This window comes from Coffea arabica, chromosome 5c (genome assembly GCF_036785885.1).
Source record: "Coffea arabica cultivar ET-39 chromosome 5c, Coffea Arabica ET-39 HiFi, whole genome shotgun sequence".
Taxonomy (NCBI): domain Eukaryota; kingdom Viridiplantae; phylum Streptophyta; class Magnoliopsida; order Gentianales; family Rubiaceae; genus Coffea; species Coffea arabica.
The window spans coordinates 45,697,041-45,834,355 of NC_092319.1; the positions used below are offsets into that span (position 1 = coordinate 45,697,041).

The 137,315-nt window shown below is 36.8% G+C and overlaps 12 protein-coding genes and 3 long non-coding RNA genes across 29 annotated transcripts; 8 read left to right on the forward strand and 7 right to left on the reverse strand.

Moving 5' to 3' along the window:
• The first annotated feature begins 3,802 nt into the window (after positions 1-3,802).
• Positions 3,803-15,424, forward strand: LOC113690425 (probable LRR receptor-like serine/threonine-protein kinase At1g53430). Its single transcript, XM_027208325.2, has 24 exons — positions 3,803-4,199; positions 6,135-6,306; positions 6,626-6,697; positions 7,195-7,263; positions 7,350-7,421; positions 7,497-7,568; positions 8,043-8,114; positions 8,450-8,521; positions 8,638-8,709; positions 8,811-8,882; positions 9,768-9,839; positions 10,597-10,665; positions 10,808-10,873; positions 11,019-11,078; positions 11,151-11,189; positions 11,280-11,329; positions 11,442-11,806; positions 11,941-12,139; positions 12,221-12,355; positions 12,943-13,061; positions 13,243-13,453; positions 13,547-13,784; positions 13,980-14,130; positions 14,725-15,424. Exons 1-24 carry the CDS (start codon positions 4,070-4,072, stop codon positions 15,133-15,135), a joined length of 3,060 nt encoding a protein of 1,019 aa, XP_027064126.1. The 5' UTR covers positions 3,803-4,069; the 3' UTR covers positions 15,136-15,424.
• Positions 15,425-15,558: 134 nt separating this feature from the next.
• On the reverse strand, positions 15,559-24,656 carry LOC113690428 (probable leucine-rich repeat receptor-like serine/threonine-protein kinase At3g14840). The gene is made up of 24 exons (XM_027208330.2): positions 24,499-24,656; positions 24,202-24,373; positions 23,389-23,460; positions 23,202-23,270; positions 23,013-23,084; positions 22,837-22,908; positions 22,633-22,704; positions 22,450-22,521; positions 22,271-22,342; positions 22,107-22,178; positions 21,949-22,020; positions 21,057-21,128; positions 20,859-20,927; positions 20,215-20,280; positions 20,092-20,127; positions 19,914-19,954; positions 18,702-19,084; positions 18,294-18,489; positions 17,758-17,889; positions 17,434-17,552; positions 17,104-17,314; positions 16,759-16,996; positions 16,373-16,523; positions 15,559-16,088 (listed from the first exon to the last, which is right to left on the reverse strand). Exons 1-24 carry the CDS (start codon positions 24,575-24,577, stop codon positions 15,702-15,704), a joined length of 2,997 nt encoding a protein of 998 aa, XP_027064131.1. The 5' UTR covers positions 24,578-24,656; the 3' UTR covers positions 15,559-15,701.
• A 4,281-nt stretch (positions 24,657-28,937) lies between these two features.
• On the reverse strand, positions 28,938-37,764 carry LOC113690426 (probable leucine-rich repeat receptor-like serine/threonine-protein kinase At3g14840). 2 transcript variants are annotated; one of them, XM_027208326.2, is made up of 24 exons: positions 37,602-37,764; positions 37,289-37,463; positions 37,003-37,074; positions 36,808-36,876; positions 36,634-36,705; positions 36,461-36,532; positions 36,228-36,299; positions 36,045-36,116; positions 35,866-35,937; positions 35,683-35,754; positions 35,529-35,600; positions 34,360-34,428; positions 33,896-33,961; positions 33,593-33,658; positions 33,468-33,503; positions 33,295-33,335; positions 32,532-32,905; positions 32,180-32,378; positions 31,777-31,908; positions 30,966-31,084; positions 30,643-30,853; positions 30,055-30,292; positions 29,731-29,887; positions 28,938-29,423 (listed from the first exon to the last, which is right to left on the reverse strand). In XM_027208326.2, the coding sequence occupies exons 1-24, from the start codon at positions 37,723-37,725 to the stop codon at positions 29,043-29,045; spliced, it is 3,033 nt and encodes a 1,010-aa protein (XP_027064127.1). In that variant the 5' UTR covers positions 37,726-37,764; the 3' UTR covers positions 28,938-29,042. The 2 variants fall into 2 exon arrangements, with proteins under 2 accessions (XP_027064127.1, XP_027064128.1); XM_027208327.2 differs by lacking the exon at positions 31,777-31,908.
• Positions 37,765-40,739: 2,975 nt separating this feature from the next.
• On the forward strand, positions 40,740-46,328 carry LOC140007826 (uncharacterized). 2 transcript variants are annotated; one of them, XR_011815285.1, is made up of 7 exons: positions 40,740-41,283; positions 41,794-43,223; positions 43,449-43,591; positions 43,714-43,783; positions 44,262-44,374; positions 44,468-44,704; positions 44,811-46,328. It is a non-coding gene; the product is annotated as an uncharacterized lncRNA (long non-coding RNA). The 2 variants fall into 2 exon arrangements; XR_011815284.1 differs by having other exon boundaries at positions 40,740-41,211.
• A 3,534-nt stretch (positions 46,329-49,862) lies between these two features.
• On the reverse strand, positions 49,863-55,311 carry LOC113691021 (uncharacterized). The gene is made up of 7 exons (XM_027209189.2): positions 54,192-55,311; positions 53,030-53,266; positions 52,076-52,165; positions 51,464-51,613; positions 51,207-51,331; positions 50,855-50,984; positions 49,863-50,248 (listed from the first exon to the last, which is right to left on the reverse strand). Exons 1-7 carry the CDS (start codon positions 54,747-54,749, stop codon positions 50,123-50,125), a joined length of 1,416 nt encoding a protein of 471 aa, XP_027064990.1. The 5' UTR covers positions 54,750-55,311; the 3' UTR covers positions 49,863-50,122.
• Positions 55,312-57,530: 2,219 nt separating this feature from the next.
• LOC113688856 (BES1/BZR1 homolog protein 4) lies at positions 57,531-61,771 on the reverse strand. Its single transcript, XM_027206664.2, has 3 exons — positions 61,074-61,771; positions 57,979-58,718; positions 57,531-57,903 (listed from the first exon to the last, which is right to left on the reverse strand). Exons 1-3 carry the CDS (start codon positions 61,287-61,289, stop codon positions 57,900-57,902), a joined length of 960 nt encoding a protein of 319 aa, XP_027062465.1. The 5' UTR covers positions 61,290-61,771; the 3' UTR covers positions 57,531-57,899.
• A 4,894-nt stretch (positions 61,772-66,665) lies between these two features.
• On the reverse strand, positions 66,666-69,503 carry LOC113690010 (uncharacterized). Of its 2 annotated transcripts, none has more exons than XM_027207836.2 (3): positions 68,713-69,503; positions 67,252-67,369; positions 66,666-67,129 (listed from the first exon to the last, which is right to left on the reverse strand). In XM_027207836.2, exons 1-3 carry the CDS (start codon positions 69,435-69,437, stop codon positions 66,908-66,910), a joined length of 1,065 nt encoding a protein of 354 aa, XP_027063637.1. In that variant the 5' UTR covers positions 69,438-69,503; the 3' UTR covers positions 66,666-66,907. The 2 variants fall into 2 exon arrangements, with proteins under 2 accessions (XP_027063637.1, XP_071907326.1); XM_072051225.1 differs by having other exon boundaries at positions 67,015-67,129; positions 67,314-67,369.
• LOC140007828 (uncharacterized) lies at positions 66,885-67,679 on the forward strand. Its single transcript, XR_011815286.1, has 2 exons — positions 66,885-67,022; positions 67,274-67,679. It is a non-coding gene; the product is annotated as an uncharacterized lncRNA (long non-coding RNA).
• A 1,148-nt stretch (positions 69,504-70,651) lies between the features above and the next one.
• On the forward strand, positions 70,652-75,573 carry LOC113690943 (gamma-glutamyl hydrolase 2-like). Its single transcript, XM_072051231.1, has 10 exons — positions 70,652-71,479; positions 72,215-72,301; positions 72,661-72,750; positions 73,045-73,139; positions 73,589-73,649; positions 74,370-74,459; positions 74,540-74,602; positions 74,964-75,052; positions 75,156-75,248; positions 75,375-75,573. Exons 1-10 carry the CDS (start codon positions 70,988-70,990, stop codon positions 75,406-75,408), a joined length of 1,194 nt encoding a protein of 397 aa, XP_071907332.1. The 5' UTR covers positions 70,652-70,987; the 3' UTR covers positions 75,409-75,573.
• Positions 75,574-76,112: 539 nt separating this feature from the next.
• Positions 76,113-80,635, forward strand: LOC113690789 (uncharacterized). 6 transcript variants are annotated; one of them, XM_072051229.1, is made up of 9 exons: positions 76,113-76,495; positions 76,592-76,647; positions 76,753-76,877; positions 77,881-78,040; positions 78,139-78,362; positions 78,453-78,542; positions 78,626-79,129; positions 79,447-79,543; positions 80,135-80,635. In XM_072051229.1, the coding sequence occupies exons 1-9, from the start codon at positions 76,208-76,210 to the stop codon at positions 80,268-80,270; spliced, it is 1,680 nt and encodes a 559-aa protein (XP_071907330.1). In that variant the 5' UTR covers positions 76,113-76,207; the 3' UTR covers positions 80,271-80,635. The 6 variants fall into 6 exon arrangements, with proteins under 6 accessions (XP_071907330.1, XP_071907327.1, XP_071907331.1 ...); XM_072051230.1 differs by having other exon boundaries at positions 76,115-76,495; positions 78,635-79,129; XM_072051226.1 differs by having other exon boundaries at positions 78,139-78,542.
• A 156-nt stretch (positions 80,636-80,791) lies between these two features.
• On the reverse strand, positions 80,792-83,364 carry LOC113690790 (uncharacterized). Of its 2 annotated transcripts, XM_072051232.1 has the most exons (5): positions 83,255-83,364; positions 82,833-82,878; positions 81,554-81,676; positions 81,215-81,394; positions 80,792-81,079 (listed from the first exon to the last, which is right to left on the reverse strand). In XM_072051232.1, exons 2-5 carry the CDS (start codon positions 82,867-82,869, stop codon positions 81,015-81,017), a joined length of 405 nt encoding a protein of 134 aa, XP_071907333.1. In that variant the 5' UTR covers positions 82,870-82,878; positions 83,255-83,364; the 3' UTR covers positions 80,792-81,014. The 2 variants fall into 2 exon arrangements, with proteins under 2 accessions (XP_071907333.1, XP_027064666.1); XM_027208865.2 differs by lacking the exon at positions 83,255-83,364 and having other exon boundaries at positions 81,275-81,394; positions 82,833-83,220.
• Positions 83,365-84,930: 1,566 nt separating this feature from the next.
• LOC113690854 (uncharacterized) lies at positions 84,931-88,828 on the reverse strand. 2 transcript variants are annotated; one of them, XM_027208941.2, is made up of 7 exons: positions 88,359-88,828; positions 88,072-88,140; positions 87,566-87,733; positions 87,292-87,462; positions 86,979-87,188; positions 85,933-86,021; positions 84,931-85,755 (listed from the first exon to the last, which is right to left on the reverse strand). In XM_027208941.2, exons 1-7 carry the CDS (start codon positions 88,459-88,461, stop codon positions 85,087-85,089), a joined length of 1,479 nt encoding a protein of 492 aa, XP_027064742.1. In that variant the 5' UTR covers positions 88,462-88,828; the 3' UTR covers positions 84,931-85,086. The 2 variants fall into 2 exon arrangements, with proteins under 2 accessions (XP_027064742.1, XP_027064743.1); XM_027208942.2 differs by lacking the exons at positions 88,072-88,140; positions 88,359-88,828 and adding an exon at positions 87,872-88,016.
• Positions 85,644-86,563, forward strand: LOC113690855 (uncharacterized). The gene is made up of 2 exons (XR_003448494.2): positions 85,644-85,778; positions 85,878-86,563. It is a non-coding gene; the product is annotated as an uncharacterized lncRNA (long non-coding RNA).
• Positions 88,829-90,067: 1,239 nt separating the features above from the next.
• LOC113690298 (uncharacterized) lies at positions 90,068-93,863 on the forward strand. Its single transcript, XM_027208137.2, has 7 exons — positions 90,068-90,207; positions 91,164-91,536; positions 91,746-91,973; positions 92,060-92,414; positions 92,504-92,628; positions 92,778-92,913; positions 93,312-93,863. The coding sequence occupies exons 2-7, from the start codon at positions 91,193-91,195 to the stop codon at positions 93,549-93,551; spliced, it is 1,428 nt and encodes a 475-aa protein (XP_027063938.1). The 5' UTR covers positions 90,068-90,207; positions 91,164-91,192; the 3' UTR covers positions 93,552-93,863.
• Positions 93,864-100,690: 6,827 nt separating this feature from the next.
• Positions 100,691-105,456, forward strand: LOC113691040 (protein GRAVITROPIC IN THE LIGHT 1-like). Of its 5 annotated transcripts, none has more exons than XM_027209214.2 (3): positions 100,691-101,357; positions 101,672-101,792; positions 103,817-105,456. In XM_027209214.2, exon 3 carries the CDS (start codon positions 103,817-103,819, stop codon positions 105,182-105,184), a length of 1,368 nt encoding a protein of 455 aa, XP_027065015.1. In that variant the 5' UTR covers positions 100,691-101,357; positions 101,672-101,792; the 3' UTR covers positions 105,185-105,456. The 5 variants fall into 5 exon arrangements, with proteins under 5 accessions (XP_027065015.1, XP_027065016.1, XP_027065017.1 ...); XM_027209215.2 differs by lacking the exon at positions 100,691-101,357 and adding an exon at positions 101,364-101,508; XM_027209216.2 differs by lacking the exons at positions 100,691-101,357; positions 101,672-101,792 and adding an exon at positions 101,823-102,352.
• Positions 105,457-137,315: the final 31,859 nt, after the last annotated feature.

A 137,315-nucleotide genomic window follows, 5' to 3' on the forward strand; every position in this document is an offset into this window, starting at 1 on the left:
ATCAATTCCCTTATTTACAACAAATTAAGAATCACCCTGTTCTCACTAGTGTCAACACACATTGGTTGGAAATGACTTTTTCTTTATGAATATACAGATTTTATTATCAGTAATATTTTCTTCAATAAGATAAAGTTAATTTGAAAGTCACAATATTTAAGGTGATCGATTATGTTGGCAAATGTTGTTAAATAAATTAGCGTAAAAATTAGTTTTTTTTTCTAAATGTAAAATTGGAAGTTCAGAAAATAATAAAAATTGAAATGGCCTATAAAATGTTAATTTTTTATGGCTTTCATCCATTACATGAGTAAAGTATTGGATCTTTATGGATATTTTATCCTGAATCATTTAATTTATGTTAAATACATAAATATTTATAACTAAAATTGAAAAAGTGTTATCTTAATATTTCTACGGAAGAAAAACTGGTAGGTTTTATGTTTAACAAAAATTAAATATTTGAGAGTAAATACAAATCTGTGTTTGAGAATAAATATTTGTGATAAAGTAAATGTTTGAAAATAAAATTCATGTAAAGAGCTAGTACTTTAAATAGGCAATACGTATTTGCCTATAAACTACGCTCGTTAAAGTTTATTAATTGTTAATTAATTTGTAATACTTTGTCATTCATTGGACATGTGGCACAAAGGACAAATCAGGTACAAAATTCTAATTTCACTCTCTAAAATAATATTTAATCATTTGGACTGAATTTCTAAAGGATTAGTAACCTCAGGGGAGGTCAGTGTAATTGTTCAAACTACGGGGGAGGTAAGTGTAAATGTTAGAAACCTCAGGGGAGGTTTCTGAAATTATCCCTAAAACAAATTATTGGATGCATGGATGCACCCATGCACGTAGCTTTGGGGTCCATCTCCACCGACCTGAGCCAAATCTGGGGACCCTTTTGCTTTTCCAGTTTGGAATTTTCTGTGGCGGCTTTCCTATTTTTCCCGTGAGCATTTTTGAGCTGACGTTTTTTGACCATAGAATTGCACTTTCTTTTCATAAAGAAAAGATAAAGATTAATTAAACTGGATGCCGTGGAAAGTCATTTAATTTAGACTTTTTTTTTCATAGATGTAGCATTTATCATCCCCGCTTCAAATGAAGAAAAATTGAAGTGAAGATTATTTGCCAAGTTTTGACGATTGTATTTGCTATTTGCTAGCATTTATCAACCTTTTTCTCCATGTTTTCGGGAAGAGAATTACAGGTCTAAAACATCTAATTAATATGCCAATTCAAAAATTTTGCAACAAATATGTTTATAAACATGCCTGATAAGGGGTTTATGAGCCTCTAAATTAAATGTCCATTTTCCTCAAAAGAAAAAAAGGAGAAAACAAAAGGTGCATGACTTGGAAACCTATCAAAATCAACTGGAACTAATTATTCGCTTTATGTTTTCTGAATAATCTACTGTTTTTGAAACATTAATGGTAAAGGGTGGCGAAATTTCAAAATCTTCTTGTGTTTGAAATATAAAAGCCCACGAGGCAGGCGTTTTCTTCTGCATACATGTGGAAACCAGGATTCACATACTGTTCTAGTTCATAATTTAGGTTAGGATCTTAAATAAAATAGTTCCCATATCAATAAAGAGAAGTCCAACTACTAATACATTTGAAAGAAAAGGAAAGAAAGATCAAACTCAAATTGTAGCTAGGAACATGTCAAAATTTTACAACTCTAGTTGGAAAAAATAAAAGGGACCCTGATTACGGTCAAAAGAAGGTTAAGCTTGATTAGTACGTACTATTTTGCTGCAAACAAAAACTTAAAAACAATTAAACATAGAAGGTTCTAAATACTACGGAAAAAGTTGAACTCTTGCAATAATCTGAAGAGTAAAAGTTTGCTTTCGAGGTATCTAGGTCGTACTCCTTTTTTTTTTTTTTTGGATCAGACACGATAGTTTCTATTTTACACCTATTTCTACTTTATACTCGGTGAGTTATATAACATCTACCTCCTTCAGTGGGGCACAAATTAAAAAAAAAAAAGAAAATATCATTTGTATAGCCATTTTTTTAATAATAGCACTCTAACTATCTTTTGTATCATATAATCTAATAAATAAAAATTATATAATACAAATGATAGTAAGAGTGCTTTTATTAAGAAAATGGAGTGCGCGCTATTATAAAAATAAATAGAATGCTATTAATATTTGTAAGAAAAAGTTCTTTTAGTAATAGAAGCACACAATAATAGTATTTACATAGTAAGGTATAAGTTATGACATACGTATTTAACAAATAACATAAAAGGATGCAACTGCAAGTGTGAATTTTTGTGATGGAAAAACTCACGAGTGGACTAAATTTCTTGAAACATTAGGCTTATATATACTTGTTTCTTTGTCAGGGATTGTAACTAATCAAATTACTTGTAAACACATGTATTTATTGACTCTCTATGAATTACTAGGAATAAAAAAGACATTTTTCTAAAATTGAACCTAAGATGAATATTTTCTCTTGGTTAGTGAAAGCACATTTAGTAATTTGTAGGGAAAACTTTTTTTTTTCCTTATAACTATATGGACACGCTTCTCTCTAAATGATTAAGTTTATTAGTTATAAGGAATCATTTCCAACATCATAATTACCAAAAAAAAAAAAAAAGAATTGAGACTCAGTAGAGATTGATGTAAGAGTTTTAATTTTTTTTTTTTTTTTTTGGTCTAAGAGGAATGACCGGTCTTTTCTTTACTAATTAATTTCCAACATCCCAACCACCTCTTCTATAAAGACTGCGTCCATCTTAATTGTTGCACACATTTTGCATTAAAAGAATTCGATTTTGATTTGATCTTCGGCTCTTCTGATTTGAACTTTCCAAACCCATAATCCATTTTTCTCAAAAAGGGACAAAATACCTTTTTTTTTTGCCGGTGCTGCAGGCGAAGGGACATAAACACTTGATTATTTTAACTAAGGGATAATTTCAGAAACTGTCCTTGGAGTTTGTCATAATATCACCTAGTACCCCTCAAAATTTTTAAAATCTCACTTACGTTTACGTCTCTTAGATTGACTTTTTTTTTTAACATTTTAGCCCCTTTTGGAGAAAAGTAAGAGAGATAAATCTTTCCTTTCAATACTATCCTATTTATGAAACTTACATGAACAATAAAAATTAAAATAAGGGTATAAGTAAACTTGAAAATATCCAAAAATTGCCTATTTCCTTTTTACATGAAAAATTTTTTGGTAATGTTTTGATATTTGGTAATGAAAAATTTTTGGTAAAAATTTTGATTAATCATTTTTATAATTTTTTTCTATAAGTAGGCTTTACATGCAAATTCCACATATAAAATTTTTTTAATATAAAATACAATTTGAATTACATCATGTATTAAAACATACTTGCTAAAAAACATTGCTTGACTTCCTTAAATCCATCCTGCAAAATTCTTCAAGATGTAAATTACTTACCAAAATTCATTGAAGTGATTGCCGTTACTAAATTTAACTTAACCACCATTTGAATACAGAGAAATATGGACTAATATTGAATAGTCATTTGGCTATTTTTATTAATATTTTTTGGGTTAAAAATTCTCTTTTATTTTGGAATTTTTGGTTAATTAATTATTAAGAATGCAATGGTAATATTATCAATTTGTGATCATTGAAAGGGATATCTAACCTTGTCAAGGTGACAGGAGAGATAAGTGAGATTTTAGAAATCTCGGAATGCTAAGTGATAAAGAGAAACATCGAGGAAGGTTTCCGAAATTATCCCTTAAGTTAAAGAAATTTTCCAATTCCGCGCCTTTATTCTTAACCGCTGCCCCCCGCCCACAGGTCAAGGCCCGTTTTCTTTCTTTCTCAAAAAATCTCACGCCCTCTTCTTGCTTGTGCCTGTGTGCTGTCCTAAAATACTCTGTTTCTGTTTCTTACTGCTACTTTTCGTTTTATTACAACGTCTGTTTTCTTCAGAAGTTATACGTACGTTGTAATATTTAGTTTGCTTGTTTTCTTGACATCTGCAATTGTACTGGAGAAAGTGCTGCATAGGTCAACGGAGCCTTCTGTTCTTAAGTACAACAATGGCTACATCAAGAAGGACACTTCCTGAGGAGATACATGTTAGCATCGTCTATTTTTTCCTGGTTCTGCACTTCTTCAGTTGTACTAATGATTTAAGATCCTTCGCTCAATTATTGCCTGAAGAAGAAGGTAAGATGGAACTCCACAAACTTATATCTTTGACAATCAAACATGCAGCATCTGTATGATTGGACATCATTTAATTTGCTTAATCTTTCTCTTGTTTTTCACTTCTTATTTGTTCTTCCGGGGTCAGTGAAGCATGATGTTTGTGGGTTTTTTTTTTTGAGAATTTTAACATTTATAGAATTTTATTTGACAAAAGTTTTGTTGGTTTAGCAAACAATTATGGGTTTAAACGACCAGGATCATTCATAGGTTGCAAGAGATAGAAACTAGAAAGAAAGCAGTCTTTACGAGGGATTTTTTTTTCCCACCCTTCTTTGTAGACTGTAGTATCTTTTATTTTGGAGGAGGAGTTTCCAGACATGGCTATCTTGAAAAGAAAATGTTACAAGTGCACTACTTGCACAGCACAGGTCCACATAGCAAGACGTGCCCTTTTAACTTTTCCTTATTGGCATACTGTTATTGAATTTTCCTTTTTCTGGGTTAGGCAATGATAAAAGAATAAAAATTCAGGAAAAATCAACCCAACTAAAAGATAGATCGATTTTGGAAATCCCCAAAATCACATACTGTCCACTCTCAATGAATTATTGAGATGTCGGCCCATTCTGGCACGCCAACCTAACTCATTTGAGGGGCTTAATCTTACGACTGGTAATGAAAATATCAACAAAAGATGCCAAGAGTTGATACTGACCAGTAGCCAATTGCATTATACCAAGGGGCACGCATGGGCTGTACCCTTGTTATGCTACTATTTGTTTTACAGTATAGCGTGCACTTGCAATACTTTGTTGTATGTGTGAAATTTGCTTTTTGTTTCCTAAAAGTATAGATTTTATTTGTGTGCACCTAATATTATTAAACTGTACAACAGTTTATAGCAAGGAATAAACAACCAAACATAACTGCAGCAAACCATAATTGTATCATTGTATTAGTTCTGTAAATGGTCATGGGACACCATTGGCTTGGTCTTAATCTAGGTGAGCTGGAGTGGGAGCCTTATGGTTGTTGCATTGAATAAGTCATGTACCCAAAATTGCAATTGCACTACTATAAGTGAAAAAACTGCAGTCCGTCACATGCAGTATTTATTACAACAAGGTTGAATTGGAAGGGAAGGATTGGATATGGTTAAATCGGTTCGCAGGAATGGTCTCTTTGCTGAATTTCTATTTTTGGGTTGATTTAAGTTTATCTGCCACCAAGCTCTACCAATCGTGTATATATGCAACATTTTTCCTCGTTTCATGAGTTACACAGATAATCAAATTTTCTGCACTGGAATTGTCGGTCCAATATTTAATTAGGTTCAAATATGAACTTATGAGCAACCGGCCAAAACCTTTGGGAGGAGTTTGGTCAGGCCATAGATTGGGACTTTGCCATGCCTCTTGACATCTGAGTATAGAGTGTGTGAAGACTGTTATGCTGGCTTTGACGTGTCCAAGTCAAAAGTTAATTTTAGCCGTGAAAGTTTTGGGAGGCGTTTTTATTTGACAATTCTAGGTTCACACAGTAGATCAAGATAACCACGAAGATGTTTTTGACAAGCTAATAGAGAATTGTCACAATTTTGAAATGAAAAGGACAAGTTAACTAGGAATTTTGCCTGAAAAGAACAATTATTTATCTAAAAAAAGAAAAAAACAATTCTTACAAAAACTTGCTTCAGTTTCTATTCTTTTATGTGTTTTACTGAAAATGCCCCACATACTAAATTATTCAGCTGGAGTTACTGTTGTTATTTTACGGTGTTCAATCGAAGCAAAGCTTTTCCCAAAAAAAAAAAAAAAAACTTGTTATCGTGAAATTGACTTCGGGATGCTCCAAAAAAAGAGAGAAGAAAAGAAGAGTTGAAATCATTATTTAAATATAATTATGCATGTTATTAATTACACATTGTGTTTTGATCGCAAATTCATGTTGCAGTGCAAGTTCTTCAAACGATATCATCAAAGCTGCAGATCACAAACTGGGATCTTAGCCGGAGCTCTTGTAGTGAGGGTAGCGGTCTCAACCGGACCTTTGGCGATAGCATTTATAGCAATGTGACCTGCAATTGCTCTTTTAGTGCCAACACTGTATGCCATGTCACAAGCATGTATGCTCTTAATCTTTTTGCTATTATCACTCTTGACTCTTGCGCGAATGTCAGGTTTCTTGAGGTTTAGACGTTCTATACTAAATATCTGCTGTTTAAATGGATGGAGGGTGATTTTGCCCGGTTACGTCTCTCATGAATCAGTGACATAGACATAGTAATGTTTTCCTTCTGATGTCCACATCTCAAGATGTCAAAAGTTAATTTTTTCTACTCCATACTAATGTTTCTGAGCTTATTCCTACTTGGTATGCAGACTTTTTTTGTTTGCTGTTGTATTCTCATACATGTTTTTTTTTTTCTGCTTTGGGTGACTCAGAGAGCTGAAAGGCCTTAATTTGACCGGGACTTTGCCTGCAGAATTTGCAAATCTCAGTCATCTTCGGGAAATGTAAGTTCTTTGTAGCTAGTAAGGAATTCTGTTGAGAATGTTAAGTTTGTTAGTTCAACAGATGGATGTTGTACAGCAATGGTTCCTTTGATTATTAATTTACACCTGCATGGCAGCCCAGGGAAGCATTCAATATGATTGTTTTCCATTGAAAATAGGAGATGTAAAGGGACTAAATTTGTGGTCATTTTAATTCTCATATACCAAAATCATTCTCCCCTGAATGGAGTTCTAATTGACAGAATGATGCCCAAATTTCTGCGATTATTATCAGCTGGCGAAAATCATGTGGCACTTGTATTGGAAGATAAGTGAAAATAAACATATGAAACTTGACCACGAGTAAGATGGACAAAATTATTGCGGCCACATTTTAAAGTAGAATTAGTTCATCTAAGATTCATATGACAACTTAGACCAACTTCTCAGGAAACTACCCCGGCTGTCTTTTGTTTGAGTTTCTGTCCACAGACTTACTTTGCTTCTTGTTTTTTCAGAGACCTCTCACGTAACTATATCAGTGGATCAATTCCACCAAGTTTTGCTCGGCTTCCTCTCACTAATCTGTAAGTCACTTGTTCCAAATAATCCAGGGTCGTTCTGCATTTTGCTCTAGACTTCTTGGATACACTAACAAGTCAGTCTACTACAGGTCACTATTGGGAAACCGGATTAACGGTACAATTCCTAGCGAAATAGGTGATATTTCTACTTTGGAAGAGCTGTAAGTGGAGACGATGAGCAGTGTCTACGCCATATTCAAATAGTTGGGATACTCAACTGGGCTATGTTTTTGCAGGGTTTTGGAAGATAATCAGCTTGGTGGACCTCTTCCCGCTAATCTTGGAAGGCTAAGCGGATTGAGGAGACTGTAAGACTATCCGATCATTTTAGGCAATCTTACCGTACATGCAAAATGATTGCAATCTCACGCACTTTTAAGTTAACAAGAATCTCCCATTAGAACAAGTTGAAGTTGTATTTTGTAACTCCGTCCATGATAAATTTAGCATGATGGTGTTGTTAATTATTACTGTAAAACACATAATGGTGGTTCTCATGCATCGTTTATTTCTCAATTTGTGGTTCTATAGTCCTACTACTCCTGCTGAGGTTTCAGAAGTGAGACAGCTTCAGCAGTTGATTATAAAAGCTTGGAACAATGCAATTTTCCAAGATTGGCATTCTTTTCTCCTTTCTGCTTATTTAGACACCATTTCTTTGCTTTTACATCAATGGACTCTATGTTGTAACATTAATTCTCTACCAAATTCAACTTGAATTAGTTCTGTTTTTCCCTTCGTCGTAAGCATATGTCTACCGATGATGAACATTTCTCTTGCAGCGTGCTTTCTGCCAACAATTTTACAGGAACAATACCGGAGACATTTGGGGATCTGAAGAATTTGACAGATTTGTAAGTCATTACATTTAAGCAATTAAAAATGTTTCAGGTTTCATTTGGATCCTAAATCTTGTGGGGATGATGGTAAAGTATACTTGTGATGTGAAGGAACAGTATTGTTTTTACATGTCCTCTCCTTCCTTTTTAGTAGATATAAAACTCAATTAAGTGTGCCGAATTGTAACAGGAAACAAACAAAAACAAAATAAGAATTCATTTTCTTTCAGAGCCCAGCACAAGAAAATGATTTTCTGGGGACTCTCAAGTCTTCTTTTCCTCCTAAATTGAAAATGAAATTCCTAATGGGATGACTCAAAATATTTGAGAGCTTTCTTTGCTGTTTGCAGTAGGATAGATGGAAATGCAATTTCTGGAAAGATGCCCGACTTTATTGGCAATTGGACAAAACTTATCAGACTGTGAGTGTTCTTCTTGGCATCATCGATGCAACTTTTCTCCCTGTTCGGAATAAATTTATTTGCTTTTTGGACTATGGTGATGCTGTCTTACATCAAGCGGAACCAATTGTTCGCAGAGATATGCAAGGCACGTTAATGCAAGGACCAATTACTCCTGCAATTTCCCGGTTGACAAATTTATCTGAGATGTGAGACAATTTCCTGTTTAGACTTTACTAGATTTTTTACTACAACATGCTCAAATGGATTCTGACATCTGCTTCTTGATCACATAAATTGTGGTGCTTAGGAGGATACTCGGCTTGAGTGGTTCAAGTATTAGATTTCCCAATTTGCAAGACCTGGAAAATATAAAAACAGTGTGAGTTGGTGGCAGGATCTAGCTGTGCCTTTGGAATAGATATCTGCTAATTTTTATTTTTTTTAAAGGGATAATTTTAGAAACGTCCCGGGAGGTTTTTGACAATTTCAGTGAGCTCTCCTAAAGTTTGGAAAATTACACCTACCTCTCTTGATTTGATAGTTTTAGTAACAAAATCTTAAAATAATATTGATTTGGTCAAATTTTTAAATGAATACCCAACAATGCCCTTGTGTAATGAGTTTTAATTTATTTCCCTATACAATTATAAGATTATCTAGTATAAAATATATTAAATTTTCATATCCGTATCTACTATTTGATAAACAACTATATAATAATAATTTTATCACTATGATAGGATACTTTTGATGGTACTTTATTATGGATTTAGATTTATAAAATAGAAAAAAATGTTGAAATAATTCATATAGAGTTATGAATTTTTCGAGTAATGGGATTATCATAATTTAGTAGTAGTTTTAGGGCATTTCTTTTTATTTATTGTTATTTTTAATACCAAAAATTAGAAAAACAAAGATTAGTAAAAACATTGGACTACATATAAGAAAAATCATTAATTCGACATTTGGTTACGATAGAAACTAGAGGTAATAGTGCAGTTATACAGTGTTTATTGGCAAAAAAAAAATTAAAAAAAAAAAGGAATACGACGGTAAAAAATGAAAAATAAATTTAACAGTAATTCTAAGTATAAGCATCCCAAGCAAGGGAATTTCAATAAAAATATTTAAGGAACAAGGGAGGTATGTGTAATTTTTAAAACCTTGAGGGAGCTAAATGACATTGTTAAAAACCTCAAAGGAGGTTTCTGAAATTAAACCTTTTTAAAAATCTGCTAATTATTTTGTTCTCATGATGCAGAATATTAAGAAACTGCTCCATTTTTGGCCCAATCCCAGAATATATGGGCAACAAGCGCAAACTAAAAACACTGTAAGTTTGTTTTGCAGGGAGGCATTTGTGTAGTTTTATTGATCTCTGCCATTGACATTCTCTAAGTTGATTAGAAAGTTAATTGCATTGCAAGTGCAATCATAAATCTAAGTTAAGACAACAAAAATATATAGCTTTGCAAGTGATATAGCTTCACTGTTCCATTTGTTTGCAGTTAATTAAATACACGAAGACAGCATTATGAACATGCTTATTAGTGTAGGACTAGTTTATTCTAGATGAACTTATTTCACTTCACCAAGACTTGAACCTTTTGTTATTTATCTATTAACTAAATGAATGTAGTTTTGCTTTTTGTCCTGCAATCAATTTTAGTTCAACATGAAAAGAATTGATATTGAATATCTACTCAACCGTTCACTTGATTTTATATTCTGAAGTTGAAAACATCAGCCTAAGAACGTTAGTTAATATAACCTATCAAATTCCCGATTGAGAATTCATTATGTGGACAGATTTAGCTTTTTCTCATAAACAAGCAGTGCTTTCATGCCTGAAATTGGCATTTAGACCTTCTGATTGAGGTTAAAGCATACCTTTCCTTTCAAGTATGGTTTAAGACAAGTTTTGTTCTGTCCAATTTACATTCAGAAGAAGTGATTTAACATACACAACAGGCCAAGATTTCTACTTAAATGGTGGGAGAACCTTGTGACTGACTAGTGTTTCCAGTTGTAATGACTGATCTCAACTATTATGTCTTTTCTTTTGGGTTCATTGGGCAATGCTTTTGCAGGGACCTTAGCTTCAATAACCTGACTGGTCCAATCCCAAATACATTTCAGAGGTTGAATTTTGATAACCTGTAAGTCACTTTACCTAAATTGCATTTTGTGCCCAATTATCAAAACTTTGATACTTTTCTTGGATTTTCAGACAAATGGGGTTTGCGTACATCTAAAGCCCTTGCCACACCCAAAAAGCTAATGCTATACCATTTTCTGCAGCCTTCTGGCTTCTAATGCATTAAGTGGAGAAATACCCAGTTGGTTACTGGACAGCAGAGAGAACATGTTGGTGCTTGTATACTCGTGTCTTTTGAAATTCTGAATGGATGCAGAAGTTGCAATTCAAGTGCATGTATATCATACATACGGAGATATATATATATATATATCATAGATTTCTCACATTTTGCATGATTGTATTTGCTGGCAGTGACTTGTCTAACAACAATTTTACTCCATCGTCCACAACAAGCTGCCAGTCATCCACTGTGTAAGTGTTTCTTTGCTTTCTTGGCAAGTGGAATATTTCACGGTTTTAATCAAAAACCCCGTACTTCAACAGGAACTTAGCCTCCAGCTCTTCGACATCAACAAGCAATTCGTGAGTCCTGAAATACTAAGTCTTCTTGTTAGATTTCATTTTAGTTTGTCAATAAAATCATGTGGATGACCTTAGCTTCATACAACACAGAATTGCGTGGTGTTCGAAGAAGGACCTTCCTTGCTCGGGAAAATCCCAATGTATGTTTTCCAAAGTACCATTCTGTTCCTTTTTTATGGAATCTTGTATTATTAATTTGAAGTTACCTGTAATCCGTGTGATTTCATGAATGATTCTTGCTCGCATATGCAGATTATTCATTGTTCATAAATTGTGGAGGAAGCAGGATTGGTTTTGAGGGAAATGAATATGAAGATGACCAAACTAACCGTGGTCCAGCTTATTTCTTTTCCTCCTCAGAGAAATGGGCTTATACAAGCTCAGGAGTGTACATGGGAAAAGATGATGCCAATTATGTTACTAGTTCTTCATCATCAAATTTGACTGGTGAAGAGATATACAGAACTGCACGCCAGGCCCCCGCTTCACTTAAATATTATGGCCTTTGTCTAAGAAAGGGTAGCTACAAAGTGCGCCTCCACTTTGCCGAAATAATGTTTTCAGATGACAAGAAATTTAGCAGTCTTGGGAGACGCATATTTGATGTATCAATTCAAGTAAGAAAATACCAGCAGCTAATTTCTGGGTTTAGCATATCACGTAGCTTGAAATCAGTTTCTTTAAGAACCTTATTGGGATAGAAGTTATACAAACACTTCTGCCGTATCTTAGTCGAACGTTTTTAATGCAGGGAAATGTAGTTCTCAAGGACTTTAATATCATGGAGGAAGCTAAAGGTGTTGGGATAGGAATTACCAAGGACTTTAAGGATGTAATTGTAAATGGAAGCACTCTGGAGATCCACTTATTCTGGACTGGAAAAGGGACAACAGCAATTCCTGACAGAGGTGTTTATGGACCTCTAATATCTGCAATTACTGTGACACCAAGTTAGTTTATCCTGACTCTTGTTTATTCTATATTTCCTTCTTCAGAAACATCTCTGAGTCATCCCTTCTATCTTCTTCTAGATTTCGACACTCATACAGGGCTATCAGTTGGAGCTATTATTGGCATCGTAGTTGCTTCATGTGTGGTGGCATGTTTAATTTTAGTTTTGCTGCGACTGAAAGGATATTTAGGAGGAGACGACACTGAAGATAAAGGTGAGATGATGTGTAATGTGTTTTTTTCTTTTGACTATAACAAAAAATCGATTGTCAGCTATCTGGAAAGTGATCAAACAATTGAAGTACCATAAGATAAGATGAGATAAAGAAACGAGTAGGGCCTAATAGTAAAGAATCTTTTCTTGTGAGAGCAGGATCATTGAAGCGATGCATCTGTATAGAAAATAGAGCATTTTTGTAGGAAGTTCAAGAAAACCAACCAAAAACAACTAGGTGTTCCATTTTTTTTTTTTTAAAAAAAAAATGCCAGCTGACATACAATTGAAGTTAGTTTGTTTATTTATGTTGTGTTCTGGAGACGATAGTGTTAGAAAGGGATGTCCATGTGTCTTGAAAGTTTGCCCCTGGACAAACAAACATTGTGGATATTTGCCGGTGCTTATGCTGTAGTTTTACAATCTAGTTAGCAGCGAGATAAAAGGTACTTAAATATAAGATTTGAAGTCACATTATGGATGTCGTGGGTTGACGAAAGGGAGATGATTAAAAACATGTTTAAAATTGCACTTTAAGTTTCTTTATCTTTCATTCTGGAAGAGTGAACCTTTATCGTTTCATTTCAGAACTTCGAGCTCTGGATCTACAAACAGGATATTTCACTTTGAGACAGATAAAAGCTGCCACAAATAACTTTGACCCTGCCAATAAGATTGGTGAGGGTGGATTTGGGCCAGTTTACAAGGTTGTTACTTACAATTGAACTTCTGATTGATTTAGTTTCATTTGAATATTGACATTGCAAGAACTGGAAAATTCATCCTAGCCATGCTTGTGTTGGACCAAGGACATAAGGGAAACAAATGTTGACCCAACTAATTCCACTATGATGTTTTATCATGCTTAAATGATGCTACTATTCCCAGGGTTTATTAACAGATGGTGCTGTAATCGCTGTCAAGCAGCTCTCTTCAAAGTCAAGGCAAGGAAATCGAGAATTTGTTAATGAAATTGGCATGATATCTGCGTTACAGCATCCTAATCTTGTGAGGCTTTATGGCTGTTGCATAGAAGGCAACCAATTGTTGCTAATATATGAATACCTGGAAAACAACTGTCTTGGTCGAGCACTATTTGGTAAGCATTTTGGTATCATCTTTATGAGAAAGCATAGCTTGCAACATGATATTCAATTTTCATGCTCTTCTCCCTGGTGCTTTACATTTTTAGGTCGAACGGAACGGCTGCTATATCTTGACTGGCCAACAAGGAAGAAGATATGCTTAGGGATAGCAAGAGGTTTGGCTTATCTCCATGAAGAATCTCGGTTGAAAATTGTCCACAGAGATATCAAGGCTACAAATGTGCTTCTTGACAAGGATCTCAATGCTAAGATATCTGATTTTGGTTTGGCCAAGCTTGACGAAGAGGAGAACACCCATATTAGCACACGAATTGCGGGAACGATGTGAGTTTTCATGCCTTTTGCCTTCTCTAATTTGTAATTCTTTCTTCATCTGATTTTTGTTGGCAGCAAGATTATTGACTGGAATTTTTGTGTGTGAGTGCATGATGTGGACAACAGTAAATTATTTGGAAAAGAATACGACGGGATTTATTATCGAAAACATCTATTGACTTGTTTTGTTATCTATTCTTGCAGAGGTTATATGGCTCCTGAATATGCTATGAGGGGTTACTTAACGGACAAAGCAGATGTTTACAGTTTTGGAATAGTTGCACTGGAGATCGTCAGTGGGAAAAGTAACACTAACTACAGGCCCAAAGAGGAGTTTGTGTATCTACTTGACTGGGTAACCTCTTATATCAGCTCTATCCTCCAGGGGAAAGATTGCCTTCTTTAGCTCACACTCAAAGTGATTTAGCAACTTTGAGTTGGTTACTCGAAAACGATGATTTGAATGAACATGTCTTTTACTAAAATTAAATTGGCTGAAATGATGGCTTTCTTACTGTTTTGAATTCCTAAAATTGATCAAGAGTATCAACTATCAAGGGTACTTAACAACAATGGTGGTAATTTGGAGGGGAGGGTGGAAGCAGGAGTGACAAGGAGGATTTTATCAGAGTTCCCAGAATTAGATAGAGAGGAAACCAGAACTTTGGCTGAAGATTTTGTTTGCTAGATTTCATAAATTAATGATAAGGATCATAGCTACCACCTATCAATCCATCAATGAATTTGTCATCAACCCGTAGTCTCATGAAAAATAATCTTGTAGGGTGAATGAGCAGGAAAGCTATTTTAGCTTATGCATCCATCCTATCAGCAAATGTTGGTGTTATATCCTAATATTCTGCCTACATTTCTTTGTTTTTCAAATTGTTAATGCCAATGGCTGAGTTAATAATATAACCTTTTCCTCATTCTATGTGGGAACATGCAGGCTTACGTCCTGCAAGAACAGGGAAATCTTTTAGACCTTGTGGATCCAAGTCTTGGTTCAGACTGCCCTGCAGATGAAGCACTGAGGATGATAAACTTGGCATTACTATGCACTAACCCATCTCCTACTCTTCGGCCAACCATGTCTTCTGCAGTGAGCATGCTCGAAGGCAAAATCGCAATTCAGGCACCACTAATCAAGCGCACCTCATTGAATGATGACATGAGGTTCAAAGCCTTTGAGAAATTATCACAAGACAGTCAATCCCATGTTTCTACATTCTCCATTGACAGCAGCCAGATCCCTAGGACTACTTCAATGGATGATGGACCATGGATTGACTCATCAGCGTCTCTTCCTAGTAAGGATGAACTGCGTGATTCTTCTTCATCTAGCAAGCTTCGACTCTGATCTTCAAGATGGTGTCAAACTGTTGAGTATTTCACGATGACAAGATTTAGGATTGCAATCTTGCAAATTTTTTGGTTATTTGATGTCATGCAGATTCTTCATGACATTTTTCAGGTACCTCTGGAGGTGCAGTGTTCTTCTGTAACAAAATTCATATTCTCTTGCAACAAAACTAATGCGGTTGTGTAAGCATTGTAAATATTTTGGAATTGGAATTCTCTAAGAATTTGTAGTTTGGAATTGAGAAGTGGAGAAGTGAAGATGACTAAAAATTGCGATTAGTGTGAAATTATGACTCTCCCTACGACCAAGAAAAATGAAGGATACAGCAAGGCCTTCCTTAAGGTCCTCCCGTTCCGACAATATATCCCCGTGAAACAAATTGAATCAATTAGTAATGTTTCATTCATTTAATTAGTATCATAACTGAAATGAAATACTTTTATAAGAAGATAGATTCATATGGATATGTATATATACACACATAGGTATAGATTTACAGTTATATTTCAACAAGAAAGGAAGGATGGAAAGACTGGAACACAAAAAGCACAGAATTATGCGCGTCACAATCTCTTCATCAGATAATCAGAATCGATATTGATCGGATATAAATCTGCCGCCGATGTTGAAGGTGCAGTAAACGGCACTTCCATTGACACATGTTGTGCGTAGCTCTCATCTGAATTTGGCACTTGTTGCTGATTGGTGATCTCCTTGCTGGGCTCAACCTTGTTACTCGAGAAACTCAATTCTGAAAGGAGCTCTGCATCAACTGCTCGCCCTTCCAACTTGCTAACCACCGTCGACATGCCAGGTCTAACGGTTGGTGAGACATCGGTGCAAAGAAGGGCTATGTGAATTGTAAGCATGACCTCCTCCTCATTGAAGTTTGATCCGAGTCTCGGGTCTACCAGTTCCATTAGTTTCCCTTCCTCCTTCAGCAGCTTAGCCTAAAGAAACCGCAAACTAGGATTTCAGCAGATAGAAATTGTATCCTTGTAAGCCTGTATAATTATAATTTTTCTTTCATGTGATACATGATAAAAAGATATTTGCATCAACAGTTCTCAAATAACAGCAAGAAATACCTAATCTTGTAAGAATGAGGTCCAAAGCTACTAGCAATGAATGAAAACTTCTTATTTCTCATGCCTAACATTACGCTGTATTCAAAATGAAGCATCAAAAATCCTAGAAGATAAATAAAAGCAAGAGAACAAGATAATGAACCTACCCAGTCAAGAAGATGGAAGCCATCCTGCCTTGGTTTGATACTGGCATTACTCCTTCCGCTGACAATCTCCAAAAGGACAACCCCATAGCTATAAACATCTGCTTTGTCAGTTAAGTAGCCCCTCATTGCATATTCAGGTGCCATATATCCACTGAAACATCATAATTATGGATTTAGGATATGTATTGACAGGTCATGACCAAAACGTCCTCCATAAACTACTCAAGTATGAAGTGTGGTTCATAGCTAATACATTTCATTTACCAATAAATGGACACATATTGGCACAGAACAAAAATAAAAACAAAAAAAAAGAATGCTGAACTTCCTTTTGAGAGAGTATTATGCTACAGCCTTTCACAAGAAAGTATCGAGCATGCACTCACTAGGTTCCAGCAATACGGGTACTAATGTGGGTGCTTTCTTCATCATCAAGCTTGGCCAGACCAAAGTCAGATATCTTGGGGTTTAGATACTTATCAAGTAGCACGTTGGTGGCCTTGATATCTCTGTGGACAATCTTCAACCTTGATTCTTCATGGAGATAAGCCAAACCTCTTGCTATACCCACAGAAATCTTGTGTCTTGTTGGCCAGTCTAATTCCAACTTGTGTTCTTCAGGACCTGTCGGTATCCATGTGCATCCAAAGAATGAAAAATAAATTATCTTGAGTGCAGATGAAATTTTTACTTGCACATGATTTTTGTAGTTGGATTGCAAATTAGTTTACCAAACAATGCACGAGCAAGGCTGTTATTCTCCATGTACTCATATACGAGTAATAATTGGTTTCCCTCGACGCAGCACCCATAGAGCTTCACAAGGTTAGGATGTTGTAGAGCTGAAATCATGCCTATTTCATTCACAAACTCGCGGTTCCCTTGCTTTGATTTGGAAGAAAGCTGCTTCACAGCAATGATAGTGCCATCTGCCAGATGACCCTTTAGTACAGATGAAATCTCAGGTTAGAACCCTTAAAAAGAAAATGAAGATGCGTCCGTTATAGTACGGTTATAAAAAAGTTAGAATTTTGGGGAAAATAACCATGCGTATAGGTCACCTTGTAGACAGAACCAAAGCCACCTTCTCCAATTTTATTGGCTGCATCAAAATTATTTGTAGCAGCTTTAATTTGTCTTAGAGTGAACGATCCAGTTTGTAGGTCTAGACCCTTTAAATCTGCCAAAGGAACTTATCAGGGAGAGCATCTCTTAGCTGATTCATAAATTCTGAGAAAATCCAAAGAAATCAATATCCCCGAACTTGGAACCAGTAGATAGACCAAGCTACTGCTCATCATCTCTCATTTGGACATTTCTAATGGTTAATAACCCTCAAGGAAAACACAAATATATTGCACTGAGAATAAAATAGGATGACTTACCATTTTCCACGGTATCTCTGCACCGCAGACAACCTTTCCACCAAAGAACACAAATTGTGACAAGAAGCAGAATTGCAATTACAATCGCAGCTACAGCACCAGCTGGTAAGCTTTTTCCATGTGGTCTAAAGTCTGCATATTGGGAGAGAGAGATTACCCAACCATCTCTAATGGGGGAAAAAAAAAAAGAAGTAAAATGCTAGCAAATTTTCATTTTTGCTCCATGTTCTTCAAAGATTTCTATAGGCTAGAACTTATTTTTGGAAACACTATACGTACACATCACAACAGGTCTAGGTTTCATGTTCTGTGATGAAGAATCACATGAAAACTATAATCATCCCCAAATAAAATTCCCTCTGCATAGTAATGGCTGGTGAAAAGAAAACACATCTGGTCATTAGAGCATTATTATTTTCCTTTCCACAGAAGCTCTTATTGGGTGTGCATAAATAAACTATAAAATTAGGACCAACTCAAAAAGTTCTATTTTTCCTCTTGCCAAAAATAATAGCTTTTGACGATTTGAAGCTCACCAGGATCCACAGAAATTGCTGAGATCAGAGGACCATAAACTCCCCTGACAGGAATACCAGTTGTCCCTTTTCCAGCCCAGAAGAGGCGGATTGCCAAAGTGTTGTCAGTTACTACTGCAGTAAATTTTCTAATAACAGGTCTATTAACTCCACCAGCCTCATCCTCAATATTGAAATCTTTCAGCATCAAGTTTTCCTGAATTAATGACAGAAATCAGCCATGGTTAAGCAAGCAGAAATGTGTAATATCTAAGGTAGAAGTAAACCAATCAATTTGCACAAGTTCAAACTCTATACTTCTACCAAGGTCACTAGCCTTTTTTTTTGTCAATCCAAAAATTCCTGATTCTTTTGAATAAATCTGCAAACATATATATATGAAACAAGTAAAATACAGTGTGAAGATACCTGGATATATATATCAAAGATGCGCCTCCCCAGACTACTATATGTTCTGTCATCAGTAAACATAATTTCAGCAAAATGAAGGTTTACCGTGTAATTCCCATTTTGCATACAGAAACCATAATATGTCAGTGAAAGCGGGGAAAGTCGTGCTTCTGTATATAATCCCGAGTTGGTCCCAGATATGCTTGTATTGTTTCTCCAAATATAGGAATCTCTGGGGCGGTCATCATCCAAGAAGTTACCGGTGCTGCTAAATGCCCAGTTACTACGAGACCTATGGACGAAATTTGAAGGGCCACCTGGCTCTATATCGTCATCGTAACTTATATCATCATCATCTTTCATTTCTCTTCCACCACAATTTATATGGAGAGAGTACCAACCTAGTATAAAGCAATTTCAAAGTTTTTTATCATTTGGAACAAAAGAAAGCAAAATTTAAAAAAGTGCAACTAAAAAGAAAAGTACGATTCCACCTAAATGAAACTTGTATTATTCATACTATGCACTTGTATCAATATAGAAAATGAATGCAATTGTTAAGCAAAGGAACCAAGAAGAAAACAGATAGGCAAGGAATATCAGCGTTATAACACCAAGTTAGTACACATGCATATTTCACCATCTTTCTGAATTGGTGGTACTCCAGTTGTTTGCTTGACAAGGAAAGGAAAAAGCGATTTATGCTGTAAAATAGAAATGTAATAAGATGTGAAATGAAAACCAATAGCCTGAGCAAGTAAATGTACAATTAGTTGTCAGATCAGAATAATGAATCTAATTTGCTCAAGTTGAAGGCTTTATATATAAGTCAGCTAGTTTTTTGGTGAACTATAAATGCTATACCACCAGATCCTCAATGTCTAGACACTCATTCAAGGAATTCAAAATTCAGGAATCCTTTAAACTTCAAAGTTTCCCGGAGCTAAGATGTTCCGGTCTAGAATATACATGGTCAATAGCTGTTGGATGCAATTAGTAGCTGTTTGATTGTCAAAATGATTGTAACTTATCACTCAGGAATAAACTCAAAAACCAAGTGAATTGAGTCCAATATTTTCACTCCACCTTTGTCAATTTCTTTAGATCTACATCTGATAATAACTATTAGCTCAAGTCTAAACTTATTGGCCTTCTCTAGAGAGTTCAACACTCTTTCAAGTGATTCATAAACTATTAAAATCCAAGATCAGTCAATCAAGGATGACTTACTCTCTGGACAGCTGAAGCTCCTTAAGCATGAGACAATGCCTCTGAAAAAACAATGCAATTATCCACTATTAGTTTGCATCATGTGGAGATTCGAGTTGTATATTAAGAAGGAGATTATGTCCATTACTTTATCTACTGGAATTGGTAGCATTATAAAATAGTTACATTGAAAACTTACGGTGTGTTGCCTTTTGAGGAGCTTGCAAACAAGTTTCTGATAACAATTAGCTTCAAATGTTAGATAGCTTACAGAAACTTGAGATTAGAACTATTACTTTCAAAGAAATGAACGTAAGCTCACAAGTTTCCAGTCGGTAGACAATCTGACGCTCCAGAACTTTTGGTAAAATTGTTGTATGAAAGATCACTGAATCAAAATTCACGACATGATCAATAATCAGTTAAAGAATGCATATACAACTTGTCTTCTGTTCCCTTTAAAGAAAATTTTCATTTCAGTCTTTACCATTTGTATTTTGCTGAGTAGTTATATAATAAGCACTCTAGTTATTTCCACCTAGTTAAAATATGATGATAAGTAAAACCAAACAAAAACATAGGAAATCCTTAGCAGTCCTTCAATTCAGACTCAAAAATGATAATTGTCAGTTAGCAAGCTGCTTCAACATCAGAAGCCCTATTAGGTTACAATGTGGGACATGAGCATGAAAACGAAAGGAAAAAGAAGTAGCACTTCTAAACAGAATAATAATCATTGACTGAAAGAACTAGATACTGGACAACACAATTTATTGATGAATGATCAGAGTGAGATAACAAACACAAGGGTCTTGCTTTTTGTTTTTCTGCAGTAAAAGGTGAGTTCACTGTAAAAGAAACTTATGATACGCATACTTGATTAACCACGTGAGATGCTACCGAAACCATGCTCCATTAAACAACCATGACATTTTTTACTTCACTAATCTTTGAAAACGAACTCACATACGGACTTGGCCTTTTGTCAGCATCCAGTCCGGCACTGCTCCAGTGAGGAAGTTCCCAGTCAGATAACTAGAAAAATCAGCATTCATAGATTAGCAAATCTTACCTGTTTCCTACATTGTACAAGCAACTTTTCAGCTATAGACTAGTTGCAGTAGTAAGACTTATCAATCCAGCAACAGTGATCAACATTCTTACATATTTTCGATCTTTGGTAGACCAAACAACGTCCTTGGAATAGGTCCACTTAATTTATTAAAACTGAGGTCCCTGCAAAAGAAAGATAAATATGCAGGTTTTAAAAGAAGCAAGGAAAAATGTTCTTTTAATCTAGTCAAAGCAGTTCTTCTGTAAGGAGTAGCCTCAAATACATATTTACGTTTTTTACCCAGATAATTTTGTGGTTGGCCAGCATTCCACTTCATTTAACGCTGTTTCATCAGTTAAAGCACAAGTAGATATATCCTTTTACTTAAAGGTGCATGTATTGGTGTACGATGTTTATGGCTCAGCAACTCATCTGTACTTTTCATTAGTTCTTTGTGGATACTACCTTTAACATTGAGGGAACATATTAACTTCTATTCTTCTCACCAAAGTTCCCAATAAGTCTATACTGCCTGTTATCAATCTGTCTTGCCTCTTATCATCTGCAAGCTCACCAATTTCACTGGTATCTCATTGCAATTTGCTCAACAGTCGCCCCAGGAATGATGGTTCAAAAGATAATAATAGATAATTTGAAAATTTTGTAAATTATTTGCTTTAGCACCTCCCAACTATTACTTCTTAGCTAGGACAAACTCTACACGGAGCAGGTTGAAATTCTGAATCTATTTGCCCTCCTGGGTGTCCAATATGCTGTACAAGATGATATACACTACTGCAGTAGAGCTCTTCTCCTTTATGTAGAGCTCTTCTTTTTGACATAACTTGCAACAGACAAATGCAGGTCAACAGTTTTCTACTATCGGGTTCAATGTGGGTCATATATTTGCAAATGCAAGCACAATGTATGCACGTTGTGTGGCAGAAGTTGTATAGCAACATCACATATTGAACTTGAGAATAAGGAACTAAATCTACTCACAAGAGTTTCAATTTTTTAAATGAGCCAAGAAACCCTGGTAGCTGCCCAACAATATTGCAACTCCTTAATATCCTATAAAAAGACAAACTCCGCATCAAGTCAGAGCAAAATAATGGGTGTTCTCCCTTGAGAGTGCAACAGAATTTTGTGAGACTCACAGCGTCCTCATATTAGTTGCCGCACTAAGTGGGGGAAAATTTGTGTCATTTCCGTTCAAATCACTGATTCTCCTGTTTGTATTAATTCAAAGAGAACAAAACTTCAACAGATTATATTGTTTAAACGCTTACTCATAGTAAAAAGTACAAAAACATGAACTCACAGGTCAGTTAATTTTGTCAAGGAAGCGATGCCAGATGGCATTGGCCCACTTAGACCACTAGCCTGTATCACTCTGCCATCACAAGAAATTAGTTGCACAATAATCAACAAAACATGGTGGAAAAGAAGTTGTAAAGAAAATTAAAATGTTGCAATATCAAAAAGGGCTCAAGGTCTCACAGTTTCTCAAGGTTTGTCCAGCTCTGAATGAAATTAGGTATACTTCCTAGGAACTGGTTCTCCCCAATGCGACTGTGTTTTCCAAACAAATTCATCAGGAATCAGTATCTAAATTGAAGTCAGAAATATATCAGAAAACTCTGATCCACTTGTGAAATGTGAAAGTCAGAAAGAGGAACTCACAAGTCCTTCAAATTGGTCAACCTAGCTAGCGTTCCAGGCAACTCGCCAGTGAAATTGTTTGAGGTTAAATGTCTTACAATGTCAGGGGTTTAGAACAATAAAAAATGAACATTTGTTAGTTCTTGATATCCATTCCAATAAAAAAAAAGCAACATGATTGTCGAACATAAAGCATAACAACTCGATATATTTGAAGGGTCTTACATTTTTTCTATGAGAGTGAGATTCCCAAGCTCTGGAGGAATAGTTTCAGACAACTGATTGAATTCAACAGTTCTATTCACAATTCAAACAAAAAAAAAAAATCAACTTTGATCACACAGTACAGGAAAAACAGAGTACATGACGAGGAATGAGAGAAATCAATGACAGATTCTTACAGATTGACTAATGTGCTGATATTTCCAAGTTCTTTTGGCAATGACCCTGATATACGGTTTCCAAGCAGGGAACTGCAGTGACCAAACCTAGCCACATTTTAGCCCTTACAAACGGTGGGGTAAAAAAACCTTTTTCACAGGAAAAAAAAAAGGGGGGGACAGGAAAGAAGTGAAAGATACAAAACATACATGTTTACAAGTTGCATGGAACCCCATTCCCGTGGTATTGTACCATTAAGGTAGTTGCGTGTTAGATCACTACAAAAATTTACATAGTGACAATTTGAGTTAGATAAAGATTTTATCTTTTTTCATGGGTTTGCATTCTTTTCTTTAAGATTTTAATCCACAGTAATATAAGGGCAGCCATATTCACATTTCTCGGAGATACGGGAGCTTGATCAATTCTGGCGGCAACGTTCCCGGAAGATTCTGAGCTTTGAGTATTCTGCATTTTGGAAAAGATAGTCATTAATTGGAGTGAATTACATAACAGAACATACAGCAGAGGAGTTTATAGTTTATAGTATCTTCATGGAATTTGACACTTTGTTTGGGAAATTTCTTCATATATAGAGAACTGTCCGTACTATTAGTGATTAGTTTTCCTGCTAAATGACTCCGTTTCGATTTGGGGAGTTATTTTTTAACTGGATTTTTTATTAAGTGTGTACGAAGGACAATTTTTTTTTCTTATTATTATTATAGTAGCATGCAGACGCTAACTTTGAAAGTAACGCATACTACAACAAAGATTTGTTTGGCATTGTTGTGATTTTGACAATCCTTTTTTTTTTTTTTTAAGTTTAACAGAACTAGTTCTGCAGGACATCACGATCGTTTAGTTGGTTTCTTTTATATACATATACATACAAACATATATATGTATACATACAAACATATATATATGTGTGTGTGTGTGTGTGGTATAGAACTAGGTGGTACGTATAGAACTTTTTTTAAAAAAAATTTTTGCCCGGAGCGGAACATATGGACTTTAGCTCCAAAATGCTGTAAAATCACATAATTCTGCAAAATTTATCAGGCCAGTCAGCGAAGACAAAATCATCTTCACATCAGAAACCAAAACAAACCAGTGTTCAAATCTGAAATAAAAATACAACCAATGAAGACGTATCAGCACTTCAACAGAGGATTAATGATTTGAGTACGAGAGAATAAACTTTACATGCTGACAACATGGCAAACTGTGTGATTGAAGAAGGAACAATCACAAGTAACCGCATTCTGAGTTTCTATGGGATTAGGAGTACTCCAGTTTTGCAGTCCACTGCATGGATCCACACTGAAATTCCAGTCCGTCTTCCTTAATGTCCCAGCAATTTGCTGCAAAGCTCTCACTACGAGAAACAAACAAACAGAAACAGAAAATAACCATTAAGGATTCTGCTTTTATCTTTTCCCCATGCCCAGAGAAGAAAAAAAATCTTTTGTCCTTAGACTGAATATGGTACTGTATAAGCACCTTCATCAGGAGGAAGAGTGGTTCCAGAAGCAAGGAGAACTGCCAAAGCAAGGAGAAATGCTACCCGGGCGAAGAACATGTTCAGAGCTGTTTAAGGGAAAGAGAAAAGACTATTGATTATGTAATACCAAAGAAGAGATAACTGATGATCAAGAAATAAGGACGGTGATTGAGAATTTCATGGACACCATGGAGACACCAATTTATCTTGGAGCTTGACAGTGAAAGCGTGGACTTGGGACTAGTATACCTCGAAAATGATTCTTGAAAGCAGAATTACATGCATGATTCTTTGAAATAGAAAATTTTTTTTTTAAAAAAAATGAAAGCACATATATGACCTTTCTTTATAAATTGTGTTAATTTCAGAAACCTCCCCGAGATTCATCCTAATTTCACCTGGTACTTTCAAAAATCTTAATTACCTCTCCCATCAATTAATATGATGTGATTAGATGTCCCAATTAGAGACGTTGAAATGATAAGAAGGTTACCCCCCATGTTTTCCTACTTTTTTAAGCAGCAAAAGGTTGGGAAAAGATTTAAAAAAAAATCTATAAGCAAAAATATCTAAAAACAAATAACAAGAATGCTATCTAAAACATTTTTCTCCCTCTTTGTTGCAAAAATCTTTACTTTTAATGTTCGTCCTTGCCACAACCTATTCAAAAATCTTTGCTTCTAATGTTAATGTTTGTCATTGTCACAACTGATCACCTAAAATTTTTATTCTAATTTCCCTTTTTGTGGCAAAATTTTTGTGTTTCTTTACTACGAAATCTTTACTCTTAAATTTCCTCCTTGTTGCAACAAATCTCTTGAAATTTTTGTCTTTTTATAATGTTTAATTTCCTCGTTGTTCCTCCTTATTGCACTTGCACCTTCTCATATTCTAAATTTAATATTCCATGTTATTTGTCTTTTTTGTCATATTTCAAAATTCATAAATCAATTTGCACAAGGATAAAAGTGGAAGGAAAATATAATCTCTCTCCTCCAATGCATTTTTTAAGATTACTTTTATACATAAAGGGCGACAATAATGTTACACAAATTATCATTCAAGGAGAGCCTTGTGAGATTTCTAAAACTTTAAAGATACTAGGTGATATTACGATAAACTTCAGGGGAGGTTTCTGAAATTAACTCCATCAGTTATTATTATTATTATTGGCTGATAGTTCCCCATAGTTTAACCCCATTACAATTATGGCAAATTCTCAAAGATCTTCATTTTTTTTCATGGACAAAATCTTCATGATATGTTTTGAGAAATCTTTGCTCAGTATTTCAAAAGGTGTTTCAAGGAGAGCTCCAAATGCTTGGAGCAATCAAATGGGGCATAAGTTTTGTTGGGTATTTACCCCACAGCACGGAGCAAATGCTCAAGTGTTTTGGGTATCGGGAGTTTGGCATTTTCTTTTTTTAACTTTCAACTTTGAGTTTGCTAATCTTTCATCCTACCTTTGTTTTTCTGCCCTTCTTGTTATTTTCTCATTTTTTAAGAAGAAGTCCATGATTTTCTCTTTGGAAATTGTTTGGGTCAAATACAAAATAAAAACATCCATGACTTTGTTTCCTTTCTTTTTCTCTTTTCGTTTAATACCAAGATATGTTCATTTTATGCTAACGCGACTCTAGGTGATTAATATACGGGTTCAAGCTATACTTGTTATATTATAATTTTACTTGTTAGACAATAATAATTTCTTGTACTTCTTCTTAATTTTACCAAAATTTTATATTTAGTAGTAACCTTTATATATATATATATATATATATTGTAATTTATATAATATTATTGTAATTTTTTTATTTTTAAATATCAATCAAAATTTGTAAAGACTTAACCTCACGCCTCAAGGCTTTAAATGACTTGTTTGGATTGATATAAAAACACCATACCCAACACTACTGTTGCCTTTTAAAAGCTCGAGCTTCCGCTTGATCTACTGTGGCCGGCCTCTAACTCAAGTTAGACCTGTATTTGGTTCTAGAATTAACGAAATACTCAAGGCATAAAGGAGCATGCTCTGCATACTTCGTCCAGCAGATTGGCATTAAGTAATAAATCTCGAGAGGTTTTCCGACAATGGAGTTTATGGCATGCGAATCAGTCAAAAGTCACGACAACAGAGTAACTTGGCCGATGGATGAATCTCTCCGTCAGTCGCAATGCCACAGGTAAGCATGCATTTAGTAGCAACCTAATTTCAAAGACTAATAAATTAGATAGCAATCTGGAAGCGGTTGGTGCCTCCATTAAATTGCTGATTGAAACAGGCAGAGCTCCTGGTACGCCAGCACCAATGAGGACTACAAATTATTACTGGCGAACAAAATACACCAACTTGATTGATTGTATATATGCTCATCAGTTTGCATGCAGCTTCCTCTCGTTTTATTTTGTATTTAGGGTAAAATACACTTTATTCCCTGTGATTTTTCATATAAATTTCTTGTGATTTTAAAAACTATACATACATATATAACCCCCAGATAGTTTGAACTAAGGTGTTAAAATGATGGAAATGGACCTCTGTAACGAAATCCACAGAAATATCGAGATGATCCTTGTTTAAACACTAAAATGGTTGAAGTGATCAAAATATATAAACATATAATATACATGACACTTAAACCCCCTACGGTTGGTTTTGTGTTTTACCATATATGTAACCTTCTTATGATTTAGTGTTTTACCAACTAATCCCCTTCTGTAGTTAATAAATAATTTCTAACTTTATATACGAGTACTTTTGATATTTTAGTTAATCCCGTCATGAAATGCATATTCTATTATTTTAACACTTTACTCCAAAACATGAGTAATTTTGTGTAGCTTTTCAAATCACATGAAGTTTTTATTTATATATCTTCTTTTTACCCCTCTTTCTTTACTTGATCTTAGCTCTTGAGACGACTAACAATTTTAATTGCAACATGATGGTTTTACAAAGCAATAGAAAAGAATTTGACCGTGAGCAGTCGAACAAATAGTCTTTGGTTTTGGTGACTTTGTATTCCTTTTTTATTTATCTCAAATTGTAGTCCACTTTCCAATTGAAGAATGTAGTTATATTTTAATTTTTCTAAGATACCCTTATTCAATGTAAGTAATTGTTACTATAAACCTACCCCATTTAATGAGAGTTGATTCTTTTTTTTACCATCAATTTAAGTTCTCATAAAGTTGTACCATATTTAATGCGAGGGTATTTTAGAAAAATAGCAATCTAAATTTACTTTTCCAATAAAGTTAACTATTTTTTCTTAAACTGTGTGGAAAAAGAAACAGGACTATCAAAGTGGAACGGAGGGAGTAGCATAAACTGATCATCATCAATCAGATTTCTCTGATCACAAGAATATCTATCTATCATTCAAAGGTCGTCGTCTGGTTAACTGCAGGACTAGGATTTGTGTGGAGCTGCAATTAGTAATATTTTGAAATGCCACTGAAAGAATCAAAATGCTTGTATTGATTGTAAGAATGAAGACGAGGCAGAATGCCGACACCATGCATGGCATTGGCCCCGGCCAGCTTGCGAGCGTGGAAAGCGGGAACCCAAAATATCGTTGACTTGCTGTTTGAGGCCTGTAAAAGAGAATTATTTTGAGATTTCAGGATCCCGGAATTTACTACTGTGACAGCTGATGTAGGATTCCACCTTTTTTTTTTTTTTTCCCCTTTACGTATAAATAGATTTTAAACAATTCCTCGTTAATTTTTAATGGAATAAAATTCCCTCCCCAATATAAAACCATAATATTCATCACTAAAATATGTTTACCAATTTGTTTGTAATAAAAACCTTACAACCAGACTAGAATATTTGTGTTTACTCATCATAGTTCGCAAGGATTAGATGTCCCTTTCTATTCATTTTCTTCTTCTTTTAAGAGCTAGAATTAACGTAATTGCATTCCCTTTTTTTTTTTTTTTTTTTCAACTTCCCACCTGTCCTCACAACCTTTTCCACCCTTAATTGCTAGCTAGATCTAAGAGTTCTAAACTTCAGGGTGGTAGACTAGAGAGAACTCTAAGAGTTCTAGCCAATTCTAAATCTCTTTTTTGCATTTTCTTTTGCAAAATTAACGCCAACATAATTTCGTTCAACATCTCATTTTATTCCACAATAAAATTTGTAATTTTATTCCTAAAACATGGCTTCAATATGGATATTACACAAGTACCACCAGTAATGTCAAAAGAACATCCTAATTTTGAGCGGTAATGTTGTTATTATTTATATTTAATGGGCAAAATGGCTCTCAACCTGCTCTTTCCATCTCCCTTGAGCTTCTTCCATCCTGAGAGATTTGTACAACATAAAACTCCATATCTTTTCTTAGGTTTATAGAGAAAAGGAGGTTTTTTTTGTTTGTAATGAATAAAAACTACAACTCCACTAATGAGGAGGTTGTGCAAATTGGTAAACTGTTAATGTAAAATCTACAATTATTTTTTGTTCCCACAACAACAGGAAGCGATTTAAATATGTACTATCAAAATATTTCGGCAGTCGCAGATGACAATTTCCTCATGACTCGTCGTCCAGAAAACCAGTCTCTAGACTGATGGGGTATAAATCAGAAGCAGATGTTGAAGACGCAGTAAATGGCAGGTCGCTTGACGTGCTCTGCGGCTGGCTCTCATCGAAAGTTGATAGCAGGTATTGCTCATCACTGATTTCCTTCACACTGGCACTCCATGCACTCCCGTCTAGAATCGACTTTTGATCCTCTACTCTTCCTTCTAGCATGCTCACCACTGTTGACATACTAGGCCTAACGGCCGGAGATATACTGGTGCAAAGCAGGGCTATTTCAATTGTCAACATGATCTCATTTTCGTTGACGTCTGGTCCCAATCTGGAATCAACTAGTTCCATCAATTTCATTTCCTTCTTCAAGAGATGAGCCTACATCAAAGAAAGAACATGCTGGAATATCAGCGCAAACTTATTGAGCTTATAAGAAATGAGAGGGCTGTCCTGCAGATGGCTTAAATTCTTCTGATGCATCAAAATATCTAGCACACAAAAGCATCAAACTAAAGCATATTCATATTAGATGTCAGGAAGGAGGAGCCTCAGGTCTTACCGTTGCTGTACACCACATACTTAAGCAAACCAATTAAAAAAAAAAAAAAAAAAAGCACGAAGATGAAGAATTCTTAAATCAGGAAATTCTAACAGGTAACTCGAGAGGGAAAGAAAATGCAGTTACCCAGTCGAGAAGATTCAAGTACTCCTCCTCCTCCTTTGGTTTAAAACCAGCGTTGCTCTTTCCGCTGACAATTTCCAGAAGAACAACTCCAAAGCTATAGACATCTGCTTTGTCAGTTAAGTAGCCTCTCATTGCATATTCAGGTGCCATATATCCACTGAAAAATAACCCATCTAACGTCAGCAAATCAAATCAAGACCATGTTCTCCCATAAAAGAAAATGAAAAAAAAAAACTGTAAACAGATTGATATGTATCTGGGGCACCCATAGGACTCCAATCATAATAAGCCCTTCCCAAAAGAGAATTGCATGCTTGGACTCACAAGGTTCCAGCAACGCGGGTACTTATATGGGTGTCTTCGTCTTCATGAAGCCTCGCCAGGCCAAAGTCTGATATCTTAGGATTTAGCTCCTTATCAAGTAGCACATTGCTGGCTTTGATGTCTCTATGGACAATCTTCAACCTCGATTCTCCATGGAGATAGGCCAAACCTCTTGCTATACCAACACAGATCTTACGCCTTGTTGGCCAATCTAATTCCAACTGGTGCTCTTCAAGACCTGTAAGTTGAGAGGTGTGCCATTGTTATGGAAAAAACAGCATTACCCACACTTACATGCTATAACATAGAAGGAAAAGATTTGGGAAAATATTTCTGTTTTTCTCAAGAATTTACAATGATATGCCAACTATACTCACATAGGAATGCAAGTTACACAGAACCTAGACACTATTTGAATTTGATAACTAATCTAATCTAATTAATTCTATTCTTATTGACCTTTAGTATGAAATTCAAATGCATATCAAATAATATCTACACACAACTCATTCCAATACATGTGCATATTTTGATTTTGAAGGTGCGATTACCAAAGCGTATACAAAAACAAATGCAATTTTAGCTTACCAAACAATGCACGACCAAGGCTGTTATTTTCCATGTACTCGTATACAAGCAACAATTGGTCTCCCTCGACGCAGCATCCATAGAGCTTTACGAGATTAGGGTGTTGTACAGCAGAAATCACACCTATTTCATTCAGAAATTCTCGGTTTCCTTGGGTCGATTTGGAAGAAAGCTGCTTTACCGCAATTATGGTTCCGTCAGACAGATTTCCCTTCAATTAAGATGTGATGTCACAACAAATGTAATATCAGATGTCTAGAATGCACTTGAGCACAAGTTTCTCTACATGAAGAATTTGGGAAGTATGCCATGGTTTGAGTTACCTTGTAGACAGAACCAAAACCACCTTTTCCAATTATATTGGAAGAATCAAAGTTGTTTGTTGCGTACTTGATTTGTCTCAGGGTGAATGATCCTGTTTGTTGATCTAGACCTCTTACATCTGCCAAATAAACTGAGATGAGTTAGAGCAAATTCACTACACATTTGAAATTTGACACACAATTTTTGTTATAAAAGCAGGAAAATGAATACATCTCAACTTCCAAGAACTTATTTCCCCTGAGATCCCGTATCCCATGCAAGGATACCTGTCTACCATCGAATAGAATGAATTACTAAAGAAGTGTGTGAAATTTTAAAACCGTTATCACTGTGAATACAGTCATTAGGAGAACAAAAGGCCCGGTAATTTGGCAAAGTTTATTAGATATGGCTATTTGTCCTTGGCTGTAGTTAAAAGTTTATATTTAGGCTTGAACAGAGTGTGTTTACCTTCACTAATATTTGAAACTTTCTACACATTGATAGCACAATTTGGAAGTCATTGCAGTACTACTTTGGTAATTTTTCTACCGTTCTACGTCCTCTGGTTAGTAACTCAAGATTCCATTTCCTTGGAATGGTCACTACAATCTTCTAGCATTCGAAAGCTTGTGGCGTATTTAGTATATGCATGGAAGATTTTAGATAAAAGGACTAATTTGACGAAATTTGAAGTTCAATTAAAACTTCCGGACAAAATTCAAGGACTCATAGAGTAACTTATCTGCTAATGCCGGAAATTCTTAAGCTAGGGTTACATTTCCAGTTTCGCGTCCGATATTAATCTGCTTGAACAAAAGCTTATTTTACCTTGCTGCGTTGTTTGACTGGGTTGCATGCGGAATTTCCACCCAAGTATGGCTAGAACCAGAGATACGGTAAACAGAACTGCAAGTACAATCCCAACTATGGCACCTACGGATAAGCCATGTTCTGATGGTACTGGAAAATTTGAATGGGGAAAAGGAAAATAAATGAAGATAATAAGAAGTTGAAATAAGATAAATAACATGGTCCCAAGATTTAGGGGAGTGAGATTTTCAAATCAGATTTGTTCAGATGAAATGAAAAAACATTCTATTGTTCTCCACGATTTCTTGAGAGTTCCGAAACAAATATTTGTGAAACACTCACAAATCTAACAAAAGAAATAATGGCTCTGTTTCGAGTCTTGAATTTTCAATCTAGAAGCTTTATAAGGTTTGAAGCTTACCGTGATCCACAGAAATGGCAGATATTAGAGGACCATACACTCCCTTGTCGGGGATATCGGTCGTTCCTTTTCCAGCCCAGTAGAAGCGGATCTCTAATGTACTGTCACTAACTACAGCAGGAATATTTAGAACTACAGGCTCATTGACGCCACCTATTGTGTTGTTCTCAATATTGAAGTCTTTCCGGATCAACTTTCCCTGGAAAAACATCAACCAATTCCCAATGAAGGTGCAAACTTGAATTTTCATGAAATACCTAATTGTAGCTTATAAGTTCATCATCTCTGCGTCGATTACTTGCTTTGAAAATCTAAAACTCATTCCAGACAGTACATGAAGCAAAAAAAATACCTGAATGTGTATATCAAATATGCGCCTTCCGAGGCTGCGGTATGTTCCATCATTAGTAATCTTGATTTCAGCAAAGTGGAGCTTTACCATGTAGTTTCCATTTAGCAGACAGAACCCATAATACGTCAGTGAAAGAGGAGAAAGTCTTGCTTCCGAGTATAAATTATTTGCGTCATTCCCTGAAAATCTTGAACCATTACTCAGGACATAGGTCAGAGACTCGTTATCCATGAAGTGACCAGTGCTGCTAAATCCCCAATTCGTTCCACTCTGGTAGAATTTTGAAGGCCCTCCAGGCTGTGAATCGTCTTCGTAGCTTGTATCACCGGTTTTTACTTCTCCTCCACCACAATTTATATGTAAAGAGGACCAGTCTGGAGAAACCAACGGAAATATTCGTTACCAACTACAAACTAGGAAATTTTAATGAAAAGATAGCAGAGGCATCAAAAAGAATGATTAGATCCTGAAAGAAGCAACATTTTTTGGTCAGTGAATACACCTATCGTTACTCTTACATATAGATTCGATAAACGGACAACCATTTAAATCACAATGGTAGCTTGAGTCATGGTCCAAGCTCAGTATGCCTCAGTAGTCATGAAGAGACTTGCCTCAGTTTTAATTCTCAAGAACTAAATAGGATAGATGGAAGCAATTTATTATCAAGTAAATAAAGTATGTCACAGAGTACTAAACAGGATAGATGGACCGCGAATGCATGCCCAAACAATCCAAATGATATGAAATTAATTAAACCCACTTTGCTGACATTGGAAACTCCGCAAGCATGGGAACGTGATCCTGAAAATCAATACAATGTTAGAAATAATCAGCATGACATGGAGTATGTGGTATTTCAGAATTTAATTAATCAGGAAACAAACCTCCGTCGCATTTTAAGCATTTAGCAAATCTACATAGTGCGGGACTTACGATTTGTTGTTCTTCCAAGAGCTAGCGAATAAATTCCTGATAAAGATTTACTGCACTTGTCAATTAAATACAGAAAACTTGGTCGGACAATTGTTACTTCAATAAAGAAGTAAATATAATCTCACAAGTTCGTGGCTTGGCAACTCGAGGATTCTGAATTTGAAGGAGTAAAATTGTTGTATGAAAGGTCTCTGGATACAACATCAAAACCCTAGAAATTATAACATGCAACATACAATAAACAGAAGAACTATTTTATTCCCGTAAGAAGATACAACCAGGTTTGCAAGTGAAGAAATTTTATTTATTCTATCATAGCACTTGTCATTTTTTTACTTTTCTTGGTGTCTTTGAAGTGAAAATTCGATTTCGGAAAGGCATGGACTATATTAATTTGCTAGAACATTTCCGTTGTAAGACCAACTTACCTATACACTCTGCTATTGAGCATCCCGTCAGGAATAGATCCTATGATGTTGTTTCCTGTGAGGTACCTATCAAAACCAACATTCATGGATTAGAAAGCTAGCAATAAACATTCTAAAACTTCAAATGAACTTATGGGCGCTATCCACATCTGGGTCATATCTTGCAGGACAAAAGACTGAGGAGCAAATTTTAATCTACCATAAAGTTCTCTCCTCTATCATCTTTTGAACTCTTGCCACTACCTTCCCAAAACCCAAGGAAAGAATTAACCAAAGGACAGGACTTCCAAGGCATTTTCCACCACAATTAAAGTAGTATCCGTTAAATGGAGTCCAGCGTTGTCTACTTAGGTCAGGCTCTCGTTTCGTTCTGTCTTTTGGTTCTTAACATGGCTGAATTAGCAGACTAACTAAAGAAAAAGTGAACACATTTATAATCAAGGTTCAGCACTTAATTTCCTTACATGAAAACCGTGTTTGAAGTGTCTAAGTTTCTTGGAATTTGTCCACTAATTTTGTTAAAACTGACGTCCCTGCAAAAGAAACACAAGCAGTAAGTAGCAGAATTGGTATTGTTGATGTTCTTTTGTTCATCAGGGATGCTCTCAAATCAACACAAGTGACCTGACCTTCTACCCACCTGGTTGTAGTAACCTGTACATTCTGTTTGCCTAGTTCTCCTTCTGTGTGTCTACTCTAAATGTTTTGGGTAAATCACAGTGGCCTACGTTCAGCTTTACCATTAGCTCATTACCCTTTAAATATTCGACATGGAAAATGACCCAGACAAAAAAATTAAGCGGAATGCCATTGTAATTTAGAAGTAGGAAGTATTACAAAATTATTCCGTGTCATCACCAATAGGACAAAGGAGAGGTTATTACAATTCTCAAGAACCCCCTAGGGTAGGTTTCGGTCATCAAGTTGGCTGCTTTTTTAACTAGACTCAAGCATCATTTGCATCTCGTTTACTTTTTGTTTCCCGTACTGGGATCAAGGTTGGAAAACGGTGAGGCAAACACTCCAAATTTTAACTACGCAAAAACAGATCATCAATCATTTTCCAGAAATTGAAGCAATTTGCCAAGCGCAGAAAACCAGTACCCAGCAGAAGTTTTGGGGCTTACTGAGTAGTAGACCCAACAACTTTTCAAGATGCAAGGAGGTAAAATAAATAGTGCATTGGATCTCTCTTGAGATATTGATTAACATTCTGTGCAGCTATCCTATCATCCTTGAATCGCTTACTGTCGCATCATCAATTCCTGCCCCAAATCTGGGCAGCAAATTCATAGATCATCATGCTACCTTACACAATGAAGTTATTATCCTTAACAAATTGATAAAAACATCTTTTTGGACACTGTTACAAAGCTGTAATCTTAACTTTGTGATGCATCAATATCTAAGGTTCAAAAACAAACACTAACCGTATGCAACTAGCATTTAGAGGTCCAACAATAGTATCATATCCTGACAGGGCAGTCAATAGTAGCCAGTTCTGAGGAACGATCAACTTTGTGCTAGCGAAAGACCATAACAGGGCTTTGCATGTTATGAAGGAGAAGTCTCTGAGATTGATGCAAGCACAAGTTTTTGAAAATTGAAGAAATAAATATCTAAATCTACTCACAAGACTTTCAAGTGTGCCAGGGAGCCAAGATAGTCTGGTAACTGCCCTGCTATATTGCAACTCCTCAATATCCTACATAGCCAATTGTAAAACAAGTTAGAGCCACTGAATATTTGTTACCCTTGAGAGGGAAATGCAAAGTCAGATAACTCACAGCCTCGTCATATTAGTCGCATTGCTAAAGAGAGGAAAAGCAGTCTCATTTCCACTCAAATCACTAATTCTCCTGTTCGTGTTTTACAAAAAGAACAATAGAGCCAAGATATCAACCAATTGTATCATTGATTCCTTTACTCTACTTCATAAAAATGCAAATCAAGAAATAAGAAAAACTTACAAATCAGTTAAATTTGTTAAAGAAGCAATGCCAGGTGGGATTGGCCCACTTAAACCACTACCCTGGATCACTCTGCCATGATTAGGTATTTTAGTTGAAGAACGATAAAATGAAACATTTAGCGGGATTTGCAGGGTGAAAAAATGAATTTAAATAGTTACAGGTGGTCAAGGTCTTACAAATTCTGTATACTTTTCCAGTTTTCGATGAAATTAGGAATACTTCCCGTCAAGTTGCAGTCACCAATCCGACTACAATTTTTTTTTTTAAGAAGTTAAATGAATCAGTTTTAAAACAGAAGTAGAACGTGCTGCACATTCAGAATCCTCTGGTTGGACTGAAATTGAAAGTGAGGAACTCACAACATGGTCAAGGCGGTCAACTTAGCCAATGTCACAGGCAACTCCCCACTCCAATTATTCGAGGTAAGAGTTCTTGAATGTCACACCCAAATCAATTAAAAATAAAGGAAAATAGAAAAGCAAAAGACTACAGATTCTCTTCACCTGATAACTAGAATACACAAAAGAAATCAAAAGCAGATGATACCCAATATATGATACAAATTACGTGGGAATGACTCAAAAGGGCTTACAGTTTTTTTAAGCGTGTAAGATTCCCAAGCTCTGGAGGTATAGGTCCAGACAACTGATTGAAGTCCAAAGTTCTACAGAAAGTTTAAGATACAAGAAACAGATTAGTCATAAGCTGAATAAAGAATTGGGATATGTTTGTAAAGAAAATACAAGGGTCTATGAGGTTCCTTACAGATTCACAAGTGTGCTGATGTTTCCAAGTTCTTTTGGTATTATTCCTGATATGCGGTTACCATAGAGGGACCTATAATAAAACCATAAACTTGCACGTCAGTACTGAATACTGAGACATACATAAATTTCCAACAACAAATGCAGAATAATAGAACAGGAGAGCAAATCTTACATGTTCACAAGCTGCATGGTACCCCATATTGGAGGGATATTACCAGAAAGGCAGTTCCGAGAAACGTCACTAGATTGAAATAGCAAAGATTGAAGATAAATACACACTCTAGCGAGTTAATTTGTTCCATTTTTTGACTTGAGCCTTCCTCAAATATTTGGTAGTCATTTCTCATAGGAAAAGGTGAACACTTACAACTCACGGAGGTAAGGGAGTTTGACCAATTCTGCTGGCAGTGTTCCCGGAAGACTCAGTGATTTCAATACTCTGTACCTCAGACGAAAGAGCAAGAAGAAAAAATAAAAATCGGATTTTTTTTTATTTTTTGGATTTTTCATGTAGAGAATAACATGGGCAAAGAAAAATGTTCTTCTCATGTAGACACTACAGATTTTCTTGATATGCCTTGTTCTTTCTTTGGCACAAGACGCCAGGTATACATTCCATGATTTTTGTACATGCCTAAGGAAGGGGTACTTACATACTACTGACATGACAGGTCGTGTTATTTTCAAAGGAACAATCACAAGTAACCGCATTCGCAAATTCAGGTAGGGCAGCATCATTTCTCCAGTTTGATTGTCCACTACAGGGATCTACGCTGAAATCCCAATCAGTCTTCCCTAATGTTTTTGCAATTTCCTTCAAAACTTCCACTAGAAGAAACCAACATCCAAAAAACAGACAATGATCAGCTGGTATGATACGTTAAGTCAAAGTAGAGATCAAGAATTGAAGTCGTGTTTCTCGTCCACGCCCTAAACTTCATACTCGTGTACTATATATGTATATACCTTCATCTGATACCAATGTGGCTCCAGAGGCAAGCATTACCAGCAAGAAGAAGAATATTGCTGCAGCAGCAGAAGCATCTGAGAATCCAGGATGGCACCGGAGAAACATCTTGTTGTGTGCCATCTAGAAGAAGTTCCGCGTCCTCAAGAAGTAGTTACTGTAGAGTATTACAATATTTCAAGTAAGAAGACTGACAAAATTGTACGGAATTCAGCAGCGCGTCAAGTCAACTGGAACCAAAGGACAGCAACTGGAACCATGAAAATGAAGCATAAAATTAAGTGATAATTTCAGAAACCTCACCCGAGGTTTTTGAGCATTTCACTAGCCTCCCCTAAAGTTTGTACTTGGTCTAACAAACAGTCTTTGGTTTATGGTGACTTTGTTCAGATGCTGTATGAATGGATAGAGTTTTACTCTGGACTAATAAAAGTCTTGGCATTTATATTCGCCTGAACTCTCCATTATCATGTGGGGCATTTGAGAACAAGCTGCATTTTTTTCCTGTTCTTGGTCCATTTATGAATGCTCTTTTTCTCTTCTTGGTTAGTCTCTCTCTCTGCGTATATATTATATGTGCGTTAAATTTTACAAAATCTACCTCTACCTCATGCTGAATTACCTTAGAGTCCGCAAACAAATAAATAGTTCATGCTTGCAAAGTTTTAATTCGATTAATATAGCACTATATATGTTTTCATGACTTCTGCAGAAAGTGGCATTTTGCGTCTGGCTACCTGAGTGGTACGTATTATTCTTCCTTTCATGAACTTTGTTTCCAATCATCGTTACTATGCAAATACCCAAATAATTGCATGGAAAGACTAAGCATAATATACCCATCTTTTTCACCATATACTCCGCACATTTATCAAGAAACCAAGATTAGTTCACACACACATCAATTTTAATTTACTTTTGATGAATTACAATAGTATAAACTGATCATCATCAATCAGATTGCTCTGATCACAAGAATATCTATCATTCATAGGTCTGGAAAGTGGAAACACGGACGAAGACGGCAAAAGTAACCCAAAATATCGTTGACTTGCTGTTTCAGGTCTGTAAAAGAGAATTATTTTGAGATTTCAGGATCCCACATTTTGCCGTGCGAGTTGATGTAGTATTCCACCTTTTTTTTTCCTTAACGTATAAATAGATTTTAAACAATTCCTCGTTAATATTTAATGGAATAAAACCTCAGCGAAGCAAGAAAAAATTCTCAGTAGGAGTAAAAACAATACTAAAATTTTTGACCTGCTCTTTTTCTAGTTTTTTAAGCAAAAAAATATTGACCAATAAGTTGAAATGAAAAACTTTTTTTAAACTTACTTCAAATGGGATTTTGTGGCTCACGTATCCTGTTAGAATATTAGTTCACGAACCAATTTAGAGAACTACGTAATTCTTTCACTTCTTTCATAAGAAAACTCCGAAAGCACATTTGAAATTATATCAAAATTTTATGAGTACTATAAGAATTTAAGGGGGGCAGTGAGGTCCGTGTCCCTAGTGCCCCAACCTTAGAGCCTGTTTGGAACCTTGATTTTTTACTAAATTTGTATAAAACTAGTTTTTTAACAACTTTTGCTACAGGAACTCCAAAAAATTTATCAAAGTTTTTAACCTACACACCCATCTAATACACAAAAAATTTTTCTTCAATTTTTCTTCTTTTCCCTCCCTCATCCAACCCACCATGTCCTCCGGCGCCAGCCACCGCCTCCATCACCGCTCCCGGCGCCGGTCAACAATTCCGGCACTGCCTTCCTCTTTTTTTTTTTCTCTCCCTCTCCTTCACCTCCTCTCCTTCTCTCGTCCTCCCATCCCCTCTTCCCCTCTCCGTCCCCCGACCAGATCCTAAAAATGGAGGGGGAGAGGGGTTGCGATCTAGTTGCGCGACCAGATCGCAGCTAAGGAAGAGGTAAGGTGACAGGAGAAAAGGGAGGAGAAGGGGTGACGGGCAAAAGTTAAAAAAAAAAAATCCATGGCTTCCATTACTCTGGCGTATGGCTGTTGAGAGCGACGGGGATGATGGAGAAAAGGGGGTGGCGGGCAGAGTGGGGTGGTGGGCAGAGGGGGTTGACAGGGCAGAGAGAGAAGAGGGGTGGCAGGGGAGAGGGGAGGAGAAGGGGTGACGGGCAAAAGGGTGACAGGAGAGGGAGAAGGAGGGGTGGTAGGCAGAGGGGGGTGACGTGGGAGGGAGAAGAGGAGTGGCAGGGAAGGAAGAGGAAGGGGCAGAGGAGCGACGGGAGAGGGAGGGGGGAGGGGTGGCGGGGGAGAGGGGAGGAAAAGGGGTGGCAGGGAGAGGGGGTGGCGGGGGAGGGAGAAGAGGAGTCGCAGGTGAAGGAAGGGGAAGGGGAAAGAAGGAAAAGAAAAAAGAAAAAAAGAAAAAAAGAAAAAAGAAAAGAAAGAAAAGAAAAAGGAAAAAAAGTTTTTCATCTCACAAAAGTTTTTCTATAACTTCCACAGTGATCTACAATAAAGTTTTATACAAACACTCAAAAAACTCATCTTCCAAACAGGCCCTTAAATCCACCACTGGAATAAAATTCCCTCATAAAACCATAATATTCATCACTCAAAACATGTTTACCAATTTGTTTGTAATAAAAACCTTACAACCAGAATAGAATATTTGTGTTTACTCATCATAGTTCGCATGGATTAGATGTCTCTTTCTATTCATTTTCCTCTTCTTTTAAGCGTTAGAATTAACGTAATTGCATTCCCTTTTTTTTTTTTTACTTCCCACCTGTCCTCACAACCTTTTCCACCCTTAATTTTTTTTTTCCTAACGATAATAATTGTCCACCCTTAATTGCTAGATCTAAGAGTTCTAAACTTCAGGGTAGTAGATAGAACTCTAAGAGTTCTAGCTAATTCTAATTCTCTTCTCTGCATTTTCTTTTGCAAAATTAACACTAACATAATTTCATTCAACATCTCATTTTATTCCATAAATTTGTAATTTTATGCCTAAAACAAGGCCTCAATATGGATATTACACAAGTACCATCAGTAATGTCAAAAGAACATCCTAATTTTGAGCAATAATATGTTGTTATTCGTTATTTAATGGGCAAAATGCCTCTCAACCTGCTCATTCCATCACCCTTGAGTAGTGCTGTTATTCGAATCGGACAGCTTGCGAGCCAGGCTCGACCCGGCTCGTGAAGGCTCGAACTCGGCTCGTTTATTAGAATAAACGAGTCGAGTTCGAGCCTAAAGACTGCTCGTTAATTAAACGAGCCGAGCGCGGGCTACCCGAAAGGCTCGAATTTGAGGGATAAAAATGCCAATTCATTAATTATGGCTATTTCAGTAAAATACTTCCATCTATTTCCAGAGTCAAACTCCTGAATCCCTAATCCTTCATTCGCTCATTCTTCTTCCGCCTTCACCTCTGGGCTTTTGCCTTCTCTTCGGCTCTGCTCTCTTCCGTCCAGACTTTGGCCCGTCAAGCGTCAACCCTAAATCACCAATTCATCCTTCGGTAATAGCTCTAGCAGGGAGCATCAGCAATCGCTCTTCAGAGGAGCTGACTTGTCGCACCAGCCCACCGCCTTGGTTGCGCAAACACCAGCCGCCACCTGGTGAACCCGTGTATTTTTCTGTACTTGATTTCTGATTTTGGAGTTACGTACATATAGAGCTGAGATCCAAAAAAAAATTAAGGTGCATTATCTTCTTCTATTTGGTAATTAGGATTTAGGGATTTTGGTATTTTGCTAAAATATTGTGCTTTTGAGGCGTTATTGGGATGTGGGTTTTGTCTGATACTCTCTATATTCGTGTGGAAGCTGACAAATGATGCAATGGGCTTCTGCGCGGACTTTTTAGATTGTGGAGAGAGGTAGTATTTTGAAGATTTGACAAAACCTTTCCATGGAGGGGTTGCTAAAGAAACCAAAAAGAAACTTTGAAAATGACATGAAAAAAAATATGCTGCCTATAGATAGTGGATGTTGACTAGTTTATGTTTGACTGGTTGAATCTTTTAAAAACTTTTGTCCATTACAATACATTAGTTTCTTTGTTAATCAGTTTATCCAATTTTTCATAAACTCTTATTTCTACCACATGACCAACCAGCTGCTGCTGTCCTTTGGTATTCTACTTCATTTTTTTAGCTCAGTAGCTCTTATTTTTAGAAAATATCATGACTTTTACATTTTTATTCTGTAGGATCAATCGGATGTTGTCGAGACATTTTACGTGTCATGAAGTTGAGCTTCCTCAAAATGAAGGCTAAATTTTAGAAATTGCTACTGCTGTTGCTCTGTAGCTCTTATTGTTCGCTGTCTTTTAGACTTGATTATTGCTTTGATGTTTGTTGTAAGTGAACAAAATATGAGTACTTGACTACTTGTGAATTCTCATCAGCAACCATGGCTGAGGTACTATGAATGCCAAAGTGAATTCTCATCAATTTAGAGGAGTAATTTTCACATTTCTAAGTTGCTGGACATTCATACCAAGTCAAACACGGCTCTTTTGACTGTTGGACTGATAGAAAATTACATATGTTTTCTTTTGGTGGGACTGCTTGATCTTTTCTCTTTTGCTAAATTGGATTAAATCCATAATCCCCACTCAGCAACAAATATGTATGCCAAATTTGCATCTTCTGAATGGTTACAGACTTGCAGTGAACAGATGGCTGCTATGGTAAATATTTCGAGCTCGACTCGATTGTGTTAAACGAGTTGAGCTCGAGCCGAGCTCGAGCTAAATATAGAGCTAACGAGCTCGAACTCGAGCTAGTTATTCGATTCGACAATGTTATCGAGCCAGCTCGAAATTCGTACAAATCGAGCTCGAACCACTACTACTCGGGCTCGGCTCGACTCGAATAACAGCTCTACCCTTGAGCTTCTTCCATCCTATTTAACATCCTGAGAGATTTGTATAACATAAAACTTCATGTCTTTTGTTAGGTTTGTGGAGAATTAGAATTAACCTAAACTACAAAGCACTTAGTTGTGAAGCAATGAAGAAATTCCGTGGAAAAAGACCGTAGTTTGGGCCACTGGTGACGACGCTGTCTTCGTGACTTTTCAAAAGCAAGTAGGACAACCATCCGTACCTTTTCTGGTTAAAGGGAAATAGTCTCGACTCTGAAGTCCATTCCACTGGACGGTGTTTTGCCTCTTGGCCCGGTAGGTAAAGATTCGGCCTTTGGAGTCAGGGACTTAGGCCAACCGGTAACTTGGGCTTGAATGGATCAAGAACTAGCTTTCCCAATGTTGGAGGCCTGAAAATTGCAAATTACTGTGAGTAGCATACTGCTGTGCCTTTGAATAGAGATCCGATGATTCTCTTTCAATCTTATTTATGTCATTCAAATGATGCAGAATATTAAGAAATTGTTCAATTTTTGGCCCAATCCCAGAATATACAGGCAACGTGCTCAAGCTAAAGGCACTGTAAGTTTGTTTTGCATGGTGGCATTTGTGCAATTTTGTTGAACTATGTCACTGATCATCTCTGACCTGATTAGAAAGCTGATTACATTGCAAGTGATATAGCTTTTTTTTTTATACAAAAAAGTTTGACTGGATTCGGCTCCGATCATCACAACGGATCAACACATTTGAGCACACGATTTTCTGTGAGTAAGTGACCCATTCTTACCGATCAGAGCCTAACTTGTGCTGGCGCAAGTGATACAGCATCATTGTTCAATTTGTTTCCAACGATTTAAATATATTATGTGCTAGCTTATAGCATAGGGCTAGTTTATTCCAGCTGAAATTATTTTACTTCATTAAGACTTGAGCCTTTTGCTACTTGTATGTATACCAATTGAATGTGGTTTTCATTTTTTGCTCTATGATCAGTTCAAATACAAAAATGAAAAGCATTGGAGTAGAAGATCTGCTATTGCTTCTGGTTTTGGGTTTGCTGGGCAATGCTTTCACAGGGACCTTGGCTACAATAGTCCAATCCCAAATACTTTTCAAAGTTCGAACTTCAATAACCTGTAAGTCACTTATTCTAAATTGAGTTTTGTTTGCAATATGTGAAACATGTTATTCTTTTCTTGAATAATCGGATAATGGCCTATACTATGGAACAAGCTAAATGCCGTTCTGTTTTGTGCAGCTTTCTGGCTTCTAATGCATTAAGCGGAGATATACCCATTTGGGTACTGGACAGCAGACAGAACATGCATGTTGGTACACATATCCTCTTTTCTCCAAAAGTTGAATGGACGCAAATGTTGCAAACAAGTTTGCATAAATATCATACACATGCATGCACGCGCACAAACCGGACATTTATTGCATTTGAACTATTTGAATATGCTGGCACTGTGTAAGCGTTTCTTTGCTTTCTTCCTGGGTGGAATATTTTAGGGTTTATATCAGAAATCTTGTACTTCAACAGGAACTTATCCTCCAGCTATTTGACTTCAACGAGCAACTCGTCAGTCCTGAAATACTAAGTCTCTTTGTTACATTCATTTTGGTTTGTTCATGATCATGTGGATGACCTTGGCTGTATGTGTCACGGAATTGCTTGGTGGATCTAAAGGACCTTGCATACTTGGAAAATCCAATTTATGTGTTGCCAACCTATACGGCATCTTGTATTATTGAGAGCCACCTATGATCTGTATGATTTCATGTGATCTTTCCTCAACCATGCAGATCATTATGGCTGTTATGGGTGTAGCGTTGGTGAGGCCTTATGGCTGTTGCATAGATTTGTAGCTACTATATGAATACCTGGCAAAATGGCTGTCTTTCTGGAGCAATATTTGGTAAGCATTTTGGTATCATCTTTATGAGAAAGCATAGCTTGCAATATGATATTTCACTTTCACATCCTTTTCCCTGTTGCCTTACATTATTAGGTCGAATGGAACAGTGCCTATATCTAAACTGGCCGACAAAGAAGAAGATATGCTTAGGATAGCAAGAGGCTTGGCATATCTTAATGAACAATCTCAGGTTGAAAATTGCCCACAGAGACATAATGGCTACAAATGTACTTCTTGAAAAGGATCTCAATGCTAAAATATCTGATTTTGGATTGGCCAAGCTGATGAAGTGGAGAACACATATATTAGCACTTGAATTGGCGGAACAATGTCAGCTTTTGAGCCTATTTCCTTCTTTTATTCGTAAATTTTTTCTTCATCTGATCTTTCGTTGATAACAACAAAAATTGACTGAAATTTTTGTATTTCATTGCAGGAGGTGGGTAATAGTACATGGTTAGGCAAAACACATGATGACATTTATCCATGGAAAAGATCTTATGATTTGTATTATAAATTATTCCAGCAGAGGTTAATGGCTCATGAATATGCTATGAAGGGTTACTTAACGGACAAAGCAGATGTTTACAGGTTTGGAGTAGTTGCCCAGGAGATCTTCATTGGGAAAAGAACACAAACACTTGATTGGGTAAACTCGTATATCAGCTCTATCCATCAGGCAAAAATTACCTTCTGTAGCTTAAATTAGCAAATTGGAGTTGATTACTTGAAACCTATGGAATGAATGAACATGTCTCTTCCTAAAAGTGGATTGGCTGAAATAGCATTTACTGTCTCGAGCTTCCTAAAAATTGATCAAGTATGAAGAGTAGCGCGAGTGTCCGTCAACATTGGTGGGTAATATTTAGGAGAGGATGGAAGCAGGAGGGACAGCAAGTATAAACTAATGAATTTTATCAAAAATTTTTGTAGTCAATACCATCAAAATTGCAAAATGGGAAATTAGAGTTTTGGCTGAAGATTGTGTTTACAGGACCTAAGATCTCAATGATTGGGATCATAGATACCATTCATCAATCCCTCCATGAATTCGTTCTCCTCTCTTGGAAAGAAATCTCGTAGACTGATTTAGCAGGAAATATAGCTTAGCTTATTCACTCTTATCATAGCAGGAAATGTTCTACCTATCACAGAGTTGTTCTTGGCTTGCGCATTCATATCATAGCTGCAAATATTCTACCAAATATAGAGTTGAGTGTCTATTCTTAACATTCTACTAGCGAATTTCTTTGTTACTCAATCCGTTGGTGGTAATGGATGAGTTACTAAGTTCCGTTATTCCATGTGGCAACGTGACGTCCTGCAAGAACGAGGAAATCTTTTAGAGCTTGTGGATCCAAGTCTTGGTTCAAGCTACAATACAGATGAAGCACTGAGGATGTTAAATTTGGCGTTATGATGTACTAATCCATCTCCTACTCTACGGCCATCCATGTCTTCTGCAGTGAGTATGCTCGAAGGCAGAATTGCAGTTCAGACACCACTTATCAGATGCACCTCAGTGAATGAGGACATTAGGGTCAAGCCCTTGAGAAATTATCACAAGACAGTCAAATCCATGTTTCTAAACTCTCCATTGACAGTCAGTTCGTTCGGACTACTTCAACAGATGACGGACCATGGACTGACAGACCAGTGTCTCTTCCTAGTGAGAATGAAATGCCGCTTTCATTTTTTTTCATCTAACAAGCTTCTTTCGTGGTGTTGATGATGTCGAACTTTCAGTAACTTACGAGGATGAGATTTAGGATCGCAGGATCGCAAACTTTTATTATTTAGTGCCATACAGATTCGGTCATGTCAATTTTTTAGGTACCTTTGGAGTTCCTGTGCTCTTTGTAACAAAATTCATATTCTTTCTTTCAGTCTGAGTATGTATGTGTTCATCAATTTTCTCCTTGCAATGTAATCTGAATCACCGCACGTCCTGAAACCCATGGCACTAAAACCCACTTCCATTTTGTTAAGCACAAAATGACTGGCCTATATTCAAAATAATCCCACCCAAAATCAAGGTTCTTAATTGCTACTCCAATCCTGGTTTCATAGCAGAGTACCTCCATCCGCAGGACTCCTAGAGCCGGAAAAAAAAAAAAAAAAAAAAAAAGAAGGCTGCTCAGAAACTCAAGGAACAACTGGACTTGGAATTCGGCAGTTCCAAATCAATCGTAATTAGATACGTGTGCCAATCCCAGGTTATGGCCTGACACCCAATTGAGGTATTGCAAAAATATTTATTTTAGAACTGCAATATGCTTTAGATTCCTATGAGACCTGCCAGGCTCGTCGTGTGGTATGCAGAATGGGGCCTGGACAGTCCAAAACTTATCAGCTAGTGTTGAGATGTGTGTCACTCTGCAACGTAATTTATCCTGAATTTCTGAATTGAAGTCGATCAGAGAATCCCAACCATCAGATAAGAAACCAATCTTGGTTAATGAGCCAACCAATCTGGACTGTCCAATGACCATCTAATTATCACAGAAGAAGATTGAGGTCCTTCCACCTAAGCAAATTCTGTTGACTATAAAAGTGGCCTCATGCAGCTTACCGTTGATTCATTTCTAACAGGATTTTCCCTCGTCACTTTTATTTCATTTTCATTATTTAGATCAAATACAAAGACTCTTTCATTTCATTACTTCTTTGGAGAAACAATCAATGGATGACTCGAACATTCAAGAAAATATTGATGACATTGATGGTAATCATGGGACGTTCAAAGGTCCTAGTGATTCATTTGGATATGCCAATGCACGTGGTCGAGAATCAGACAACTTTTTCATCAACTTGGTGAGGCATTCTTTGCTGCTTGGAGCTGAAAAATTGTTGATGGCCCGAAAGTCACCAGGACCATTTCTATCCTCTCAACTGGAGTCATGCAGTATTAACGAGGACAAGAATGACTTAGTCAGGAAATGGAAAGGAAAAGGTGCCATGCAATTGGATGAAAAGGTACGTTGGAAGTCCGAGTGCTCTCCGCTTCAATCAAGTTCAAGCTCATCAAATCCGGGAATTGAAAGCAGTAACATGTATGTTCAATTTCCAAAGATGATTGAATGCCCTTCGAGTTTCTATAACAACTTTCCACTGGATTTTGTAGCTTTTCTAAGAATCCTGACAGTACTGATACTTGAACTCGGTGGTGCTCAACTTAGTTTGTTCACAATCGTCTTCACATTACCTATTCAGATATTCAACTTTTGGCTCACAATGCTAACGTTGCCATTTCGTGCTCTAGCTCTAGCTAGAGAGCATTTAATGAAAAAGCTGTTGACATTGTGGAGTTACTCTTGGTTTAGTTTGATGTACTTTATATGTGATCGGTTGAAGTTGCAAGAGTCAATGCTGAAAGTGGCTGTAAGATTCTGTTGGGCATTTTTCTGGTCAGTTTACGTGTATCTGATCCTGGTTGGATTGCTAATCATGGGATTCGTGATTGGCGGCATAACCATGAGACATTTGGTCGTAGAATCCATACAGACAACTGAAAATCTGAACTTTGACTACACCACAAGTAGTCCGGTTGCTTTTGTTCCCGTTACATCCTCTCCTGTCACTGGCGCGTCCCCTGGCTTGATTTCTGAAGACAGGATGCTGTTTTCCAAGAGTGCTGGAGGGCGCACCATCCCTTACAATCACAAGCTACAGCTTACTGTGTTGCTGACAATGCCCGAGTCAGAGTACAACAGAAACCTTGGGATATTCCAGGTATGACGACTTATGTAATATAGGCAATTGATTCTATTGACAATGCATGAATAGTTTTGGATATTGTTGCCTTCTAAGACAAAAAATTATTTGTCTAAGTACGGAACAAAAATGATGATTTCCCTTATGGATTTGACTGCTTTACCTGTTAATACAAACATTCATTGCATTGACACAAAAATAGAATTATCTCTTCAGTTAAGTACGATCTGCTGCTCATACATCTGCCATATTGTAACGACAAAGCTAGGTGACTCTCAAAGTTCTGAAGAAGTTGAACCAGAAAATTGTGCAAACTTCTCCGCCCAGAATGTCCCTTTCATGGGGGTTATATAAATACTTATGGTTCTCAGCTTTGTTAATGTAGGTGAGGGTACAGTGCTTGTCTTCAGATGGTAAGGTGACTGCACGTTCAAGCTATCCCACCATGCTACAATTCAAAAGTCAACCAATAAGATTTGTTGGGACCATATTTAAAAGTCCCCTTCTTCTTGCTGGTTTTCAATCAGAAATCCAACACTTGAAAATAGGCGTCATGTACTTTACAGAGGGATATGAGCCAACTGCTTGCTTTAAGGTGATAATTGAACAGAGAGCAGAATATGAAGCAGGCTTTGGTATCCCAGAAATATATGCTGCATCACTGCACATCGAATCTGAGCTTCCCCAGATCAAAAGGATGATACGGTATTGGAGGAGATCTGTATTTGTATGGATCAGCATTATAACATTCCTGACCGAGTTAATTATTGCTCTGATCTTTTGTCGGCCAGTTATTTTTCCGGGAAGATCAACAATAAAGGTGGTCGGTGCTAGAAGTAAAGTCTCTCATGGTATAAAAGCATTTGAGCCATTGGCTGTCTCAGAAAGAAGTACCACCACCACCACCACTTCTTGTTGAACCTGCTACTTTGCTTCTGATAGTTACATCATAGTTTTTCTGATATATTGACTGCTTTGTACCACTGAAATCTTCCCAGAAATATTTAAATGCATCATGAGAATTATAGTATCACTTTTTGCAGGCCACAGGGCAAATCATGTCTTACGTACATTCTTTTTCTTTCAAGAAGGATTGTAATACTCGTCCTTACTGTGCCTACTTAACCGTTGTCTCCTACATTCGAATATACAGTCTTCAGTCTGTTCTTCTGCTCCCTCAAATTAAATGCAGCCTCAGTTGAACCCTTTACTGATATCTTGTTGGAAAAGGAAAGGAAGTTCATGTCCTTGCAAAGCCATTTCTGCCATTTCTGTCATAGATTTATTGTCAAATGAAGAAAGCAAGTCATGATATATATATATTTCTCCTCCCGGTCCTGGTGAATGTTCAACTGAACATTGCTATAAGAATAGTTAAGAAGGTTTTCCTATGCCCACTGGACAAGATTTTTTTCAGTCAGAACATGAGAGCAGGAGGACTGCAGCAGCCAGCTACTGCTTTTGTCATTGTACTTTTGTCCATGGATTGATGGAAAATATGAATGATACAAATTTCTCTTTTCTTCGTCATTAAGATCAATTATAGGAAAGGGTTGCATTTCTTATAAGCATACCCCGATAGCAAGGAGAAACGGAAAAAAAAAGTTTTTTTAATTTTTCCAAACACAAGGAAAACTAACCTTCCAAGCAGACCCCAGACCCCAGACCCCAAAGCATACAACTTTACCTACAATAATTGAAAACAAGAAATCTGAAAGTTCTCGAGCCATCATCTCCATATAAACAAGGAGAAACATACAAAGTAATAAACACATTAGGATGAAGGTCAATCTTGGCATTCCAAAGGACAATCATTCACAATGAGATATATACAATTTTCTACACAAGTATTTATTCCTGTATTTCCTCCTCCCTCCTAATTCCTTTTTTTTTCCTTTTTCTTCTTTGGCTTTTTTAAAGAGGGTTCAAGGAGGGAGAGGGGGGGGGGGGGTTAGGGCATTGTGATGAGGCTGTGCTTCTAGAAGAAAGGACAATCTGGAGTCTTTACAAACTTCGGTAAACCTATCAGAAACTTTACAACTCGATTCCACTATTCAACTGAACAGAGAAGGTCGGCCTGCAAACATCACCCAAAGGAGTTTCAACTTTGACAACTATCCCTGAGCTGCCAACGTTTCCATTCCACTTGGACCTGCCAAGCTACATAGAGGATGAAAAGAATTTCAAGTCAGAGGAGTAATTATGGAATACAAGGAGAAAACGGAAAGCAGAATCTAGTGACGGTAAAACAATCTGCTTCATTAGCAAACACCATATCTAGTGACGTTCTTAAAGCAAACAGCAAAAACAAGCATCTTTTAAAAGATAACAACACTGCTGCAGCATGTCTTATTATTCAGCATAGTAAGCCTGCGCTGTTCACAGGGATCTCACGGCAGAAATTATAGAGTACAAGAGTTCAAATTTTGGTTTGGATGCAAGAAAATTCAAATCCAAAAAGAAGAACAGATAGATTCCTTAAAACTAAATGATATATTTGGTCATGAGCTCCGAAAATTTGAGGTAAAAACTTTAAATTCTATCCTCAATAGACTCCAAAACTAGATGTGTGCTCTCTAATATGATTGCGCTTAGCTAAGCACACATCAGTCAATTTCCTCAGTCACACTCTAATTCACAGGTCCCCTCTTCCTAACACAAGCCTCAGCCCATTACCAATTACTCTTAAGCTATAGAAAACCTATCAAGCGTCAACAATGTAATACAAGAAAGCCAAAGTTTATCTGTAAAATAGGGACAACTTACAGAAACTGATGCAAATGCAGAAGGACGATCAACAAGTGCGCAGCCACAGATGAGGCTTAGTTCCTCCTTCAGACTGTGTGTAAATTCCGCTCGCAATCCAGGATTGCTTCCACCAAATGTAGGGCACAAACTGTACATTTGGCATTTTATGAATAGGCAAAAAAAAAATTTCACAAACCATTCTTGCATGTTAAATATTGAATGAACCAAAAATAAATAGGAACCAGAAAAGAACATATCCATAAGTTAAATAACAAGAATGTAATTTTGTCAATATCCCAATGACAGTGAAAATTTTCACTCAAAACATACATAGAGCTAGGCACAAGAAGTGTAGTAGATAAAAATTTACCTGAACTGGATAGTTGGTCTGACCATGAGCCCAGATCTCTTCCAAGCTAAAGACTGCGCCAGGCCCAGGGAGAATGACTTATCAGGCCACTGCACCATAGGTGTAATGCATGTCCCCCGCTTATTCTGGATAAATCCAACCATTTATTAGCTTCCTAAACCAAGCTGTAACTTGGCTAAGTTCCAAAAGAGAGGATTATAATCAAACAGAAAAAGCTTGTCCAGGCATTTTCTACTCTCACCAACTCACCAACTCACCTTACAAGAGAAACTGAACCTCATCTCTCCTGGATATTGACCCTGAGCTTGAAGAAGACCTCCACAAAGAGGCAGAAAAGCACTGGTAGATATGCCCTCGCCAGATATATAGGTTATTTGGCCATTCGGAAACTGTAGGTCCATGAATGACTATAGAGAGAGAGAGAGAGAGAGAGAGAGTCAATAAGCTACTCTGCAGAAAGAAAACCCATTTCTTGAAATACTGGAAGTGCATCATGCAGAAATATTTGCACCAGAGGTGCAGTTAATACCCATCAATCAAGCTGCATGGAAAATGAAGCAAGATAATTGCATTTTGAGAACAAGCAATAATACTTAGTCCTTACTTCTCCTTCTAGAGCTCAGATTTCAGTTTCCCGAGTTAAAAGCAAAAATGAGAGAATGATATTAACAGACTGAAAAAGACAACGAAAGCACATTCATGAACTTTTGGTACGAGCACTCTCTTAAATTTTTCATAATATTCAGCTTTCTCCCTTCTTCATATCTTCCGTGGGATGCATTTGACAGTACCAATTAATTATACCAGCCAAAGCGAGCCAGATACAGAATAGTTAAAGAGTACGACACAAATTACAGAATCATACTTACACAGGCCAAAGGATTGAGACATATCATTGACATCAAGAGCCACCTCCTATGCTTAGACCACATCGCTGGACATAGTGAATGCATTCCATTCTGCCCATAGCCCATAAGAAACCAACTTAATTTAGATAAAACCAGAAAAAAAAAAAAGGCAAAGCTTAAAGAGCATATGAAGCAGATAAAGTCCAACTGAAGTGCAAAAAACAATTTCATTAAAACACATGGATAATTAGAAGGCAAAATTTAAAGTCTTATTAAAGATGATTCACGTGAAAGTTAATATGAGGAACGTCTAATAGTAAAACAACTGTGAAGACAAGTTGGTTAGATAACAAGCAAATCAAGATGCCCTATACAAGTTAAATATCAGCTTCAAATTTCCATTAAAGAAAGTTGGCCACTACTGAGAATGCACAATGAGCTGAAGCAATATGCACACTCCCATCCTTCCCTGCCCGACCAATCCTCTCTCTTGCACACAAAAATAGACATACACAGCAAATAAGGAGCATCACATCAAGAGATGAACAGCATCTCCAAACAAAGTTTAAGTTTACCTTCCATACACGTTCTACATAACTCCATGAAGTTATCAATAGGTCAAACATTCTATAACTGCATAAAGTAATCATCTTTACACTTTACATATAATCTACAAGTCATAAATGGGAAGCAAGCTTTAGAACATTTGCCAAAATTCCCCATTAAACAGCTCTTAAGTAGACAGAATAGACAACAATGCAACCACGTTAAAAAGCTTATCAACTGCAAACATGTGGTGGAAATAAATTTTAGAAGTTGATCCAACATTTATGACATCATGGTGGCAACTGATTTTAGATGTTGATCACAACATCTAAAACTTCCTGTTCAGGTCCTGCAACATTAATTTTGCTCTCGCAAGGAAACCAGACTTTAATCCATACACAACAGAATGTACAAAGATATTAAACTTACCTTCCTGTCATAGCCATACCAAAGCAAGTGTTGCTTTGACAAGTGAACTGGCAAAAGAAGTGTTGAATCACGAACAAAAAGAACTGGACCGAGCTGGACGAGGAACAGCGAATTATCGTTTCGAGATGTAGAACTACTTTGTGATGCCTCAACTCTCCACAAGTCCCCCCTCGCCACCAAAGAGCTTTCTACACTTCGTGTCCTACTTTCATATGTCGACGTAACATTAATGGTACCCTACATAAAATAATTTGCCCATCAAACAGAGTAAATGGAGTGGAATCATACATATCAGCTCAGTTTTTTTTTACAATTTTGGTCTCATTGTGACAAGAAACAAGGTTCCAAACCTATTATAACCTACCTAAGAAAAATCAGAGTCTAGAATCTGGCTTGTAGGAATATAGAGAAAAAGCTAAAATAAAACTGAATGTCTTTTGACCTGAATCAATATCACAGATTCAGGCTTTTCTTTTTCCCATTTTTGTCTTTCAACAACTGCAATCACCGTATCGTTGATGTATGTTAGAATGTAAATATGAAAGCAGCCACATCACAAGCAATTGCTTTCAAGCATCACATTTTGTCAGATTACCATTAAAGATTGGCATTAATTAGCCATTTAGAATCTACTAAATGACTGAATAATGAGCTAACCACAAACTGCCAGATAACAAAGCTGAAAAATTCAAGGACAGCCTCGCAAGAGAGAGAGTTATTTATCAATAAATTTGTATCCTTTTTTATAATAAAGAGAGCTATGCCAGAAGCAAGTTACATAATTAGATTTCTCTAAGCTAGAGCACCGAAATAAACATCATCTTACTTATATTAAGAGTCAAAAACTTATGCTCCATTAGATTTATCTCAATCAAATGTTACATACTTGTCAACTACAAGAACAAAGACTTAGGTTTTGTTCAATGTGCTGATAGGCACAGCAAAGACAATATGCCCTAAAGTACAATATGAAGCACTTGTGTCTATTTTTAACGATAAAGTCATCCCACTGAACACAACACAATTACCCAAAACTCCCGTTTACATGCTACAGTTGAGCTCAATCTGTTCAGAAATTAAATTGGATTCATTAATTACAGGCTTGGCATGCACTATAGTATTCTATAAACACTTGTAACTCTTTTATCTGTTCAAGTTGTACCTGTGATCTACCAAAGAGTTTTGATGCCTTCACATTAAGACCAGCATTTTCTTCATCTGTACACCCCTCAGCAACCAGTTTAGTTTCCGTGAACCCATAGTCCCTAAACCGTTTGGCCACTGATGCCAAATCTTCTTGTAAACTAATACCCATATCATTCCTCTGGCTATTAGCCTCTGTCTGCAATGACACCACCACATTCTCTTCATGCCGAAATGGGACTGGCAACCTCCTGAAAAACTGTTGAACCATGCCGTTAACACAAGCACCAAAATCCACCCCAGCCTGACCTATCCTATTCCCAATATCGAAAATCGCAGAAACCCCATTAATGGCTGAATTGTCCACAGCAAGTCCAAAATCCCTTTTCACAAAATTCTGAGCTGCAAACTCCATATCAAAAAGCTTAGGCGGCTGCGAATTTGGCCATGGAAATGACGGCGGAGTGATATGAGACTGTATCAAGCCAGTAAAACCCTGAGCTAACCTATCAGCTAAATCCTGACCATGCCTTTGAACCTCTTCCCATGCATCGAATGATCTCTCCACGGACATCATTTCCGCAGTTCAAATATCCAGTTACTTATAACCTAATAATTCACCAAACAGATTATATAGCTAAAAACCAAGCCTCCGCCAATACTTCAGCAACCCAAAATTATTTAACCGAAACGAACAAATCATAATTCTCACACTCAGATCAGTATCCCAAAACCAACTAAATAAGCCAAAATCCTAAATTTCGAATACCAGCCGCAGAGCTGAGCCAAGGATATCCGATTCACAGCTTAGAACTGGAACAAATGCAAAAGAACCCAGAATTCTTTTAGCTCGCTGGGTATTAATTCCTACTCTCGGATTGGAAAATTAGGGTTTCTGACTGAAACTAGGGTATAGATTTCTTCACTTTTCGGGTAGCTTGCCGAGCTGGAAAAAATTGTGTGCAGTAAAAATAATTTTGCGAATTGGATAATTTTTTTAAGAGGAACGAGAATCGAGGACGAGAGAGGTTTCCAAATCGATCCAAATGCTGAAGATTTGAAGATAAGAGCTGTGACGACTGACGAGTTCAAGACTGTTAACTGATTTTTTTTTTTTTTCTTTTCTGAGGAACGCTTTATTTTGGGATTTTGTTTATCAGTATTTATTTTTATTATTTTGGATATGCTCCTCTTTCATGCCACGTTGGTGGTGATCCTTGCTTGCACTTCTAGAGTCTCGAGAAGAGAGATTTGTGAGATATCATTATTATTATTTTTTTTTTTTCTCGGCTGTATCAAAGAATAAAGATTTCGTCTTCTATTGAGAGCGAAAGTTTGGCGTTTGGGCCCAGAAGGTCAAAGGACCTAATGACCAATTTCCCACTTTTTTATTATTTTTTTCTTTCCCCTTTTTTTTTGGGATATTTTGTCCTGTTTTTGTCGAGGAGACGTGGAGGACGGTGCCCAAAGGTTTATACATAATTTTTTAAAAACAATTTTTTCATATATATTGATACAGTGATGATATACAAACGAATATAATTCTAAAAAATCACATCTACACAATATATTAAAAACAACTTCAAATATATAAAAAAAATTTAAAAATAAAATCTACACCCTCTTCTTCTTCCAATATACAAGAAAGGGGAGGGGAAGGCAGGAGGAAGCAGAGAGAGGATGGTAGCCAACGGTGGTATTAATTTTTAAAAAATATTTTAAGAATTCTTAAACTTTAAAAATATCACAAAATATATTCTAAAAACACCACTAAAAATATTTAGAGTAACATTTTTTTATATACATTATTATAATAAAATATTTTAAAAACATCCCAAAAACCAACTCTTCCAAACAAAGCAAATTTGTCTTTATAATTAGATAATATTGCACTCACCATCTTTGTAGTTTTTTTATTTGTGTCTTTATCCCACTAAGTCAACATAATTAAAAACAAAAAAAAAAAAAACCAATACCACCTGTCACACTTGATCAAAACCAGCCTATAAAAACTCAACTTTTCACACTTGATCATTTTCCTGTCTTTTTTTTTTTTATTTCATGGAAACCCACTGTTAAAGAATCCTTTTTATCAACGGAAAAGTAATTAAAGAATAACAAAATCATTACTACTATTATCTTAGACAGCAACGGCATGACCTTTCTATTGAATTGGATGTTGGCTTGCCGACTGGAATTGCATTCACACTCAATAAACTGGCATCCTAACATTCCTGGTCTTCATAGCATTATTATTATTTTTAGGGTTAATTACATTTACCTCTCCTGAGGTTTGACCATATTACCAATCAATTCCTGTAATTTGTCCAAATAACGATCTCACCCTTTGAATGATCAAACATTTAACAAAAACCTCCCTTAATGCCCAAAATGCCCTTATTGAGGCCATGTTGCATTAAAAAAAGAATATATTTTTATTTTATTAACTCTGAAGCAATCCAAAAAAATAGAAAAAAGTTTTTGCTTATTATTTTATAAAAACCATATCTTTGCTTCCATAAATAGTTTTGAAGCAATAATTATTTTAAATCTTAAAAATGAATATTAAAAATTAGATAAATTGAAAGAAAAATAAAAAAAGAAGAAATTATTTTAATTCCAAGAGTATGGTTCAAATTAAGAAAAACATGTCTTGTGCTATCCGCAACATGATTTGAACCACAAATTAATCAAATTTTTGTTTTAAAGAAAAAAAAAATTGGGTGAATTTAGCTCGTATCATCACCACGGATCAAAACATGCCTTCGACAAGCTTTAGTCGGCTTCAGCCAAACTACGGCCCACTTGCTTCAACAAATAGTCGCATAGCATCCCCAAACATATCTTCAACAGAGAATGTCTGTGTTGGAGCTCTTGGGCCCCCGCGGGCTGTAACTTGCAACTCCCTGATTTATTGGACCCCTAACAGCTCTAAATGGACAGTTAGAGAGAGCAATTAGACACACATAAATTACAAATTTTTAATTAAATAACTTCATTATCAGTTCTTGAATTTTCATATATCTGAAAGAACTTTTTTCGATTCATAGGGAAATTTAAAGCCTTACAAGACCTTTTTTTTTGGAGTGACAAGTGTTTTGGATAGAAGATCATTTTAAATATTATTGAAAAAAATTATTGTAATTTTTTTTTATGGCGTTATATATGTAAAATAAAAATAATAATAAAAAGTTTATGATACAGTCAAATAATTTTTGGAGAAAATATCAATTTTTAACCGAACACGACCCGAATCCGCTTTGCTGATTGGCTTCCTAATTTTTTTTTTTTTTTTTTTAAGTTAGTGTTTAGCTTCTAAAGATATACTCAACATCATCATCATCATCATCATCCAGCCTTTGGACACCAAAATGTCGCAATCTTGAAATTGAGTGAATAAGTCACTGAAGAAACACAGTACAGAAGAAGCCCGACTAGCTTGAACCATTGGAATATATAAAAATTCATAAGATAATTTGACATTCAAAGCTTCCAATTGCAGACAAGAAAGAAAAAGCCACCAACCCTTTCTCCTTGAGGGCTTGCTTTCAAGCTTACCAGCGATGCAAAGTCACTTCACAGCTCAACAATCATGTTGTAGGCTTTTGACGAGAGAACCCAGGATGACTGCAAACTAGCTCCCCTAAAAACCTCGACTCCGATCCTTTTCTGACCTTCAGGATGCATTAAAGGACTGCCCTTTTATTCGCCCTCCTGATGCATACATTCATCTGCATAAATCAAGAAATGAGCAAAACGAAGACCTGTTTTCAACATCTGTTTGCTATACATTCATGCCAACAAACCTGGTTTTTGAGCTCCCAAGGGTAAGCTCAAGATCATCTGAGCCACAATCTTCATGGATCCTCTCTCCTTCCCATGGCTTCACCAGACCACCTTTAATGCTTCTAAATGCAAACTCATCGGAAATTACTTCAGCCATGGGAACATCAGAGCCTGCAGGTATGGCGGGCGAGCAGGTCCCACTTTGCCCTGGAGTGCACATGTGAGAGCCAGTGTGTCTTAGCGACTCGAATTTGAAGGCAAATGGATTGGCGGAGACAAGGCTGAATGTAGGTGAAGTTGGTCCGCCTTGTGGAATTTGCATTCCAGCAAACCATTCTGAATCAGGAGGGGCCTGACGTCCAGGACTGGGAGGTGTAGATAACGGAAGGAAGGAGCTGTGAGAGCCCCAGCTAGCACGAGCAGAGGAATCATCCCAGTCCGTCTTCAATCGAGGAGTCCGGGCAGTAGGGGAGCTCAGGGGAGGGGTAACAGGTGCACTTATGGACCCACCATGGCAAAGGAGTTGGAATTTGGTGGAGGATGTCGAGGAGGAGGAAGACGAGAGGTTCTTAAGCCATGGGATGAGGGAATTTCCATCACCATTGATATTTGCAGCATATGGGGAAGAAGCTGGACTTGGGAAGGAAGAAGAAGCAGGGCTTGGGTTGTATGACGTTCCAGGGCTTGGGTGATAAGATGAACACGGGCTTGCTGATGTTGATCCACCCATGATATCCATTCTGTCCACCGGCCTGCATCCCTGTAAATTAGAAAAATGGTCACTGGAAGGCTATGTGAGTGCAAAAGGATTTCAAATAAAGAATTAAATTCAATCACCCATATTTTTATTCATCTAACCTACAAAACATAGGAGAAAGCTTTTGGCGTCCTGTTAGTATCTCTCGACATTACTGTTTTTCCCTTCATCATATCATAGTAACAGAACAAAATGACATACTACTTAATCTTGATCTCTTTGCCACTATACTGTAGACACAATGAGCAGCTGACATTTTATCCAGCATTATAGGAACATAATTGATATTATGCCACATGCATCGTATTGAACTCCCCTAGTCTCTCCTGTACGATAAGCATTGCACTTCTTTGATACCCTATTTTCGATATTTTTCTTTTAGAACACAGTTCAATATGAAGCGACTGATGCATTTTCAAACTCTCTTCAAGACACCGTCTTCCACTTTCTTTGTTCACTCGGCAAGATTTATGATATCCAAGCATTAATAAAACAGGTATTACCACCCAGCTGATCCAACTCGTATGGTCTATCACAGCACAATAACTGTCCTTAGCTAAAGTGAAATATGTCAAGGAAAGCCTTTACCAAAGGTATATATTTCCTGCAGCTGCATATGGAGAGCTGGTAAACATATTCTACCCTATTTTCTGCACCAAGTGTTTACCCTATTTGCAAGTGTATCAAGATCAAGAACAAGCGGTTTTTTGACTTTTTGTCTCAAATGCAAGTAAACTTCATTGTGAAATTGCACCAATCTTTCTCTTATTAACTTCAATCACAACAAATTTCTTTAACCCTTTTGACTGCCCATTCAGACTAGAATGATCAGTTCAGCTGAATTATTAGTAAGAGATAGCCAATTGCAATGCTAGCAGGTCCTCAGATTTCAAAGCATACATACAAATTTATTAAACAGTGTCTCACATTCCAACCAACCTTCCCACCAACCCCCCAAAAAGGCCTTGTGGAGAAACCAATAGGAAAGGATTCTAGAACTCGTTCATTTTTTGTATTTATGTGTAACCTAATATTACGTACGACTACCATCTTCACTGTTTCTGAATCCTAGTTATTGTACTTGTGCCATATTACAATTGTGAAAAGAATCAGTACAATTCCCACAAAAACAGTAAGAACCGAAAATAATGCAACTGTCCTCGAAAGCAAGTATCGTACTAGCAACTTCGAGTCCTTCACGAGAACAGCACGAGATCTAAAGCAAGAAGCCCAATTTAATACTACTTTTAGCAACTACTGGAAAAGGGCTTCTGTCGCAAGTGAAGAAAGTAAAGACTAGTACACTACCACCAGAAAAAGATGTTTGAACCAAATCCGCCAAAGGTTAAAAGAGAATGAGATGAGATGAGAGAGAGCCTCAAAAGCACATTATTACCAGACCTCCTTGTGACCCCTGAGAGGCCCACAGCTACATGGGAATCCCCAGGCTAAATTTTAGCAAAACTAAAGGGACATTTGTTTTCCAAGATCCCAATGCTACACTCTATAAACTAGCACTTGCTAACTGATAAAACAAAGATAAGAGATTTAGTTTAACAAAAGTTACTAAAATAAAGAGTTAAAGATTTGGATTTTTGAGCTCAGAAAGAATATGGATTTTCTAAAAAGAAAAAACCATGTTGGGAATCTTTGAAACTTACTGGTCAACAACAAACAAAAGCAACAGAGCTGGTGTAATGTCTGTCTGCTAAGCAGCTGTGGCGCCCAGTTCTTACAGTGCAGACAGGATCTAAGGCAACGTAGACTAGGGAGGAGGAAACAGCAGAAAAAAGGACGAATACGAGAATCTAATTCTACCAGACAGTAAAAACAAAGAAACAAAAGTAAAAAGTGATACTACTAATCATCCAACATTAGCAAACACCTGATGGGTCAGAACTCAGATGATCTCCACACTAATCTTTATCAGTAATACTACTTTTTTTTTTTTTACAGTGGCAGTAAGTAAACCAATTGCCACCGGCGTGCGTTAGCATAACAGAACAATTCTTTGCAGTAACAAAGGAGAGCGTGCGCTTACGCCATATGTGCTAAAAAAGGAGTGATGACGCGGCAGAGAAAGGAAAAGCCGTTCTAACGGCCCAAAAACAAACCCGCTAAAATGCGCCTGCCGCCAGGGCAGTTGGAGGTGTGGTGGTAGACAGCTGGCCATTAGCACTCGTAGACCAGGAAAGAAAAAGAGGAAAAAAAGAAATGGGAGATCAGGAAGCTCATCTGCTTGATACAATTCTAGAATTTCTTGTTCCTCAATTATCACCGAAAATAAGAAAAAAAATGGAAAAAGAAATTAACATGAACTGGGAAGTTGAACGTGGATAAGGGGGGGAGGGTGCGTACTTTCCGGTAAGTGGTGCCGTCGGGCTCGACAGTCCAGCCGGCCTCATTGCAGAGGGCTTTGAGGACCTCATTATTGTCGCAATGCTTTGGGAGTTTGTAGTTCCCGTACATTCTCAAGCCGGCGAATATATTGGCCGCGATAGCTCTCCTCCTCCTCTCCCTCCTCTTGTTGTTCTCCCTCTCCTTCCACGTCGGCAGCCTCGTCCCCGACGTCATCTTCCCCACCCCAAACCACCACTGCCACTGAAAAAAAAAAAAGAGCCCAAAAATCCCAAATAAAAATGAAAACAAAAAAAATCACTACTATCAACAAAGTGAACTTCTCACTTTATAGATGATCGTGATTGGTGATCCGAGGTGGGATGAAAAGGGATGAGAGGAAGGTCGAAGAGGATGAAGTAAACTGTGTAGTACAGCGGGAATGAAGGTGGGAAGGAGGAGGAGCAGGCTGCGAAGGTGGCAGAGCTTTATGCATATGCTATTAGCCTAGAAGTAGTAGTAGTAAAATACTACTACTATTATGCTATGCTATGCTACGCTTAGGAGGTGATGATGAGTCTATTTGGTTGGACTCGTGGACTGAGGAAGAAATGGCGGAGTGTTTGATTGAAAGGGGGATAGATTGGCGAAAGTGCCCTTTTACTGCCCTCCCATCATGGGAAGACGGACGAAATGTGGAAGCTGAAAAGTGTAAAAGAGACTAATGAATGGAATGAATCAATCCATGTGCTTTGATTTTTTTTTTTGACTATTGTCTATTGATAATGCCAATGGGGTATGCTTTGAAATGAAACACACATTTTCAGTTCGTGTTCTTTTCTCTTTTTCAGCGGCTAATTCTGACCACAGTGAGTCTTTGATTCTCATTGACCACGTTTGGAGCAAAACAAAAATTTTTTTTTTCTTAGGAACAAATTGGTTTTACTTTGTATTTATTTTATATATATAGTCTTTCAATCTAATCTTGTGAAGCAAAAAAGTTAAAACAATTGAACAACGGACATTTAATTACTTTGATAGTGTATTATTTGAAATAATTACTGTAATATTTTTTGTGATGTGATGTATGTGAGATAAAAAGGTGATTGGGAATATAAAAAAGTAAGTTGGGAAATGTATTTATGATGCAAGCGAAATATTATTATTTGAGATAATTTGGGTATCCAAACACTCTCAAAAGTTAAAACTATTTGTTTGAAATCATCTGGGACTATACAATTAGGGGTACTTACTTGTTGGTTAAACATTATTAATTGATTGTATAGTAAGATTGCACGCTAAAGGGTGTTTGGAGAACCTTATAAAGTTTACAACTTCACGTACCAAAGCTTCACATGTACACATGTAGATGACCTTTAATTGTTCAACCTCCAGTTACTGCTTTGAAAAGTATATATAGGAGATTAGCGTGTTTCTAAGCATAAAATTACATGGAAAGTTATTTAAATAGGTCTGGTCTTGTAAACTTACATAAGTTAAATGTTTGTATTTTTTTTTTTCTAGACGACACATATAACAGTCATGAAAACAGTGTATAACAACCTATAGCAATTGTGCTGCTGTAAGATCAAATCTTGCCAAATTTTGAGCAGCAACATATCAGTGAAGGTTATTAGTTCCGAGAGTATTGGGGGTTAGGACACCTTTGGTAGCAAAGGCCCTCCCTGCCCTTTTCACACCAAATCCCACATCGATTCTTTAAGGGGGTTAAGGGTTAGATTATTAGTTTCCTGGGTGGGCTCAAGAGTTGCTGGCTTTTGAGGTAAACATCTGAAATTCAGAGTTATTAATTTAATTCTGATTTCTTCGTTGAAATGAAACATATCAGTGAAGGTGTGGTCCAGGTCAATTTGAATTCTTCAATTGACACTATTGTGTTTACTTGCTCTTTTACCATCAAGTATAATGCATTAAAGAACTTTACATCCATTATCCACAGTCTATTCATATAATAATAATGTCCCGTAAATTACAACAATAGGATAAGTTAAAAAGATGAGAGTTACTGTTGGGTTTGGGAAAATAACCAGCCTGTGAAATAAAATTCAAATTCAATAAAATAAACGATCGATGAGATAAAATCCAACGTAACAGTTACTAGAGTTTGTTTGAATAATAGATTATTTGTACAAATTTATTATATGCGTGCGTGATAAATATATTTTTTAATTATTTTTTATCTCATATACATCACATAAAAGAAAAATGCTACATTATTTTACTTTTTAAAATTATTCCAAATAATTTGCTATCCAAACATATTCAATTTGTTACAATATTTTATTTTTTAAAATTATCCTAAATAATCTACTATCCAAGCATACATATTCAATATTGATACTTGTTCTCATGATGCATGCTTGTGTTTGTAGGATCTTATCCTCATTATGCATATGCAAATTAGTAGTTTGTGTAAAGTAGGGAAAAAAATGAGAGAGAGAGAAACTTTAATAGCGCTTGGATGGTAGAATGAAGAATGTGGAGACTAGGCACTATATGGAGTATGATGAAGTCAAAAAAGGAGCAATAATTTATCTACCATCAAAAATGGCATTTTAGGAGGCATCCGATGAACTTCTCCTTTTCTGAGTTTAGATTTTATTTTTTGTTGTTGTCCCCAATCCAAAATAAACATGAAAGCAACAATTAGGCAGACGTCGACATGGGTAAGTGGATGAACGGGACCACTTGCGGCCTGCGGGAGGCGTGACTCGCTGACTTCAGGTGACGTAAGATCCCCACTTGGCACCATGCTGTGGCTTTTCTCGTAACCGTTCTGTCTCTCTCTCCACGGAGAAAATAAATACTCCTACTTGTAGATTAGTACATAAAACAAGGAAAAAAAAAAAAAAAAGTGTCACGTGGCAAAGGTCGGCGCACGTGTTTGCAAAGACAATCAATTTCTCTGCTCCACTGGATCTTTAGCAGAGATGGTGAGAGTGAAGTAGGCAATAGCCTCCGGCATAGGGTTTGATAACTACGCGGCGGAGGTGCAAAATAAATGGTACCTCAAGCCTCGATTATTATCTTATTAGTCTTGTTAAAAAATCTCCCCCTTTTTTTTTTTACTATAAAATTAACAAAAAATATATATATTTTTTGCTTCGGTTATATTAAAGATTGCATCAATTTTAATTTTAATAAACAGTTTCCAGTGTCATTGAATTGAATCATTCAAATCAATATCTATATCTAAATAATATGTTTATTCCAAAGGTATATCCTACTGCTACTGACGTTTTTTCTCGATGAACATATTTATTCAAAGGAATAATTAAACTGAATTCAAAGATTACCGGGACTTCAACCTGGACCATTAGATTTAAATCTTATCCACGTTTATATATCATTCTAAAATCTAAATACCATTATTTAACTTTCTGAGTGTAAAAAAGTTCTTTATTTTGTACACTCAATTTATTTTTAGCACCTACTTTTACGTTTTCTTTTGAGGTGAAAAACTAAAAAAAAAACAAAAACAAAAGAGACGGTATGTGTGCATTTAAATTTTGATTTTGAAATGAAAAGCAAGCCAATAAACTTGAAATTAACACTTATTAGAATCTTGTCTTCCTACTAGTTTCAAATAATTGGGGTAATACTCCTGATATTAAGGTTAAATTTGAATCATCACTTACATTTTGCAGTACTTAACCGTGTAGTAATTGAAAAGATGAGTGTGTTTAGATAATAGATTATTTGGGATCTTTTTTGAAAAAATACTACTACTATCTCATTTTTTTTATGTAATATATAAGATAAGATAAAAAGATAATTAAAAAAATATAATTATAATACAAATAAATAAATCTATACAAATAATTAACTATCCAAACAAACTCTAATTCGAATATTCAACATATTCATATCATTTCTCTGTCAAATAATTATTTCCAATTGTCGTTCTACACCAACTCACCAAGATGTGTGTCATACATGGCCTGAAAAGGACACCGGACAGCGGAGGCAAGGGGGTTGCGCCGACCGCTTCCTAGGACGGCATGCGGTTCTGCAAATTCACGTGACTCCCGCATGGGGCAATGGCCCATCACTCATGGCCTCAGTTTTTTTTTTTTTCGTTTGTGGATAAAAGGCCCATTACTTTTCTAAATTGCTGAAATGAAATGAGAGAGGAGGACCAAGTGTCGTAATAATTCCGGACAAAGCTACCAATACCATGTCGAGCTGATTGATTTCACCTATCATCACCCACCCCATGTAACAGCTTAACAGTTTCGTATTAGGCAATGATAGTATAATGAACTCTGTCTGCGGTTTTAGACTGCTCCAATTGAACCATACTATTCAGTAGATCATTGGACAAGAGAATATGTGATTATTTGCGAGTATCTGCAATTTGATTATAATTTGCGCTAAATTATCATACATACAGCCCAGATAGGAAAGACAAAAATATAATGCTTTATGTTGACTTGTTTTAACGGGTGGGATTGAATAATAAGAAGAGGTGAAATGGTCAAAAGAGGATTTGAGAAGAAACTCCAAATACTATCAAATTAGTTGCTTTTGTTTTTTTTGAGGTAAAAGCTGAATTGGGGAAAGGTTCAGGTCGTTCTGACCAGTGAAAATGAGGAAATCACAAGTGAAACATTAGAGAGTAAAAAACCTGGGAACCCCTAAATTATTGTCGTTGTTTACTTTTGATCCCTCATCTAAATTTTATTTTCGATTGCCTTTTGAACAAATCCTGTGAAAAAGAAAAAAGTGAAGGGTTACCTCTTTTGAGGGTTTCTGATGCTGGTCCCGAAGGTTTAATTTGAATGAACAAAAATGCCCTTTAAATCCGATCAAATTTTTGCCTAAAATTACTAAAAGTTCTTAAAGTGTACAACGGCAATAGTTTAGAGGCTTCCCATATCTTTTACCTAACATTAGAAGCAGTGTAAAAATTTTGTGAAAAGCATGTGAATTCTATTATTAAAAAAAATTAATTTTTATATACACTAACGCGCGGTATATTATTAGTGTTGGTTGGCTAGACGTTAAGATTAACTCATTATAAAATAGAAGAATTACACAACACGACTGTACTGCTTGCTAGGTAGTCTCATTGAGAGGCCATTTTCGTACCAGAGCATCACAGAGTGAGGGACCCGGACCAAAAAGGGCGAACTGGGCTCAGGTTATAGACTGATATGCCCGACACCCACAAGGCACTGCCAATTGCCTCCAATCCTAATCATAACAACAACAATAATCATGGCAGCATTTGATAATAATCATGCAGGTTGCACCTGTTGCTGTTCTTCCACCGAAATAACCCACTTACGCTTATCGCACTAACCTTGGATTTGGATCATAAGTTGAACTTGTCACCAACTCAATATTCTTTTGGTCTCCAGAGTCGCCCCTTTAAAACTCAATAAGACCATTTAGGCTGTTCTTTGTATATAAACCCTGGTCAATCATATTACCTGTAAAAAAATGCTCGAGTTCCCAATTGCAAGGAAGTGGTCAAGGGGACAGGACATAATAAACCAACGTCGTAGGGTCCATTGCCACTACTGAAGTGCGCTCCTCAAATCATTTTTACCCTTTTCTTGAAAAGTTCGGAAAAGAGGTGGCGAATGGTAACGAGTCAAAAACCTTCTATAGTCGAGAAATTTGATTAGAACATAAAATTAGTTCAAGGTTTCAGCATACACTCTAATAAATCCATGAACTTGGCACTTTAGTTGCTCTGAAGGCATGCTTGTACATGACCAGATATGCTTCCTGGTGCAACAAGGTCTGTGAGATTAGTTTAGTATCCTATACAATTATCAGAGCTGCTTGAAAGGCTTGTGCAGATATGGGTTCTGGAAAAAAGGCCTCTAAGACACAACAGTTTGACTAAGGTTTACAGCCTCCTTCAGCAATCGCCTGACAGTAGCTTTTATTTCATCAGGCACCACCAATTGTGGAGGACCTGACTCCAAAGCATACGAGGTAATGATCCTCATTACAACCGCCATATCTAGATTGTTGTCATTGCTTCTCCAAATACTCTGATTAACAAACTTGCATGATTGTTTTAACACGCATTTGTCACAAACCTGAGACAAGCACATGATACTTGAGAAGCCAAACAGTGAGGTAGAAACAAGAAAGAAGAGGAATATGCCTTCATAAAATTTAAATGGTTTACAAAACAAAGTACAAAAGAAGATCGACTCACAGTGTTTTCCTGAATTTTGAAGAATCTGCGCAATCTTTTAGCGGAAAAGACAATCTTCTTACCAGGAGAAGGGCAACCGAAAAGGGCCAGCTTTTTCAAGTCGCTGCCTGACATCCATCTGAGAAACCAATTCACAAGATTAAGATGGAGAAGATGCAAGCTAGGAAACTCAATACGTTGAAAATGCTTCACTAATCTCTGTGAGGTATAAAACTTGTATCATAACTCAACTGTGTCGATATAATTCAGAACAAGCTAGAACAAGAACTTATTAGAAAGACCAAGCAATGGTAGACTGTTTCACTCCAAATCTGCTATTCAGGGGAATATGCAACATACAGAGAATTGCACCGGTGATTTAGCAATCTACTCCACTCTGTAATACTACAAATATTGAGCACAACTTAAAAAGGTTACTTGTTGCTTCACGTCAAGGTCACAAAAAATTTCTCCCCCTCAGTCACCACGTCGCCTGACTTGATGATTTTATTCTGTTTTTGAATGCAATGACTTGTTAAAATGAAAATAGTCAAGCATAACTGCAGACTTGAGCACAAATGGCCATTAAATTGTGTGATCTTCACATGTAGCACATAATTGAATTTGCAATGAATTTCAATGCACCCTCAATGTTCTTGCAACAATGTCCCTAACCACTCTACTTGATTTGAAAATAAAAAGCCTGATGTCCATCCCCTTGTTTGCTTGCTAACTCACTTCTATTTACATTTTTCTCTTTTTGCTTTCTCAAAGATTAGTTGCAAACAGGACAGATAGGATTAATGGCAGGGCAGTAGTAGGCAAAAGCCCAAAAAATGAAGGGACACAAGCTGGTAACCTAGCAACAGAATTTCATCAAAACATTTGTTGTTCACAAAAAAAGAAAAGAAAAAAAGAACAGGGCAGTATTTCCACGCCCTCATTACAGTTCAGGCATAAAAAATTGGAACCGAGGGAAGAGGAAGATGTCAAGAAATGAAATAGGCAACCTTCTTGTCCACAGGCTTGAAGAAGGCAAGGTTCCATTGGATATCAATTCTTAAGCGTTGTATAGCTAATCCTAAGTGTGAGATAAAAAGTTAGTATCTTTTTTCTATTTCCCTCTTAATAGTTAATACATTCAAATAAATAACCTAAAGAAAGCAGAACATTCATTAGTCCATGCGAAAAATACCACTCCTACAATTGCATTAACATGACTACAAGTAACTCACTGTCGCAAATTATAATCTAAGTATACTGGACAAAGCATATTACTGGAAAACTCATCCTATTATTCTCATAATCAGATCGAAGAATTCAAAAGATCACATCTGATATCTAAAATCAACCACTTAATCTATCTCTGTGTGTGTGTATTAGTGCTTGAGTATACAAATGCAAGGAATTCACAGACAATCTAGGATGCCAAGAAACGATCCAATTATCTTTCTGCCTTGTGACAAGAATAAAAATCCTTACTTTGCAATCTCCTGATTATCCATGCCAAACTGCTCAGCTGCAAACTTGATAAAATCTCGAGCATAACTATTCTCGAAACAACTAATATCAAGCCTATTCCTAGGCAAGAAATTCGAATCCTTAAAGTACCCATTATTGTATAAATGCGTCACAAACATTTCCATGTCAGGAGAAAGCTCCTTATAAACCTCCGGATCCTCCATTCTCAATTCTTTCAAATCCTTCATCTTTTTTCCATCATCCCTCCCAAACTTATTAGCGAACAACGATGATAAAGATGAACCCCCAGATTTTTCCTCGTAGTTTGACAACCCTTCATTCTTATGCACCCCCTCTTTCTTCTTGTGCTCCTTATTCTTCAAATTCTCCTTCTCATCCTTCTTTTTCTGCTTCAAGCCCCTCAATTCCTCCTCCAATTTCTTCAATCTCTTCTTGAGCTCTCCATTTTCACCTTCACTTTCAGTTCCAATATCTTCTGGGGTCTTTTTTAAGAGTCCAACAGCTTCTTTGAAGTAAACATTCAAAGCTTTTCTTGATTTCTTATTTTCTCCAACAGCATTCTCAGAGCTAATTGGTTCTGCGTCTTCTAGGGGTTTGAAATAAGACGAAAGTGAAAAGGGTCTGGGGGAGATCAAATGCGGTGATGCAAAAGGGTTCAGCGGATGGTTTTCGAGTTTAAGGAGCGTTTCGGAATGATAGGAACGGAGGATTTGGCGCAAGATCATTCTCTGCTCTGGTTGTCCGAGAACTGAGAAGAATAGGAAAAGTAGAAGATTAGAGGGTTTTAGGGAGATTTAATCGAATTTTCACTTTTTCATCTATGGATCGAAATGGACGACTATGGGCCTGGGCCTTGAAATTGGGAATGTGTGATGGATCACAGAGCAGTTCCTCTTGAAAATGGACTGCATCATGCATATGCGATGATTCAACCATAGAGTTTTTTTTTTCCTGTCAATACAGTATATTATCATACACTGACAGGGAGGGGTGAACCTGAGAAATCCAAGAGTAATTCACAGGAGATTGAACTATCACTGGATCAAAGGGATGCATTATGTATCTGTCTGAATTTTTTAACTAGAGCCACTTTGAATGTGGCAAATTGTTTGCCTCCCACTCCATCAAACTTTAATGTATTGAAGCCTGATACTAACAAGTTGAGATAATGACTTTTATTGGTTTTCGTCGGGACTAGTATGAACTAATCTGCGAAGCTCGCTAAATGCTTGACGCTTCTAAGTTTCATCAGATGTTACTCATCTTGTTGCTTCTAATGATTCATAGTCTAGCTGCTCGTGATCGAGTCAAAGCTCGACTCAAGTCCAATCAATATTGAATTCGTGTCGAATTCGAACTCAAAAATACTCAATTCGTTAACTCTCGAGTCGTCTCGATTTTATATATATAATTTTAATAGTGAATTACATATATATATATATATAATATTTTATTATTTCTTAAAAAATTACTATTTTATTTATTTTTTAAAAAGTAAAATAATTATCTTTTTAAACTTGAGTTCGGGAATGATTTTGCTCGAATTTGAAGTCAAGTTTGAACTTAAGTTTTAAGTTGAAAATTCATCGAATTCAAACTCAAATTTGATAAAATAAGTCGAGATTTGATTTGATTAAGTTAAAACTTGACTTGATTCATTTACAACCCTATTTGCTGCTTCAAAAGAAAAGGAAAAAAAAAAAAAAAAAGAGACTCGTCTTTTATATCAAAGTGGTAGAAGATTTTATAATTAAACACTTCCTTAATCGCACTAACAATTAATTAAATAATGAATAAGATGTCAAATTTAGCATTATATTCTCCTCCAAAGATCTCATAATAATCCAATAAATCATGCCCATGAATGATTGCCACCAAGTCCCCCACCAGCACCGCCAAAGTCAGGACAAATCGTCCATTCGTACGATAAAAGTCACGAAACGTGTGCTGTTTTCCTCACTAATTGCGTTGCCAATTCCGCTAAACGCCGAAAGTCCCACCTCGTCACCACCCGCCGGCCCATCCACAGCACAACTCACCGGCCTCCATAATTTTCCCTATACCCATACACTACATTTCCCATCCACTCCATCGATCGTTCCACATTCCCGCACCCGAAAAACAAGTACAAAAGTAACAAAAAACAAAAACGAAACCCTCTCTCTAAAAACTTGGCAGTTTCCCATGTCAATACCAAACAATCCCTTCCTTGACCCCTTCTCAGCATCATCATCATCATCGCTCCGGATTAAACTTAACGACGTCGTTAGCAAACATGCCTCCACCTCCGCCGTCTTCTCCTGCCTCCGCTACTAAGTCCTCCGCCTCCACCTCCACTCCCGCTCCCACTCTCCCTCCGCTCTCCTCCGCTTCTTCCTCCGCCTCCTCTGCTTCCGACATGTTCAACTTCAATTATCTCTGGATTCCTCTTTTAATCGCACTCTCCAAGGACCTCACTGCAGCGGCTTCAGCTAATGATAACCTCATTTCGGATGACTCGACGACGACGAGTATTCTTTTACCGAGTGAGAATCGGACTGTTATTAACACGCCCCGACTCAGTCCGAGTTGTCCAGCTCCTGACCCTAAGCTGAACTATCGTCCGGTCATCGGAATTCTTAGTCATCCCGGAGATGGAGCCTCAGGACGGCTTAATAATGCCACAAATGCTTCTTACATTGCCGCTTCTTACGTTAAGTTTGTGGAATCCGCAGGGGCTAGAGTTATTCCCCTCATCTATAACGAACCTCTTGAGGTTCTCGAAATGGTAATTTATACCTAATTGTTGCCTGCTTTGCCTTAAAGATGAATGTGTAATTCTCTTTAGTCACTAGCATTTCGTCTGTTTTTCAATTAAATTCTTTTGTGCCCCTGGGAAAGTCGTTTTTTTTTTTTTGGGGTAATGGCAAGAAAGAAGGGAGGTTGATTTTGATTCTTGTTAGATAGTTTTGGCGTTATTTTTGCTTTTGTACTTCAAACTTCAAAGTTTTAAGAAGTTGGAATAATATTAGTCGACGCAAGCAAGAGTGCTGCTTTTGTAATCTATTTCTACTAGTACAAGTTAGTATTTACAATACCGGGTTTACTGATTGATAAAGATTATTAATATTCTTTCTTTAAGCTGGGGTTTTTGCTTTGTGGATAATTAGATGTTTGGTGTTGAAACTTGCCATTTTGAAATGTGTAGTTCTGATATTGATACTTTAGCTTTCAGTCACTGCACTTCTTTCAGTTGAGCTTTGTTAATTATGCAGAGTGTGGGGCTTTTGTCCTCAAAGGCATTCCTGTGCTTTCTTTGAAAGGTAAATGGTTCCTTTGAAATTGAAGCATGTAGAGCTGAAGTAGCATGTAAGCAGCATAAGATGATGATGTTGAAAATTAGACGTTTATTAGCTTTTTATCAGAAATAACCTATCCAGAATCTGATTCTAAAGCTTTTTTTTTTTTTAAATTTAATATCTTCAGCTGTTTTCCTGATATAGAGTTTTGCTGCGTTCTGCAGAAACTCAGTCTAGTTAATGGAGTGCTTTTCACTGGTGGCTGGGCTAAAAGTGGTCTCTACTTTGATGTTGTAGGGACTGTGTTTAAGGTGAATGACTTTCTTTCATCTATGAAGACATGCTACCTTTTCTGTGTGTGAATTATTCATGTACAGTGAAGTGCAAGTGCAGCAGTTTGGTTGTCTTTGTCCTTTTGAATGATGCCACGATAGAGGACACATAAGCATACACATTTCTATTATGAAAATGTACTACAGATAGTTTCTGTTAATTATTTCCCATCTGCATTTGAAAAGGTCATATTTCACATTTATTCAGTGATTGTAGCTTTCCTAGTGAAGTTACTGATTTAAAATTTCAACTTGTATAGATTGAGGAAGCGGTATGATTGTTGTTGTCAATATCTTGGTCTCTGCTAATCAACTGTTCTTTGGTATGATTTTTGCAGAGAGTTTTGGAGAAAAACGATGCAGGAGACCATTTTCCATTGGTTGCTATCTGCTTAGGTTTTGAACTTTTGACAATGATCATCAGTAAGGTACTCCTTCATTTCAATGGCCTTTTGAACAACCTGGTGGATTAATTATTTCTGAAATGAACAGCTTGAAGGCCCAAACCTCCCTCGGTCACCTCCTTCTTACAAGTCATTTCCTATACCTTCTCTATTTGAGAAATTTGGAATCTCTAAATGCTACTTTCCACAAGATCCTGCCATTAGAAGTTTACGTTGTATAACTATGCTATGATAAGATCTGCATGGTTTTAACATACCATATGAATCTTTCCCTTTCGTAGGTTATGATACATTGACATTTTCTCTTGTTGATAATAGGACAATGATATTCTTGAGCAATTTAGTGCTGCCGATCAAGCATCTACGCTCCAATTTGTGGGGAGCATTAATCTCGAAGGAACTGTATTTCAGAGGTAAATATGGTGGAGAACATTGAAATAACATTTGCTGAGGTTTATTTTTTGTGCTAGTTGATGTTCTTTAAAGTTTTGAGTTATATTGTTTCATACATGATTTGATTATATAATTAAATAACCATTCAAGAGTCTATCGCATTGTTCCAATCAATAAAGCTGTGTTATTGAGATGTTATTAATGAATTGCTGAAACACTTTTCTTTTAACATCAGTAAAATTAACATAGTGACCTAGGATGCTTGTGTAAGAGCATGATATCTATGGTTTAACGTGAGATGGAGTTAGTGTAGTTGCTACAAGGATAACGTTTTCATTTTATAGGGCTTTTGCGAATTTTCAATGGATGTGTATCTTTAAACTGTTTCCAACCTAACAATATTTTGAATTTTTAATTATGTTAGTTACTGGAGCTATGAATTCAAGTTCCTTTTTATTTTGTCCTGCAGGTTTCCTCCAGATTTGCTAAAGAAGCTCAGTACAGATTGCCTTGTGATGCAAAACCATCATGTATGTGAATCTTTTGTTTCATGTTACCTTAACCTGATTAGGGGCGATTAAGTGCATGTGCTGGTTCTACAGAAACGTCTGTAACCCCCACTTATGTTTTAGTACATAACAATTTGATTTGGGGATTGATTGTCTTACTTATATTGAATATGGATATATTTGGATTGGGTATGGCTTTACACAATGTGTGTGCTAAATTAAAATATTTCAACACCCCAGAAGTTCCTAAATTCCAGATCTTCTTGTTCGAAGTGTCCTTAAGGATTGATTTTTTATTTTAAAGTTTAAATCCAGATTTAGAATAGTTCCATTCCTCAAGTCTTGAAAATCCACGCCTGGTGCACTGGATGTTCCATTCGTAGGATCTTAATTTCCTTAAAGATAAAATCCACAAGTTTTATTAGAACTAGCATGGGCAAATATCATTCCCATTGCATAAATTTTTCTGAATGCAGTGTTGTTAAATTGTTTTCAACTAATTATGCTCAATTTTTTGAGGATGTTAGCTTAGTACCTAATAACCAAAATTTCCAGGCCCTATTGACTTACTGTATTTGGTATGGCGATGTGCAGTTTTAACCCCGATCCTCATAATCTCATATTTTATACTCAATGCTGCAGAACTACCACTGTAGGGGTGTGTATTATGCCATTCTTAATAGGCCCATATATTTAAACACCAAGTAGAGCTGGTTAACTGTGTATTTGCCTGTGTAACAGTATGGTATATCACCTGAGACGTTTAGAAAGACTGCTGCTTTATGTAACTTCTTCCAGATTCTGACAACAAGCGCAGATGAGAACGATAAGGTAATTTATGTATTCATCTTTTGTTGGTCGATTGCCCCTTCTACTTACAAACAAGTTTTCCTTTCCTGATAATGTGCCAGGTTTATGTTTCTACCGTCAAAGCAAATGACTATCCAGTCACAGCATTTCAGTGGCACCCAGAGGTATAATCTGTCTATGTTAGAGGTTTAGCATTAGCTTACATTGGCTACTTATGTTTCAGGTTTTAGAAACTTGAGTAATGATTATATGCATTTTGGGTTGTGAAGTTTCTTTTATCCACACATAATTAGATGTCATTGTTATGCAAGGCTGAGGATCAATGTCACATTTTGGGTTGTGAAGTTTCTTTTATGTACACATAATTTGGGTTGTGAAGTCTCTTTTTTTTTTTTTTTTGAATAATAAATTTTAGCTATCATATCTTTTCCATACATTTCTGGATATCCCACATACACACACAGCATGCAGATAAATGGGATGCAGCTGCTGAATTCTGAACCCAAATACCTACCTTTGTTGCAGAAAAATGCATTTGAATGGGGGTTATCAATGATTCCACACTCGGAAGATGCAATTCAAGTGACTCAATATGTGGCCAATTTTTTTGTTAGGTAGGGACAGTTAACGTTATCCTGTTATATATGCAAAATCTTTGAGCTAATGCCTCAAAATTCTTTTGGCCTTTTTCATAGCTTTGAGTTTCTTTATGTGCAGTGAGGCCAGGAAGTCCTTAAACAGGCCACCAGCTCGTAAAGTTCTTGACAACCTCATCTACAATTACACACCAACCTATTGTGGTAAAGCCGGGTGAGTTGATTGCAGTTGAGACTGCAGTAGGATCAATGTCTGTTTTCTTCTTGTTTTACGCAAAAAAAAGAGAAGATGGTGAAAGACTTGTACTAACGTGATGTCATTTGTTCGTTCTCATTGCAGGAGAGGATACGATGAAGTCTACATTTTCACTTGACTTTTGTTCATGGCCTCGTCCAACAAAAGTCTTGAGGATTTGTGTACCAAGTGTAAATGATCATGAACTAGATAATTTAATGTATAAAGGACACGCATTAAAGTTTATTGAAATGGTGAACGGGCTTTTAATTAAATGGTTTATTGAAATGCACTCTTAAAGGTCTTCCTGCTTTTGCTGGTTGTTAGTATTCTCATGCTAGTTGAGGTTTGGAGCTTCCAATCCTCAGAATTGAGCTCAATTTCTCACTGTTACAAGGCACATTTTCCTGTCAAAGAAAAGGGTCCCTTTGCCCTTCACAGGGCCCCTTTGGAAATTTTTGATTATTTCCAAATATGTGTGAAAACTCAATAGAAACGTAAACAAAAACACATGAAATTTAAGCTGATCAAATCAAATGTTCATCATATCCTGATTTGATCGTCGAGCTTCTTTTTTTTTTTTTCCCTCTCTCTCCCCCCTTGGAAGCTTACTCAATGCTCTGTGTGAGAGGATGCAACATGAAGGTTAAAGAAAATGCAGAAAAATCTTACAGCGTATTGATGAGCCAATTTTTTTTTTTTTACCGACAATATTCCAAAAAAATTGTTATGTATTATGTGAATATATTTTTTAATTATTTTTTTTTATCTCATGCATACCATACCAAATCGATACAGTATGTTTTTTACAAATAGAGCACGTGCGATGTGGAAAATCACGTGACAATAGGCCCCAAAAGCCAGGAAAAGACTCCGCTAACCAGCAAACCCACTAACTTACCCTCCATCATACTGGCGGGAAAATTGGGTGCTTTTTTATGTTCTCTGCGGAGGGAAAATTGTTTATCGGATTCGGTTCATCACTTCCCCTTTTCGGGTGCGAGATCCGACTGCCCCACGCCGACCCGAACATGGCAGAAATTGAAACCCTGGGTATCCTCGACGAGATACAGTCCCTCGTCTCCGATAAGCTTCAAGTGGTATCTCTCGTACTATCAACTTGTGTATTTCCTTACTGTAAAGGTTCAATGGAGGGTTTTTTTCCTTCTGTTTTCTCGAGAATGAGTTTAGGGGTTATGCTCAGATTTTCTTTCCTTGTATTTCTGGTAAGATGGTGGAAATTGAAACGAAGAATAGCGAAGTTTTTTTTCTAAATCTTACGTAGTTTAAATTTAATTGTTCTTGGCTGTGTTTTATTTTAGGTGTCATACAAATGGCTGAGTCGAAATTTTTTGGTGTCCTCAAACGACGCAAAAAGGTACCGAGTTTTCAGATTTTATATTTTGATGATTTGTCGTTTCGAAATTTCTCCCTTGTTGTCTAAAGTTAGTTTCTTTGTTGTTTGTCGACTTGTCATCTGTAGGCTGCTTCAGGATTTTGTTGAGAAGCGTGGGACCGGAGTAGAGGTAGTTTATACTTTGTCTGGCTGGTTGAAAACTGATCCTTCCGTTTATCATATCAGGCTTGTGTCCAAGCCTAAACTTACAGGTTCGTTTACCGATGAATCTTGAGTTTCAATTTGGCAAATTGTGTTGTATGCCCGTGTATTGACTCTGAGATTTGTTCCCACTTTGCTACATTGCTTCCTTTCAGCTTTCTAAATTTGTATTCCAGATATTTTCTTTGCTGGTTAGCCTGAAAACTGCTTGTCCTCTGTATCTCGTGAGTTCTAAACGTATAATGTGCTCTAGTGCTCTATTTGTGATTGCATCAACATGTGTATGCCAAGCTAGAAAATCTTGCACGCTTCCTTGCATGATATCTTGTTAGAGATTTCTGATGAGAAAACTTCACCATTGTTGTAGTTTTTTCCTGTTACCTGATTGTGATTTGTTCTTATGTGTCTGGCTTCATCATTTCCTCTAAATTGTACTGGATATGCAGTAGAGTGACATTCATGCTGAATGTTGGCATATCTGTGGTTACGGCAAAATGCTGTTTTGGACCATTGGTGTTAAGCTCTGCGTATCTTCTAGGATGTGGAAGATAATGCATCCTCCAGATTTTGAATTTTTACTTTTGTTTGCTTACATATTTGGATGACTGTACTTTGTGGATGTTGGTTTGTAATGCGTCCCAAGAATAATTAGTTGAGTGAACCAACAAAAACATTGGGTTGTTGGGACATTGCAAATAGCTGTTGATTTAAAATTGAGAAGCAACTGTTATTTATGTCATACATTGCATTATGTTTCGGGGGATCAAGTTTGGCGCAATCGATCTGATATAAACCCTTCTATGAGCTATCTCAAGAATGACATATCAGTAGTTGGTTATTTTGAACACTTGACCACTACTTATAATGCAGTTTATGGCTTGTTATAGGCTATTTCCAACAGAATGCTTATACTGCCTGCATTCTTTAAAATGCTGTTTAACGAAGCTAGCATCCAAGATGTAATTCATGTTTTAAGCTATCCTTCTATTTTTGGAACTTCCATGTTGAAATGAGCATTGCATTTTTTTTTAATCTTTTTCCTGTAATTTGTAGAAGTAAAGCAAGAATTTGATGAGAATTGCTCAGTTCAAATCTATAGCGTGCAAGCTTGCTTACCAAAAGACCCAGCAGTCCTTTGGAATGCTGAATTTGTCCAAGCAGAAGAGCTCTTTAAGCAGCCCCATGAAGTTAATAATTGTCTGCGAGATAACAGGTAAATTCAGCATGTCTTAGGCAATCTAAATGCAGCTAATTTGACAGAGTTAAACCTGTCTTGGCTCCTACATTTCTTTGTGGTTGGTGCTACTACAGATTTTGTGGAATACTAAATTCCTTTGTCAAGAGAAATGCTGAAGAAGCAAATGGAACCACAAGTGTGCTACCAGTGAAAACTACCGGGACCTCAGGGTCATCTGGATACACCTTGGCCAACCAGAGTCCAACAATTCCACAACCGCAGCAGAAAAAGATTCAGGGAACAAGCCCTAATGTCACATTGCAATCCCCCAATGTGGTCAAAGATGTTAAAAATGAGAGTAAGCCTGCTGAGAACAAACTGAAAGTTCCTCAATTGACTGTTAATACGAAAAAAGGAGAGACTGATAAGAACTCTTCTGGAACTGGAGGCGCATTGGCTAATATGTGGGGTCGTGCATCTGCAAAGTCCAAAGCTGAGTGCGCCTCTGCAAAAACTAATGGCATATCAAATTCTGCAGGTTTGTTCCTTTGACTTTTATCCACTTTCACTGCTGGCTGTTTCCTGAATTTAGGAGTTCATTAGTTACTGTGAAACTATTAGCAATTGCAGATGCACAAATATGTGCTCGTGAAGAAATAGAGCATGAAAGCAGTGATGATGAAGGTCAAGGTGTCAATGTCAGGCGGTCGTACAATGGCGAAGTTGGTCGGAAGAGGAGGGTTGTTTTTGACTTCTCAGACGAAGAAGACGAATTCAAAGATGCTGTCAATCTAGCATCCCCAGATCCTCCAAAGAAGAAATCAATGCTGGATTCAAAACGAAGCTCTTATTCTTCAGACATTGAGAAGAGCAAGTTGAATTTTGAGGAAGAGAAGGAAGATAAACCAAATTTCAAGCATAGAAAAGAAACCGACAGAAAATCAAAGGAAGAGAATCTAGCGTTCGGCAACCACAACAACATGAACTCTTCTTCTTCAGAGAAGGTTATAAACCAAGTGCCTGCTGTTGACACAATTGCGAAGGATAAAACAAGGGATGCTGCTCCAAATTCACCTAAAAGGAAAAAAGTACTAAAAACAAGGATTGATGAGCGTGGAAGAGAAGGTGCAATTATGATAAATCACACCTCTTACTTCTCGAAACAGATAAACTACTCCTTTTTCAGATATTTTCATTTGCTTCCTGCCTACTGAAAGAGACTTTATCAATGAGGTCATAAATGAGACAAGAAGTGTTGAAAGTAGCCTTAGGCTTACGCATCTTTCCACATATGGGCATACATAGTTACTTTTAGTGATGCTTTGTTCTGTTTATCCAATGGTTGTCGAAGTGAATTTAGCTTTTTTGCATGCTCTGTGGCATTCTGTTTGTTATAGTTTGCCGTGTTTATATTATTTGACTCATTTGAATTGTGGATGCAGTAACTGAGGTTGTTTGGGAGGGTGAGGAGGAGACAAAGCCTGAGAGTGACACGACAAAGAAGGCTGACAACATTCCAGCCAGCAACAATTCTAACAGGTGAACATACTGTAACTTGTACTGGATTCTTTTTAATTTACCATGTAAATCACCTTGCCCCAGACTAGCATGAATTTAGATGTAGTTCTGCCCACAATATATGTGCAAGTATGAGGCGATGACTGGTTCTCTAATTTTGCATGGGTGCTTTGTGGTCATTACTGGCTGATTGGTGTCTCCCCATTTATATGACATCTCAGTCGGATAAATACTTTAGGATGCCGATTTTTGCATAATTAGATATGTATGCCTCTTCCATCTCAAATGCCAAACCTTTCATCTTTCTTTTGTTATTTGTTTCTCCTTTTTGTTTCTGAGTACAATCTAGCGTTCTATATTTGCTATTTCTGAAGAGAAAACTACTGGACAATGTTAGAATAGAGCTTGGAGTTTTATGCTTTTTGTCAACTATCAAGTTGCTGGCAGTTCTGAGGCATTATATTGTAGCAGACATCCACACATGTATGACTGTGTATGTTTGGTGTTTTACAGATAATCAGCTCAAAAACTGCTTCATTCTGGCTGTCATTAATGTTCCATTTCTCCTAATTCAGATTTATAAGCTACTTATACTGTTGGGTTTATTTCCAGACCATCTGCTGTTAAGAAGTCACCAGCTGTAACTGCTAATGCTCCATTAAACCAAGTTGGCAAAACAGGAAGTAAGAAAGCAGGGAACAAGGATCCTAAACAAGGGAATATTCTGTCTTTTTTCAAGAGGGTTTAAGGAGATTGCTCTAGAAACTGCTGCAATTGTCTGGTTCTTTGAGTTATGCTCCTATGTTGATAAAATCATGGCGTTTGTCGTGCTCGCGCATGCTTTCTTGTCAGGATAATCCTTTGTTCATGGTTTTCTCTTCAAATGTTTGTATAGTTCTGCTACCTCTTCTTGGCTGTGCTTAGACTTCATAAGAATAGTTTCTTGATTAGTTGATAGGAACTTTAACCCATCTTGGTGAACAATGAGATTTTCAGTTTTCAAAGCTAATCAGGAAAGACAGTTAGGGAGTTTGGTGGCTTACCATTTTGAACAAGAAATGTTACGAAATGCTCATACACGCATGTTCACCAGCTCAAGCTTTTTTAAGGGCACTTCTCCTGGCTTTTACTTTGCTGTTGGCATGTTATGGGGAAGGCAGAGGTATTTAAATATTGTACTTGCGTAGAACGGTGAGTTGAAAATTGGCATTCATGTTAACATACCCAAGCTATTAAGACTCGCCCATCGCAGACCACAACCCCCAAAAATAAATAAAGTGTAAAAGATGAATCATACTGCACTTTAAAGCAGGGAAACATGATGCTTTGCTTTTCTTCGTGTTTGAATCTATAACAAACGAGGAAGAAGCGAGGTGAAAAAGGAGGATGGTGTGAGTAAACAAACTTGTGTAATATCATGAGGGAGATTTACACGATCTACATTGAAATCAATGAATGTGGAAGTTTGACATCAGGAAATCCTTCATTTTTTTTAACCTTCTTGTATTAAGTTGGTTGGTTCGCTCAGAACATACTTCGGGAGTTCATATTTTGCACCTGTAAAACAGATTAGCAAGAAAAATGAGCCAGTGAATACAGAAATCAGAAAAGAGAAAGGAGGAGGAGGAGGAGGGCAGCAAGACAAATGGAGACGAGCTCAGAAAATTTGAAGAGCACCAGTCTTATTTCTACCAATAAAAGCAAAAGGGACGTAGCAGAATTTGTTGGGTCGAAAAAATAGCAGAATAGGACCTCTCTCATCATAGCACACCGTCATATCAGGATTTTGGATGATGACTCCAGCACTGTCGATGATTGCCTGAGCTAGGTTTATGTCTGCCTCAGCAGCAGCTCGAAGTGCATCCCAAATTTCTAGAATGAGTACACAAGTAGTTTACGTACAGTAAATTCCCACAGAATTGGATAGGATAAGAGGATCATGAGTGGAGCAGCTAATATTGCCTCTGCTAAATCAACAGAATCTTCAAAATTAAGTTGAAATACAAGTGATTTTTCAATTAGGTCTAGTACCTTTTCTTCCACCATAGTGAGGAGCAGTGTCCCAAAACTCTTCTCTCAACTGCACTAGCTGACTGTTCGTTATTGGTTGTGGATGTTTCCAAGGTTTTGGCTTTCGAATCTTTTTCGCGGATCCTGTAAAGACCAAAGAGTAAACGAACGTGTTCAGCTTCACAACTACCATACCTGGGCTTCAGATAGATTGGCAAACATATGGTAAAAAATCAGAATCCCAACTTTCACATGCTAATAGACTTGTAGAGATGTATGCGTGTGCACAGACATCTGCAGATCAGCATTACACAAGAATCAACAAGAGTGAAAAGACAAATTGCGCGACAGCGCCCAGTGATTTGCACATACACCAAGTCTTGAAGATCTGTGTCTACTTGGTTCCTTTGCTCACAGGACACAAATTCAGTTTTTTCTAGCTTTCTGTTATTAGATTACAGCATATGCAACTTCGCCAGGAAGGTCTAAAATCTAAAAGGGGGTAAGCCAAAGTACGCATAATTTACATTTACATCATTCATTGGGGTTTTGGGACTAGAATGGTCTGTCTTAATCCTAATTCTCCTCCATTTCGGTTGCATTTGAAATGTTGAATACTCCTTAAACTCCTTCAAAGAAGATGCATACCACTTGGAAGGAAAGGAGGCTTTAGTACTGAGGATCAATTAGTACAGCATCTATGGGGACTCTAAGCAACAGTAGAACAACATAGTACCAATTGCCAAAGCAACCTAGAGGAAGTTGATCTTTGGATGAATAGAGACTCTTTTCAGCCAATAGTAGCACCGCCACCACCACCCCACCCCAACCCAAACACACACACAAAAACCCATTCCCAATCAGATACGAAGCCTTCAAAATTAGATCAGAATTCGCCTTACCCTGTTAAAGTCTGGACAAGCTTATTTTATACAATTTGAAAGAAAGAAGCTTCTTTTCCAAATAATCAAGCAAACCTACGAAGACAAATGGAGCATGAAAGTCCATAAGCAGATTTTGTTCTTTCTTTTCTTGAATTTTGGTTGATACAGACTGTCAATCATAAATTCATCCAAACATTTCTCTCAGTTAAAATCCCTTGCACCTACAAAAATACACATGCATGCATGCAAACAGATTTATACATGTCCTATGTCACAAGTTAAAACAGATGCCCTGAGTTCTTCTCAACCAGGCACATTTCAAAGTAGACAGACCAGAATTTTCCATCATAAAAAACAATATGAAACAGTATGCCTGTACCATGACCTTAAAAAGATGAAAACTTGCAAAGACTCACCATCTCCTTTGGCCTGTGATGATCCAGCACACCCCATCCTTGTTCACTATACAGTCAGAAACAGTCCCCAGATCCCAGAAAAAATCACCAACAAGTCATAGTCAGTTTAGATGTGTATCAGAGAAAATTTGTGGTGAATGCATGCCATGGGGGAGGGGAGTTGTTCACTACTTCTTCTTTTTTATTTTTGATACTAAATTGAGTCATATGCGTATGAAAGAGTCCAAAGTCAAATTGAACTTTGGTCACTTTTTTGCAGTTTTCTGCTTAGCTTTGTGACTCTTCCTGTCATGAAAAATACTACAAAAATAATTCAAGTACACTGACTAGTTAACGCCTTCCATTTTGCACCACCCCTCATGAAAGAAATGATCATCAAATTTGGTAAAGGAGGAAAAAAAGAGAAATAAAGTGTAGTTTACCCATTGCTTAATGTCCAAAGTGGTTGGCTGTCATGTTTCATTCCCCGTGAGGAGAGTGAGAGAGAGACAGCCAAAAAAAAAAAAAAAAAAAAAGTTTGTGGGATGATCGGATGAGCTCTGTTGTTGTCTCCATTATATTTATTCGTCCCACTTCGAACTGCGCTTTGCCTCACCGACTGGGAGTTCTTAGTTGCTACATAAAAATCTGGAGGGGATAAGAACACATTATTATTATTGTTAGTTTTTAATTCAATTATTTTTGGATTCCAGATTAAAATTCACTTTTATCTTCTTCTCTCTTTTGTACCCTCTAATGTACCAATCAAGAGGAAAAGGGAATGGCAAAAACCAACAAGCAAAAGCTGCTTTTCTTTTCTACACATTATACATTATTACAACTGGTATTTATTAGTAAAATATTCGTCTTTTAATACTCAAAGTCTCCTACTTTTGGACTTCATGGACATGACACATGAGAATATTAATGATTTTTTTTTTGTCGGCAACGATATATTTGTATAATCTACTCTATTCTAATTTAAAGGGGAGGGGGAGTCTAACGAAGCTGTAGTAGAGGGTTAGTGGGTATACAGACCCAACTAAATCAATGAAGTGTTCTGATACAATTTTTAAATTTTTTTCGTTACACATGAGATTTGAACCCTCACCTACAGTACAAGGAGGGCTCCCTGGTGGTCAGGGAGCCATTGGCCCAGTGGTTGAGAATTTTAATGATCCCTTAATTTCCTTTTGAAAAAGTCGTGTAGCTAATTGTGGGAACAACTTTGAAATTTTGAATGGCCAATGTGAGAGCAAGTCACTCCGCCTGCCTTAGAGCTAGAGGGTCTTCCTCCTCCACTCATTCTATATTATTTTATACTCCCCCTCCGCACCATTATTATAATTATTTTTGGAAAATCCAACTTTTTTATGGATATACGTGTGTTTGGTTAGGAGATTATTTTAAATACATTTTTTAAAAGAATATTGTAATATTTTTTGTAATATAATTAATATACACGAGATAAAAAGATGATTGAAAAAAATAAAAATATAGTTAAAAAATATATTTATGATACAATCGAATAATATCTGATAAATAAAAAGCTATCCAAAGTAATCATTAATATTATGTTTGGATGAAGTGAAATTGGTGAATTTATAAATGTATCCTTTGAATGTAAAATTTTCTTTATTAAATGTGTATTGAAATTTTAAAAAATTACTTTTTTAAATAGTAAGATTGAAAAGTACATGTGTTAAATTTAAGATGGTAACTCTTATTTTGCAATATTAATAAGGTAAAAACAAGACAACCTAACGATAGGATAGGACGGAGGAGTATTAACTTTTTCATTCTTTTGTTACCCAGAAAAAAAAAATTCATTCTTTATTTTCTTTAGGGTGCTAAGCCTACCTTGTACCCTCAATTCAACAGTCGATAGTAGCAAAAATACTTCTAAAATTGATCCTCCCCCTCTTAGACGGTAGACACTTCATTTTTCAACAACACTTTTGAGTCCCTTTCCGACGATTTACAAAACCAAGTCCTTACATGCAATTTTCTTTCTATACTTTGGTGCGGTGAACGTTCTGCCACCATTCATCCTTGTCTTTTGTTGGCTCCCAAGATAGAATCATGCTACGCAAGGGACAAAAGCCAAACAGGCTCAAGAAACGCTCAAAAAAACCTTTGTTTTCTTTGTTTCTCTAAGAAGTTGAAGGGCAGGCGGAACTATAGACATTCCAACACCAATACATAATTGCTTGACCAATTAGAGACGGTAGTAGTAGTTCTAAACTACAAGGACTGAGACACTTTAGCAAGCAACCTACCCAAAACGAAATGTATCCCCATAATTGCTCCTCATGCTGTAAGGACCGTACTTGGGATCACCATAGTTGACTGCCTTGCTTTCAACAGGTTTTGAATATTCCACCCCGCTTGATCCAAAAACCTCTCCACTTTTATCCCTTTGTCGATGTTTTGTTCTTTCCTTCTGACCTTTAGACCTCACTTGAACTTGAGGAGGAACCTCGCCTGATGCATAATATTCAGCATATTCTTGTCGTCTAGAGGATCTGTGCTTGGTTGGCAATGACGGATCTTTCATGCTGCTCGATCGGATCTTAGGAGGCTTCACTTCTGAATATCTATCACTAACATTTGGTGTGTAAGCCTGCCTGGTTTCTGACACAGGGGCAAGAGTTCTCTGCTTTTGAACTAACTGGGGCTGGGGCTCAGCTTCATCTTCAGGCATGATCAAAGAATCCTTCAATGGAGTGAGGCCCTTTCTAGCACTGCGGCGCCTAAACCTGAAGGGCATGAGGTACGTTAAGATGCCACTAAATGCCTCGAATGCAATCTTTGGTAGATCTCCAATGAGCTGTCCAAAAGATGGCCAAGCAGCTTCCTGGTTCTCTTTCACAAGTTCCACCGCAGGGGCAGATTTTTCTCTCTTTTGTTGGTCTGCATGAGTTTCAAACCCCGTATTTGCTTGCTGCAATGCAGATGTTGTTTCAGGTTAGGCTATACATTTAGAGTGAAACTAATGCATGACCATATCCAGCTTTTTGGTACCAAAGGAAATCAACCTCTAATCCGGTGGAAATCTACTTGCAGGAATGCAAATCAGAATGATAAAGCTGAAACTGACAAATCAACAAAAAAACTATACCATTCTGGAGGAGGAGGATGAACCAAACCCCTGTTGGAGCATGCATGAAATGTATCCAATCAAGACTGCACCAATAACCATCAAAATATCTGCACAAGAACGAAATACATCAGAAAAGGGCTTGCTCATTCAAGAATGATTAGTACTATATCATTTTAGAACTTTTGAGGACTTTAGTGGCCGGTTTCTTATATTCCCACATGCAGGCAACATTTCAATAGCCTAAAGTACGACAAAGTAACTTGCTTTCTCTTCTTCATTCTTCTTTCTCCCCTGCCCCAGCCAACACACATCATTCTGATGTAGCCTGTTAAGGTCAACTAATAGGTCAACTCAGTGATCAAATATGAAATTACAGTAAGACTGATTTCCCTTCATCAAACCACATAAGAACCCTGACCTTGTCAGTTGGACACTCACTACAGTACCAAAAAGGCTCAAGAAAGGCAAGTAATTCATAGACTAATTTGAGTGATTTATCGGTAGTCATACAATTTTTGTGTGTCATATTTGTTGGACTTATTAAGACAAGATCAATAGATATCTCTAAGTCCATTGGAGTAGTAAAAGTCAGACAAAGCCAATTCAATGATGAACATGAATGAGAAATTTTGATGAGAAGTTTACTCAATTATCGACTGATAACAGCAATTGCATCTGCCAAAACTAATAACTTCCTAGAGGCTAATGCACTATCAAAATATATACTCAAACTGTGCATGATTTGTGTATTAATCCTCCACATAAATATTGTTTAGCTATCATAAATAAGAAATCAATTTCAAATTGCTAAAACAGACCTCCGACTAAAGTCATTGCTATCCTAGAGGAGCCCCCCAGTGAAACTAACAATGAAGATTGGCCTATTATCCATCTGAATAATTAAAAACAAAAAAAAGTAAACCATAATGCTGTTAACATGACTCCATTAAAATATCCATCTATGACCATCCCATAAAATTCACATCAAGTTATTGATAAATGAGACAAGAGAAGCGCCAAAAATAAAAATCAATTACAATCAAGCAGACAGAGAGAAATCCAACCTGTAGCTGAAACAGAGCTGTACTGATAATCACAATCTTCTCGGTCAAGAGATATTTGTCGAAGGGCAGCATTTCCTCTGTCAACAACCAGTAATGAACAGGTTGAGTGAACATATATCACATCAAAATCAGATGAGAACTTCGCATCTTCACTTGGCCCATCCCTGAATCCTGCAACATTTGATTTTCCTCCAGCGATTGTCGTTACACCTGAAATGAATTTAAAATTCTAGAGTTGCTGATTGAGGTTCTCGAGGCTAAATAACCATTTCAATAAGCAATAGATCAATCTCATGCTGTTAATTGTACACACCAGATTCTCCTATCTTTCTAATGGCAAGGTTTGCTGTATCAGCAACATATACATTTCCTTTATCATCCATGGTGATTCCTCTTGGATGATTAAACCGAGCATCACTTGGTTTTCCATCCACATGCCCTGTGTAACCTTGAAATGACCCTGCAACCAATCTTGCCCTGCTATCTGCATTATTCACCCATTCATAGACAGCAAATCAGATACTCAGGCATCACAAAAACCAGCAATCTCACCATTTGGAGAGAGAAAGAAGCAGAAACAAGGTTACATTGGGATAATGGGGGAGTTATCCGAACAATGTTGCTCTTATCTGCATCCACAGCAAACAGTTCGCCTTCTTGTGACACGCGGATTTTGTAAGGCATGACCCCAAGCTCGTTCCCCTGTACAACAGTTTCTACTAAGTAGCCATCTTCAAACTGAAGCACATTCCCATCTGTAACCATAAATGAATGGTTATACAAGCCAAATGTAGACACATATACCAAACTACCCCCATATAAGAAAACTGAAATTAATTATAAGCAAAGCAGTTTGCACTTTTAGTTAATCAGAAAACCGCAAAATACATTACCTCTCACATCGAAAACAAAAGAAGCAACGTGTACAGCTACGCATACACAAACATGTTACAACATCCTTGTTCATTCTTTCTTTCCTTTTCCCCTCTCATGTTTTGTTCAACTCAAAGATGGTGCATGAATAAGAACTTTAACCTCAAACACCAAAAAGAGAAGTAAAATTAGGATTGAAATTATAACTAGGAGAAATTACCAGATTGGGGCAATTTAGAGGAAGACCTGGTCCATTTGAGGACGGATGAAACATGTTTTATCAGGGGCCCTGAGCCAAAAATAAAACAATAAAGCTGAATTATCAAGTGCCAGTACACAACACATACATGTTTTTTAAACAGAAGATCAACATTAGCGTTTTGGTTCATAATAAGTGAAACGTGACATGGGCAAAAATAATAATACTAATACTAACAGTAATAAGAAAACAATAATGTTAGGGAAAGGGGGCAGATGGGGGACTTGAGGAAGTAAGAAAAGTAGTACCAGCAGGGATAGCAGCATCAGCTTGAAATTGAACATAAGCCACCAACAGAGTTAAGAAAATCAGAAAGAAAAATGAACCCTTCATCCTTTCCTCAGATAGCATAAAATAAATCTTCCGTTTCTTTTGAGGCTGTATTATCTGTGTTATCCCTTTTTTGTTTTTCTTTGCTTTTCAAATAGATCAGAAGAAGAAGCAGAGGATGGTGTTATCTCTGGGAGAAACTTCCGTGGAAGTAAATCAAGAAAGAAATGGGGGTCTGTCTAGTCCCAGCAAAACAGACAGATTGGAAGAAAACATGTTCGTTGTTTTGCAGCAAACCTGAGCAGCTGGATGGATTCTTCAGACCCTCCTTCCTCCTCCTGCTGCTGCTGCTCAGTTCAGTACTTTCTTTAAGCAGGCAGCCTTTTGACACTCTACTTTCACACTTCCATTTTTCACAAGCTTTTCCAATTACCACAACTTTGTGGATTTATTTTCTAAAATGTTCATAAATACTAGTCAGTGTACTAGAATTTTACTATTTTCTTTTTCCCGGAGGCCGGGGCCTGGGGGCCCACATTCACGTAATTGTAAAAGAATTTTTACTGGGCGGGGAATGGAGATTAGTACTTTAGTTTAGTGGAAACTGGGAAAAGTACTCTGATTGGGCAGTTCAACTTCAGGGGCAGGAGAGAAGGTAACAGCGGGAACGTGCAGTGTTTTTTGTTGTGCGGGGTCGGTCTTCTTACCACTCTCAAATTGTTAAGCCAGTGCCAAATGCCAAGGCCGTACTTGTTTGGAATTGGGCCAGGCTCCAGTCCACCGGAATACAATTTTGAATGATTGGCAATGGGCATTCACGAGTTCGAAAATCTCCTATCTCTGCTACAATACAATAGAAGAGTTGTAGAAGAGTTGTAAAAAAAAAAAATAATAATAATAATAGAAGAGTTGTAGTGGTGCAAATGTATAATTTGACCAAAATATGTTTGTATAGTACCTTCTTTTGTGTTAGTATAGACGTTAACATTTATGGTGAAATTGAAAAATTGAAAGTGACAATTGGGTAGATCTCAAACCTTCCCAAACAAGACCAAGCTTCATAAAACCGCTCAGTTTTGGTTTAAGTGGCCACCAAAAAAGAACTAAATCCCTCTTTGAACCGTAGGTCAGGGATTCCAACCCTACTTACAGCGGAAGAAAAATTCAAAGGTGGTATAGATTAGGTTTGTATACTTTAAACTTCTCCCCCTCTCTTAAAATAGAATAGATTATTAGACTTTAGTCTCCCCAATTTTGTAGAATATGATAAATTATGTTACAAGAATGTTATCGTTGCAATGCAAAAAAACTGAACTTCGTATCTCCAACGCTAGAGGCCCAATACTTCTCTAACTATATGTAAAATTTGGACTGGGATCTTGCGCAAGGCCTTGCAAATAGGAAATAGGAAGCATTTATTTGTTGGGCTTGGGCAAGATTAACTATCCAATATGATGAAATCATCTGACAATTAACCTGACTGCCGAAGTACCAGTGTAAAAGGAATTTGTCAATTTTGGGACCAATTCTAATTATTGGCTGTTTGGGAATGAGAATTACAACAAAAATCTGATCAAATGGTACAACTCTGAATATCTCGAAATACGAGGGACGTGGCGCATAATTTCACTCTAATCCATGTGATACGTGTCATTAAATGATTGGACAAGCTCCGTGGAGGCCCTGCCACGTCGGCACCCATTTTATATCGCCAAAGTAGACCTCTAACGCAAGAGAAACGGAGACTGCTTCAGATGAAACATCCATCATCTCTGCAGCTTCAGTAACAAACGGATCTCAAAATCTTCTTCTCAATTTCTTCCCAAGGTTGGTCTTCAATCTCAATCTCTTTTCGCTAATTATTGGTTTTCTGTGATCGTTTTTTCTGTTTTCCGATCTTGTTCAGTGGTTTAGTTAATTATTTTATTAAACCGTGCAATTGTTTTGGAATTGTTCGATTCGGATCCGTATATTCAACAGCTGAATTTAGGGAATTTTTATGTTTACGTACGAAATGATTTTGCATTAATTTTTTTTTTCTCTGGAAAATTTGATACTTGATAGATCTGATGAATCTGATGAATCGATACAGTAATAGTGCTGTTTTTAGGCCGCATAGCGGGCTTGTATCGTAAAATTTGGTTCTGATTTCGGTCTTGTTTATGTCGTTTCTTATGTGTAAAATTTATGTAAAAATCAGCCTTTTGTTCTTGCTAATACAGGTTATGCCTGGGTCAATTTATTACAGACCTTTAAGATGTAGGGCGAACTTAGAACATTTTCGTTCCTTTTTTTTTTCTTTTCTTCTTTTGGATGTTAAATTATTAATTTCCTATGTGTTGGGGGGCTTTCACATTAGTAGCCCGTACGTTTCATTTGGAGTTTTCACTTGGCATGCTTTAAGTTACAAGCTGCAATTTTTTCTTTTTGGCCTGGGGCATCTTGGAAGCTAGTGATTTTTTGAGTGTTTTTATCGTGTTATTAAGCAATTTCAGTTGATTTTGAGTCTGAGATGGGATGTTGCCTTTGTTGGTAGTAAGCTGGAGAGAAGTTTTGCTGCTGTTTTCAATTGACTACATTTAGCATATTAAAATTTCTAGTTTTTTTTTTCCTTCTAATGATTTTGAAAAATTCAACATATGCCTACTTTGGAGTGTTGACTTTTCCTGATTTTGTTGATTCCAAAAACTGTCTATTGGTTTCTGCGTTGAACTACTCGGTTGTTAGGATTGAGTTCTTGTTCCTGTGGAATATGCTTTTGATTGAAAATTTCTTTTTTGTAGGCTGAGTTGGTGCATTTCATCGTGATAAGATGGGGGGAGGATTCAGGGTGCTTCATCTTGTTAGACCTTTTCTCTCCTTTCTACCCGAAGTTCAGAGTGCTGATAGGAAAATCCCATTCAGAGAGAAGGTTATCTATACGGTGATCTCCCTTTTCATATTTTTGGTATGCAGCCAGCTTCCGCTGTATGGCATACATTCGACAACTGGGGCAGATCCATTCTACTGGATGCGTGTTATTCTTGCCTCTAACCGTGGGACTGTGATGGAGCTTGGGATCACTCCTATCGTCACCTCTGGACTGGTTATGCAACTGTTGGCTGGTTCAAAGATCATTGAAGTAGATAACAATGTACGCGAGGATCGAGCACTTTTGTAAGTCTTGTTGGATTGAGTTTTTGATGTTATAATTGAATTTCTCAAAATACATAGACAGAATATGTTGTACACAAACACTTGTTTCCTTTGCTGGATGATTATAGGCTATTAGGAAATATGGAGGATTTGTTTATGTCCTTGATTTCATAAATTTGCTCAGTTTATTTGATGATTTTTCTGACAAGTTTTCCTTTTTGGACTTCCAGAAATGGTGCACAGAAGTTATTGGGGATCCTTATTGCTGTTGGTGAAGCGGTTGCCTATGTTCTCTCAGGGATGTATGGAAGCGTTAGCCAACTTGGAGTTGGAAATGCAATTCTTATAATTCTCCAACTCTGCTTTGCTGGTATTATTGTGATTTGTCTAGATGAACTTCTCCAAAAAGGATATGGTCTAGGCTCTGGGATTTCACTTTTCATTGCCACCAACATTTGGTAAGTTTCTCTAAACTGTTGTTTGCATTTAGCTATCATGTGCTCCTAAGATGGATGATCGAACTGACCTTTGGTTGCTTTGACAGTGAAAACATCATTTGGAAAGCTTTTAGCCCAACCACAATTAACAGTGGTCGTGGAGCTGAATTCGAAGGCGCTGTAATTGCTCTATTCCATTTGCTAATAACTCGAACAGACAAGGTTCGTGCACTTCGTGAAGCATTCTATCGGCAGAATCTTCCGAATGTGACCAACTTGCTTGCCACAGTCTTGATCTTTCTTATTGTGATCTACTTCCAAGGCTTCCGTGTGGTTTTGCCAGTGAGGTCTAAGAATGCCCGTGGACAGCAGGGTTCATATCCAATCAAGCTGTTCTATACTTCCAATATGCCCATTATTCTACAATCTGCTCTTGTGTCCAATCTCTACTTCATTTCTCAGGTATGGCCTTTTTTGCAACTAGGCTCTAGTTGACTAAGATTTGTTATTTTTTTAACACATAATGAGCCTCTTGCTTCTTGTTGTTCCAGTTACTGTACAGGAGGTACAGTGGAAATTTCCTAGTGAACCTTTTGGGGAAGTGGAAGGAATCAGAATATTCTGGCCAAACAGTCCCTGTTGGAGGCCTTGCTTATTATATTACTGCTCCATCAAGGTGAATTACTGTGGCTCATGATCATTGGATCTCCCTGCCTAGTCTCGTATTACTATAATCTACATTCTATCCATCAACACGCGTTGATGGTTTTTGCATTTTTCTTCCTACTTTTACATGTTTAACTGAATCTGTTGTCATTTTTGCAGCTTGGCAGATATGGCAGCCAATCCATTTCATGCACTTTTTTACATTGTTTTTATGCTGTCAGCATGTGCATTGTTCTCAAAAACCTGGATTGAAGTGTCAGGATCCTCTGCTAGAGATGTGGCCAAGCAGCTTAAGGTATGATTCACAAGGAAATTCATTTTATCTGCATAACCAATGTTATTTGTTTACTGCTATTATTGCCAGAAACTATTTGGAAAGAAGTGCTTCGCCTGAGAATTCATATGATGAATAAGTGCTCATAAGAATTGATACTTTTTTCTTTTGTTTGTCCCAAGTAATCTGTAATATGTGGAGGATTGCACAGCCATTCTGGAGTCTTTCATGTTGCCTGTTGTGCAGTTCATAAACCATTTTTAAGCTGGTGGTAACAGACTTGGAAAATAAAGAAAGCAAAAGGAAGAAAAGGAGGACGATCTTAAAGATGTTTCTTTTGGAAAGGAACTGCTTTCATAATGCAATGCCTGAATATGAAACAATTTTATATCTGATTTGTATTTGAAAATTTGTTTCAGGAACAACAAATGGTGATGCCTGGGCATCGTGAATCCAATCTACAGAAGGAGCTGAACCGTTACATACCTACAGCAGCAGCTTTTGGTGGCATATGTATTGGTGCACTCACTGTTTTGGCAGATTTCATGGGGGCAATTGGTTCGGGAACAGGGATTTTGCTTGCTGTTACGATCATATACCAGTATTTTGAGACATTTGAGAAGGAAAAGGCTAGTGAACTTGGTTTCTTTGGCTTCTAAGCCTTGATAGGATCTTGAATGGTCCGTGGTGTTGTGATTGCATTGCTCCCAAGTCCTTTCTAATATGAGCTAAGAGACACGGTGGATCTTGTCAACACCTCAAGTTTCAGAAAAACGAGAATCTAGTTAGCTTTTCAAGGAAAGATAGTTGCAAGTGGGAGGAGCCTGAGAATTTTTGTTGCACGTCTTAGTGGTAGTGTTAAAAGGACTAGATTTTATTTTTAATCACTTTCAGAAAACTAATTTTGGAATTTTCTCGTTTTTGTTGTTGCAATTGCCGTGCAATGTCGTAAAGCAGTAACATTCCTTCTATTTTTCGGCCCATACTGATGCTATTAACTAGCCACTGACTTGAAATTCTTTCTTGAAGCATTCTGCTGCTTCTGTTTTAGATCGTTTATTGGTTGGGACTGGAAGCTGACAGTTGAAACTTGAAAGAATGTGCAGAAGCCAGGCTTCGAGCGTAAATAAATTGTAAATTCCCAAATACGGACTAATGCAACTCGAAGTCAGCAGCATCGGGATTTATCGTCGCTGTCTTGCAGTTTAGCTTCAAACTTTTCATGCTGCCGTCTTATCATTCTTCTTCGATTGAAGTTAGCTTTTATCGTTCGTTTTTTCTCATTGAATGTTTTTCTTTTATGGTTATGTTCAAAGGATTAGATGGACGTAGTTACCGGCTTGTAATCTTTGTGGTCGTAGGATGGGGTAAACATGCATCTCGTCATTCTCGGTTATTGCACCAACAATACCCCATGGTTATTACATTACATGGCTCCAGTGCCGCTTCCCCTTGTTTTCCAGACTATAGGCGTTCAATCTCATATGCCCTGTGGCAAACATTTCAATTGTAATCGTGAATATGAAATGTGATAGCATAACATTCATGCTTTTTTTTTTGTTATTAAATAAAGAAAAAAAGTGCTTATATTTCAGTTCAAAGGCTCACTATGAACATAATATCCGAACTCAAAATCGTTGACATATATACTTTTGCTGAAGAATATGTTAACGACTGCTGTACTGAAAAATCCCTCAGGTCACAAATGGCTAATGTCGCTGGCCCAGCAAACCAATATTTGATATATGGGCTTGGGTCGGAGTGGAGTCGGTGTTTGGTTTAACCAAGGAAATGGCCATGTGCAAAATAGACCCTTTGGTAGGTGGTGGAGTATATCATATGCTCATTTATGGCATGATATTGTAGATAGGGGTGCACGCGAACCAAGCTACTCGCGAGTAGGCTCGAACTCGGTCAGAGTAGCTTGGTCAACGACTTGGCTCAAACTCGAGTTGACCGAGTTCGAGCCGAGTTTCGAGTAGCTCGAATGAAAATCGAGTCGAGTTTCGAGTCAAAAATCCCCGACTCGAGACTTGTCGAGCTACTCGTCGAGTCGGGATTATTTAAATAATATATTTATAATTTAAATAATATATATGTATTATAATTATAAAATGATCATTATGTGTATAAGTTATATGGAATTTACAAAATACCCTTCGTTATTGAGCCTTATCGAGTCGAGTTTCGAGCTACTCGCGAGTACATCGAGTCGAGTTTCGAGTATCAATTTTTTTGACTCGATCGAGCTCGAGCCTAGGGATATATGAGTCGAGTCGAGCTCGAGTATAGCACTACTCGAGCTCGACTCGGCTCGATTACATCTCTAATTGTAGATGATGGGGTCTCCTCTTTTTTCTTTTTTCTTTTTAAAAAAAAAAAATTTCTTAGTATGATTCAATTTCTGGCAACCAATTAATTCTGGCAAATTTATACTGCCATTATAATTCAATTTTAGCACACGTTTTATTTTGTTTGCTGGGTCTCTATTGGTTCTCAAAAACCAGAAAGGATTTATTTGTGTCCTTAATAATTTCATATATTTGCTTGTTTTATGTGATTTTTTTTTATGGAGTGTTATTGGCCACATTTTTTTCTTCTCTTGAAAAGTATCCTGCCGCATTTAATACTCATTTCACTATGAAGCAAAGTCAGTTACGAAACTGTTCCTAATTTCTTCACACGTAGCTAAATGAAAATAAAAGAAAGGAAAAAAAAAAAAGAAATAGTTGTGGACGCCTCAGCGTCCCATACTGGTAAAGTCGGTGCCCCCGTTTACAATTGCGGCCGCCCCCTCGTCGAGATCATCAACAGGCGACAATGGAATCCCCAAAGCTGCAAAGCATCACACACAACAAGATCATAAGTTCGCATTTATTTGCAATGGTTCACTGGACAAACTGACGGTTCTTTTTGCTGGTATTATGGTACTCCTCTGTCCCACCACTTTAATAGTATCGATTTTCTTCTCACACAATTATAAGAAATATAGTTAATTTTATATAAAAAGTAAATCTAGCCAAGTATTTTTTTAAAAATACCTTATATTAATACTAAAAGTATCACTAATCATTATACTTTTATATTGATTACGATAGGAATACGATGATACAATGCACCGTTCAAAACATATGTCCAAGCAATTATTGATGAAAAAGATATTGATTGTATTAAATAAGGTAAGCTATATTCAGTACTCATAATGAAATATATTAAATAAGGGTATTTTAGACAAGAAGTTAAAAGTTAGATATATTCTTCAATTGGAAGTCATATTATAATTTGGGACGAATGAAAAGAAAAACAAGACATTCAAAATAGGACAGAAGGAGTAATTCGCAATAATGTATCTTGACACTTACTAATAATTATGGAGACCTCCTTTATAACGTCTAATAATACTCAACCTTTCTCACGCGTTAATAACGCTACTAGTATTAAGAACTATTCTGACTACTAAACAGATTTTTGAATAATTTTGCAAAGACTTTTCTAGAGGCTAATAAAAGAAAGATAATTGCAAGTAGAAAATTTTTACTAAAAGTTCAACCTCACAAGCAACACCAAACAGGATTTACGTTAACATTTATTATTGCTGATGGGCATGTAGAAAGATTGATTTTTTCTCACAAACAAGGAAAAATCGTCCAAAACGTCCCTCATATTTTATAAAATGACTTTTTTCGTCCCTCACTTTTAAAAGTGTAATTTTATGTCCCTTACATATTCACATCGGTCAAATTTAGTCCCTAACTAGGTTTTCGATCATTTTTTGGCCGGAATCCATCACGTGCAAGGCACGTGATCATTTTTTAAGGGTAAATTTGTCAAATTATATTTTACATAATCTAATCTATAGTCCTCCATATTTTATAAAACAAATTTTTCGTCCCTCACATTTCATAAAATGGTTTTTTCATCCCTCACATTACACAAAATGAATTTCTCCATCCCTCAAATTTCAAAAAATGAATATTTCCATCCCTTACTAATTATGTGTGTAAGGGAAACCCTAAAAAAAAAAATATGTGTGTGAATACATTTTTATTTAAACACATGTATATATCTATTTGATTTTGCTTAATAATACGAATAGCATAAATATATGTATGTGTCTATTTGATTTCACTTAACAATATGAATACCATATATTATACGTGATCATTTGATTTTATCCGGTATTAGCTAGTAACAAATCTTGCATTCATTGTCAAGTTGGCCAATAAAGCTATTTTCGGTCAAAATACAATAAGAATATGCAAATTAAGGTTCTATTGGTAAATATTAGTCATAATCATACAAAAAGAGAAGATAGCTCACAAGTTTGGCCCAATTACATACATGTGTTTATGCTATTATTATTAAGCAAAATCAAATAGACATATACACGTGTTTAAAAAAAATGTATTCACACACATAATTAGTGAGAAATGAAAAATTCATTTTTTGAAATGTGAGGGATAGAGAAATTCATTTTGTGAAATGTGAGGGATGAAAAAAAATTATTTTATAAAATGTGAGGGACGAAAAAATTTATTTTATAAAATGTGGAGGACTATAGATCAAATTATGTAAAATATAATTTGACAAATTCACCCTTAAAAAATGATCACGTGCCTTGCACATGATGGATTCCGGCCAAAAAATAATCGAAAACCTAGTTAAGGACTAAATTTGACCGATGTAAATATGTAAGGGACATAAAATTACACTTTTAAAAGTGAGAGACGAAAAAAGTTATTTTACAAAATGTAAGGGACGTTTTGGACGATTTTCCCGCAAACAAATATGAAAGAATACGGGATCATAACTTCAATAGATTCTTTCTTGCAAGTAAACTCATGGGAAATGCCGAGAATGAGGTCATTATTGGCATTCCAGATTGAAGTTGTTCTTGTCAAAGTTTTTAAGAGCTTTCAAAGTCATTAGTCATGTTACCGAAGGGAAATGTCGTGATAATTTCTTTTCCTGAGATTGCAAGAAACGACCCCATTATCTTTTCTTGCGTGTTGTGGTCTGCAATTAACCAAGTGGTGCATGTTGCAGAGTGCAGACCTAAGAATAAGTAGTAGTATTCCTGCTGTCCTGCGTTGTTTTAATCGCATGTTCCAACACACATGAAGCAGCGTGATTATGACTAGTTACCAAAGAATTTGACATGGTAAGCCACGCTTGATACATACTTAATTTCAAGATATTATAAGTGTTCGTTCTCTGCCATGCATACGAGATTATGACTCAAAAACTACGTATTACATTAAAAGTCTCTATGTGGATATATAATTACAATATCTTGGAGTCACCCCTTATTATAGAAGTGAATCAGCTACAAGTAATTGACATGAAGACAAAAAAGTGAAAAACAAAAAATGTGGGCACACTGTATCTTGCCAATTTTACGAGTAATTAAAAGTGACGAGAAAATATCCCTCAACCCCTCATCTTTTCCAACTTCTCTCTACCGCTCATTTTCTCTGAATCTCTTCCTCTTCGGGAGGGAGGCCACAATAGGTTTCATTTTTATTATTTTCCAAATAAAGTCTCTCCTAAAGTTTTGTAGTGGAAGATCTCTGTTTCTCCTGAGGAGTTCCTAGTGAGATTTTGTGTTATTTTTCCTTGTTTTGCTGTTTCAATTTGAATTTTACTTCAGATCTGAATTTCATTTCAGATTTGAGTCTATGTCGGTAGATCTCGTCATCTTTATTGGAGTTTAAAACTGTTAATTAATAGATTGGACAATTGCAACGTGCACAGCGTGGGCTATAGTGATTTATTCTATGAGGAGATGATTTTAGATCGATGGTACTTTTTAGATCTGTTCTTAATTTTTTTGGTCTTTTGTACGTGCTAAATTACAGATCTACAATTTTAGTGCGTATTTTATCTGTCATTAGGACAGCTATGTATATCAATTGTGCTGAACGATTTCCAACAATCAATTAATGAAATATATTTTGTTATAAAACCAAGTGACAGAGAAAATTAAAAGGTTTCCATCTATGATACTAACCTGAAGTACACTACTATGTTCGCAAGAATCATCGGTAGGGATGACAAAAGGCGAATCCAATATTAAAAGCATGGCATCCATTCCTGATTCCTCCAGCAGATATTATCTGTAAACTTCTATTTCGGCTGGCTTGGAATGATTCCACCATTTTTTTTTTATGCGATTCAATGTATTCCCGTGGCATTAGACAGCAGAATGAGAGGAGGATACTTCTGCACATTGCATGAACTAGTAGCTAATTTGGAATCAAATTCAAATTGGTCCAGAAACAACAAAATTCCTAGAATTTCCAGAATAAAATACCTCGATCCTTCATTGCTGCAATTGTTAAGGATAACCTACCTTTTTGGCTGCACTTTTTTTTTTGGGGGTACGAAAAAAATTTAGGTGGATTGGATAGGAAAAATTTTGGCTGCACCATTGTGCTGAAATAGTCTTGGTATACTTTTACTGTACATTGTATATGGTATTTATGCTAAACCATTTCGTACTTAAAAAAACCTACTAGGTTTGGCATGAAATAACGAGAAAATTCTTACCAAAAAGAAAAAAAAAAACGTAATAACAAGAACATATTGAAACGTAATCCACTCATTTCAAAAGAGTTTGGCCAATTCATTTTCTAAATGTACAAAATACCCTCTTTTTAATTTTCTTTTGCCATGAAAAGGCAGCCGCTGCTGTCTTCCTTCAGTACATAGATAATTTCAAGGGACCCCTCTTACAAAATCCCTACATCCAAAAACGGGAAAAAAAAAAAGGAAGAAAAACATGAACTAATCCAAAATGAAATTTTTTTCTTTTTTCTTTCTTTTCTTTTGGATAACGCTAGTGTGTTTGGATAGAATATTATTTGAAATAATTATTATAATACTTTTTATAATATAATATATATAAAATAAAAAAATAATTAAAAATATAAAAAATATATTTATAATACAAACTATATATATTTATTATTTTGTAAATTTGAGCCATCCAAATTTGCACTCTCCACCAACAGTCATGCAAAGGCACCAAGATTGCCTCTACTTCAATAGCTTGATGCTGGGATGGCAGAAGATTCCACATGTCCACCTTCTATTCATAAATGCAATAAAAAATCAAAGATTGGGCGTTGCATAAGAGTTATTGATGCGAGTGATAGCACAATAGGATACCGCCAGAAAACGCCGGTCTTCGTCCTCGCGAAAGTGACACTGTCCACCCTTCTTTGTGCAATGCGTCCATCTGTATGAACCCGCGTTCTCCAGCCGGTTTTTCAAATTGACAAAAATATCCTCGCAGTGTTAAAGCTTGGAGATTCTATGCTTAGTAAAGAAAAAAAATAGACAATTTAGGAGTTTTCTTTCTTTCTTTTTTTAAAAAAAGTACTGATGTATATGAACAAAAAATAATTAAAAAATATATTTACAATAAACATAAAATTTTTTCTGCAAAAAATCATAATTCAAACAAGATTAACTTATTATGACTGTCATCGTATTTTTATTCTTTTGTAAATAGAGAACTTGGCCGGTTAATAAGTCTTCTTCTTCTTTTATTTTTAAATTCCTCTTTTGCTCTATATTATTATTATTATATTTTTTTACGAAGCACAAATCATTCTAATAATATTCAAAAGGTAATTGATGATTTTTATGCTTATTAAAAACGATTTACCGTCACCATAACATCCATAAGTTTCTTTTTTTAAGTAATCTGGCTATATAACCTTTTCCTTTTTGTGTTAAAAGAGGGTAGCTTACTTGTGGTACTTCAACTCCTTTAGAGTTTATTCTATTCTCTTTTGATGAGGATGGGGAAGCAGAAAAGAAAGAAAGAAAGAAGGCCACGATTGAGAGGAAAAATAAATTCACAATGAGCTTTGACCACTAATTAATTATGGGAAAAAAAAATTAGACCCTTCATCTCTAACTTCTTACTATATCCTTCTTTGTCTTTTCATTGCCTCGACTCCTAAAGTAAAGATCCAAAACCTCCAAACCAAACATTTATGTGCTACTACTGGAAACCAGAGCAAAATCGTCAAATAAAGCTTAACAAGAATTGACCAGACGCTGCAGCAATAGTTTTGGTTCCCAATGCTTTAATAGCTAGCTGTTGGAGAATTCCCCCAGTCCCCGCTTTGTTGTCCATGTTCGTCTTTTTCTACTTGTCTCTCTTCCCTCCCCCAGATTCACCTCATTTTTCTCCTCCTCCTCCGCCTTTCCTTTTCTTCAAACTCTCTCTCGTCGATTCTCTACGCTCCCCAAAACAGTACAAAAAACCGTTCTCCAATCTCACTCCCACTCCCACCAACCCATTCATTTCTTCCTCTTCAAAGTTCAACCAATCAGTGAAATAACTCGATGTTTTTTTGATCAAAATAATCAAATCTCAGGTCCAAAAAGTAGCCTTTCTTTGCTTCAATGCTTGGTCTCTTCTGATGCTAGCCCACGAGTCTTCCTTGAAGGTACGTTGTTTTTTACACTTATCATCCCCCGTAAACTTCCATTAAAGCCCGTATCTTTTCGCTCCTTTATTGCTCTCTCTGCATTCCTTAGCTGGATGTATTAATTCTGTAACCGCCATTTAGTCATTTAATTCCAGAAAATGACAAAAAGGTCAGTTTTTCTTTTTGTTTTTTTTTTGGGTCTGTGCAGGTCCCAAATTTAGCTTCTTTTCTTGATTGTCTTTCTGTTCAGGCACTACTAGTCTTTCTTTTATACGTCCTTCTATGAGTTTCATTCAAGTATTAAGCTAAGCTTGTTTATCGGGTTCGTATAGGGAGTAATCAGAAGGCGATTATTGTGTTTTCTGGATTCTTGAGACCTCGGAAGATGAGATTTAGCCTGGGATGAAGAGGAAGTGAAGGTTTCCGGTGCTGACCACTAAAATATTCATCAAGGTGTGTTTTTCTGAAGGCCCAATAAAAAAAATATTTTTTTTTGGGGCTCTGATTATTTCTACTCAAATGTTAAGTTTGTCTGAACGCGTCTGTAGATATTCGTAAACTTTGTGCTCAATGCTCTGCACGAGTCTTTGTCTTAATTTGTATAGTTAACTTAACTCTTCCCTGTTAACGACCCCACCGTCACTAAGAGTGGAGTTTAGGGGGTCACGTGTTTTGCACGTGAGCGAGCTTTATGGTTCTCAATCCCCCCCCCTCCCGGGCCTTATTGTGGGGTCCACAGCGTCCAGGCGAAATTGTCCTTGCGGGATTTTTTTTCTTATAATGTTTTTCTCCCGTTGATTATTATTACCAGTAACTTTTTTCCGGTTGGCTCAAATCTTGAGAAAAGGTAAAGGTTGGGGGGATCTTCAGGGCCGTTGGATGGTGAAGTGAATTTAGTGACAAAAGATTTGCTGCAGTGAAATGATAAATGGGAAGGGCCCACGTGATCTTCTTGCAGCAGCAGCAGTAGGAGGAGGAGGAGTAGGGTGACGTGTGAGAGATGAGGGTAACAGGTCAGATTTCGTTTGTGGATGGGTGTTGACACCTGTACGTGACTAATGCTGAGTAGGATTTCTTCACCTTTTTATGGGTTAAATAAAATAAAAAGTTATTGGACCCAATGCCATCGAATGGTCAGTAAAGTGTGTTTCTTTGGCTTTGTTTGTACACCCCTTTTCTAGTCTTGCAAACCATTGCAAAGTGTGTTTGTTACTGTTTAAGTAGCATGGTGCTGTTATCGTATGCATCGTGGTGGCAGCTTTTTAATCTGCAATAATGAAATCAAGAAAGTTATAGTAGTAAGTTGATGCATTGGCTTTTCCATGAAATCTTTTTTTTTTTTTTGGGGGGAGGGGGGGGGGGTTGTAAATTTCTGCTTGCTGCTTTTATCAGTTAAATGGGCACTAAGCTTAATTTAAGTTGATAAGCCTTAAGTAATTTACTGCTAAAAAGATCAAGGCGGATACTTCAGGCAAGTTGCACTGTTATGGATTATACGTTGTTGTAACTACATACAGATTTCTTAGTTGTTAGGCAACTGCAGTCCAAACCTGGTATTAACTTCCCCTAGTCATGATTCTGAGTGGGGGTTGGGGGAGGGGGATGGGGAGAAGGAAAGTTCAGTCTTCAAAATGTCTTTATATGGCAAGATTTTAGCTGGCTGAAGCAGGGAAAACTAATTCTCCCTGGATGTGTTAGGTAGGTTGAAGACTGAAGATATTCTTTATGCAGAATAGGAACCTAAAGTACTATAAGTATCTCGTCAAAGCTTGCTGTGTTATAAAATATTTGGCAACTGATTCTCGTTGCTGAGTTTCAACCTTTTGCAGCAAGGTGTCTTTTTGTGGTGTGTTGATGTGGGGGGGGGGGATGGATGATCTTTTTTAATCACGTAATTATGTTCAACGGTTATATGTAATACTTTTCTGATATTAGCATTTTTTTTCAGTTTGTTGAATGTATTTTGATTCTCAATGTTCTCTTCTTTGTAAGGCTCTTTATTCTTTGGCTGTTTCTGCAGCAATATACCTTGATGGGGCATCTCACCAGACCCCTGCAGCTTAGGAATTATAAAAAAGTTTGAACTCTGAGCCGTTGGATGCTTCCTTTAAGCGCGTTTCAGAATATTAGTTTATTCACCTTATTGTGATTCCTCTGCTGCTACTGTTCGTACTTTTTTTACCCCACCTTTAGATCCACTTTTTGATTATGTCGAAAGAATGAAAATCAGAAGCACTCAAATGCAAAACAAAAAGAAATTCCTTGTTCTTTAAAGGTCTCGGTTCAAGAGCTAAAGCTCGATGCTTTTTTCCTTTGTTGAAACAAGCTCATCATTGTTACACTAGTTATCATCGTGATCATATTCTTATTCTCCCTTTATCTGTATATATAAATCTTGACATGGTTGCCTGAACTCTTCATTTACATAATAGCATATCTTTGTATCATTGTCATTATAATTTGCAACTCTTTTCCAGATGGATTCGGTGGACAGGTCTGCAGTTACCCCAAATAAGAGCAAGAGTAGATTGGCGCGCACGTTTGCTAAGGTTTTGCACATTCGAGCAGTAACTGGGATAGCTCCAGATGATGGAATCCAGAAGATTAATTCCCCTGAAAATGTTAAGAGTAATTTGGTAAAGAACAAAAGCCATTTGCAGCCATTTGATGATGAGGATGAGAAGCTATGCAGTAGAGCGGCTACAGAGGCATTTGTAGCCAAGCTTTTTGCCAGTGTCTCATCTGTTAAAGCAGCGTACGCCCAGCTTCAATATGCTCAGTCTCCTTACGATCCTGATGGAATTCAGACAGCAGATGAGATGGTGGTATCAGAGTTGAAGAATGTGTCAGAACTGAAGCAATGTTACTTGAAGAAGCAAATCGATGAATCTTCCCCTGAAACCACTCAGATCTTGGCCGAAATTCAGGAGCAGAAGAGCTTGCTGAAAACATACGAAATAATGGGAAAGAAACTAGATTCGCAGCTCAAACTGAAGGACTCCGAGCTCACATTTCTCAGAGAGAAACTGGAGGAAGCCAATAAAGAGAACAAGTTGCTAGAGAAGAGATTGAATTCAAGCGGGCAGTTATCATCAGCTCTTGATAACGTTCACTTGTCAAGCTTAAGCCCCAGTCACTTTATTACATTTGTTCGGCAGACAATTAAGTCTATTCGGAGCTTTGTTCGGTTGCTCATCAGTGAGATGGAATCTGCAGAGTGGGATCTAGATGCTGCTGCCAGTTCAATTGAGCCTGGCGTTGCCTTTTGGAAAAACAGCCATAAATGCTATGCATTCGAGTCATTTGTCTGCCGAGAAATGTTTGATGGTTTCAATCAGCCCGACTACTCAATTTCAAAGGAATCTTTGCCTGAGCAGAAGAAACGGCGACGGGTATTCTTTGAAGGATTCAGGGAATTGAAGTCTGTGAAACCAATGGATTACCTAGCTTGGAAGCCTAAATCCGCATTTGCAAAGTTCTGTCGCGCTAAATACTTGACACTGATTCATCCCAAGATGGAAACATCTCTTTTCGGCAATTTGGACCAGAGAAATTTAGCGAATGCAGGGGAATACCCAGAGACAACGTTTTTTGCTGCGTTTGCAGAGATGGCGAAGCGCATTTGGCTACTACATTGCCTTGCCTTATCTTTCAAACCGGAAGCCTCAATCTTTCAAGTGAACAAGAGGAGTAGATTCTCAGAAGTTTACATGGAAAGCGTGAGCGAGGAAGCATTCCTGTCATCTGATGGTTCGCCGGAATCCGAGCCTCGGGTGGCTTTTACCGTATTTCCAGGGTTTAGGATAGGCAAAACTGCTGTTCAGTGTCAGGTTTATCTTTGCTAGTAGATATGCATGGATGGGGATCAAGGCATTTACGCGCCATCTTGGTCGACCCCATTAGCGTCAAAAGCCTGATCTGGAGGCCACCGGCTTCAATATTTTTTATTTTGCACTGTTAGATTTTGTAGATTTGACAGGGCCATGGCTGGTTATGGGTTCTTTTTGTCCCCCCCTTTAATCTGGAAAGGAAAGCGCGTTGACTGTTTGGTATGGGACCAAAGTTGGTGAATCTTCGCTCTGTTTTGGTAATATAATACTATGATATATGTTCCTAAGCTTGCTCATGTCAAGAATTAGCTGTATGCTATTATATTATAGTATTCCTCTACTTAGGACTCTGTCTGCTTTATTTGTCGGTACAATGAATTGGCCAAAGGACCGGACAATCAGAGAAACTCCAATTTACCCGACAATTGACAATCATCCTATTTGACCAACAAATTAGTGATACGCCAATTAAATTCCTGAGCGAGCTTGGCTCAAGTTTTCAACGGATTCTTCTTCTTGCTCCCCAGTCCACGGCCAGCGGTGAATTACTGGATTTTTCTTACGGGTTATGGGGTGCCCAATCTGTTTATTCTCAGCCCGTTTCAAGTTGTGATTCCCACGAGACACCCCCAATGGGGGAAAAAGGGAAAAGAAAGAAAGGCCCATCCAACTTTACTCGATTAACAGATTACCTTTTAGATTGGGTTAAAATTATGTTATAAGTGATAATCCTAATTCAAATATCTTTGAGGTCATGCCCTTGAAGGATTTGACTACCAAATTGAAGGATTTCAAATTCAACCAAAAAAAGACCTCAACGAAATGGTTTATAGAATCATATGCATTGAATCCGCGAAAGCCTCAATTTCTTTTCTCATACACCAGTATAACATTGGCCATGGTTTAAGAAGCATTTAAGGAGCTAAAGAAAGCATTTGCCTCGGAATTCATGCTTATAATGCAAAATACTGAAATAGCACTTATCAGTAATGCGTCTCTTTTTTGGTTGGTTTTCTCAAATGAAAACTAGTACGTGTAGCATTTTTCTGAAGCATATTAGAGCAAAGAAGATCTTTGATTTGTGGGTTCGGTTTTTTAGAACACAATCAAGAATGAGTAATACGTCTAAAGACGTAGATATAAAATTTTACGTATAAAATCTAATGAGTAATACGTATAAAATTCCTTTTCTACATATGTTTCTTCGAAATTTTTTAGTTCAAGAATGAAAAAATTGCATCTTGTACAAACATCATTCAAACTCCTCATTTTTTTTTGGAGTTGAGTTTGGAGAACTCTAACTCGAACTTGAACTTGGAGATAATGGTGGGTTGGTTGTTGATGTTGAATCATCACTATTTTCTTTTTCATTTGTTGAATTTTCTTCTTTTTCATGATGCCAAACAAACTGCTTCACAATCTTTTTCACATTCCAATTCCAGACAGCATTTTCATCAAATACAACATCTCGACTATTAATGATTTTTTCGTCTTCAAATTAAACAATCTATAACCTTTAGACTTGGAACTATAACCAACAAAAAAATATTTTTTTACTTATTTTATCAAATTTGTACCTCTTTTCTTTTGAAATTTGAGCATAGCAAATGTTCCCAAAAACCTTCAAGTGTTTCATCAATAGTTTCTTTTCACTCCATGCTTCAATTGGAGTTTAATTCCACATGGCTTTTGTAGGATTTCGATTGAACAAATATACAACTGTATAAATGGTTTCAACCCAAAATTTCTTTGGCAAATCTTTGTCATGGAACATAAATTTTGCCATCTTGTATAGTTGAAAATCTCTTAAATTTTTTTAATTTTAGGACATGAACTAAGTCAGTGAAACTTTAATTCTGACACCAATTTTGTAGGATATTAGCTTTGATACCAATTTTATTGATATGTGGAGGAATATTCCTCAAGATGACTTGTTATCAGATTTCCCCACCTATTCTTTCTTAGGATAGTTTCCAGCTATAACAGGAAGTGCCACGGGCTTCCCTTAGCATATTTTACATATTTTGTTGCAACGATTGCCTGGATATATAAATATAAAAAGAGTTGGATTAGCTCCTTTAATTAATTTATGCAAATATTTTGTTGCAATAATTACGTGGATATATAAATATAGGAATAATTGCAGAAACCTCTCCTGAAATTTTTGACAATTGCACTCACCTCTTCTGAGATTTGAAAAATAGTACTAACCTCCCCTAAATTTAAGATTTTGATAGCAAGTTCAACCCATGTTAGAGAAAATGTTATAAAAAGTCTTTTTGGAAGTGAGATAATACTGTTGTTTCATTTGTACCCTTTTTGCCTCTTGTGGGGTAGTATTAGTAAAATAATGAAAAAATATTAAGAGATAAAAACAATTAGTGAAACTCAGAGGATATATGTGCCAAGAGAACAAGGGCAGTAGTAAAATTTGGAATAAACAACAAACATGTGTTCAGAAATATGAGGTTCTAAAGCATATAAAGAGACTGTTTATCAAGTAAGAAAATTTACGTTTGATCAATACAAGAAAGTTTCTTAATATATCGATCTCATACTATGTACCATAATTCATACACAGTTATATTCTCTCATGATCGACACAACAATTTTATCATATTATAACTAATATCACAACTTTGTATATTAAGTTGAGATGATAAAGGATTGCTTAACTATCATCTTTTAATTGTCACAGATTTTTAATAAAAAAATTCTTAGATTTTGTATTGATTTTTGCTTTCTTTCTCCTTTTGTTTCATGAATGCATAAGATGAAATAAATTTAACCAAAACTACCAAAACTTATTTTTTTATGGAGCCTTATCTGGAGATTTCTTTCTCCTACATTTTCTTGTTTCTGTTTCTCTTCTATGTAGAAAATATATGATTTGCATTGTCCTCTCAAGTGTTGTCAATTACAAAATGGTACCATGATGGAGCATCAAAATGACACCATTTTGTAAGTGCACTTACATTGTCTAATAAAGTAAAAAATAATCATTAATCTTGTTTAACTAGTTATTTTGAACTTGTTTATTGTCTTAATTTTTTTTGCCCCAAATTTATTTACTAACAACCTTAAACTCTTAAGGTATAAATGTAAATTCATCCTATCTTATGTCATCTATAGACCCCAAATTCATATTAGGGGAGGTTAGTGCTTTTTTTCAAATCTCAAGAGAAGTAAGTGCAACTATCAAAAAGGTCAATGGAGGTTTCTGCAATTATCCCATGATTATAAAAAGAGTTGGGTTAGATCATTTAGTTAATTTATATTTCATAGCATCCTATATCATATAAAGAGATGGATCCTGGACACATCCCACAACCAGAATAGAACATTCCAATCTCACAACCAGAATAGAACATTCCAGTTACAGTGATGACAACTGAGGGGCAAGAGATAACGTTTCACTTGAACTTGTTCAACTTTGCTGGAGTTGAATATTTCTTGTTATGGCAGAATGTTTCTTGAACACGAGAGCCTATTGTACTGTGAATGCCACTATGATGTCTACTTACCATTTCATAGCAAATCGTGTCAATATCTCTGGAGAATGCACTGGTGAGATGCATCTAATAAATCAAACCATTGGTAATGCTCAAGAGTCACATGTAATGTACGGAGCCATCATTCGTTGGAGGAATGAGGCTTTTATTTGGTTAATGTTCGAGACAGCTAATTGGTTCATTATGCTTGCTCATGCCAATTATGTTTACATTCAACCTTCTCTTCTAAGTCCTATGCTGCCATATAATATGTCATGTGAAACGAGCAATATGGAGACTCTTCATACTTTTGTTTGATTGTATTTATCTTGCCAATTGAAGCGTAAAACATGTAAGTTAGTGATTGTCACCAGTTTCTATTTAATGATGCACCTACCAACATGACTCATTTTCACTTGAATTTCTGCAACTTCCACAAAATTATTTTTTTTAAAAAAGCAACCAAAAAACCGATACCGTCGCATTACAATGATAAAAATATATTTTTCCGTAATATATCATGATGATATTAAGAAATTAAGATGAAAATCAAATAAGAGAATGCGAATATTGAAGCGTGCACTTGTGTACACCGATGTCTTTTTATTTCAAAGTCTCCATACTACTAGCGTTTGTTTTTCTTTTGCCTTTTGACTAGTGTAAGGCCTTCATTTATATTCTAAAATACTCATAAGACCTTTATTTATATTCTAAAATACTCCATATGGAGCTAAGTACTATATTTTTCAAAAAAATTAAGATTCAATTGAGTACATAGAAAAAGAAAAGTAGAATTGATAAGAAATTAAGAATGGACCAGGAAAGAACTAATAGTGAGTTAAGAAAGTGGGCCAAGAAAGGACGTAGACCGAAAAAAAAACTCCTTTCTTTATTCAGTATTATGCGAGTTTAATGAGTTTCATAGAATATTTAGATTTTTTTGAAAACATTTTATAGCTTTGCTCTAAACCAAAGGTAGGGAAACCTTAAAGAGTTCCTCAATTTATTAGCAAGTTTCAACAAATCATTAAGAGGATCACCTATTCATCGTAGCCAAATTTATTTTTAAAAATGAAGGCTCCAAATGTTTGAGAGTTAAGAGGCATCCAAAATGTATTTAGAAAACTAGGCTCTGAAAATTTAATTAGAAAACTCACAAATCACAATCTTCAGGAATTTTAAGACAAGTTTGGGAGACATCTACATGGACCACACTCTTAACAATTTTCCTATGCCAACTCAATGCTTAGTAGGCTTTTTCCAAGCTTAACATGATCGTTAGGCTTGCCATCGGTGTCTATAGTATATATATATATATATATATCCGTCCCCGTGTGGCTCTAGAACATTGCGATTATCTTCTTGGTCAGTTTGAGGGACAATTGCAGCATGGCAGATTTGACCTTGACGGATTGGAGATATGGGTGCTGGAAGATTACCGAAGATCTGCGTGGATCCTAAAGCATCGTATGAGTTTCACAGAAATTAATCGATTGGCTTAGCTTACGCCTAATGAATCAAACCATTAGTGATGTTCAAGAGTCACATGTAATGTACAGAACCATCATTATTTGGAAAAATGAGGCCTTTATTTGGTCAATGTTTGAGAGAGCTGATTGGTTCATTATTCTTGCTCATACCAATTATGTATACATTCAACCTGCTCCTCAAACTCCTACGCTTCCTGCTCCTGTTACTCCTCCTCTTATAATTCCTATACCTGACCTCTTGTTAGGAGCAGGAGGGGTGATGCCAATCATGTTTACATTCAACCTGCTTATCCAACTCTTGGAGAATTTTAAACCATCATATCTACATTTTTAGCAAATTATATCAATACACTCTCAACAAATCATTTCAATTTTACTGGAGAATGCACCGGTGAATCACGCCTAATGAACCAAATCATTGGCGATGTTGAAGAGTCACATGTAATGTACAGATTCATCATTCGTTCAAAATATAAGGCCTTTATTTGGTTAATGTTTGAGAGAGCTGATTGGTTCATTATGCTTGCTCATGCCAATTATGTCTACATTAAACCTGTTTCTCCAACTCCTATGCTTCTTGCTCCTGCTGCTCCTCATTCTATGATTCCTGTACCTGGCCTTCTGCTAGGAGCAGGAGAAGTTGATGCTAATCATGTCTATATTCAACTTGTTCTTCCAACTCTTGGATAATTTCAAATCATCATGTCTACATTCTTAGCAAATCATGCCAATTTCACTGAAGACTGCACCGGTGAGTCACACTAATAAATCAAATCATTGGTGACGTACAAGAGTCACATGTAATGTACAGAACCATCATTCATTGGAGAAATGATGTCTTTATTTGGTCAATATTTGATAAAGATGATTGGTTCATAATGCTTGCTCATGCCAATCATGTTAACATTCAACCTGCTCCTCCAACTCCTATGCTTCCTACTCCTGCTGCTACTCCTCCTATAATTCCTGTACCTAGCCACTTGTTAGGAGCAGGAGGGGTTGATGCCAATCATGTCTTCATTCAACCCCCTCCTACAATTCTTGGAGAATTTCAAACCATCATGTCTACATTTTTATCAAATCATGTCAATTTCATTGAAGAATGCACCGGTGAGTCGTACATAATGAATAAAATCATTAGTGATATGCAAGAGTCACATGTAATGTACAGAGCCATCATTCGTTGGAGAAATGAGACCTTTATTCAGTCAATATTTGAGAGAGTTGATTGGTTCATTATCCTTGCTCATGCTAATTATGTCTATATTCAACTTGCTTCTTCAACTTCAATGCTTCATGCTCCTGCTGCTCCTCCTCCTATGATTCCTATATTTGATCTCCTGTTAGTAGTAGGAGGGGCTGATGCCAATCATATATACATTGAACCTGCTTCTCCAAATCTTGGAGAATTTCAAACCATCATTTCTACATTCTTAGCAAATCATGTCAATTTCACTAAAGAATGCACCAGTGAGTCACACCTAATGAATCAAACCATTGGTGATGTTCAAGATTTACATGTAATGTACAGAGCCATCATTCGTTGGAGAAATGAGACCTTTATTTGGTTAATGTTTGAGAGAGTTGATTGGTTCATTATGCTTGCTCATGCCAATCATATCTACATGCAACCTGCTCTTCCAACTTCTATGCTTCCTTCTCCTACTGCTCCTCTTCCTATGATTCATGTACCTGGTCTCCTGTTAGGAGTAGGAGAGGCTGATGCCAATCATGTATATATTCAACATGCTCTTCCAACTGCTAGAGAATTTCAAACTATCATGTCTACATTTTTTGCAAATCATGTCAATTTTGCTTGAGAATGTACCGTTGAGTCACACCTAATGAATCAAATCATTGGTGATGCTCAAGAGTCACATGTAATGTATAGAACCATCATTCGTTGGAGAAATGAGGTCTTTATTTGGTCAATATTTGAGAAAGATGATTGGTTCATAATGCTTGCTCATGCCAATCATGTCTACATTCAATCTGCTCCTCCAATTTCTACTCCTGCTGCTACTCCTCATACGATTTCTGTACCTAACCTCCTGTTAGGAGCAGGAAGGGTTGATGCCAATCATGTCTACATTCAAACTGCTCCTTCAATTCATGGAGAATTTCAAACCATCATGTTTACATTCTTAGTAAATCATATCAATACATTCTTAGCAAATCATTTCAATTTCACTAGAGAATGCACTGCTAAGTCTCGCCTAATGAATCAAACCATTGATGATGTTCAAGAGTCATATGTAATGTACAGAGCCATCGTTCGTTGGAAAAATAAGGCATTTATTTGGTCAATATTTGAGATAACTGATTGGTTCATTGTGCTCGTTCTTGACACTTATGTCTACATTCAACATGCTCCTCCAACTCCTATGCTTCCTGCTCCTGCAGCTCAATCTCCTATGATTCCTGTATCCTAATAGGGGTGATGTTATTCATGTCTACATTTAACTTGCTCCTCCAACTCTTGAAAAATTTTAAACCATCATGTTTAATTTTTAGCAAATCATGTCAATTTCACTGAAGAACTCATCGGTGAGTCACACTAATGAATCAAATCAGTAGTGACGTACAAGAGTCACATGTAATGTACAGAACCATCATTCATTGGAGAAATGAGCCCTTTATTTGGTCAATATTTGAGAGAGTTGATTGGTTCATTATGCTTGCTCATGCCAATCATATCTACATTCAATCTGCTCCTCCAACTTTATGCTTTCTACTCTTGTTGCTCCTTTTCCTATTAGGAGTAGGAAGGGTTGATGCCAATCATGTCTACATTCAACCTGTTTCTCCAACTCTTATGCTTCCTACTCCTGCTGCTCTTCCTCCTATGATTCCTATACCGGGCCTCCTGTTAGGAGTAGGAGGGACTGATGCCAATCATTTCTACATTGAAACTGCTTCTTCAACTTTTGGAGAATTTCAAACCATCAAGTCTACATTCTTAGCAAATCATGTCAATTTCACTGAATAATGCATCGATGAGTCACACCTAATGAATCAAATCATTGGTGACGTACAAGAGTCACATGTAATGTACAGAACCATCATTCATTGGAGAAATGATGTCTTTATTTGGTCAATATTTGATAAAGATGATTGGTTCATAATGCTTGCTCATGCCAATCATGTTAACATTCAACCTGCTCCTCCAACTCCTATGCTTCCTACTCCTGCTGCTACTCCTCCTATAATTCCTGTACCTAGCCACTTGTTAGGAGCAGGAGGGGTTGATGCCAATCATGTCTTCATTCAACCCCCTCCTACAATTCTTGGAGAATTTCAAACCATCATGTCTACATTTTTATCAAATCATGTCAATTTCATTGAAGAATGCACCGGTGAGTCGTACATAATGAATAAAATCATTAGTGATATGCAAGAGTCACATGTAATGTACAGAGCCATCATTCGTTGGAGAAATGAGACCTTTATTCAGTCAATATTTGAGAGAGTTGATTGGTTCATTATCCTTGCTCATGCTAATTATGTCTATATTCAACTTGCTTCTTCAACTTCAATGCTTCATGCTCCTGCTGCTCCTCCTCCTATGATTCCTATATTTGATCTCCTGTTAGTAGTAGGAGGGGCTGATGCCAATCATATATACATTGAACCTGCTTCTCCAAATCTTGGAGAATTTCAAACCATCATTTCTACATTCTTAGCAAATCATGTCAATTTCACTAAAGAATGCACCAGTGAGTCACACCTAATGAATCAAACCATTGGTGATGTTCAAGATTTACATGTAATGTACAGAGCCATCATTCGTTGGAGAAATGAGACCTTTATTTGGTTAATGTTTGAGAGAGTTGATTGGTTCATTATGCTTGCTCATGCCAATCATATCTACATGCAACCTGCTCTTCCAACTTCTATGCTTCCTTCTCCTACTGCTCCTCTTCCTATGATTCATGTACCTGGTCTCCTGTTAGGAGTAGGAGAGGCTGATGCCAATCATGTATATATTCAACATGCTCTTCCAACTGCTAGAGAATTTCAAACTATCATGTCTACATTTTTTGCAAATCATGTCAATTTTGCTTGAGAATGTACCGTTGAGTCACACCTAATGAATCAAATCATTGGTGATGCTCAAGAGTCACATGTAATGTATAGAACCATCATTCGTTGGAGAAATGAGGTCTTTATTTGGTCAATATTTGAGAAAGATGATTGGTTCATAATGCTTGCTCATGCCAATCATGTCTACATTCAATCTGCTCCTCCAATTTCTACTCCTGCTGCTACTCCTCATACGATTTCTGTACCTAACCTCCTGTTAGGAGCAGGAAGGGTTGATGCCAATCATGTCTACATTCAAACTGCTCCTTCAATTCATGGAGAATTTCAAACCATCATGTTTACATTCTTAGTAAATCATATCAATACATTCTTAGCAAATCATTTCAATTTCACTAGAGAATGCACTGCTAAGTCTCGCCTAATGAATCAAACCATTGATGATGTTCAAGAGTCATATGTAATGTACAGAGCCATCGTTCGTTGGAAAAATAAGGCATTTATTTGGTCAATATTTGAGATAACTGATTGGTTCATTGTGCTCGTTCTTGACACTTATGTCTACATTCAACATGCTCCTCCAACTCCTATGCTTCCTGCTCCTGCAGCTCAATCTCCTATGATTCCTGTATCCTAATAGGGGTGATGTTATTCATGTCTACATTTAACTTGCTCCTCCAACTCTTGAAAAATTTTAAACCATCATGTTTAATTTTTAGCAAATCATGTCAATTTCACTGAAGAACTCATCGGTGAGTCACACTAATGAATCAAATCAGTAGTGACGTACAAGAGTCACATGTAATGTACAGAACCATCATTCATTGGAGAAATGAGCCCTTTATTTGGTCAATATTTGAGAGAGTTGATTGGTTCATTATGCTTGCTCATGCCAATCATATCTACATTCAATCTGCTCCTCCAACTTTATGCTTTCTACTCTTGTTGCTCCTTTTCCTATTAGGAGTAGGAAGGGTTGATGCCAATCATGTCTACATTCAACCTGTTTCTCCAACTCTTATGCTTCCTACTCCTGCTGCTCTTCCTCCTATGATTCCTATACCGGGCCTCCTGTTAGGAGTAGGAGGGACTGATGCCAATCATTTCTACATTGAAACTGCTTCTTCAACTTTTGGAGAATTTCAAACCATCAAGTCTACATTCTTAGCAAATCATGTCAATTTCACTGAATAATGCATCGATGAGTCACACCTAATGAATCAAATCATTGGTGATATTCAAGAGTCACGTGTAATGTATAGAGCCATTATTCATTAGAGAAATGAGACCTTTATTTGGTCAACATTTAAGAGAGCTAATTGGTTCATTATACTTGCTCATGCCAATCATGTTTACATTCAACGTGCTCCTCCAACTCCTATGTTTCCGGCTCCTGCTGCTCCCCCTCCTATGATTCCTGTACCTGGCCTCCTGGTAGAAGCAGTAGGAACTGGTGCCAATCATATCAACATTCAACCTGCTCCTTTAATTTCTGAAGAATTTCAAACCACCATATCTAAATTCTTAGCAAATCATGTCAATTTCACTGGAGAATGCACCGATGAGTCATACCTAATGAATCAAACTATTGGTGATGTTCAAGAGTCACATGTAATGTACAGAACCATCATTTGTTGAAAAAAATGAGGTCTTTATAGGTCAATATTTGAGAGAGGTGATTGGTTCATTATACTTGCACATACCAATAACGTCTACATTTAACATGCTTCTCTAAATCCTATGCATTCAGCTCCTGCTGCTCCTCCACCTACGATTCCTATACCTGACCTCTTATTAGGAGTATGAGGGGCTGATACCAATCATGTCTACGTTGAACATGCTTCTCCAACTCCTGAAAAATTTCAAATCATCATATCTACATTCTTAGCAAATCATATCAATACATTCTAAGCAAATCATTTCAATTTCACTGGCGAATGCACCGGTGAGTTATGCCTAATGAATCAAAACATTGGTGATGTTCAAGAGTCACATGTAATGTATAGAGCCATCATTCGTCTGAGAAATGAGACCTTTATTTGGCCAATGTTAGAGAGGGTTGATTGGTTCATTATGCTTGCTCATGCCAATCATATTTACATTCAACATGCTCCTTCAACTCTTATGCTTCCTACTCCTGTTGCTCTTTCTCCTATGAATCCTGTACCCACCCTCCTGTTAGGAGCAGGAAGGGTTGATGCCGATCATGTCTACATTCAACCTGATTCTCCAACTCTACTGCTTCCTGCTCCTGCTGCACCTTCTCCTATGATTCTTGGACCTGACCTCCTGTTAGGAGCAGGAGGAACTGATGCCAATCATGTCTACATTCAACCCGTTCCTCCAACTCTCAGAGAATTGCAAACCATCATGTCTACATTTTTAGCAAATCATGTCAATTTTGCTGAAAAATGCACCGGCGAGTCATACCTAATGAATCAATTAATTAGTGATGTTCAAGAGTCACATGTAATGTACAGAACCATCATTTATTGGAGAAATGATGCCTTTATTTGTTCAATGTTTCAGAGAACCGATTGGTTCATTATGTTTGCTCATGCCAATCATGTCTACATTCAACGTGCTCCTCCAACTCCTATATTTCCTGCTCCTGCTGCTCCCCTTCCCATGATTCTTGTACCTGGCCTCTTGTTAGACGCAGTAGGGGTTGATGCCAATCATATCTACATTCAACCCACTCCTTCAATTTCAGGAGAATTTCAAATCATCATGTCTATATTCTTAACAAATCAGGTCAATTTCACGGGAGAATGCACCGGTGAGTCACACCTAATAAATCAAACTATTGGTGATGTTCAAGAGTCACATGTAATGTACAGAGCCATCATTCGTTAAAAAAATGAGACTTTATTGGTCAATATTTGAGAGAGGTGATTGGTTCATTATACTTGTACATGCCAATCATGTCTACATTCAACCTGCTCCTCCAAATACTATGCTTTCAACTCCTGCTGCTTCTCCTCATATGATTCCTATACCTGGCCTCCTGTTAGGAGCATGAGGGGCTGATACCAATCAAGTCTACATTGAACATGCTTCTCCAATTCCTGAAAAATTTCAAACCATCGTGTCTACATTTTTAGCAAATCATATCAATACATTCTAAGCAATCATTTCAATTTCATTGGAGAATGCACCGATGAGTTACGCCTAATGAATAAAACCATTGGTGATGTTCAAGAGTCACATGTAATGTACAGAGCCATCAATTATTGGAGAAATTATACCTTTATTTGGCCAATGTTTGAGAGAGTTGATTGGTTGATTATGCTTGCTCATGCCAATCATATCTACATTTAACCTGCTCCTCCAACTCTTATGCTTCATACTCCTGTTGCTCTTCCTCCTATGAATCCTGTACCCACCCTCCTGTTAGGAGTAGGAAGGGTTGATGCCAATCACGTCTACATTCAACCTGTTCCTCCAACTCTTATGCTTCCTGCTCCTGCTGCTCCTCCTCCTATGATTCATATACCGGGCCTCTTGTTAAGAGCAGGAGGGACTGATGCCAATCATGTCTGCATTGAAACTGCTTCTTCAACTCTTGGAAAATTTCAAACCATCAATTCTACATTCTTAGCAAATCATGTCAATTTCACTGAATAATGCACCGGTGAGTCACATCTAATGAATCAAATCATTGGTAATATTCAAGAGTCACGTGTAATGTATAGAGCCATTATTCGTTGGAGAAATGAGACCTTTATTTGGTCAATATTTAAGAGAGCTAATTGGTTTATTATACTTGCTCGTGCCAATAATGTTTACATTCACCGTGCTCCTCCAACTCCTATGTTTCCTGCTCCTGCTGCTACCCCTCCTATGATTCCTATACCTGACCTCCATTTAGGAGCAGGAGGGGCTGATACCAATCATGTCTACATTAAACATGCTTCTCCAACTTCTGAAAAATTTCAAACCATCATGTCTATATTCTTAGCAAATCACATCAATAAATTCTAAGCAAATCATTTCAATTTCACTGGAGAATGCATCGGTGAGTTATGCCTAATGAATAAAACCATTGGTGATGTTCAAGAGTCACTTGTAATGTACAGAGCCATCATTCGTTGGAGAAATGAGACCTTTATTTGGCCAATGTTAGAGAGAATTGATTGGTTTATTATGCTTGCTCATGCCAATAATATCTACATTCAACCTGCTCCTTCAACTCTTATGCTTCCTACTCCTGTAGTTTTTCCTCCTATGATTCATGTACTCACACTCCTGTTAGAAACATGATGGGTTGATGCCAATCATGTCTACATTCAACCTGATTCTCCAACTTCATTGCTTATTACTCCTGCTGCTCCTCCTCCTATGATTCCTGTACCTGACCTCCGGTTAGGAGCAGGAGGAATTGATGCCAATCATGTCTACATTCAACCTGCTCCTCCAACACTTGGAGAATTTCAAACCATCATGTCTACATTTTTAGCAAATCATGTCAATTTTGCTGAAAAATGCACCGGTGAGTCACACCTAATGAATCAATTAATTGGTGATGTTCAAGAGTCACATGTAATGTACAGAGCCATCAATTATTGGATAAATTATACCTTTATTTGGCCAATGTTTGAGAGAGTTGATTGGTTGATTATGCTTGCTCATGCCAATCATATCTACATTTAACCTGCTCCTCCAACTCTTATGCTTCCTACTCCTGTTGCTCCTCCTCCTATGAATCCTGTACCCACCCTTCTATTAGGAGTAGGAAGAGTTGATGCCAATCACGTCTACATTCAACCTGTTCCTCCAACTCTTATGCTTCCTGCTCCTGCTGCTCCTCCTCCTATGATTCATATACCGGGCCTCTTGTTATGAGCAGGAGGGACTGATGCAAATCATATCGGCATTGAAACTGCTTCTTCAACTCTTGGAGAATTTCAAACCATCAAATCTACATTCTTAGCAAATCATGTCAATTTCACTGAATAATGCACATGTGAGTCACATCTAATGAATCAAATCATTGGTAATATTCAAGAGTCACGTGTAATGTATAGAGCCATTATTCGTGGGAGAAATGAGACCTTTATTTGGTCAATATTTAAGAGGGCTAATTGGTTCATTATACTTGCTCATGCCAATCATGTTTATATTCAACGTGCTCCTCCAACTCCTAGGTTTCCTGCTCCTGCTGCTACCGCTCCTATGATTTCTATACCTGGCCTGCTTTTAGGAGCAGGAGGGGCTGATACCAATCATGTCTACATTGAACATGCTTCTCCAACTCCTGAAAAATTTCAAACCATCATGTCTACATTCTTAGCAAATCATATCAATACATTCTAAGCAAATCATTTCAATTTCACTGGATAATGCACCGGTGAGTTATGTCTAATGAATCAAACCATTGGTGATGTTCAAGAGTCACATGTAATGTAAAGATCCATCATTCGTTGGAGAAATGAGATCTTTATTTGGCCAATGTTAGAGAGAGTTGATTGGTTCATTATGCTTGCTCATGCCAATAATATCAACATTCAACCTGCTCCTCCAACTTTTATGCTTCTTACGCCTGTTGCTCTTCCTCCTATGATTCCTGTACCCACCCTCCTGTTAGAAGCAGGAAGGGTTGATGCCAATCATGTCTACATTCAACCTGATTCTCCAACTTTATTGCTTCTTGATCCGGCTGCTCCTCCTCCTATAATTCCTGTACCTGACCTCCTGTTAGGAGCAGGAGGAACTGATGCCAATCATGTCTACATTCAACCTGCTCCTCCAACTCTTGGAGAATTTCAAACCATCATGTCTACATTTTTATCAAATCATGTCAATTTTGCTGAAAAATACACTGGCGAGTCATACCTAAAGAATCAATTAATTGGTGATGTTCAAGAGTCACATGTAATGTACAGAGCCATCATTTATTGGAGAAATGATGCCTTTATTTGGAAAATGTTTCAGAGAACTGATTGGTTCATTATGTTTGCTCATGCCAATCATGTCTACATTCAACGTGCTTCTTCAACTCCTATGTTTCCTGCTCCTGCTGCTCCCCCTCCTATGATTCCTGTACCTGGTCTCCTGTTAGAAGCAGTAGGGGTTGATGCCAATCATATCTACATTCAACCTATTCTTTCAATTCCAGGAGAATTTCAAACAATCATGTCTACATTCTTAGCAAATCGTGTCAATTTAACTGGAGAATGCACCGGTGAGTCACACCTAATGAATCAAACTATTGGTGATATTCAAGAGTCACATGTAATGTACAGAGCCATAATTCGCTAAAAAAATGAGACCTTTATTGGTCAATATTTGAGAGAGGTGATTGGTTCATTATACTTGCACATGCCAATCATGTCTACATTCAACCTGCTCCTCCAAATCCTATGCTCTCAGCTCCTGCTGCTCCTCCTACTATGATTCCTATACTTGGCCTCCTGTTGGGAGCAGGAGGGGTTGATACCAATCTTGTCTACATTGAACATGCTTCTCCAATTCCTGAAAAATTTCAAACCATCATGTCAACATTTTTAGCAAATTATATCAATACATTCTAAGTAATTATTTCAATTTCACTGGAGAATGCACCGATGAATTACGCCTGATGAATCAAACCATTGGTGATATTCAAGAGTCACATGCAATGTACAGAGCCATCATTCGTTGGAGAAATTATACCTTTATTTGGCCAATGTTTGAGAGAGTTGATTGGTTTATTATACTTGCTCGTGACAATCATATCTACATTTAACCTGCTTCTCCAACTCTTATGCTTCCTACTCATGTTGTTCGTCCTCCTATGAATCCTGTACCCACCCTCCTGTTAAGAGTAGGAAGGGTTGATGCCAATCACGTCTACATTCAATCTGTTCCTCCAACTCTTATGCTTCCTGCTCCTGCTGCTGCTCCTCCTATGATTCATATACCGGGTCTCCTGTTAGGAGTAGGAGGGACTGATGCCAATCATGTCTGCATTGAAACTGCTACTTCAACTCTTGGAGAATTTCAAACCATCAAGTCTACATTCTTAGCAAATCATGTCAATTTCACTGAATAATGCACTGGTGAGTCACATCTAATGAATCAAATCATTGGTGATATTCAAGAGTTACGTGTAATGTATAGAACCATTATTCGTTGGAGAAATGAGACCTTTATTTGGTCAATATTTAAGAGAGCTAATTGGTTCATTATATACTTGATCATGCCAATCATGTTTACATTCAACGTACTCCTCCAACTTCTATGTTTCCTGCTCCTGCTGCTCCCCCTCCTATGATTCCTGTACCTGACCTTCTGGTAGAAGCAGTAGGAGCCGATGCCAATCATATCTACATTCAACCTGCTCTTCCAATTTTTGAAGAATTTCAAACCATTATATCTACATTCTTAGCAAATCATGTCAATTTCACTAGAGAATGCACCGGTGAGTCACACCTAATGAATCAAACTGTTGGTGATATTCAAGAGTCATATGTAATGTACAGAGCCATCATTCGTTGAAAAAATGAGCCCTTTATTGGTCAATATTTGAGAGAGGTGATTGATTCGTTATACTTGCACATGCCAATCATGTCTGCATGCAACATGCTCCTCCAAATCCTATGCTTTCAGCTCCTGCTGCTCCTCCTCCTATGATTCCTATACCTGGCCTCCTTTTAGGAGCATGAGGGACTGATACCAATCACGTCTACATTGAACATGCTTCTCCAACTCCTGAAAAATTTGAAACCATCATGTTTACATTCTTAGCAAATCATATCAATACATTCTAAGCAAATCATTTCGATTTCACTGGAGAGTGCACCGGTGAGTTATGCCTAATGAATCAAACCATTTGTGATGTTCAAGAGTCACATGTAATGTACAGATCCATCATTCATTGGAGAAATGACACCTTTATTTTGCCAATGTTAGAGAGAGTTGATTGGTTCATTATGCTTGCACATGCTAATAATATCTACATTCAACCTGATTCTCCAATTCTTATGTTTCCTACTCCTGTTGCTCTTCCTCCTATGATTCCTGTATCCATCCTCCTGTTAGAAGTAGAAAGGGTTGATGCCAATCATGTCTACATTCAACCTGATTCTCCAACTCAATTGCTTCCTACTCCTGCTGCTGCTCCTCCTATGATTTCTGAACCTGACCTCCTGTCAGGAGCAGGAGGAACTGATGCCAATCATGTCTACATTCAACCTGCTCCTCTAACTCCTGAAGAATTTCAAACCATCATGTCTACATTTTTAGCAAATCATGTCAATTTTACTGAAAAATGCACCGGCGAGTCATACCTAATCAATTAATTGGTGATGTTCAAAAGTCACACGTGATGTACAGAGCCATCATTTATTAGAGAAATGATGTCTTTATTTTATCAATGTTTGAGTGAACTGATTGGTTCATTATGCTTGCTCATGCCAATCATGTCTACATTCAACGTGCTACTCCAACTCCTATGTTTCCTGCTCCTGCTGCTCCCCCTCCTATGATTTCTGTACCTGGCCTCCTGTTAGAAGTAGTAGGGGCTGATGCTAATCATATCTACATTCAACCTACTCCTTTAATTCTTGAAAAATTTCAAACCATCATATTTACATTCTTAGCAAATTATGTCAATTTCACTGGAGAATGCACTGGTGAGTCACACCTAATGAATCAAACTACTGGTGATGTTCAAGAGTCACATGTAATGTACAGAGCCATCATTCGTTGAAAAAAAATGAGACCTTTATTGGTCAATATTTGAGAGAGGTGATTGGTTCATTATACTTGCACATGCCAATCATGTCTACATTCAACCTGCTCCTCCAAATCCTATGCTTTCAGCTCCTGATGCTGCTCCTCCTATGATTCCTAAATCTGGCCTCCTGTTAGGAGCAGTTGGGGCTGATACCAATCTTGTCTACATTGAACATGCTTCTCCAATTTCTGAAAAATTTCAAACCATCATGTCTACATTATTAGCAAATTATATCAATACATTCTAAGCAATCATTTCAATTTCACTGGAGAATGCATCGGTGAGTTACGCCTAATGAATCAAACCATTAGTGATGTTCAAGAGTCACATGTAATGTACAGAGCCATCATTCGTTGGAGAAATTATACCTTTATTTGGCCAATGTTTGAGAGAGTTGATTGGTTCATTATGCTTGCTCATGCCAATCATATTTACATTTAACCTGCTCCTCCAACTCTTATGCTTCCTACTCCTGTTGCTCGTCCTCCTATGAATCCTGTACCCACCCTCCTGTTAGGAGTAGGAAAGGTTGATGCCAATCATGTCTACATTCAACCTGTTCCTCCAACTCTTATGCTTCCTGCTCCTGCTGCTCCTCCTCCTATGATTCCTATACCGGACCTCCTGTTAGGAGCAGGAGGGACTGATGCCAATCATGTCTCCATTGAAACTGCTTCTTCAACTCTTGGAGAATTTCAAACCATCAAGCCTACATTCTTAGCAAATCAAGTCAATTTTACTGAATAATGTACCGGTGAGTCACATCTAATGAATCAAATCATTGGTGATATTCAAGAGTCACGTATAATGTATAGAGCCATTATTCTTTGGAGAAATGAGACCTTTATTTGGTCTATATTTAAGAGAGCTAATTGGTTCATTATACTTGCTCATGCCAATCATGTTTACATTCAACGTGTTTCTCCAGCTCCTATGTTTCCTGCTCCTGCTGCTGCTCCTCCTATGATTCCTGTACCTGGCCTCCTGGTAGAAGCAGTAGGGCTTGATGCCAATCATATCTATATTCAATCTGCTCCTCCAATTTCTGAAGAATTTTAAACCATTATATCTACATTCTTAGCAAATCATGTCAATTTCACTGGAGAATGCACCGGTGAGTTACACCTAATGAATCAAATTATTGGTGATGTTCAAGAGTCACAAGTAATGTACAGAGCCATCATTCGTTGAAAAAATGAGGCCTTTATTGGTCAATATTTGAGAGAGATGATTGGTTCATTATACTTGCACATGCCAATCATGTCTACATTCAACCTGCTCCTCCAAATTCTATACTTTCAGCTCCTGCTGCTCCTCCTCCTATGATTCCTATACCTGACCTCCTATTAGGAGCATGAGGGGTTGATACCAATCATGTCTACATTGAACATGTTTCTCCAACTCCTGAAAAATTTCAAACCATCATGTCTAAATTCTTAGCAAATCATATCAATACATTCTAAGCAAATCATTTCAATTTCACTGGAGAATGCATCGGTGAGTTACGCCTAATGAATCAAATCGTTGGTGATGTTCAAGAGTCACATGTAATGTACAGAGCCATCATTCGTTGGAGAAATGAAACCTTTATTTGGCCAATATTTGGGAGAGTTGATTGGTTCATTATACTTGTTCATGCCAATTATGTGTACATTCAATCTGCTCCTGTTACTCCTTTGTTTCCTATTCCTACTGTTCCTCCTCCTATGATTCCTGTACCTGGTCTCCTGTTAGGAGCAGAAGAGGCTAATGCCAATCATGTCTACATTCAACCTGCTTCTCTAACTCTTGGAGAATTTCAAACTATCATATCTACATTTTTAGCAAACCAACAAACCATGTCAATTTCACTAGAGAATGCACCGGTGAGTCACACCTAATGAATCAAACCATTGGTGATGTTCAAGATCACATGTAATGTATAGAGCCATCATTCGTTGGAGAAATGAGGCCTTTATTTGGTCAATGTTTGAGAGAGTTGAATAGTTCATTATACTTGCTAATGCCAATCATGTCTACATTCAACCTGATCCTCCAACTCTTATGCTTCCTGCTCCTACTGCTTCTCCTTCTATGATTCCTGTACCTGACCTCCTATTAGGAGCAGGAGGGACTGATGCCAATCATGTCTACATTCAACTTGTTCCTCCAACTCCTGGAGAATTTCAAACCATCATGTCTACATTTATAGCAAATCATGTCAATTTTGCTAGAAAATGTACCGGCGAGTCATACCTAATGAATCAATTAATTGGTGATGTTCAAGAGTCACATGTAATGTACAGAGCCATCATTCATTGGAGAAATGATGTCTTTATTTGGTCAATGTTTGAGATAACTGATTGGTTCATTATGCTTGCTCATGCCAATCATGTCTACATTCAATTTGCTCCTCCAAATCCTATGCTTCCTGCTCCTGCTCCTGCTCCTCTTATGATTTTTGTACCTGGCCTCCTGTTAGGAGTTGGAGGGGCTGTTGCTAATCATGTCTACATTCGACCTGCTCCTCCAACTCCTATGCTTCCTGCTCCTGCTGCTCCTTCTTCAAGTTCAACTCTGATCAAGGTATAGTGTTTTTAAGTTTTGCCTCTTTCTTGTCTTGTTTGGTGTTATCTCCAGTAAGTCAGCACATGTAAGTACATAATGTAAATGTACTTGTAGTGTATGATGCAAAGAATTGTTAATCTGCTTATTCCATATGCAAATGCAAAGAATTGTCAATCTGCTTATTACATATGCAAACGTGTGCTTTATCTTCATTTTTTTTTCTTTAGTCCACAATCTGCTTATTAAATTTACAAACGTTGCCTTTATCTTCAATTTTTTTTCTTTGGTCCGCACATGTGAGTGTATAATCCAAATGTACTTGAAAGCGTAGAATTGTGAGTGTGCTTATTACATATGCAAATGTTACCTTTATCTCTATTTTTTCCCTTTGGTTTTTTCAAAAATTCTTTGACGGTTTCATCAACTTTACATTATGTTCGAGTCTTACTTTTTAGTTGTTGCATAATGCGATGGCAGTTAGAGCTTTGTTTAATTACTAATATAGCTTGTTACTGTTATACTGTAGAGATTAATTATGTCCTAATTCTTACCAAATCTTTGTTATTTCTGCATTTATATCATTCTGCATGTTTGACAAAAGCTCTGTTGCATCTGTATAATGTTATCAGTTTATTATCGTAGGCTATGTCACCAAATCAATTCTATATCCATGTTTATTGATATGTGGAGGAATGTGACTCAAGTTGACTTGTTACCAGATTTCTCCATCTATTCTTTTTTGGGATAGTTTCCAGCTGTACTTGGCCTCCTGTTAGGAGCAGGAGGGGCTGATGCCAATCATGTTTACATTCAACCTGCTCCTCCAACTCCTATGCTTCCTGCTCCTGCTGCTCCTTCTCTTATGATTCCTATACCTGGTCTCTTGTTATGAGCAGGAGAGGTTGATGACAATGATGGACAGGATTTCTTTAACCGGGCAGGTGACGAAAATTTAGGATGGGAGAATCCAGATAATGCTAGTGCATTTGAATGAGCTGAATGAGATGGAAAATAACCAAGGCTTGTTCAGTGAGGTGGGAGACCCTTACTTATCACATGGCTCAAACAGTGCGATGAGTGGATCCCATGGCTGAAGCTCCAATGTGATTGCTTGAATCTGAGAGTGTTGCATGACAGCTGAATGAATTACTGTAAGTGTATAGTGTTGCGGTCTATGTAATTGTTGAGCCACAGAACCGGATCACTCATATCTAGATATCTAGTAGTTTACATTACTTACTAGTGGATTGTCGTGGATATCTACCACTAGTTTGTCAATATCCTGTATAGTGAATGGTAATTGGGATTTCTCTTACATGTAAAAAGAGGGAGTTTAGTTTACGGACAGTGTTTTTGATTCCCTATGGACACCATGAGTAGGTGAACAATTTTGTGAATTCAATTGTATATGCTATTGGTCAAGGTTAGTTTCAAGTTCAACTCTGATTGTGTGAGACAGAATACGGTCCAAATAATTTTTGTGACTATGTTACCCTTATAAGTCAATTATACCCTTTCGTTTCTTCTATAACGTGTAGTGATTGCAATGATGTTTAGGTCTTTGACAATTATATACTAAAATGAAACTAGACATTTTTTCTGGTACGTGTTATCCAAGTTGGCTGCCCATGGTCATACAGTGCTTTTCCACCATCATCCTATTAGTATTATTTAATTCTCCCAAAAATAACTATTCTCTTAACTCAAATCTCTCTAAATACATAACCAATTAATAAAAGCATGAAAGCTCCCATTAGAAAGTTGATTCAAGATTCAAGTTAATTTTCCTCAATCCTTTGGATTTGAACCTCCAGTGGTGTGTTTAAATCTAATATTCTTTATAACTATTTTAATAGCTGCATGAAGTAATGTATATGGCTGAAGATGTTTTTGTATTAAATTAAAAGCCTAGTATAGAAAAGTCAGTGCTTTGAATACCTTAGTAATTAATTATCAAAAACTGGACCTTATTGTTAGTTGCATGCATAAATTGAACTTATATTCCATAGTTTCCCAAAAGGGAAAAAAAAGAGAAACTTATACTCTTTAGAATAGCTGCTTAAGCGCAATCATCTAGTTACATATAATTGCACTATCAAGTTTGTGTAGTCATGTTTGATTGATGAATAGGTTTAGTACTTGCAGTTGCACTACTTTAATATTGCTAAATCGATGATCATTAATCTTAATTGTTTTTAGTTCAGGATTAAATTACATTAATCGAAATGGGATATGCACAAGTTTGGTGTATGTTTGTATATCGCTAAAAAGTTTCAACTTATTCAAGTCAATTTGTATTGTCAAATTTCTCTTTTCAATGTTCCATTGGTTTCTCAACTATGAAATTGCATCTCCGAGATGGTTGCAACTTGCAATCTGTAATGTGTTAGAAGTAAATATCTTGCACTCAAATAAACCCTCTAATTTATGGATGCTTAGGACGTATTTTATCTACGAAAATAAGAAAATTTCAAATTAGCCGTCTGCCAATAGCTTTCTTCCTATTTGGTTTGCTAATAAATCAGTTTTGTTTGGGTGATAACTGCTACTGAAATATGAGATGCCATTTTAATTATTCTTGGTGACCAGGTTCAATGCCTTGATTGTCTAATTGTTTAGTTTGGGAATCATGTTGGTTTTCCAAGTTATTACTCAAATAACGATACTTTTCAAATAGCTCTCGACCAATGAAGCAATTGAAAGAATGCACTTCATGAATGCAGTTTTAACAAACAATGCATTAACTAAGTATGACTTTTAGTTTTTGAAAAGAGATTTTAACACACTCACTATTCGGTAAGTCTTTTAAAAAAGCAGCACTCCTTGGAATTTTATTTGAATTTTCAATCCCATATATGAGTCTTGTGCATGCAAGTTAAATTGTTTCAAAAAATTTGGAACTATTTTCTGTAAAATGCAATAAATGTATGGCCTTATTTGGCAAGCAAGTTTTTTGCCAAGTTTGTGTGCTACAAGTTTTTTAACAATTTTAACTACAGTAGCTTCAAATTCAAAAAACTTCTCAAAGTTTTTAAACTATATACTTCAAAATATCTAAAAATTTACACACTTCAAAATTTTTTCCTACAACTTGTACAATAAGTTACAGTAAAGTTTTAGATAAACATCCAAAAAAATTATTTGCAAAACTTCCTACTAACTCTCAAATTTAGTACCTTAGTACACTCTTATTGCTTTACAAGCTTCACCAATCTATGAATACTCTGCTTCATTCTTTATATGCACAAATTCTTTTATATCTTCCATCTGAGCAACATCATGCATCGCGTGATGCCCCAACAAACTAGTACTACATACATATGAATGCTGTTTTGTACATTGGATTTAAATGTCAAAATTTTTAACAATCGATTTTTTATTTTGTTTGTGGATCTTAAACTCATAATTAGTACGTTGCAACTTGGATATAAATGTCAAAATTTTCAACAATTGATTTCCGATTTTGTTTGTAGATCTTAAACTCATAAGTGATTGTAAGTGTAATTAAGGTCATTTAGCAAAATAATGTATCATGTGTAATTAGCAAATCATATCTTTACATAAATATGCAATTTTATTGGTAAATATGTAATTTTATTTTATTTTGTATTATTCTTTATATACTTATATACTTGATTTGATTAAGTTAAGATTTGATTTGCTTATCTTAACAAGTCATACATTTCTTGTAAGACTCTATTTCCTTCTCGTACTCATTGCAGTTATTGCAGTTGGGTCCGTTATGTGCAACACTTAAATATACAAAAAGTTTTCCCAAATCCTTTTGTAGTAACTGCTTTTTTAACTGTTGAGAAGCATATGCTGCCATATAATATATCATGTGAAAATGAGCAACATGGAGACCCTTCTTACTCTTGTTTGATTTTATTTAGTCCTGCTGACTGAAGTGTAAATGTAAAGTATGCAAGTTAGTGATCGCCACCGGTTTCGGTTTAATGAAGCACCTACCAACATGACTCCCTTTCCCTTGAATTTCTGCATGATACCTTCAACTTCCACAAAAAAATTTTTTTAAAAAAGCAACCGAAAAACCAATACCATCACATTATGATTATAAAAATATATTTTCCGGCAATATATCATGAATTGATGATATGAAGAAATTAAGGCAAAAATCAAATAATAGAATGCAAATATTGAAGCGGCAAGGTCTTTCTTTTATTTTCAAAGTCTCCATACTAGTACTACCTTTTGTTTTTCTTTTGCCTTTTGACTAGAGTAAGGCCTTCCTTTATATCCTAAAGTACTCCATAAGCCCTTTATTTATATTCTAAAATACTCCATATGCTGTTGAGGTCTAGTATATTTTTCAGAAAATTAAGATTCAATAGAAAAAGAAAGTAGAATTGATAAGAAATTAAGAATGGACCCGGAAATAATTGACAGTGAGTTAAGAAAGTGGGCCGAGAAAGGACGCCAACCCCCTCCCTCCTGAAAAAAAACTGCATTCGTCATTAAGTATTCTGCAAGTTTAATGAGTTTCATAGATTATTTAGATATTTTAGTTAAAACATTTTATGGCTTTACTCTAAAACAAAGGTAGGGAAACCTTAAAGGGTTCCTCAATTTATTAGCAACGTTCAAAACATATCATTAAAAGGATCACCTTTGCCAAATTTTTAAAATTGAAGGCTCCAAATCTATATCTATATAAATTTGAGAAAGAGTTTTTAGCAACAAGCCTTCATACACTTTCCCACTCTCAATCCCATTTTTCTAGCATTTCACATTTAATTTATTTCATAAAATATATCATATCCACGTTTGAAACACACGGCTATGTTTCCATCAAATAAGAAGTTGACTCCAACTAACACTTCTCCCTTCACATACCTTCCCACTCCAATTAATACCCCTCTAATTAACAAATTTACTCTGATTAAAACTCCTCCAACCCAATAATAAAAGATAACAACATAATTTTACCAAAAATAGCAATTTACCATCTCTTTCAATTTCCTTTTGTTTTCAATCTCTTTCAACTTCCTTTTGGTATCGATCTTAGCCCTCAACTTAATTGCAAAGGAGGAAACATTTGCAGTCACACCAATGGTAAAAATTATCTCAATCAATTAATTAATGAACAATTATCGACATTTTATTTTGAATTAATAATTGTAATCTATATGTTTTTTGAATGGTTTTAGGTTAAATATTTTCGGATACTTGCTTACATTCAAAGCATTAACATAGACAATATATTCCATGAGTTATGCAAAAATTATGGACAATCATGTCAATCTCATTTTTCAAAAATGGCGTGTATCTATTGTAACGATGCAGTTACATTTTTTCAAAAATGGTGTACATCTCATTTTAATTAAATTTTTTTATTGTATATCACAATTTTTTCTTAACAGATACAATTTTAACATACAAGTTAGAGATTCCAGTGATAAGCTATACCTCACTCTTCAAGATAGATAGGCACGATTCATATTTCGTTGTGATGCTTCTTATTTTAGAGATTTAAAAGGAAAAGTATAAATTATTTATACATATGTATTTTTATACAATATTATTTACAAACTTTTTAAAACAAATGATAATTCTGAATTCTGTATACTCTTAATTGTTAGAAAATGGAGGTACATTATTCGACCAACACATTAATTCATGCAAAAATTGTGTATTCTCATTTATAGTACGAATTCCACAAAATTCAACAAAATTAATTAAACCCCAAATACTAACATTCGTACTTAGTGTAAAAAATGTTTCCACCTTCATAAAAGATTATCAAATCAAAGGCAAAATATTTGTAAGTATTTCATTTACTTATAAAATTAAATATTCAGTTACATTTAATTGAACCCTTATGTCGCTCAATTTATGATATAGATTTTTACTTTTTTTTTTCAGGATCCTACTTCCATCAATGTGGTAGTTTATAAATAATGGAGATATTTTTATCATATATTGAACTATTGCTATAAAATCTCATCTTTTTAACCATACTTTCATGTGCCCTAAATTATACGAACAATTACATAAATTTCTTACTCTTTTTAAATTCCTCCATCGATTATAATTTCTTCGAAAAATATGATCTGTTGTGCATAGCATGGGTGTTTAAACTAGTGTTTGAGAGTTTGAGAGGCATCCAAAATGTAAACTAGGCTTTGAAAATTTAATTAGAAAACTCACAAATCACAATCTTCGAGAATTTACTCCCCGTCTTAAGACAAGTTTGAGAGGCATTCACATGGGCCATCCTCTTAACAAGTTTCCTATACCAACCCAATGCTTAGTAGGCTTTTTCCAAGCCCAACATGATCGTTAGGCTTCCCATCGGTGTCTATATATATATATATATATATATATATCCGTCCTCAATCAAGCACTGCTATCTGTGAAACAGTTACGTCTCGGACAAGTTTGTTCTACACGCCAACACGGGATTCTCAATGCCAATTTTCTAGTGACAATTCAGTACCACTTTTATATCTATGCCAAGTGTCCTGTTTATTTAATTTATTATGTGTTATTTATTTAAATTTCTTCTACCATCATGTGATAAGTGAGATTGACACTGAATTTGACACCGAGTAGTGGTATAGAGGATCCCAACTGTTTTCCAATCAGCTCTTTCTCTTCCCCACGTTACAGTATAAACAATAGATGGTTATACTGTACCGTGGGAACAGAAAGAGCTGATTGGAAAACGTGAGTATGATACAATCAAAAATTTTCTTTATAAACAATAGATGGTCATCCAAAGAGTAGTTCCCCCCCTCCCCCAACACAATTCGAAGCATTAAGGCGACTTTTGGTTTCAATTTTGCATACAGGTCCACAGTTGAAGGAGGCACCTATCCTTCTACTAGTTTTTTGGGTTACTTTCCGAAGATATGGTCTCATATGTTTCACCGTGACATTCCTTTTCCAACTCGAAGAATTCCAAGATCGCTTGATGTTGCTCGATTATCTCTGACTTAGGTAAGGTGCTGAAGGAGGGAGAATGGGGCAATCTTGATGAAACTTTAAGCTTTCTTGATAAACAAACGGTTGACATTGTGGGTTCTTCCAATGGCCTCCTCCTCTGTTTCGCATCCAACCACGTTGATTTTCGCCAAAAGGGGAATATGGATTATATCGTACGCAATCCGGTGACAAGGGAATTCCGCAGCCTTCCAAGACCTCACAAGGCTTACCGCCATGTTGCTGTTGCTTTCATTTGCAAAGGAAGCAATGCAACCCCTTTGGACGGGATCGAGTATGAAGTTATACGAGCAGGAATCCTACAACCTTGGAAGTTGACTCGAACACTGGAGATAGAGACATTTTCTTCTGTTACAAATAGATGGACTGCGGCTTCTTTGGAATCTTCCTCACCCTTTGCTTTACTTGTGGCTAACAGACCTGCAATTGTGGTTGGGGAAGTGATATTCTGGGGTGGAATGTCGAGTACTGTTTTGGCTTATGATTGTGCAATGGAAACCGTACAATTGATTGAACTTCCCCGTATGGCTCTAGAACCTTGCGATTATCTTCTTGGTCAATCTGAGGGACAATTGCAGCATGGCAGATTTGACCTTGATGGATTGGAGATATGGGTGCTGGAAGATTACCGAAGATCTGAGTGGATCCTAAAGCATCGTGTGAGTTTCACAGAAGTAAATCATTTGGCTCGTTCCCCAGGTTGGCTCGCCCCTCTTCGGCTTCATGGTTTTCACCCCAATAAATCTGAGCTGCTCTTTATTACTTGGTCTGGACACCCATTTTGGATTGATTTTATGAATTACACATTGACAGAAACTGGAGGTGGTTTAATCATTGACCAGTATCCATTTCAGTTCTTCCCATATGAGTGGCCCCTTTCGTGCTCTGATGGCCAGTGATTTGATGTCTCTCAGATCGTACCAGTGAATCGGCCTTCTCACCTTACTTCAGTACTTACTACCTGCTTTGGTAATTTGGATGGGGTGGAAGTCCCTGGGATGGCATTTTTGTTTTTGACGGCCTTGCATGATTTCAATGGCTCGAGTCTTGCCTTGATGTTTGCCTCTGCCATTCATAAAGTTTAGTTTATTAGTGCATGGTTTCGGTGGTAAGTTTGCCCTTTGCCAGGTTTTTCATAACTTACTTGGATGCACAGAGGAGGAGTAGATTAGTATTCTATCTTACTTGGAAGAAAAAGAAGAAGCAGAGGAAATTGGTCCAGAAACTGATCAAATCACTTTTATGCTGCCTGCAACAAGAGTATTTTCTACCATTTAGACTAGACTGTTTTATGATTTCATTCTGTGAGGGAGGCCTACCTCATCGAAAATTTTGTTGAGAACTTCTTATGTTACCATGTACTTTTAGGAATTGGCATTAGGTTACTGAAATTTTGTCATTACTCCCTCAATCATTTAAACATTAAAGGAAAGAAATTGGAACCGGAGGCTCCACAATGTTGTCAAATTTGGTGCCCAATTGAGACTTTTGATGTCTTTGGTGGGTCAAAACGAAAAAAATTTTGCTATAAGCTTATAAGTTTTCATGAAATCATCAAATTGTCAGTCGATTTCAAGCTGAATATGTGAGGTGCTCAATATTGCAAAATGCTTTGGACCCTGAAAGGAGACAAGACAAGTAATCCATCCCCCCCCTTCATTTTGATCTGTAAACGAGAAAGACAACACAGAAAGGCCACAAAGCTTAAAAAGAAAGAATTGTTCCAGAGATTGATAAGTCACTGCTATATATGTATATATTGACTTCCACTTCCAAGGGAGTATAGGTGCAATGGCCCAGACAGAAATTAAGAAGTTTATCAAACACATGGGCGGTTTTTAGGCATGGAGGAGTAGCCGCCGCCAACGTCGACCAAGATTCCAATTCTACAATTTAAACTTTCATCATTCATCTTCTGACCATTCACCTGTTAGAGAATTATAACTCTTTCATGATGAGTTCATAGTGGGAATGGAAGTCTGCCTCATTTAGAACCTGTTGAGCACACGATCCCATTATTAAACTGCAAAACCTACATTAAACTCACACATCAAGAAGTTTTTGAGTACAAAATCAAAGGAGGAACATCAAGTTGGCAAGAAAAAAAAATCTTGGCATAGATCACGATTCTTGTGTTATGGGCAGGATTTAATAATTTCCAAGCGTCAAAGATTTTTTTTTTTTTAATCTAAAGAAAGAAAGTTTGATTCTCATTTGCTCCATCCAGCGGTTTCCCTTCGAAAAACTTGAAGCAGAAAAGCACCTTTGATCAGTTGGTCAGGAAATTAGTACTTTTAGCCAGCTCCATGTTTCACTGCTTTTACTTTATCTGAATTTGACCCAAAAAAAATTAATAAAAGATTGGTACTTTAGTTGACAAAAATGCCATGAAGTCACATTACTTTATTATTGCTAGTGTTTACGTAATTAATACGGTCAGCTTTTGTTCATCTGAGCAGTGGCCACTGGTTAAGTGAGAAATCAGAAATTTCCAATAGCACAAGTACCAAAGGAAAACAACGAATGTTTGGCAAGCAGATCCCAATAAAATCATGCATTTGACTAGTTTAGAAATGTCATATTGTCTCATTTTCATTTCTCTGAATCACCACACCATGATCTATACATTCATTCTGTGTCTACATGTTTATAACCTATATATCTGTATATATAACTCAAAACTGAGTTAAAAAAAGGGAAAAAAAAAAAACTTACGGAATTGTTTGGGAAATGTATTAACTAATGACTATATCCTCAAACACACAGCATAGAAAACTTTGCAGGAGTAGAAGAAAGAAAGAAAAACCAAGAAATGAATTATTTCAGTGGCCTATTCCAGGACTTGGTACAGACTGCAAATTCCGTTCAATATGGGCAGGGGCCGCAGCGAAGTGTTTCTCATTGAAAGGATTTGCTGAGTGACCTTTATTACTTGGAGTAGAAGGTGGAACGCAACCCTCGGGAAGGGGAAGGGCCCTCAATGCCAAACTTTCCTCCAGAGCAGATCCCACCTCTTTCTTTTCACTATTTAGGAGCTTCCTTGATTCTGTACGCTGCACCAAACAACATATACAAATAATAACCAAAACTTGCAATCTTGCATGGAGCTTAGCCATGTAGTGCAAGAAAGAGTTGCAAGAAAGCAAAATTTAGCAAGGCTTTGGCTAAGCTGTGAGCAAGAGAAGTAGGGAGTCGGAGTGATGAGATTTCTTGGGAATGGAATGGTTATCCATGGTTTTATATGTGAAGAAACGGGTAGAGGGGTTGAATGAGGAGTCAGTCAAGAGGATTTGAGTTTTTGCCTTTTTGGAGGAGGAATATTTGCTTTGTGTTCTACTATTACGGTGTACTTCCAATTGCCTCGTGGAAGTTGAGTAGGTATGGATGAACTAAGCCGCCGGCCCTGGTTTCTTTGGACTTTTCTGTTTGATTTCGTCCTTTGCCTTCTTTTACGGTTTTACCTTGTGCTATTTGATTTGGTATTGTCCTGTTTTCACTTTTCACTACGGCTGGCCGCTGACCATATATAAAGAATCGTTCCTTGACTTCCTTCCTGTAAACTACTGTACTTTGTATAGTCTATTGTAGCTGGTTCTAATTTGTTTCCACTTTCTATGAAATTTTCAAGTTAATTACATCACCTACGGCTACTACTACTATTTGTCTGCCACCATATGATCTGCTGGCCTGAAGTAAGTTTATAACCATCATATTTAAGGTTTTGCATGTAGCCCTTTTGGATGGACTAACATGCTTGGTCCAGACTTAATTATATTCTTAATTGTAGGTTATCAAGAATTATTAACTTAATTTTATGAATTCATGTACTATACATTGACAGTGTATACACTTTCATTATTAGATGCACGACACATATTCCGAAATTGAATTTAAAACTCAAATTTTGCATGTGTGTCATATATCCAACCGTGATAGTGTATATACATCGTCAATGTATATAAAATTTACTCTAATTTTATGCCAGAGAAGTACGAGTTTGAACGATTGCTCCAAGACAAGAATTTGAATTCTAATTAACTTAATCGTGCTCAAGTTTTTGGCCATAAAGCCTCAACTCCTAATGCGAAACAACCACAGATCACACAACCAAAGAAAAGAACTAAATGTCACCCTGTTGTCGACAAGGGATTTAGGTACACGAGACATTTGAGGAAGACAAAAATAGGTCCGGAGAAAGAAAAGCAACGCTAAAGTGAGAGATAAATGTGGTTGACATTTCAGTGATGATATCAAACGAAGAGACAAATACTACAGTCCATGGTAAACCCTCGTGCTCAGGTTACTTATAGCTGGAAATTTAAAAAGATTGTTCTGGGAATGAAGACATGGTGAGGACTGCAGAACTGAGATTTTACACAACGGAAAAATGTTACAAACTGGATTGACTTCATATAGAGTTCAAAAGGGAGAAATTGATCTTGTAGGAAGAATCTTTTGTCCTAAGCAATTTGAGGTGATTAACCAGCACGTGACAGCTGATTGTCCTCATAGACATCTTAATCAAGATTAGTCAAAGAAAAAGATTTTACTAATCCCCGTGAATTAGTGGAGGCAAAAAGTACCTATAGTCCAAAATTGCATTCTACAAGCCCTTAAAACTGCCGTCCATGAGGCTGAAGCAGTAATCTGACATGTCTTTGAAGTTAACAAGTTAACATATCAATTAAATTAACTCTTCTGCAATCATCTCAGATAAGACAATTTACAACTTTTCTTGCGAATGGTTACGCATTCAGAAATCAGCTTGATTAAATAACTAAATCCAGATTAAAAAAAATGGTTGAATCAGCATTATACAAAAGACACTGGACAAAACATTTTCATTCAACTCCGATAATTGTCGAAAGGAATTTGTCATCCAAAGCTTGTTATTT

Coding starts and splice junctions, on each gene's coding strand:
- LOC113690425 (XM_027208325.2), top strand. CDS start 4,070: ATGGCTACATCAAGAAGGACACTTCCTGAGGAGATACATGTTAGCATC. Junction 10,874..11,018: donor CTGGACAGCAGAGAGAACAT/GTTGGTGCTTGT, acceptor ATTTGCTGGCAG/TGACTTGTCTAACAACAATT. Junction 12,356..12,942: donor AGACGACACTGAAGATAAAG/GTGAGATGATGT, acceptor GTTTCATTTCAG/AACTTCGAGCTCTGGATCTA.
- LOC113690428 (XM_027208330.2), bottom strand. CDS start 24,577: ATGTTCTTCGCCCGGGTAGCATTTCTCCTTGCTTTGGCAGTTCTCCTT. Junction 23,271..23,388: donor CTCCCGTATCTCCGAGAAAT/GTGAATATGGCT, acceptor AAATTTTTGTAG/TGATCTAACACGCAACTACC. Junction 17,315..17,433: donor GCTTTGGTTCTGTCTACAAG/GTGACCTATACG, acceptor TCTGTACTAAAG/GGTCATCTGGCAGATGGCAC.
- LOC113690426 (XM_027208326.2), bottom strand. CDS start 37,725: ATGGCACACAACAAGATGTTTCTCCGGTGCCATCCTGGATTCTCAGAT. Junction 33,336..33,467: donor TCTTGGAAGAACAACAAATC/GTAAGTCCCGCA, acceptor ATTGATTTTCAG/GATCACGTTCCCATGCTTGC. Junction 30,854..30,965: donor GTTTTGGTTCTGTCTACAAG/GTAACTCAAACC, acceptor TCTTAATTGAAG/GGAAATCTGTCTGACGGAAC.
- LOC113691021 (XM_027209189.2), bottom strand. CDS start 54,749: ATGATGTCCGTGGAGAGATCATTCGATGCATGGGAAGAGGTTCAAAGG. Junction 52,166..53,029: donor GGTATGGCTATGACAGGAAG/GTAAGTTTAATA, acceptor GGCTATGGGCAG/AATGGAATGCATTCACTATG. Junction 50,985..51,206: donor AGACCAACTATCCAGTTCAG/GTAAATTTTTAT, acceptor CCAAATGTACAG/TTTGTGCCCTACATTTGGTG.
- LOC113688856 (XM_027206664.2), bottom strand. CDS start 61,289: ATGACGTCGGGGACGAGGCTGCCGACGTGGAAGGAGAGGGAGAACAAC. Junction 58,719..61,073: donor ACGGCACCACTTACCGGAAA/GTACGCACCCTC, acceptor TCTAATTTACAG/GGATGCAGGCCGGTGGACAG.
- LOC113690010 (XM_027207836.2), bottom strand. CDS start 69,437: ATGATCTTGCGCCAAATCCTCCGTTCCTATCATTCCGAAACGCTCCTT. Junction 67,370..68,712: donor GATAATCAGGAGATTGCAAA/GTAAGGATTTTT, acceptor TTGGTTTCTCAG/ATGGATGTCAGGCAGCGACT. Junction 67,130..67,251: donor TCAAAATTCAGGAAAACACT/GTGAGTCGATCT, acceptor TGCTTGTCTCAG/GTTTGTGACAAATGCGTGTT.
- LOC113690943 (XM_072051231.1), top strand. CDS start 70,988: ATGCCTCCACCTCCGCCGTCTTCTCCTGCCTCCGCTACTAAGTCCTCC. Junction 72,302..72,660: donor TTGTAGGGACTGTGTTTAAG/GTGAATGACTTT, acceptor TGATTTTTGCAG/AGAGTTTTGGAGAAAAACGA. Junction 74,603..74,963: donor CATTTCAGTGGCACCCAGAG/GTATAATCTGTC, acceptor CCTTTGTTGCAG/AAAAATGCATTTGAATGGGG.
- LOC113690789 (XM_072051226.1), top strand. CDS start 76,208: ATGTTCTCTGCGGAGGGAAAATTGTTTATCGGATTCGGTTCATCACTT. Junction 76,648..76,752: donor TCCTCAAACGACGCAAAAAG/GTACCGAGTTTT, acceptor TGTCATCTGTAG/GCTGCTTCAGGATTTTGTTG. Junction 79,544..80,134: donor GCCAGCAACAATTCTAACAG/GTGAACATACTG, acceptor GTTTATTTCCAG/ACCATCTGCTGTTAAGAAGT.
- LOC113690790 (XM_072051232.1), bottom strand. CDS start 82,869: ATGGGGTGTGCTGGATCATCACAGGCCAAAGGAGATG. Junction 81,395..81,553: donor TCACTATGGTGGAAGAAAAG/GTACTAGACCTA, acceptor TACTCATTCTAG/AAATTTGGGATGCACTTCGA. Junction 81,080..81,214: donor CGTCCCTTTTGCTTTTATTG/GTAGAAATAAGA, acceptor TCTGTTTTACAG/GTGCAAAATATGAACTCCCG.
- LOC113690854 (XM_027208941.2), bottom strand. CDS start 88,461: ATGCTATCTGAGGAAAGGATGAAGGGTTCATTTTTCTTTCTGATTTTC. Junction 88,141..88,358: donor TGATGCTGCTATCCCTGCTG/GTACTACTTTTC, acceptor TTTTTGGCTCAG/GGCCCCTGATAAAACATGTT. Junction 85,756..85,932: donor CATCCTCCTCCTCCAGAATG/GTATAGTTTTTT, acceptor TCTGCATTGCAG/CAAGCAAATACGGGGTTTGA.
- LOC113690298 (XM_027208137.2), top strand. CDS start 91,193: ATGGGGGGAGGATTCAGGGTGCTTCATCTTGTTAGACCTTTTCTCTCC. Junction 91,974..92,059: donor TTCATTGCCACCAACATTTG/GTAAGTTTCTCT, acceptor TTGCTTTGACAG/TGAAAACATCATTTGGAAAG. Junction 92,629..92,777: donor TATATTACTGCTCCATCAAG/GTGAATTACTGT, acceptor TCATTTTTGCAG/CTTGGCAGATATGGCAGCCA.
- LOC113691040 (XM_027209213.2), top strand. CDS start 102,581: ATGCATCGTGGTGGCAGCTTTTTAATCTGCAATAATGAAATCAAGAAA. Junction 102,638..103,816: donor AAATCAAGAAAGTTATAGTA/GTAAGTTGATGC, acceptor ACTCTTTTCCAG/ATGGATTCGGTGGACAGGTC.